This window comes from Eschrichtius robustus, chromosome 6, assembly GCF_028021215.1.
Source record: "Eschrichtius robustus isolate mEscRob2 chromosome 6, mEscRob2.pri, whole genome shotgun sequence".
Taxonomy (NCBI): domain Eukaryota; kingdom Metazoa; phylum Chordata; class Mammalia; order Artiodactyla; family Eschrichtiidae; genus Eschrichtius; species Eschrichtius robustus.
This window is the reverse complement of record NC_090829.1, coordinates 49,836,517-49,980,695: the sequence shown is the minus strand read 5'-3', so window position 1 is coordinate 49,980,695 and position 144,179 is coordinate 49,836,517. Positions and strand designations below refer to the sequence as shown.

The window sequence follows — 144,179 nt, the reverse complement described above, 5'->3', positions numbered from 1 at the left end:
TTTTCTGTACAAACACTTAAGCCCTGTTTTTGTAATGCCAACCCCTCTTACTGAAAAGTAAAATTTGACCAATTTTAGCATCTATACTAGAGATTTATCCCAAAAGTTCAGTTCTCAAAGTTGGAAACAAAAGGCCTGAGCTTTTTATTTTGTCACAATCACCTTCACCTTCAGGAGGGCTGGCTAGCTCTTCAATTATGTGATGATGACCCACCACCCTTACTGCTTCATTTATAAAATACCTTGGGATTCTAAATGATTTTTCTACAAATGCTCACCACCACCAATTTATCCAAAAAGGAGACAAGTAAACTACATCATCATAGAAAAATCTCCTATTCTGTGTGATTTCCCAGCTGGATTAAGTACTTAGAGGCCCTGGGCGGGCAGACAGACGTTGAAAAGACAACTGTGCTCTATTATGTAAACAAGTAAAAACAATTTCAAACTACAAAATACTTGTATGGAATCCAGCAAAGCATTTGTATTTCCCATGATGACCACTTCAATTTATTTTTCAAATATAAAATATCATATTTTTTTAAAAAAAGGTTTTTTGTTGCTTCTCTTTTTGCTGATCAGCATGTGCCTGATCTTCTTCTCCTCGGCTGACCCAGTCCCACGTGTTTTCGTCACAGAAGACAACTTGCTACATAAGGCTGGATTCGTGTCAGGATTTCAGTTTCTTGGGACTGGGTTTACCAGTTAATAAACAAGATTTTATTAAGCATTTGCTAATGCCCAGTACTGTGCTGAGTACTGCAGGGAACTCCAAGACTTATAAGTATGAAGGTGGTATTTCATTCAAAGTGTTTATAACCTGGGAAAGAAAGGTGAGTACGTGAAAAATGTCAGTTGTTACACAACATGGATCTGGAATTGAGTATCTGGGAGACACTCTGGAAGAAAGTTGGACTTGCGGTGTTTTTTTTTAAAATTACTTAAATTTTATTTTCTATTTTGAGTAAAAATATTCAAAATTCCAAATTCAAAGTTCCAAAGATCTTCCTCTCTCCCCTATCCTTCAACTCCAAGTTTCCTCCTCAAAGGCAATTGACATTACTGCCTTTTTGTATATTTTTTCAGAGATATCTCATGCACATATAAATAAAAGTGAGTAGATATTTTCTCTCCCTTTGGAGTTACAAATTGTAGCTAGTCTGTGCCTTGAAACACAGAGGTAGTATGGTGCAGCAAGCTATCAAAAGCTGAGGCTCTGGGTGGGGGGCTGAGAGCAATAGATGAGGGAGATTAAGAGGTACAAACTTCCAGTTACAAAATAAATGTCATGGGGATGAAATGCACAGCCTGTGGAATAGAGTCAATAATCATGTAATATCTTTGTATGGTGACAGATGGTGACTAGATTTATTGTGGTGATCATTTTATAATGTACAGAAATACTGAATCACTATGTTGGGCACCAGGAACTAACATAGTGTTGTAGGTCCATTATTCTTCAAGAAACAAACAAACTCACTCACAGAAAAAGAGATTAGATTTGTGGTTACCAGGGGTGGGAGATGGGGGGAGGAGGAATTGGAGGAAGGTTGTCAAAAGGTACAAACTTCCAGGTATAAGATAAATTAAGTCCTAGGGATGTAATGTACAACATGATTAATGTAATTGACACCGCTGCATGTTATATATGAAAGTTGTTCAGAGAGTATATCCTAAGAGTTCTCATCACAAGGGAAAAACATTTTTTTTCTTTTTCTTTTCTTTTGTATCCTTATGAGGTGATGGATGTTCACTGAATATACTGTGGTGATCATTTCATGATGGACGTAAGTCATATGATCACGCTGTACGCCTGAAACTTATACAGTGCTGTATGCTAACTGTATCTTAATAAACTGGAAGGAAAAAAAAAAGCTGAGATTCTGGAGCCTGTGTTCCAGTCTTGGCTCTGTCATTTTTTACCAGTGTCACCTTGGGCAAAAGTCACTGAGGCAGTTCACCCATCTCTAAAATGGAGGAAAGAATGAGTATCTGCCTCTTAAGGTTGTTAAGGATTAAATGAGCTAAGGTATATAAATGCTCAGAACAGTGCTTAGCATGTAGAAAGCACTGTAATATGTTAGACGTTACTATTTTCACATAATATGTCTTGGAGTTTGTTCCTTATCAGCATAAACAGAAGACTCTTATTTACGATTGCTTAATGTTCCATTGAAGGACATACTATATTGTGCTTGGCCTTGAATGATGAGTAATATTTAGAAAATTAGGAAAATAGTGGTGTTATAGGGCATCAGGAGATAGAGGAAAAGTAACAGGTTATCACTATGCACCTGCAATTGGCTAATTTTAATTTATTTATTTATTTATGTATTTGCCGCGCCTTGCAGCTTGCGGGATCTTAGTTCCTGGACCAGGGGTCAAACCCAGGCCCCCTGCAGTGGAAGCTCGGAGTCCTAACCATTAGACTGCCAGGGAATTCCCTAAAATTTAAAAGACTGACCATACAGTGTTGGCAAGGATGTAGGAACAAGTGGAACTCTCTCACACACTGCTGTTAGTAGGTAAAATGGTGTGATCATTTTGGAAAACAGTTTGGCAGTTTGGCAATTTCTTATGAAGTTAAACACACATCTGTCATATGAGTCAACCATTGCACTGCCAAGTATTCACTTGAGAGAAATAAAAATATATATTTGTTACTGGCAAAGCCCAATGGGTCCCTGGGGAAAAATAAGATGGTATCTACGTGGTAAGGTCTAACCTCTTCTTTTGTGCTTAGTCTAGTTTCACTTGCTTTTAGGGGGCCGTGTGTAGTGGTCTTGCACCTCACACATCGGATTAGGGTTCCCAGCACAGAACTGCTTCTCCTGACACCCCAACTTGGCAAGCTGTGTACAGAAGTGCTGCACACGACACCTCAATTCAAGACAGTGACTGCGGACCGTGTGCAGACACGCTGCCCCTGGCACTTCAGCGTGAAGTGCCGTGAGCCACAGAACTTCGCCTGACCTGCAAGCACTCCAGCCCTCCCTCTGCTCATGAGAACCCCAGAAAGCAACCCAGCCAAGGGCCTTTCAGAGAGAACATGTGCTTTAGAGCTTGAGCTCACACCTCTCCATTCTTTGATCAAAGAATAAAGCTTTCCTTTGCTTCTGAACCAAACTCAGTCTCATTCTACTGGCATGAGGTACACCAGGCAAGAGGATCCTTTTTGGGACCTAACTGAAAAGGGTCCGTAACAAATTCTGGCGACCACGAAGGATGGACTGTGGCCTTTTCAGCCGCACCTATCCACCAGGCTCCAGGCTCACCCCGGCTCCAGAGGGAGGATGGCAGAGGTTTTGGGAGGTTTGCATAAGGATGACTGACTCTGATCTTTGAGTTCTCTCTGATGGGGTAGAACTTTGGCAGCCTTTGGCCAAATTCAGAGCAACTCTGCCCAGCATCCCAATACCCAGGTGTGGTAAGCACACAGCGTGGCCCCCAGAGTCATCTGGACTGCACCTCCTTGAGGGGATCACACTGTGGCAGTGTTGGGGACTGGAGACTGAAACTCACACGTGTCTGCCCACTGCCTCTGGCTGGCTTCCCACGTTACCAGACAAGATGGAGCCAGGCAGTCTTGCCCACTGTCTCGCCGGTAGTGCTGGCCTCTCGGCCCCTGTACAAGGCAGCAGCAGCTGCCACAGGGCTTCTTGCCCTCCTTGCCAACCTCCAGGGGTCAACAGTGCATTCTCCATCATCACAGTTTGGTAAAGGAAAGTGGCCTGCCGCGTGAGTCAAGAGGCTAGATGGGGAAAAGGCCCAGGTAATAAAGACTGCCTGACAAAACGGAATGAGGGCACAGGATCTGAGTTCAGGAAAAGGCACCAGGGACGCCTGAGTATGAAAGGGCCCTAGGTACAAGACCGGTGGCTTGACCGTTTCTGGTCAGTGACAGTCTCCCTGAAGTGGGCTGGGAAGCCCCACGAGCTGCTCGCAAGACCAGGAGCCCCATTATCAGGAAGGCCTGTAAGCTGCTGGCAAGAACAGGAAACACCCACCGTCTGACCTCTCCCTGATGTCTTTTCCTTCTAATCTTCCAAGCTCCTTCCCCCTTCTGCTTGCGAGGCAAGCCTTGGGTGATTCTTTATCAACTGAGGTTCCACGGACACTCCTCCTGGTATCAACCCTCGAGATCTGGGGAGTACCCTGGTGGGGGGGATCCCTCATGCGTTTAGCTCTCACTTGGCAGGAAGTCTAAAACTCCTTTCCAGCTGAAAGAAGGAAAGACACCCGCCTCAGCTAAGCTGCTCTGACCTGGAGGCAGTCCCGTCTTCAAGCACCTACTGAAAGTCAAGGGGAACACCCAATCAGAGCTCGTTCCTATTTGGGTCTCTTGAGGAATCCATTAACAGTTTGGTGCTGATTCCAAATTTCCCAAACTGGAAATCTTATTTGGGTCAAATCTTGTGGCATTTGCGTGCCAACAAATCACTCCAACAGCCCCGATGGTAGTTGGAAAAAAGTCACAGTAAGGGGTTGAGGGAAGATCCAGTGGGGTTCCTGAATTTGATTAGTGGAATCTTTTAGACCCATGACCCACATGCGCTGACATCTAGAGCCTCCTCAATGTACTCCTAACGGGGGAAGAAAAGGCCATGGTCTTTTAAAAAGCCTGAGAGGAAGCAGACAAAGAATAGAAACAATGTAGGTCATGTTATTTTCAGACCAGGAAGTCAAGCGGTCCCAGATAACAAACGCAACTGGGACCACTGAGACAATGGATAAGGGGGTAGAAGGCAAAGGCTAACCAATTATAAAAATATGATCCTAAAGGGAATCCAAGCAGCAGGAAAGACACCTGTCAATTAGAATAAGATAAAGGAAATCAATCAAGAGCCAACGGAAAACCCTTTGGCATTCCTAGACTGCCTCAGGGAATGCCTTTGAGCATATACTACAACTGACCCTGGGTCATTGGAAGGGAATGCAGTCCTGAGGTCGTGTTTCATTTCCCAAAATGCCCCCGACATCAGGTGCAAACTTCAGAAACTGAAAATAGAACCAGATACCTCTACCCCTTGCCTGGTCGAGGTTGACTACCAGGTGTTTAATAACTGAGATATAGAGGAAGAAAAGTCAGAAGATAAAAAGGTGTGGAGGCAAGCCCACGTCCTGGCTGTTGCCCTTCAATGTCAACTGGTCACACGGGAATCTGGACTAACTGCCCAGACTCCACTGAGTGACCCCAAGTCCCCACCGAGGGATAACAAGCCAAGGAAACTAGGACCTAATCAGTGCCCGTGTGCCACGTGTAAACAAGAGGGACACGAAGGAGAATGCCCTTGCCACTCCCAAAGGGAGACAGAAATGGCAGATCCTGGCCACTACCCTTGAAGGCAGATGGTCCAAAACAGATGAAGAATGATGGGGCCATGGGGCTCCTAAGCTGGGGCTCCATCTGGCCCCCGAGGAGCCCTGGCTAACACTGGACATAAGGGGAAAGCCTGTCAAATTCTTAGTCGACACCAGTGCCACTTACTTGGTTCTGAAGACCAGATCAGGCAAACTCGATTGCAAGAGTTGTAAACTTCTAAGTGAAATAAGTCAAACGGAGATAGACAAATATCATATGATATCACTTATATATGGAATCTTAAAAAATGATACAAATGAACTTATTTACAAAACAGAAATAGACTCACTGACAAAGCAGACTCACTGACAGAAAACAAACTCACTGACTCACTACCAAAGGGGAAGGGGAAAGGATAAATTAGGGCTTTGGGATTAATATATACACCCTGCTATATATAAAACAGACAAACAACAAGGACCTACTATATGGCCTTGTATATAATATATATACTTGAATATATACTATATTCAATATCTTGTAATAACCTATAATGGAAAAGAATCTGAACGAGAATACGTATACATATGCATAACTGAATAACTTTTCTGTACACCTGAAACATTGTAAATCAACTATACTTTAAAAAAAATTGTTCCTCTGGATGTAGAATTCTAGGCCAACAGTTATTTTCCCTCAAAATTAATAAAATATAATAAAATCAGTTTTAAAAAGAGTTGTAAAATTATGGGGGTAACAGGGAAGGCCCAAGACCAGGCATTCATAGAGCCATTAGACAACCCAGTGGTTACTATAAAAACCTGTCACACACTAAATCCTGCCACTTTACTACCTACAGAAACAGGGTCCTTGGAACGTGATTGTCTAGACAATAGATACAGTCTATGCCAGTTCCCCCAACCTAGGAAACGAGCCTCCCCAAACCCTAAAGAGGAATGGTTCATGGACAGGAGTCGTTTTATGAGGGAGGGAAAAAGGCTGGCAGGATACACAGTAACCTCTCAGACTCTAGTAACAAAAAGGATTACAGAAGATGGACAAGCGTCCCTGAAAAATGACGGGCAGGACAAAAGACAGAGGAGGGATTTGTCACTGCCAAAGCCCGTTAACAATTCCCAGGAAATAAAAACAGCATCTGGGTAATAAAATAAACTCTCACCTTTTTCTTTTCCTTTGTGTTTAGTCTAGTTCCACTTGGTCATAGGGAGCCGCGAGCAGAGACCTCGCACCCAGCACTTCAGACCAGAGCTCCCATCGCAAAACGGCAGCACCCGACACCGCAGCTCCAGCCGTGTACAGAGACGCTGCGCACGACACCTTAATCCAAGATGGCGGTGGTGGGCTGTGCGCAGAGGGGCTGCACCTGGCACTGATACGAGTGAATGCCACGAGCAGCACATCTGCGCCTGCCCAGTGAGAACTCCACCCCCCCCCGCCCCGCCCCGCCCCGCCCCGCCCCACCCTGCCCCCTCCACGAGATCCCTATAAAGCAGCCGCGCCGAGGGTCTGTCGGCCTGTTGGGAAGAGTGAGTGCCATGGGGCCGAGCTCACATCTCTCCGTGCTCTAATCAAAGAATAAAGCTTCCCTTTGCTTCTAAACCGAACTCGGTCTCCTTCTACTGGCACTGGCGACACTGGGCAGGAGGGCCCTTGTTGGGGCTTGACTGGGTAGGGTTGGTAACACAAGGACTTGTACGCAAGTGGACATAGCAGCTTTGTTTTCAATTGCCAAAACCTGGAAACAACCCAGTGTCCATCAATGAGTGAGTAGAATAAACAGGTTTTGGTGAATCTATACAGTAGAATACTACTCAGCAATAAAAATGGACAAACTAATGATAAATGCAACGTGATTAAGTCTCAAAATAATGTTGCAAAAGAGTATAGACTGCAATGAGTTCATTTATAGAAAATGCTAGAAAATGCAAACTAATCTATACTAAACAGAAAACAGATTAGTGTTTGATGAGTGGAGGAGTGGGGGTGAATTATAAAAGGAGACTGGGGGGGATGATGAATATGTTTATTAACTTGTGATGATAGTTTCACAGGTATGTACGTGGCTCAGAACCCATCAAATTATGTGCTCTAAATATGTGCAGTTTATTGTGATAAAATATACCTCAGTAAAATTGGGGAAGGAAAAAGAAAAAATTGTATGTATTCAAAACAAAAGGGTTAGAGCACCCATAATAAGCTAATAGAAAAACTAAAATTTTTTGAATATCCAAATACAGTTCATTTGAGTATGCATACAAAAATAGCATAATACCAAATAACCCCCAAATCACTTGCATTTAGTTCTGTTTCACGCTTTCCCTTCCTTGCTCCCATACCCAAACTGAGCATGTTCGTAGGAGAGGAAAAATCTTTCCTTCTACCCTTCTGTGGTCTCAGCTGGGTCTCTACAAAGACAGATTAATAGCAGAAAAACAAACAGAAGTTTGTTAACATCTCACACATGCATGGGAAAAATTTGGGGAAAGAGAAGAGTAACTAGAAAAGGTGGCTTAGAACTCCTGCTTTTATAGCATTTTCAACAAAAAGCAGTAAATTTGTAGAGAAATGACAAGACAAAGGAAAGCAGTTTTAGGTTTCCAAGGGTGGCAAACTGTGGGAAGGTAAACATATAGGAGGAAAATAATGGAGTAAGGTTTGTTTGCAGATTCCTTGGGTTGTCTCTGGGCTCATAAGAGTCCAGAATCATCTCTAGTAAAGGAGAATTTATATCCTGCCTTTAGGCAGAAAAGGTGGAGAGTATGGACAGTTTTTCCTCTGTTTGCTTCTTCTTAATTGCCTTCAGCTCAAAATAAATTTATGTCAAAGAGTGGTATTTGGGGGTGACATATTCTGTTTTCCTCTACCTTCATTACTCAGTTGGGGAATTTTTTTCTTTTAATTGCTTTGTTGAGTCACTTAATATTTACTTATTGAATTAAACTGTTTTTTTTTTCCTTCAGTAGGCGATGGGAAAGAGCTTGATTGGGATGTGTGTGTGTGTGTGTGTGTGTGTGTGTGTGTGTGTGTGCGTGCGTGCGCGCGCTCTGCTCTTCGAGGTGGGATGTGTGGAGAGGTGGCTAGTAAGTGGCAGGGCTATCTCTATTCAAAGCTGTTTCCCTTACACCAGTGATTCTCAAACTTTTTTGGCCTCAGGATCAATCTTGCTCTTAAAATGTATTGGGTGCCTTAAAAAACTTTTGTTCAAATGTAATGTATGTCAATATTTACTGTGTTAGAAATTAAAGCAGAATTTCAAAAACATTTATCAATTCATTTAAAAATAACAATGAACCCACTGCATGTTAATATAAGTAAAATATTTTTATAAAAAGGATATTTTCAAAAAAAGTTAGTGAGAAGAATGGCACTGTTTTGCATTTTTGCCAATCTCTAATGTCTGGCTTAGAAAAAGACAGCTGGATTCTCTTCCTTCTTCATTCAATCTGTTGTAACATCACATATCATGTAGCCTCTGGAAAACTCCACATGTCATGTACAGTCATGAGAGCATAGGAGTGAACAAGGCAAGTAACATCTTAGCATTGTTAAAGTGAGATTGTTTTCACTCTAAGGACCTCAGTGAGAGGGTTCGGTTTTTTAAAAATTTATTTTATTTATTTATTTTTGGCTGTGTTGGGTCTTCGTTGCTGCGCGCTGTCTTTCTGTAGTTGCGGCAAGTGGGCTTCTTATTGCGGTGGCTTCTCTTGTTGCAGAGCATGTGCTCTAGGCGCGCGGGCTTCAGTAGTTGTGGCACGTGGGCTCAGTAGTTGTGGCTCGCGGGCTCTAGAGCGCAGGCTCAGTAGTTGTGGCATACAGGCTTAGTTGCTCCACTGCATGTGGGATCTTCCCAGACCAGGGCTCAAACCGATGTACCCTGCATTGGCAGGTGGATTCTTAACTACTGTGCTACCAGGGAAGCCCAGTGAGAGGGTTTTTACCAGCCCCAAAGCTCTTCTCTGCGAGAGACCTTGAGCCCATGTCATTAGGACCACCCTTGTCACAGCATCCAGCTGACACTCTACCCTGTTTTACAAGAGTTACCACTGAAAGAGGGTCAACAACGTTCCCAGTTTTACAAAATATTTACCAGATAAAACAGCTGGAGCCTCAGTAATGTCGGGGAAAGTGGATATGAGGCCAAACATTACAAGGAATGTTTATGTATCTGATTAATATTTGTCCTCAAAGCCTTAAAGATGTATCTAAAACTGGATTTTAAAAAATCTTTGTTATGGCCAAATTACTCTGAAAACTGGCCCACTAAATGAAACACCTGGAGTTGCATAAGGCATAAGGGAACAGTCCCCTGACCATATTTTTCTTGAATGGCACAGAGTTTCACTGTTTTCGTAGACAACAATAGTTAGTCATTAAGGGCTCTTTTAGGGCAGAACATGGTCTTCCAGTCAGTCATGCCTGAACCAGTGGGTTAATTTCATGTGATGTGCAGAAACGCGGTATTGTGTGTTAATGATACTGTTCCTTACCACAGAATTTGAGAACTAATGGTAATTGCGCCTCCAGGAAAGGTCTAACTTCATTTAATGTATAAATTACATAAAGCCTGTTTAAGGAACGAAAAAGTCAGTAGGTTTTTGTTGTGCAGTGGTTCTTGAGGTTAATTGCTTACTTTCTCAGCGAGAAAGAAAAAAAATTAAAAACCAGAGTAAAATTCCAATGGCAAAATCCCTCCTTTCGTACCCTCAGATTGCTTCTTTTTGCATTCAATCATGTTTACTTTCATCTTTTCAGTGTAGTGCAGAAGATACGTGATAAATAGGTATAGAACACTACTCTTGAGGGCTTTACTGGAACTCGTGGTACAGTACTTTGTAACTAAAGAATGAGGACAGGAGGGTAAAGGAGCTTGTTTTTTAAATATAGAACGAATAAATATATGCAAAAGAACCTGCAAAAATATAAATTGTTTTATTGTCAACAAATGTTTATTGAACCCCCAGTATGTGCTCTGTCATCAGTATCATCAAAGGGTGCTGTGCTGGGCAATGTGCAGTGTATGCACAGGTATGAGGTGTCCTCCTACTCTGGAGTAGAGATAACACTTTGGTTGTAGAGATAAGCACTCAAGGTAATATTAGATCAGAACAGAGATGCAGCATTGTATTATTATTATAATATTGCATTATTATTATCATATCAGATCAGAGCAGAGGTGTGGCAAAACAGTCAAAAGGCTGAGAGATCCCTTCTGCTATAGATTGCATGTTTGTGTCCTCCCAGAATTCATGTGTTGAACCTAATCTCCAATGTAATGGTGTTTGGAGGTAGGAACTTTGGGAGGTGATTAGGTTGTGAGGGTGGAACTCTCATGAATAAGATTCGTGTCCTAAGAGAGACCCCAGAGAGCTCCCTAGCCCCTTTTGCCATGTACCAACACAGATCAAGATGGCTGTCTATGAACCAGGAAGCAGGTCCTCACCAGGCACTGAATCTGCTGTTACCTTGATCTCGGACTTCCCAGCCCCTAGAACTGTGAGAAATAAATTTGTGTTTATAAGCCACACAGTCTGTTAAAGCAGCCCAAAGGGACTAAGAAAACTCCTGTCTGGGAGAAGGCTTTGTGGATCTGGTGTGATTTGAGCACTCAAGTTCTAGAAGAATAGAGTCATGTGGTATCACTAACACCAGCACTATTCTTCATGATTTCCTGGCCTGAAACTAAGTTTGTGGTATGTTGAATGTTTGAAATACCTGCTAGTATAAACCTCTTTGTTTCCCACAACCCCACTCCCCAAGATTTAAAGAAGGAGAGAACCAAAGAATTTCCATTGTGAAATTTTTTAATGAGTTAAGTGTAAATGATTCAGAAACATAAGGATTTTATTTCCCTTAAAATAAACAGAGATCCCAGCCCAAGGGGAAAATATGTGGCCAGTGCAGCTCGCTGTTTGCCATGTTCGGGCAGGGTGTGAGGTTGGGAGGACCATTTGACCAGGGCTTCTTTGCGACATGTTGAGCTGACTGCTGTCAAGGACACTTTTTGCTATTGAGCAAACTGATGGTCATTCCCATTTTGCTTGATTAAATAACTTTCTTGGGAAAAAAAAATTAGACATTGTTAATTAGATATTTCCCTAGAAAAATCTAATGGAGTCAATTCTGTTTTGGTGTTGTGTAGTAAAGAGTCTATCTTTTACTGCAAAAAGAGGTCTGGCCTTTGTCCTCAGTTGCTGCTTTTTTTTTTTTTTAATTTTTAATTTTATATTGGAGTATAGTTGATTAACAATGTTGTATTAATTTCAGGTGTACAGCCAAGTGATTCAGTTATACATACATATGTAACTATTCTTTTTCAAATTCTTTTCTCATTTAGGTTGTTATATAATATTGAGCAGAGTTCCCTGTGCTATACAGTAGGTCCTTGCTGGTTATCCATTTTAAATATAGCAGTGTATACCTATCAATCCCAAACTCCCTGACTAACCCCCCATCCCCCCTGGTAACCGTAAGTTCATTCTCAAAGTCTCTGAGGCTGTTTCTGTTTTGTAAATAAGTTCATTTGTATCATTTTTTTTTTTTTAGATTCCACATATAAGCGTTATCATACGATATTTCTCTGACTTATTCACTCAGTATGACAATCTCTAGGTCCATCCATGTTGCTGCAAATGGCATTATTTTATTCTTTTGAATGGCTGAGTAATATTCCATTGTATATATATATATATACATATATATATATATATATATATATATATATATATATATATATATATATATATATATATACACCACATCTTCTTTATCCATTCCTCTGTCGATGGAAATTTAGGTTGCTTCCATTTCTTGGCTATAGTAAACAGTGCTCCAATGAACATTGGGGTGCATGTATCCTTTTAGACCATGTTTTTCTCCAGATACTTGCCCAGGAGTGGGATTGTAGGATCATATGGTAGCTCTATTTTGAGTTTCTTAAGGAACCTCCATACTGTTTTCCATAGTGGTTGCACCAATTTACATTCCCACCAACACTGTAGGAGGGTTCGAAAGAAGGCATACAGATGGCCAAGAGGCACATGAAAAGATGTTCAACATCGCTATTAGAGAAATGCAAATCAAAACTATAATGAGATATCACCTCACACCAGTCAGAATGGCTGTCACAAAAAATCCACAAACAATAAATGCTGGAGAGGGTGTGGAGAGAAGGGAACCCACCTACACTGTCCTCAGCTTCTTGACAGGAGAGTCTTTGTTAGCCTGGGGGCCAGGCAATTAGTCACAAAGTGAGGTAGGGTGGGTGTTTTGAGGTGGTATCAGTGGACCTCTTGAGGGGCTGGAACTTGAGGTTACCCACTGGATAAAGACTGGACACCGAGGCTGGGGTAAACTTTCTTAGTTGATGATATTCAATGAGTATTGTCACACATCAATGTCAAGGAAGTGACAGTATCATGACTCCATGGGAAGAGGAAACAGAAACAGCATTTCGTACTCTCTTGGACTCTGTCCTGTGTACTTCTTCCCTTGTCTGATTCTAATCTGTAGTGTTTAGCTGTATTAAAGCATAACCATAACAGCTTTCAGTGAGTTCTGTGAATTCTTCCAGCAAATTATCAAACCTAAGAGTGGTCTTGGGAACCCCTGAACTTGCAACGTTTGTTAAAAGTGAGGTTGGTCTCTTCTGTGGACTGTTTTCTTCTCACTTCTCAGTTGGCTAAACTCTCACAAGTTTAAAGGCACATCTGTATGGCCTGCAAAAATCCCTACCAGCTCAGCTTTGCTGCCTGAAACCCATCAATCCTGACCTATCCTAATAAAGCGCAGGCCAGGATATTTCTCCCAATATTTTGGTCAGGAGAAATGATATTAAAATAAAGATAAAGGGCAGTTTGGGAAAAGAGGACATATATACAGATAAAGCTGTCCATCAAAGTACTTATCAGAAGAGTGAACTGATTATATAAATTATGATATTCCCTAGAATGAATATTATTTTAAAAATCAGATAGATATTTTTGTCCTAATATGAAAAGATCTCCAAAATAGTTTATTAAAGTATAAGAGCAAGATGCAAAGAATTAGCCTTTTTTAATTTTAATTTTTTAATTAAGAACTCTGAAGCAAAGGGGTAAATGCTTTACTGAAGAAGTAAAGAAGTTTAAACAGTTTTCTTTGGGGGTGTGTGTGTCCTAACTTGGGCATAAGATTTGCTTATTGGGGGACCTGGAATTGTGAAACAGAAGGAAGAAAAGTCAGTACAGTATGTGTTAAAGAGGAGGTTACTCTTAACAGTCTACTCCCCTCTGGGGAACCCCTGAGAAAATGTGTAAAACGCCTTCACAGTTGTCAGCTCAAGGGACAGAAGAGGGGAGCATGTACCTCCTGCATGGCCCCCAGGTTCCCCTTGGCCAAGGTTTGTCCAAGGGGGGTGTGAACTTCCTGGCACTTCCAGGCTTGCACCTGCAGTAGAACTCTGGGCAGCTCCCCCCAGCCTCCCTCAAGGTGGCGGCAGAGGAGCTCCAGGGCCAAGAAGCAGAGCTCCTGGGTTCAGCCAAGGCAGTGCTGTCCTGTGAGGCCTGCACACACCCGGCTGTCCCAGCCACGCCTGCAGCAAGCCGTGGGCTCGGAGGATGTCAGTCGGGACACAAAGATCTCTGACGTGGAGTAGGATTCTCATATTAATCCAGATGCTGGACTCCCAGAAGATGTAGAATTTCTGGAATCCCAGGTGCAGTCATGACCTGGGAAGACTCAAAGTCAGAACCGAGACAACTGGACCAAGGGGAGGTCACCACTGGCCCTGCTTTCAGGATTTCTCCCCGCCGCTTCAGCAGTATCCCGTCCACACCCGTTGACGGCGGGGGCTCTCTCCTCCACAACTGTTGCTGATCTTCTTCCTCCCTTTCCCCCCTCTTTCTCCTGCCTCTGAAATTCTTTCATTGCCCGACAACCCATTCTGTATTTAAACATACATAACCATGAACTTAGGTAGTATTGGGGGGATTTACATCTCGTTTCCTCAGTTGGAGGGTTAGCTCCTTGAGGTCCAGAGTCATGAACTGTGTTTCTCTGCACCTATCAACACCTGGTAAAGGAACTATGGGTAACAGATGGTCAATCCATACGTGGCTGATTGTGGATGCTGGCCCCATGCTGCCAAGCTCCATGAGCAGCTAATTTCAAGGCAAATGAATGAGAACAGCAGCACAGCCAGGGGTCATGTGTAACAAAGGGACTAAATGTGCTTGTCCTCATCGAGGCAATGAATAGATGAAGAGCCAGCTTGGGTAAGCACATTCTGCTATTGGCCTAAAGTTCATTTTCACAGGGACATTTCTGGTAAAGCCCTGAGCTTAGGACTGCCTAGATAAGAATGCACATTAGCCAGTAGAGAACATGACAATAAGAGTGAAATGGGGAAAATATGCCTCAGAACAAAGAATACGATGTGCTTGCTTTAGGAAGTAAGGCTCAAGTCACGAGTTATAGAATAATCAATACTTTCCGCCTTCTAACCTTAACGTTTAGGTCAGCTTCTAGGGTAGGGGGCTGCAGCAGACCAGTATTCATAGCTCTACTTCCCTTCCTGGATTGCCCTTTGGAAGCTAGGTGGCCTTGTGACTTGCTTTGGCCAATGAAGTATTCATGGAGGTGATGCATGTCATTCCCTCGCAGAAGAATTTAGGAACCGGTGGCCAAGTCTCCAAGCTATCTTCCTTTGCTGCAGCAATCATGGGAGCAGGTATTCAGATAGAGTTGCAACAAAACCGGGGCAGGAAGATGGAGGGCGTACACTTAACCTATACTTACTGAGCCCCAGCTGTGTGCAAATCACTTTTAGATACTAAGGATATGGCAGCCTCTACTCTCATGGACTTTCCTGTCTGCAGGGCAGACATCTATTAATATTCTTGACTTATATAAATCAACATTTAACTCCGGCTGTGACTCACGAAGGGAGGCAGAACGTGTCAAGAGAGCACATCACATGGACATCCTGAGGTCTAATGAGAGAGTTCATTTAACAACAAGTAAGAGTTAAAGAATAGCCGCAGCTGGGGTTCTGAGTCAGAGAAGGGAGGAGTGAATCTGAAGAAGAAAAGGCCAGCGTGGCTGGACAAGAGAAAGTGAGGGCACGGTCCACCAGGCTCAGGAAACACGTAGAAATCACATTGTACGGCCTTGTGGGCTTTGTTAAAGATTTCAATCTCTTTTTCTAAAACTTATTTGGGTATTCCTGAAACAATTAATGGTCATGTATCACCCTCCTATCATACTTTTCTCCACCCCGGAAGCCCTTGTGGAATGGCACGGAGTTCCTTCTCGCTGAGAGAGATTTAAGCAACTTGAGAGATTGCGCACGTACTCCTGTCCTATGAGGTTCCTGACTGGTGTCTCCCACCCCTCCGTAGCTCCCACCATCGCACCCACCCACCCAGTATCGGGCAGGGTTCTTCAGAAGAGACCAGGATCTGCTCTGGTTAGATTGGCAAAAAGGGGTTTGTTACAGGTACTATATCAGTTATGGAATCATGGGAAAATGGATTCTGAGTTGTGTTTCCAGGAAGACCCTAAAGCCACCCCATATTACTGGGTCACCAAGAAAACTGCTGCCCTGTCACAATGAGGCCACTGCCTGTTGAAACTGGAAGCCGCTGCTGCAGCTGCCGACCCAAAACCACACACATCAGGAAACTGGACATCACGTAACCCACCCCTCTCCCCATGTACCTCAGCTGCAAATTCAAGGCTTGCACAAATGCACCGGATCAGCAGAACCTAAATCACATCCAGAGCCTAGCTCTGGGGGAGGCTGGGAAAAGGCGTTTTAAGTCTGTAGTCTCTGCAGTAGGGAAAACCTGCTGGACGGGGTTGAAAGAGATTTTGAGCGTGTAATTCATGGTGTTCATCACACCACATATCGAAAGAATCAAAGTGAGATCCCCGCTTTTGAAAATCTTCCAATTCTCACATCAGCTCTTTAAAATCCTATACTTATCTAGTGCCACTCTCCTTGTCTTTCTCTTGTCTTTTCCCCTATCAAGAATAAAGCCACTGTAAAAGTGTGTATTACTCCACTTCTTTTGCATTTGGCTAAAGCATGTGCCTTTCTCTCCATCTGTTCCTTGCTTTAGGAATATTAGAAGCTGTAAGAGGGCTAGTTCCTTATCACAGATGAGCTTTGTCAGAACCCAGCACTGCGTAATGTACGTATCCATGCTTGTTATACAAATGTTATTTGTCTCATTAAGTTCCTCTGTAAGGAAGCTGATCCTGTTTTGAGAACATTTAAAAGGGATCATAAGTAATGCAATTGGGATGAGCTGCACTGAGCCGCCAGCCTAAGGACCAGAGGAGGGTAGATCCTTCAAACCTCTCCAGGCCTATATTATTTTCTGTGACTAATTGGACAGTGCTTTTACACCACTCTAATTTTCTTTGCATTTCCTTCATCTTGGGCTGCTTTCATGATCACGATACGTCTAGGTAGAACTGTGATTCTCAGAATTCTGTGAGTCTTGATGTTCTCCTGGTGCTGGGCACAGGGGAGGCGATATCTAGGTGAGGAGAATGTTGGGAGCATCTAAACCCATCTGGTGACTTTTTGAGCTCAAATGGATACGTTCCTTATGCTACAACAGCGGTCCCCAACCTGTTTGGCACCAGGGACCGGTTTCCTGGAAGGCAATTTTTCCACGGATGCTGGCGGGGGATGGGGGAGGAGATAGTTCAGGCAGTAATGCGAGGGCTGGGGAGCGGCACATGAAGCTTCACTCACTGACACGCCGCTCACCTCCTGCGGTGCGGCCCGGTTCCTAACAGGCCGTGGACCGGTACCGGGGGTACCGGGGACTGGGGGTTGGGGGACCTCTGCGTCCCAATTTGCCAATAAGGAGACGGGTTCACTGCAGGAAACAACTAATGACCAACAGCCCTAAAACGGGAGAGAAGATCCCATGGGCAGGCTTGTCACTACATCCTTCATGATAACTCACTGCATAATAAGGGATGCATGGGTGGCTGATGATATAAGGGACTAAGTATTAGGGGCTGTGGAGAGGCCAGGAAGGTATTGGCTGCACCTAAGATCCTACACTCAAGACTGGTCTCTGTCCTCTGTTACCTTGGGACCCCAGAGGGGCCTTGGGTACAAGTGGAGGGCCTCACAGCAAAGAGAAACCATCATTCCTACTCCCTGGCGGTTATTTCTAGATCTTCGCATGAGCATCCGATTAGCCCTAATGGTTGGAATAAATGCCAGCTACCTCATAGTCCTGGTGGTGATAATGATTATGATCACGATGACATCAGAATCTAACATTTATTGAGTTCTTGCTATGTCACAGGCACTATAATAAGCATCTGACACGCATCATCTCATCTAATCATCACAAAATACTCTGTATTATATGTTATTATTATAACTTCTATTTTACAGAAGGCAGTATTGAGTCTTAGAGGTTACAGATGTCCGGGATCACACAAAAAAGAAGTAGTTGAGAAAAACCTAAATGTAATAAGATTTTATTCAGGCAACATATTCCAACTCTTTTATTCTTTTGTCTACTATTTACATCTGTATTTCTAAATAATACACTTGTACTGTCATTTCAACTTAGGTACTATCTATTGTCTTCCTGGTAGGGCAGATGAGAATTTATTTCTGTAAACCTCTATAAATTTCCCCTTTCCACAGCCCTTCAATATGGTTATTCCAGAGTTTTGTAATATAACATTTACTGTTATATTATGACAGCTATGTAAAAACTGTTCACATCTTAACCATAAAGTATGTCAGAAATGTATGTACATTTTTTCCTGTAGTTAATAATAGCTTCATTTTTTAGTAACAGCTTTATTGAGATAAAATTCACAAAATATAATTCACTCATTTAATGTGTACAATTCATTGGTTTTTAGTAGATCCACAGAGTTGTGCAACCTTCACTACAAACAATTTTAGGACATTTTAATCTCATCGAAAAGAAACCACTTACCCTTTAACTGTCACCTTCCCCTTCCCCCACTTTCCCTTACCCCTCTCAGCTTTAAGCAATGATTAGTCTACTTTCTGTCTCTATATATTTGCTTATTCTGGATATTTAATATAAATGGAATCTTATATGTGGTCTTTTGTGTCTGGCTTCTTTCACCTAACATAATGTTTTCAAGGTTCATCCATGTTCTAGCATCTATCAGTACTTCATTACATTTTTTAGGACCAAATGATATTCCATTGTATGAAATCACATTTTATTTATCCATTCATCCGTTGATGGACACTTGGATTGTGTTTACCTTTTGGCAGTCTGGCAGTTCCTCAAAACTGTTGACAAACAAATGTTGGTTTGTCTTTCTTTGCCTATCTTCTATTCACAGCTCTCGCTTTCTCTTGAGTCCTTCTGTATCTTAGAGCAGTTTTTATTTTTTTTATTTTTTTATTTTTTTTGAGTTTATGAATTTATTTTATAACTTTACACGTTTAAATTTTAAAAAATTCCGATAGGGGAGGAGAGTTCATCACAAGCTTTATAATACATAAGCTCTGAAAGCACACTTTAATTATTTTTTAAAGTAACTGATAATTCTGAAGATTTTAACAAATACACAGTTGAATTTAAATTCCATGTGTTGTTGAAGATAGCCAAGTGTTCTATTCCAAGATACAGTCCCAAACCAACCAATGTTTGGAGGAGAATTTCTACAAATCAAAAAGACTTATTTTCTTTAACATGCACTAATACGTATAACAAACATTCATAACTGTTAGAGCAGTTTTTAAATGCCCGTAATTCTTTGATACTCCCTCCTTCAAAGAGTGGAGCTCTTTCTTCACCTTGAGTATGGGCTGGACTTAGGGACTCACTTCTAACGAATGGAATACGGTGGGAGGGATGGTGTGTGACCAGCTCATCGCAGGCATAACTGCTTCCTCCTTGCTTTCACCCGCGAATCACGTGCTCTGGCATGTCAGCTGCCAGTTTGTGAGACTATATCAGGCAGCCCTATGAAGAGGCCCACATGGTGTACCTTAGAAGAGGAGGGTACACCAGGACTGCTTTCCTAGCTCGATGGCTTTGCTGTTGTTATGCTAAAGAGTCAGACAATATTGCCTTATGCTTTTTGAAACTACCTTTTCTGCCCCTTCTCCCACTTCATCTGGATCTTCTCTTGCCTTTGCTCATAGTATCTCTGTGCTGCTCAATTTAGATTCTACTGCCAGCAGATCCTTCTCCGTGAGGGACTTTGTCCTGGAAAGGAGAGTCAATTGGTTAGTTCTGAGATTTAGTAGGGCCCAGACTGTCCCACACCATCTAATCTTTCCTTTGCTTTCACCCTTAGAACCTAGCTCTGGCACTGTTCCCCAAAAACCCATGGGCTTCCCTGGTGGCGCAGTGGTTGAGAATCTGCCTGCCAATGCAGGGGACACGGGTTCGAGCCCTGGTCTGGGAGGATCCCACATGCCACGGAGCAACTGGGCCCGTGAGCCACAATTGCTGAGCCTGCGCGTCTGGAGCCTGTGCTCCGCAACAAGAGAGGCCGCGATGGTGAGAGGCCCGCGCACCGCGATGAAGAGTGGTCCCCACTTGCCGCAACTAGAGAAAGCCCTCGCACAGAAACGAAGACTCAACACAGTCATAAATAAGTAAATAAATAAATAAAAGAACGTGAATTTCTTTAAAAAAAAAAAAAAAAAGCAAACTGGGCTATTCATTTCAGTAACAGTCAAGTGGTCTTAGTTTGCATTCAATTTCCAATCAGTTTCTCAATCTATTTCATCTGAAAAAAAAAAAAAACCCAATTAGCTTTCCATGCTGAGTGGGCACATTTAGATTTTAGGGTAAGTACCTTTGGCAGTTTGATTACAAGTCGGATGCCGTTCAGTGCCACCAGAAGACCCTTTGCCTGCTTTCGACTTCCTCCTGCCCACTTGCTGATACCCTGTGGGTCTTTCTGCTGTCAGTTAATCCACCGTTTCCTTGTATTCGAAGTTCACAGGACACCTTACTACTTTTATAGTAGATAATTGTTGTGCGTTTGTTGTGGTGGTGGTTACTGTTAGAGGAATAGGTAGATTCAAAACTACACGATTGCCACTTTAATCTTGCACAGAAATGATCACATTTTTAATTTCTAGAAGTTCCTTTATTCCCTAGATTTCCCCCTTTTTACATCTTCTGATTCTTGGTTTATGGGCCCAAGAATTCTCGACGTATAATAGTGATTTAAAAACTTTTTTTCTTCTCCTTACTTTCTCCTTATTTTCTCCAAGTTCCCTTTTTCTTACGGTTTCTGCATCTCATTTTCATATCAGAGTCTTTCCTCAACTATCTTGAGGTCTTTGGCCCTCCGAGCACTTGTAGAATGAGGGGCTCTGTGTATATAGGTAGGACCTGTCAATCAGTGGGCTTCTCTGTAATTGCTTGGGCAGCAACAGATTCATTTAGTTGAGGGACTCTACACAGTCAATATCTGCAGGCTTTTTCTCTTGGGCTGGTCAGTTTCCGAGGTAGGTGTCCCCGCACCTACCTCTATTGGGTGCGGGAAGACGGTGATTAAGCTTGGTTGCCAGTGTGTTCTTAGAGGAACTAAAGGGGTCGTAGGGAGAGATCTCATGCTTCCGTACACAGACTTTACTTCACCCCCCTATCCAATAAGTTACTCGAACCATGACCAGTGTCTCTGAATCCAGATCCTCTGTGTTTCAACAGTTTCTGAAAATAAACTTTCTTTCTTTTCCGGGTGGGGGGACGAGGGCGGTCTCCTGTCTGCCCCGGGGTGAGAAATGGAATTTAATAGTTTAACTTCTTACACTTTTAAACTAATCATCCTGTTTTCAGCCCTACCCATTCCTACCTCTTCCTTCAGAGTTACCTGGTATAATGACTGGTTCACTTACTGAACCTTTGGGGATTCTGAAATTTGAAAAATCTGTTACCCCAAACTCTGCAGGGAATTAACTGTAAAGTCAAGTAACCGTACCCTCCTCATGCTCTCTAGATTCCAAAATTCTGTTGGCATCTGTCCAGTTCTCTTTATCCTTACAGATTCATGAAGTGATTGTGTTTTTTTAATTCCTTAATTGTTTAAATGGGGTTCAAAAGGAGTGGAGGTAAACACCTGTTTACCTTTGTCATCTTTTTAATAGAAGTTTTGTCATCCTTTTAATACATCCCTTTTCTGCTTAAATTAACTGAGAATAGTAATATTAACTAATGCTAGAAATATATCTACAATAATATGTTTTCAAGGCAAGAGGTCTGAATAGGGCTGAAGTAAGCCCATCAGACATGTAATTCAAGACACTGCATGCCACCAGAATGCTTTAGAACTGAGTGACTGAAGTAAGTTTTTAAAAATTACCTAGGATTTTTACTGTATACTTATTAAAACTTATTTAGACATTTAGGTGTGGATTTTTAAAAAATCATGTCATACTTGTACATACATAAGAAGAAAAATAAAAGCAGAAATTGATTAAGGTACTCTTAAAACTTCTTTACATTTAGAGTCTTGGCCTTCTGAATCATGCTTTTTTGATATATTTAAAAAACAATTTTAATTGTAGTAAAAAAAACCCCACATAACATAAAAGTTACCATCTTAACCATTTTTAAGTGTGCAGTTCAGTAGTGTTAAATATATTCATATTGCTGTGCAACAGATCGCCAGAACTTTTTCATCTTACAAAAGTGAAATTCTGTACAGATTAGACAACAACTCCCTATTTCCCCCTCCCCCAAGCCCCTGGCAACCACTGTTCTACTATCTGTTTCTATGAATTTGACTGCTTTATATACCTCATGTAAGTGGAATCATACAGTATTTGCCTTTTTTATGACTGGCTTTCTTCTCTTATGTCCTCAAGTGTCATTCATGTTGTAGCATGTGTTATGCTTTTTAATAAAGTAAGTTTTGTGGAGAAAGAAAATGCATTTCCCTTTAAGAAGCAACACTGAAAATATGATTCACTCTGAAAACACTGGATCAAAAATTTTAAGGCCTTTGAGAGCATTCCTCAAAAATGCTTTAAAATATACGTTAAGCCTAAACCTCAGGACGGAAAAGAAACAAAAGTATGCCTCACTTTTACAAAAACAAAAATCGCTTCAGTGCAAGAGAAATTACATGCCAAATATGTATTATCCTTGGGGTTTCATGGCAAGTAACCTTACCTATGATAATACAGTAAATATGATACAGTAACTACTCTATTAAATGCCAGCCATTAGTTTTCCCAGAGGGCTCTTAAATGAATGCCTCTGATCCTGGGAGGAGAGGCAAAACCCTGGTCTTTAGCTGCTGTAGTCTGGTTATGTTGTGATCTGAAAACTTCCCCAAATTCAGTTTCCAGGGTTTACCTTCACAGGGTAAAACCCAGTGCAGAGACAAGGGGGAAGCCATTCTTAAAGCTCGAGTTGGTGTGGGAAGCCTGAGTACTTGCACAAGTTTGTACGTAAAGAGAAATTTCCCAAATACATTTTGAAAAAATTTCTTTTCTAAGCGTGAGCATGGTAACCTACTGCTTAACCCACTGTATATTAAGAAATATGCAGGTGCTCTCCCCCTCGTTCTCACAAGTCTGCCTTTCTCGCACTTGTTCCTTTTCTGATTCCCTGTTAGCCCTCAGTTGCTTCCTTCTCTTGCCTTCCTCTCCTTTCTGCCTTCCTTGTTCCCTACGGTATTTTGTTTCCTCCTCCGATCACTCGAGCCCTGTGTACTTTCTGACCTTCCCTGGCTCCCTGGTCTTTCCCATCCTGCTCTGCGGTGTACTCATCTGCACATAGAACCCAGCGGGGCCTCACCAGCTGGGCGGGGTTTCGCTTGGGGAAATTACCACATCCTGGAGCACCATCCAGCAGTGTTTTCTTAAGACGTGGGAGTGGGAGTCACAGCAACGGGGGGCGGGGGGGAAAGTAAAAGCATTTACTGTGATGGCTCTCCAAAGAATGGCAGTGTACAAACCTCCCAAAGGTGAAACTGCGTGAAAATGACCGTAGAGGTAAGTCTTGGGTGGGAGCCAGGGGACCAGTGATAGGAAAAGCGCCCCCGGCGTGATGGTGGAATCAGGATGCGGCAGTCAGGGCAGCAGGTTGTGGCTGGATTCACAAGCTGAAGGTCTGTCTTTCCCACCCAACCTACTGAGGCTCGGTCAGCTATGGGGCTGTGGCTGGAACACCTGCCTGGTTTCCTTGCTGCCTGTTCCTGCATAAACCTGGTGGGCCGGATCCTGCTTCTAGTTTAGAGAGAAAAAAAAGGATGCCCAGTTGTGACTTCCGAAATAGTACTCCGTGTGTGTGGAACATTCCATCCCCCAAGCATGGAGGTGGGCTCTACAAAGTCATTTTGAGGATCCCCTGTGTGCAAAATGTTTCCTGAACCATTCTGGAACATTGTAAGACCTATTTTATAGGGAGGAAGCCGTGAACATTGTAACTTTAAGAATACCTATTAGGCCCTAGCCTAAGGACAGAATCTAAATTTTATTAACAGAATCTAAAATTTCATTCATAGTTTTATCCCTTTAGTTTAAGTCTTGAACCCTCCCTTAAAATGTAAGCAAATCCCCGGAGGGATTCATAGATTTACCCTTATGAATCTTGAGCCTCAAATCATACCAGAACTACTCCTAACCTCCATCCTCCATTCTTGCTCCAGGCAAACCAGAATTCACTCCTAGAGGCAACCCCAGGCTCCTTTAGATCTTCATACCTGGAAGTTTCTGAGCCTGATTTTTCTGCCTGGGACACTTCCTCCTCTCTCCTCTTTTCAGCTATCTCAGTTCTTCAAAACCCAGGCAATGCCACTCATTGTTCAAAGGCTGTGCTCCAAGACAGGCTTGGTCCAACTGTGGGTTCCCTGACTATGTGGGTCTCTCCTCCCTGACAGCCCTTGCTCCAGTGTAACCATCTTTCCACCACGTTAAGACTTCAGTGACATGAGCTGTGTCTTGTTTATCATTGAATCTCTTAGCATCGAGAACAGTGAGTTCTGTTTATGGAGTGAATTAATTCTTTACTGCCAATGTGTTCAATTCTTTACTGTGTTTCTATGGGCTGTGGGTCAAGGGCTGCAGTAGAGAAGGTGAGAACGCCAAGAGAGAAAGAAACGGTAAGCCAAGAGATGCAACTGGGGTCCCTGGAAGCAAACTCCTCTGGGCGACAGTTTTGCAAAGGGCCAGACAGCTTAGAGGCATGCCGAATGCTCTGACGCTCTCTCTCCCGGAAGGTAACTTTAATTGACTGTTGAAATTTAAAAAGTATTGACACATTTAATGCACTTGCCAAAATGGTATTTAATGAATTGTATCTCTCACAATAAAATAGGGCAAAGTTTAAAACTCAAATTTGCTTTGGATTTGTATCTGCTACCATCTGTTAGTTCCAGGATCCTGGGTTGCATCATTCTTATTTTTATGTTAAACACTACCAGCAATAAAAACAGAAAGTAAGGGGGAAATAAAGACAGGTGTAAGGAAGTTAGGATTTCACACAGGCTTGACAGACTCTTGTTTTCTTCTGAAATCCTAGAAAACAGAAAACCACAGGAAGATGGCTTATTGAGAAAGACACCCTTCAACTTGTCCATGAGTCAAACAGGGAACAAGAGTTCCTCAGATGGAGAAACTAAACCCCAGACTTCATTTGTCAACAAATGCATCAGGGGGTCAAAATTCAGGTCGCCCAAAGCTGAAAACAGAAAAGAGAGCCATGACCTTAAAACAACTGATTTTCGACCCAGCAACGAGACACCAAAACCTAATGAGTCTGTTCTAAGCATTTATTTTGTTACATGCTTTAAATATATTGCTCATTTTCCTTTTTCGTTTTGGCCATGCCACTCGGCTTGCGGGACCCTAACCAGGGACCGAACCCGGGCCCCCAGCAGCGGCAGCATGGAGTCCTAACCACTGGACCGCCAGGGAATTCCCCTCACTTTCCTTTTAAATTATCAAAAGTAATATGTTGCAGAAAGGTTTAGAGAAAAATACCCTATTTCCTTTCATTCTAGCACAAAGGGTCATTTCTTCAAGATTCTTTTCAGCCTTTTATTCATATACATGCATTTATGGTCAACCAACCAGTCAAACACTGAGTATCTGCTATGTGCCAGTCACTGTTATTAGAAGTACAGCCATGAAAAAGGGAACATTTATGTACATAAAGAACCAAAAGCAGATGTAATTTCTGTGTGATAAGTCATACGTAGACAAAGCAGGCTGAGGATACAGAGAATGATGGGCTGGGGGTGCTATTTTAGATGTGGTTGGAAGGAAGGAGTCTCTGATTTGGTGGCATTTGAGCTGAGATCTGAAAGTCAGCCACGTAGAATGAATGAAGCCAGCTACACAGGTATTTGTGGGAGTTGTTTTCCAGGCAAAGGGATGTGTAAATGCAAAGGCCCAAGATGGGAGTGAGCCTGGAGTGCTTGAGAGCAAGCCAGGAGGTTAGGCATGCTGAAGCAGGATGAGAGATGGAGAGAGGATGAGAGTAGTAGGAGACCAGTCAGAGAGGTAGCTGGGGCCAAACGGACGTACTTTGTACAGTTATAAGAGCTTATAAAGCCCGCTTGATCTTACACGGAGCTGTGATCCTACTGAGACATATTATTATACTGCTCAGTTCTCATATTGTTACATGATGTTCATATGCCTAATTTTGACAGTGGCAAAATGTTCCATTACATGCCTATGCCATAATTACTTAAGTTCCTTTTCTGCCCTTTAGTGAATATCTTTGGCTTTCCCTCTCCCCTATTTTCTGCTTTACTCTGTTTCAGCTAATCAGCATAAATTCCCAGAACAGAGATTACAAGTACAAGGGTTATGAAAATATTGCCAAATCTCTCTCTCAAGTTATGTGTCATATACAATGCCGTCACTATATTACTAGATTAAATGTATTTTTAAAACACTTTAAACATTTTATGCAAACATATACAAAAGAAGAGAGAACAGTACGAGTCCCCATGACCACCTCCCTCTAACAATTACCAGTCCATGGCCAATCTTGTTTCGTTTATACTTACCCTCATGTCTGTCAGATTATTTGCACCAAATGCCAAAAATATCATTTTACCTGTAAGCAGATTGAACGCATTTTTGGAAGTAGAAAATTAAGACGTCTACCTTTAAAAGAAGGCAATCAGAAAGTTGTTGATATTTGTTCTAAAGTATGATTTGGAGCTTCAGGAACATGGTTAATGGATACCCACGACCATGATTCAATTAACCGTGCAAGGCCAGTCAGCTGGTTATCCCAGCAGGGAACATGGTTGGCTTCTCCATTTCCCTTTCTCCCCAAATCCAGTGGCCCCTGGAGTCACGTGAATTCTGTCCTCCAAACAGCTCTGGGACCTCATTCCTCCTCTCCGCTGCTGTCCTGGCTTTCATCGTCTCTTGCCTGCACCACTGCCGCAGCTTTCTCCCTGGTTTCTCTACTCCTGGTCTTGCTCTATGGCCAGCCTGTCCTCCACACCGCTACCGGGTGCTCTTTCCAAACCACAGATACTGTGGTGTCTCTCACCGGTTTAAAATCCTTCACTGAGTCTTTCTTGCCTTGAAGAGAAAGTCTATACTCTCCAGCATGGTCTTCAAGGTGTTTGTGATCAGTTGCATATCTCTTCACAACCTCTGCCTTCCCCCCAATCTTATGTTCATCCTCTACTCCTGACATTCTGACTGACTGTTTCCTGAACTGGCCACATTCCCCCGAAGTGGGTCCCTGTGCCTAGAAAGGCCTTCCCCTGTGGCATCCTCCCTCTGCACCCCTCCCCCATTTATCCCTCCCTCATGTCCACCCACCTGGCTGACTTTCACTCACCCTTTAAGGTGCAATTTATCTACCACGTTCACCTGGAAGCTTCCCAAGACCCACCCACTGGACTTTGGACCCTCTGTGGCTTTCTTGTCTGTCTGCTCCATCAGACAGGTAGCTCCTTGGCAACAGGAACTTGTTACCTCGGTTCCCTGTACAGCATCACCCATGTCACAAACATGTAAAAATGTTTCATGAAAGCATCGGGATTCTTGGTTGTAAACAACGGAAACAAACCCCTACAGGTTTAACTTGGAAAAGAACCTAATGAGAAGATACTGTTTGGCTCACAGAATCACCTGAAGAAGCAAGAGCTCGGTTCAACAGTAAAGCAGCCAGAAAAGGCCCCGAATCACTCCATGGAGCTGCTTATGTGTGGTCACTTTGCACCCTCCACGGCGTGCCAGCCAACCTGCATCAGCTTTGACTCATCTGTTTTATATATTGAGGTGTGACATAAGACATTTTTTGAAGGAAGGGTTTTATAGATTTAAAAAAAAAGAAATATATGGTCTGTAAGGAGATGCCCGGGGGCCTCATAAATTGGTACTCATATTTATACTTAGGTGGTTTGATAAAGATTTGTCATCTTGATTTATTTTGGTAATTGAGGAACTGTAAAACTAATATTCATTCGTTCGTTCAGTTATTTGTTCATTCAACAAATGTTTACAAAGTACCTCTGATGTAAAAGGCATTGCAGAGTCCCATCTTCCTGGGAGGCCTCAGTAACTTTAAGTCACTATGCTCCTGAGAAATGAACCGGGCAGGAATTATAATTTCCATTTTATAGATGAGTAAACCAAGGCTCAGAGAAGTTAAGTGACTTGCTTACCTGATGGACCCATGAGTTGAACCAGGTTTTCCAGTTGTGCTGCCTTGGACTTGCCAATCATATAAATATTACAGAGCTCCCAAGTAGGATGTGGTCTGAGAAGAGATTCCTGAATCTGTCAACTGGTTGGTGGGTGGACTGCACCCCACCAGCCTGCAAATCTTGTAGCTGCTCATCCTTGAGACCAAAGAAAAAGCCTGGAGACAACAGAGACATCAAAGTTCATTGGTTAAGGGGCATCTTACGCAAAGGTCCTGGAGCAACACTCCTTCCGTGGATGGCCGGCAGCAGACAGGACATGGCAACAGCCTTCACTACTTAGTGGAGAAGGAGGCTACCATTTATAGGGGAACTGATGTCAGGTGGGCTCCTCAGTTACCACGGAAACCAGCAGCAGGGGCAGGGGGCAAGCACGCAGGCAGTTACTGATTAAGCCCTATAATTAAGAGGATTGGATAGTCATGTGAGTGAAGCAGGGCCTGGTGGAACAGGAGATGGACAGAGAGCAAGAGAACAGCCATCTTGAATGGCCTGACCATATATAGGCCATTGGCGGTGACCTCTGAGAAACAGTTTATTTGGCTAGGTGAGTGTGGCAACCAGAATGTAGAGGGTTAACTGGTAACTGTGGTGAAGAAATGGGGTCAGCAAGTACAAACCATTCTTTCCAAACATTTGACAGTAAAGGAAATGATTGACACAACAGTGGCTTGAGGAGAAAACAAAGAAAAAGAAGGTTTGGTGAGGCTGGAACTTGAGCACGATTGTAGGTTGAGCCTATGGAGATAAAAAGCTAAAAACCAAAAGACAGAGCAATAAGATACAATGCAGAGAAAAAAAAATTTTTTTTAAATTTATTTTTGGCTGTGTTGGGTCTTCGTTTCTGTGCGAGGGCTTCCTCTAGTTGCGGCAAGCGGGGGCCACTCTTCATCGCGGTGCGCGGGCCTCTCACCGTCGCGGCCTCTCTTGTTGCGGGGCACAGGCTCCAGACGCGCAGGCTCAATAATTGTGGCTCACGGGCGGGCCCAGTTGCTCCGCGGCATGTGGGATCTTCCCAGACCAGGGCTCGAACCCGTGTCCCCTGCATTGGCAGGCAGATTCTCAACCACTGCGCCACCAGGGAAGCCCGAGAAAATGTTTTTAAGAACAAAAACTTTAAAAAGCACCTGCACATAATGGGCTTTGGAGCCGATTGCTCTGGGTTCAAATTCTGACTCTGCTGCTTACTACTTAACAGTCTCTCTGAGTCTCAGTTTCCAAAGCTATGAAATAGTGTAATTGTGACTCTTTGCATTAAGTTTACACAAAATGCCCTGTACTCACATCCTCCATCCACAACTCTCCTCACCCAAAGTTAGGGTTGCCAGAAAAAATACACACAATATTTGGGACATACTTTTACTAAACAATGATTCCTTGTCTACCTGAAGTTTAAGTTTAATCGGACGTGCTATTTTTATTTTTCCTAAATCTGGCAACCCTACCCAAAACAGAATACCTTGTATCCAATGTACCATACTAAAAATTGAAGGCCAAAATGAAGAGGTAAACGGTAGGTGGATGATGCTGCCCCCTACTGGTAGAATGTGGCAACACCAACCGTCCCCGCAAAGATGTACAGCCTGTAGGTGGTTTTCTTAAAAATAGCAAGCCACCAAGAAAACAAAACAAAACAAAACAAAGCAACAAAACAAAACAAAACAAAAATAGCAAGCCACCAGACACACTGTGGAGGAGGGGGGGAGTTTTTATTATTATCCTGCTAATATTTTAGTCTAAATTTACTACTACTGTAATGCCACTATCTTTTCATTTCCACTGGTACTAATATATTTCTTTTTTGCTATGTGGTTGTATACGTTTTGTCAGGGGTAGTAGAGTATTACTGCACATTCAGAACTTATGCTTTCCTATTGGATTCCAGTATACTCTTTGCATGTGTTTTAAACTGTACATTTTCACTTACAAAACCTCTTTAAAGTCACTGTCAGTACATGCCTATTCATTTTTCCTTACAAAAGTACGATGTGTTTCACATGTGTCTTAAATGTTGACACATGCAGTAGGTAAAGCCCTGGTACATAGTAGGCACTCAATAAAATTATAGCTTTTTATTTTTATTTATTTAACTTTTAAAAATTGTAGTGATACCATGTAGTGTGGTATTATTACAGTGGAACTTGGTAAGGGTGCCACATAAAAAGTCCCTAATGACGAGGACACGTGAGGCTTTCTGAGTGTATTCTCTGGCAGGAGTTGAGGAAATACAAAAGCTCACCCAGGGGCTACTCTCTCCGGATGTGTCAATTGAAGGGTCTAGGAAATGAGCGGCGAGTGCTTCACTCGCTCCCTTTAGTCATCTGAAGCTCATCAGTGGTGACTGCAGTGCTTCCCCTTCCTCACCTGTCTGGTTAGGAGGCCAGGACCCGGGCATACCCCCAGCATTGCATTCACCAAAGATGTTTGTGCATCCTTCCAGCAGCGCTGTCTTAAACGCTGTGCTAACAAGTTTACTTCTTTGTCCAGAAGCAAAGCTCCATCTATATGCAAGAAGCCCAGGTCAGGCCACGAAAGAAAAGCCACTCAGTTCCTCAGGCTCCTTGGTAGGAAACGGGTCACTGGAGCGGCCAGTGTTGAGCACCGACCGCAGGAACAGAGGTCAGGTTTTGTCCCCTTCTGAGGTGAGGTTTCACAAGGGACCAGTTCAGCGTTGTTGTCCGTCTTCTCACTTGTCTTATGGCGATCATTATGCATCTTTTTTTTTTTTTTTTTAATTTTTTAAACATCTTTATTGAAGTATAATTGCCTTACAATGGTGTGTTAGCTTCTGCTTTATAACAAAGTGAATCAGTCATACATATACAATATGTTCCCATCTCTCTTCCCTCTTGCATCTCCCTCCCCCCCACCCTCCCCATCCCACCCCTCCAGGCGGTCACAAAGCACCGAGCTGATCTCCCTGTGCTATGCGGCCGCTTCCCACTAGTTATCTATTTTACATTTGGTAGTGTATATATGTCCATGACACTCTCTTACCCTGTCACATCTCACCCCACCCCCTTCCCATATCCTCAAGTCCATTCTCTAGTAGGTCTGTGTCTTTATTCCCGTCTTGCCACTAGGTTCTTCATGGCCTTTTTTTTTTTTTTTCCTTAGATTCCGTATATATGTGTTAGCATACTGTATTTGTTTTTCTCTTTCTGACTTACTTCACTCTGTATGACAGACTCTAACTCCATCCACCTCATTACAAATACCTCCATTTCATTTCTTTTTATGGCTGAGTAATATTCCATTGTATATATGTGCCACATCTTCTTTATCCATTCATCTGTCGATGGACATTTAGGTTGCTTCCATGTCCTGGCTATTGTAAATAGAGCTGCAATGAACATTTTGGTACATGACTCTTTTTGACCTATGGTTTTCTCAGGGTATATGCCCAGTAGTGGGATTGCTGGGTCGTATGGTAGCTCTATTTGTAGTTTTTTAAGGAACCTCCATACTGTTCTCCATAGTGGCTGTATCAATTTACATTCCCACCAACAGTGCAAGAGCATCTTTAATACACTCTGTCATTCACAGCAAATTCTTCTTTATTTTTATAATACAGCTAAGACTATCACTTCAGAAATGGAATTAAGATCCAGGATGGAGGAAAATGAGCCGTTCCTGCAGAAGCTGGGCAAAAACCCTGTCGACAAGTGTCTAGATTTGAACAACTGTAGACTAACAACAGCGGACGTGAGGGAGCCAGGTCTGTATGGAGTTGACCTTGCCCAGAGGCACAGAGGGCCTTTGGGCTGGGATGAGCAGGGAAAGTGCTGGGTCCTCACTTGGTAATCCGAGGTCTGCAGGGTGGCCCAGACAACTCAGGAAGCGCAGATGCAACGCTATTTTTTTTTTTTAAACAAGTTAATTGCTTCTTCCTCAAGCTTCAAAGATTTGAGCCGAGTTTAAGAGGGAGGTTTGTTTGTTTTTCCTGAGCAATTTTACCTCTCTACTGATTACCTCTAGCTCCCTGAAACACATCTGTTCCTGCACAGGATATAAACTCATCCATAAAACCGAGCCCTGCTGGGAATTTAAAGGGGCATCTTGTTGTTATCTGTGGAGTGAAAACTATCACTGCCAGCAATTATTGCTCACACCTTTTTACACGAAAGTGCAACTACTGTTTGTGACACTCTAGCAGGAGTTTGGTTGCGAAGAACCATCTCCCCAACACCACTGTCACCACCTTTTTAAAAAACCCTCTTTTTTCAGATACCTTAAATCAAGTCTTTAATCAAATTAGGTGTGTCTACCAACAGAGGTATCAAAAGAACTGCATTTTGAGTGAGGGGTCCTTGAGTATCTTTTTTTTTAAAACATCTTTATTGGAGTATAATTGCTTTACAATGGTGTGTTAGTTTCTGCTTTATAACAAAGTGAATCAGTTATACATATACATATGTTCCCATATCTCTTCCCTCTTGCATCTCCCTCCCTCCCACCCTCCCCATCCCACCCCTCTAGGTGGTCACAAAGCACCGAGTTGATCTCCCTGTGCTATGCGGCTGCTTCCCACTAGCTATCTATTTTACATTTGGTAGTGTATATATGTCCATGCCACTCTCTCACCCTGTCACATCTCACCCCTCCCCCTCCCCATATCCTCAAGTATTTTAATTAAAATCCATGCCATTATATTCGAGACAGATCTCTTACGAGGGAGTTCTAACCGTGCCTGTGATTCTCAAATGCCCATGTACATGTCAGAATCTCTTGCAGAACTTGTGGAAATGCAGGCACTTGAGTCCAACCCAAACCGACCGAATTGAAATCTTTGAGGGTGGGCCCCAGGAATCCTGTTTTTTTCCTTCTTAATGTGTTCAATAGGCTTTCATACGTTATAAAGTTAGGATCATGGTAAACAAGATGAAGTTGCTAAAGTGCTTTGAATGCTAGTAAAAAGAAAACATATTTTTTGCCCCCTAAGCATGTTTTTAGAATTTCTTCGGAATTGTGGAAGGTCAGGAATTGCTATGCCTGTAACTCTAGAAGCTCACCATGCAGCGTCTGACTGCTGCCACTATTTTAACATTCAAGATAGATGTTTAAAAGCAAGCAAGCAAAGACACTTTCGCCCCTTGACTTTGGCATTTCCATTCTTAAGTCTTGTTGCTGCAGGAGATAAATATGACCTTTGAGAATCTTGTTCACAGAGAGTAACTTCAATTTGCATGAGCAATGGAGGAGACTCAGAGAAGGTTCTGGTCAGGGTTTGTGCCAGTCTAAACCTGCACATGTTGGCCCATGTAGGTATAACAGGAACTTTGTAAGGTGGTGACTCCCAGGTGATCAAGATAAGAAAGAAAAGGTAACGGGCACCCTCAGTCTCAGCGGTCCTGCCAATGGAGTATTCCCCAGACCTTCAGCCTGAGGGTCCAATAGGACGACAGGGTGACGGGTGTCAGGGGGTTTTGCAAAATAAAAGGACCAGTATACACATTACAGTGACAGTGGTATTAACAGTCCTAGCAGTGGAATTACAATTTCCACTACAATAAAGGAGTACTTAATGAAATCCTATGGAAACACCACTGCATTTTCAGAGTGCAGTTATTTGGCGGAAATAGAAAACGTCCCAAGAAATAGGTAAAGTAAATGTCACAGTGTCTCCAGTTGTGCGGCTGAGAGAGATCCCTGCTTTGTGGAAAGTCAGCAAGTCCACCCTCCTTCTATCCTCTTACAGAGCAACAGGCAGTGGACCCTATTTACTACAAATCACAAATTACACACGCAAATCTGTTTTTTCTTGTGTTCACTTCTAGTTGCTTTGCTGCCTTCTCTCCCAGACTTGGAAAAACTGGATATTTCCTGGAATGATTTCATAGGCAGAACCCTCCATTTACTCATGCAGCAAATGCATCTTGTCAGCAAGTTAAAAATCCTGAGGCTGGGTAGCTGCAGACTTACTGCTGATGATATTCGAGCACTGGGTATGATGAATGCTTCCCTTAAGAGATGGCTTCCCTGGAAGGATCTTTGCAACCCTAACCCTCAGGGGCGAATTATCTGGGTCACCACCCCCTCAAGTGCCCATGGACGAGGATGAGAGCGCTGCCTGTACGTGATGTGGTGCTGTCTTGAGCACTTGTATACCTTCTAAGGAGCTGTGTAACCTGCACCTAGCATCGTGCTAAGCCCTGGGATAGAGAAGGGAACAGGCTGACCAAGCCTCTGTTCTCATGGAGTTTAAGTGGAGATAGTAACTGTAAAATGTGCTCACTTTGGGTCTGTTACCTCATCTGTAAATTAGAGGAGTTGGGATAAATAATAATTAAGTCCCTTTCCAATTCCAAAATAGTACTTCTCTCTTCTATTTTCCCATTCCCATTTTTAAAAAAATGATCAAAACAAGTTTTTTCAATTAAAAGCAATGATTTAAATAGGACTAGAACCTCAATTAAGTTAGTTTATAGTATATCAAACATTGGATAACATAGAACATAAGATAAAATTTGTCATGCTACTAACCCAGCTGCTTTACTGGGTTATGAATGCTGGGTTGTTTAGAATGCTTGCTGGTTTTAGATGTAATTAATACTTTTTCTGTCTTCTTTTTGTCTGAAGTTTCTTATTTCGATCATGTATTTTGATCATTTATATCTCTGCAAAGATTTCTGTAAAAGCAACAAAATTTATGCCAATGTCTTCTCTCTAATCCTTCCCTAGAAAATGGGGGCCAGCTGATGTTTCCTGGTTCACCCTTCCTATAGCTAAGGGAAAACGTTATACATCTCAGAGCTGGCCTGATCCTTTCAAATCCTAGTCCCACTTCTAATTCTCTTTGTGACCATGGACAAAATACTTAAACTTTCTGAGCCTCAGTTTTATTATCTCTGAAAAGGGGTGATATCCACCTCAAAAAAAATTATTGTGAGCATTAAATAATTTCTGTAAAGCACCTACTACGTGCTTGACACATAGCAGGCGCTCAATAATCGATAATTCTTTCTTTCCCTATTCCTTCATCCAAAATTACCTTTCTGTGGTTTTTCATGATCAGTTTAGCCCCACTGGTTAGCAGCTGGTTATCGTGTACCAGGTTCTCAAGTTTAACATACTGTTACTCAGGCATGAAAAGAAGTATAGATTATTTTCTATGACTAATCTAATCTTTTTCATGATCCACCATCCTTAAGAAACCAGGAAGTGGAATTTCTGCCCTGGGACCCACTCTAAACTCATCTGGTCCAGGAGAGAGTCTGCACCCTTGTCACTAATGTTTTGTGTCCTTTCCCCTCTCACCGAGATTTTATCCTCTCTGGAAGGACTTCTGCATCCTCTCCACCAGGAGGGGCTTTCTTATCATCCATACTCTGCTTAGCCTTAATGGCAGATGGAGTATAAGGAGAATAAATGGTTTACTGATAAGAAAACATAAATCAGGAGGCATTTCAACATTATTACACCTGTTACAATTGCTTAGTGCAGGACTGCAAATGCCTAGGCCCTCCAGTGCCATATGCACTGCAGACAATCATGTACTCTTTCTCCCTGATCCTGGGGGATGCCTCAGGGCGATACATATCCACGCCCCTTTGACTGGCAATGGCATACAAAATGACACCTGTTTATCCCTGGCTTATGATATTATAACTCCTGGAGAATTTGCATTTTAACCTGGGGCTCCTGGACTCCAAAAACCTTAAACCATGGAATAAATAACCAGTGGCAGAAGTTCCAGCCCAGTAGTGGACGGTGGAAGAGAGGCTTCTGGACACAGTGGACCTTCCAACACTCTTAACTGGTGCTAAAATTGACTCCAGACACTGAGAAAGTACATTTGTCATGTGTGCGGCTCACCATTCTGTTCTGCCCCCAAAGCAGTGAAAATTATTCCTAAGGGCTGATCTCCCCACAATTCCCCTGTTCTCTCCCAGCTTCCGCTCTGTAGCCCTCAGATGTTTCCTGTGTGAAATGGTATCAGAAATGTCAAGTGTCACCCCCCCGTCACTGCCTCCTCCTCCACCCCAAGGTTGCATCACTGTTATGAGCTGCTGGTGCCTGATGCTCTCTTACTGGTTCCTCCCTGCAGTGGTTGGATCAGTTATATGTGATATTCTTGATGTCAAAGTGAGCTTTTCCTCTGTGGTGGCCAGTGCCCTGCTTTGCTTCTACCTCTGGCCAATCTTCCTCTGGCCAAAGTATAAACAGTGGTTATGCTGGGGAATAGTATTATGGGTGATTTAAATCTTCTTCATGTTTTATTTATTTTCTAAGTCTTTTACACTTCTGCCTCTGGCCAAGCTTCTCAGCAATGCTGATCCCCGGAGAAGGTGGTTGAGAGAAAGTAGACGGACTGGTAGAAATATTTACTACCATAAAAACAATTCGGTAAAACCACCCCTAGTAACAGGTGGATTTTTTTTTTTTTTTTTTTACACCATGTTTGCTTACGAGCATGGCTTCAGAACTCTGGAGGGACTAGACTTGCTGTGCCTGTACATATAGAAGCTCACCCTGCTGGGAGTGGGCAAGAACTGGGTCCTTTTCTCCTCCCTGTTCCCTGGCATCTAACCAGTAGCTGGCCCGGCTTCAATACTCCGTAAACAATGGCTGTATTGATTTTGAAATGAATTCCCTGGCTTGCAGATTAGCGATCAACCTGATCTTTGGGCCATTTTGTAACAGGAGAAGCACTTAAAGCGCTGCCTGAACTTGAGTTGTGTCCTGGAACAGTAAATTGGAGGAAACTTGCCTCTGATCCTCCAGACATTCCGAGAAGGAAGCAAGATACAAATGCTTGAGCTTGTGGACTCTGCCCTCAAGTCAGAAGATGGGGCGTCTGGCGATAAGTGGAATTTGGAAGAGTCCTTCCCAGGAAAAAATGTGAAGGCACCCATGATTGGATAGCTTGGAAATCAACGTTGGCTGTGTTTTCTCTCACCCTGAATTGAAAGACTGGCTCACTATATCCTAGGTCACGTGAAGATGTACCTCCCTCCTGCCTGCCCCAACTTTCACACCCTGCATCTTTACTGAGTTGTCCTTTGGATTTCCTTCCTTCCAGGTCAGTTGCTCCTTAGGCTGCAAAACCTTGAAGTACTTGATCTTTCTATTAACAGAAACATCGATGGCAGTCTCAACAGTATTGCTCAGGGATTAAAAAGTACCTTAAATCTGAAAGTCTTGAAGTTACATTCATGTGGATTATCACAAAAGAGTGTCAAACTACTGGGTGAGTTAGCAATGGCTAAAGTTTCTATATAACTTTATATTATACGGAATTTTTAAGCTGTTAGGAAATACAACAAAATATAAACAGTGGTTACGTTGGGGAATAAGATTATGGGTGATTTAAATCTTCTTCATGTTTTATTGATTTTCTAAGTCTTTTACAGTGAGCATATACTTTCATGATTACAAAAATAATCTTTTAAAACGGCTGACTCTGAAAAGGCCAGGATATTTTAGGTCGGAGAGAGACACTGTGCAAAATAAGTGTGCTACTAAAGCTGTCCATTTTTCTCTTACTTTTGAAAATGCCAGCATTATTTTATGCTTAGTAGTAGGAAGGAATTGGTACTGATAAAAAGAACAGCTTCAGTGACATCTGTAGTTAAAACTTACTCTGCTATAGAGTATCCACATTAAGGAATAGGAAATGAAATGTGTTTTTATCCCTTCAACTTCTAGAGCCTGTAAAAATCCTTCTCCCTGGCAGTTTGAATAAGTCTAGAATGCTATGACAGCACCAGCGCTCAAGGATAGTAGGGGAAGATTCATTAGTTGAAAGATTTTGATCAAAACCATTGACGGTCAATGCAGATCACAGGGAGTGTGTATTCGAAGCCACTGTCAGGTCCGAAGGGGTAGATGGTACAAAGTGGACAGTTATCCCACTTTCTGGGCTTTTGTCAACATAGTGTACATATTGTCTCAGTCTCCCCTCTCCACACCTGCCCCCTCTCCTGCTCCACTCCTGCCGACTGCCTTGTAATATGTCAGAATGGGGTTCTGACCTTCTTTGTAGATGCTGCTTTTAGATACTTGTGTGAGCAGAGGACACTAGACCTGTCCTGCAACAAGGAGAGGAGTGGAGGGTTTGAAGACTCCCCGGGGCTGGCCACGCTCAAGCACCTGGGGGGGCTGAATCTTCACCAGTGCTCGCTGACGGCCGACGACATGGTGTCGCTGAGTAGGTACCGCAGAGCCGAGGGAGGACTCTTGGAGCCTTGGCATGTGTTTGCAAACCTGGCAAATTTGAGATGTGCTGTTTATGAAGTTACCGGAAGGATCACATCATAAAAGTTTTGTGAATGCCCCAATATAGTATTTGGCAAATATTAAGTGCCCAGTAATTGTTAGTGAATCTAAACTCCTCCTATACACATCCGTAAAGGGTAGATGTGGCGCTTGAGGGAGAAAATTTTGAATTTATGTGGCTGTTTAGAAATGAATCTGTTGCTGTCACAAAGTGTATTACAAATAGGGATGTAGAAGGAAAGCCAAAACGAAGGGTGTTGAGTCTTTCTCGCTAATCAATGAAGCCGAGGCACTTAGATACAAATGAAGTTACAGAAAGTCAGTGGGACGGTGCATAACGGGTGTACATTACAACTTTAGGTCACTACGCTTACTTTCCTACCACAGACATAGTCCTGTAACCTGTAATGTATACGTGCAGTTTCCCCTAACAAACAGCAAGCATACTCTTGAGATTAAAGGTTTTATTCCGCCTGCAGCCACAATAAACCTTCAGAATGCATCCAGACTCTGACCATGGCTTACCGTCGAGAGCTCTACTACCCCGGTCCAGCCCACTGTCACCTCATGCCTAGATTATTGCAGGAGTCCAGATGGTTTTCCTGCTCCTCTGTCACTCTGACTGCATTCTCTGTTCCTTCCCCCCGTTGACTACTCCTGCCACAGCATGTGTGCAGACGCTCACGCAGACCAGCCATGCTCTGCTCTCCCTCCGTACTACCGGCTCCTCCTGAGCAGGGATGGGGTTTTTTTTTCACTATCGCTCTGTTGCTTATGCACAGGGTCTGGCACATAGTTGGCAGCCAGTAAATGCTTGTTGAGAATGTGATTGATTGAATGAATCAATCAATAAAGAACGGGAAAAAGAATCTTTTGTTGTTGTTTTTAGTACAATTGGGGGAGAAAAACAGTAAAATAGGTCTTTAGGTCTAATATTGAGTTTTAGCCCTGCTAAGTTATTTCTTAGACTCTTATCCCTCAATTGGGGAAAATGAGAAGAATTCAAGGCTTTCATGAAGATTTTAAAGTAGTAAACAATCCCTTTCTGAGCTCCAGGTGGAGACCGTGAGGTGTCACCATCCCCTTTTCTTATGAATGTCGTACCTGTGGAGACACTCCTGAATTACCAATGCACCAGATTCCAAATAATGAATTTCCCCTGCTACAACTGAATAACACGAGCGCCCTGTCTCATCTTATTGCTCAGAGGAAGATTAAAGTGCTAGAGGATCTGAATTGTTAATGCTAGTACAACAGAGGGATTAACCTCTCTTACCTAGATCTGCAGCCACCAACACGGGTAAATGGCCCCAGAAAGGTAATGGTTATTTAATAACTGTAGTGAATTGCATTGTCCTCCTGCTTAATTTTGAAAAGATGGAATCGAAAATACATCCTGTTTATACCTTATGATGTTAAAGAATTGAACATTCTTTTATCTGATCATTCCCGATAGCTCCAAAGAAATGGAATTACAGGTCATTTAGCCAACAATGTTTGACTGATCATCTAATTGTTTGAGGCACTGTGCTGTAGGCTGAGGGAATTCACAGGCAGGAGCTTCAGTCTGGTGGGGGCAGGAATAAACCAAATACTTGGTGAAATACAAGGTGCTGGGGGCGTTAGAAGAGGGAGACACCACAGCAAGTACCTGCCCTTTTTTCCTTCCCTTCGCCTTCCTTTCTCCTGTCCTTCCCTCCTTCCACTAACATTTGTGCCTCTGATTTCCAGGCTCTGAGGCACACTCTGGGCACGAAGCAGCCCCTACACACAAAGCTCACCTTTGGGGAGGGAGGGCAGAAGACAAACACATACACAAACAAATCACGTAATGGGGGGTGCTGGGAGGAAAAGAAAATAGGGAGATGTAATAGTGACCAAAGGGTTACTGTGGCTTTGGTGGCCCTGGAAGACTCTGAGGAGGTGAGCCAGCCCCACAGAGATCCCAGGATACTGCATTTCCCACATTGGAAAGAACTAGGGCAAAGGTCTGGAAGCAGGAAAAGCAGCAGAAAGATAGCGAAGCAGGGGTAACTCCTGGCACAGCAAGGGCCTTCAAGACCCCATTCCGGTGCTGTTAGCCACAGATATCTGTTCTGATTTCTTGATTTCATTGCCTTTCTAGTACTTCTGACTTATAGTCTGAGAAAAGAATGATCGTATCAAACATTAATTGAGCAGTTAGTGTGACCAGGCACTGTACCAGGCACTTTACATATACCAAGTCGTTTTATCTTCCCATTGACTCTGTGAAGTAGTATTGTTATTCTTCTGGAGAAAACTGAGGTTCAGAGAAGTTAAGTAACTTGTCCGAAACCACACATTTCTTTAGTAGCAAATCCAGGATTAGAACCACCAGTTCTGTCTCCAAAGTCTTTGCTCTTAACTTCTAGCCTTGAGAGGGGCTTGGAGAAGAGCCCAAGCTGCATACTGGGAAGAATGACTGGTGTGTATGTTGTGTGTAATTGTGTGTAAGGCAGGGCAGGGGTCAGAGAGGGAAGAGCTCTGCTTGCTGATCACGAAGACTGTGGGACCCAAACACCCAGAAGACCCTTTGTGAGATGCTGCCTCAAACATGTCACTGTTGATGTTTTAATAGCCCAGGTTATCCCTTTTCTCTTGAGTTTTCGAGATTTGGATTTATCTGCCAACAGAAAGATGGGCAGCTCTTCTGAAAACCTACTCAGCAGGCTCCGATTTTTACCAGCATTGAAGTCATTGTTAATCAACAACTGTGCTTTGGAAAGTGAGACTTTTACTGCCCTGGGTAAGAGCATTCCCCAAATCCCTGCAGGCACTGGTACCATAACATCTGAGAGGGGAGGCCTCTCTTTGCCTACAAATGAATTTCATTCCAAGGCTCAGCTGTAGGCAAAAAGTATTAATTTGTCTTTCCTTCAGGAAATATGCTCTTTTAAAAGTGACTTTCAAAGCCACATGAATGATTTCTGGCGTTGTAAATTTAACATTTAAAATTTAAAGTGTACACAGTTGGCCCTTTGTAACCATGGGTTCCAAATCCGTGGATTCAACTGACAGCAAATCGAAAATATTTGGAAAAAAATTTCCGGGAAGTTCCAAAAAGCAAAACTTGAATTTGTCTCATTCAGGCAACAATTTACACGGATAGCATTTACATTGTAATAGGTATTATAAGTAATCTAGAGTTGATTTAAAATATATGGGAGGGGGGCTTCCCTGGTGGCGCCGTGGTTGAGACTCTGCCTGCCAACGCAGGGGACACGGGTTCGAGCCCTGGTCTGGGAAGATCCCACATGCCGCAGAGCAACTAAGCCCGTGAGCCACAATTACTGAGCCTGCGCGTCTGGAGCCTGTGCTCCGCAACAAGAGAGGCCGCGATAGTGAGAGGCCCGCGCACCGCGATGAAGAGTGGCCCCCGCTCGCCGCAACTGGAGAAAGCGCTCGCCCAGAAACGAAGACCCAACACAGCCATAAATAAATAAATAAATAAAATTTTAAAAAAAAAATATGGGAAGATGTGCACAGGTTATACGCAAATACTGTGCCATTTTATATAAGGGGCCTGAGCTTCCATGGATTTTGGTGTCTGCAGGGTGTCCTGGAAACAATGCCCCTGTGGATACGGAGGGACGGCTGTATAACCAGCTCTGAAGGCTCACATTCGTGGTAACTTGTACAGTATAATTTGGAATTGCTGGAAAGGGAGGCAGTTACTAGCGTGTGAGCCCAGCTGGCTGCTAGCACCTAGTCCCAGCAGGGTTTGTCGTCTCTCTCAGGAATCGTGGCGTGCCTGAAGACCATGGATACAGCCTGGCCTACATCAGGGATTTACTAAACCTGACATTTCTGCCTATGCCGGGGCAAGGGCACTGTCTGCGAGTAGAGGGAGACATTGTGAGGCAAAGGGACTTTGCCCAGTTTTCCCAAATATACCACCCAGGCATCCAGAGCTTTGAGCACATGGTGCCAGGGCTCCTCAACCACCTCCAGCTTCAGTGATTCCCTGGAGGGACTCACAGATCTCACTGCTGAGATTTATTACAACAGAGGGAGACAAAGCAAAATCAGCCAAGGGAAACATGCATGGGGCCGAGTCCAGAGGAAACCAGGCCCAAGCTTCCAAGATTCCTTTCCCGGCAGAGTCACAAGGACGCACTCCGTTCCTGCAGCACGTTGTGACGACATGGTCTGAAATGTTTCCCAGGGTGGCTCGCCTGAACCTGCAAGTCCAGGGGTTTTAGTGGGGCTTGGTCATGCAGGCACCCTCTACGAAGCACATACCAAAATTCCAGGCTCACAGAAGGAAAGCTAGTGTTCAGCATAAATCATCTTATTTGTACACAAACACTGTAGGCACAGCGAACCACCCTTATAAGTTAGGGAATGGTGACAACACTTCCAAATTCCAAGTTCCCAGACGTCAGCCAAGGGCCGACCTTGCCAGCAGGACTTTGTAAGGATAGTGGTCTCAGGCCTGCTAGGTTAACTCTGTTTTGTACACATGCACAAGACTAGTGTGGTTGGATTCTGGTGCTTCCGGGGTAACAGTGAAAACAGAGCCCTTCTCTCTGACCTTCCCTCAAGGGTTATGTCTGTTGACACTCCCTTAAAAATGAATTGTCCTATGGACCCGACAGGGCTATTATTAATGAAATGAATGCATTCTATTAATAAAAAATAACAAGTAGTTATTTATTAATATCTGTCAATAAAAATAAGTACATATAATTTATCCCAAATTCTAAGAACTCTCTATTTAGGGTACTCTTGCTCTCCTTTTCAGCCCAAGTTCTGTTCGACACACAGGGTCTTGGTCCTTGCCATGTACTGCTCCCAGCCCTCCCCCAGCACTGCTCATCTCATTGGCCACGTGTCTGCTAGGCAAAGTTATGATGATCAGAAGGTTAGGTGTATTAAATTCATTTTTTACTTCTTTAGATATTTTCAACTTATCGGGATGTAACCCCACCATAAGTCAAGGGAGACCTGTTTAATTCAATTTGAATTAAGAAGTAAATCAACAATAAAAAAAAGAAGTAAATCAAGTAAATACGTATTTCTCTATATCATTTTGAGAAAAGAAAGTTCAATTTCTTATTGCTAGGTCTCTGTACCATAGGAGTGGGAGGGTGCTCTTGTTAGATATTATAAAAAGAATATATATCTACCCCTCAAACATATATTATTTTTTAGAAAGAAGGCAGAATAGTTTAAAATGTAATTAATGGCTATACCTCGTGGATAAGTTGCTCTGGTTAATTTTAATGTTAGGGGAAACCGAGAACTAAGCAGAAAATCTTTGAATTTCCTTTAAAAATCTTTCCAATATACACTATTTCCCTTCTTTGTCTCTGTTAACTGCAGTTAAGTAAACACAAATACATTTTGGTGTTTCAGAGTTCTAGGGAGGTTTGGCCTTGTCTCTGAATTTCAACAGCGACCAGGACATGTAAAACCAGGACACACTCTGGAAATTGTGACTAGCTGTGAAAACTGTTCTTCTCTTTCTCCCTCTTAAATGTGAAGTGAAGGAAAGAAATCTCAGTCAATAGTGAATTCCATTTAATCAAGTTTTTAAATTTTTTATTTATTTATTTTTGGCTGCGTTGGGTCTTCGTTGCTGTGCGCGGGCTTTCTCTAGTTGTGGTGAGCTGGGGCTACTCTTTGTTGCGGTGCGCGGGCTTCTCATCGCGGTGGCTTGTCGTTGCGGAGCACGGGCTCTAGGTGCACAGGCTTCAGTAGTTGTGGCACGGGGGCTCAGTGGTTATGGCTCCCGGGCTCTAGAGCGCAGGCTCAGTAGTTGTGGCGCACGGGCTTAGTTGCTCTGCGGCATATAGGATCTTCCTGGACCAGGGCTCGAACCCATGTCCCCTGCATTGGCAGACAGATTCTTAACCACTGCGCCACCAGGGAAGTCCCCATTTAATCAACTGTTACTTTTCTGAAGTTTCCAACATTTCTCCCAAATAAAAATAGACAACATAAATTGAGGCCATGAATTTCAGGCAGGAGAAACGGTCTCTACAACTGTCTTAACCTCACTGATAGTAATATGTTGCCCTAGCCTAGGTTCCTTAGATTCAAGGCTTATGACCTCTAAGGAAACCTAAATTATTGCTATTCTTATCACTGTCAATTTCAGCTGAAGCCTCCATTCACCTCCCTGCTCTGGAAATAGTCAACCTTTCTTGGAATAAGTGTGTTGGCAGCAACCTAAAGCTGCTCCTGGAAACGCTAAAGCTTTCAACGTCCCTTCAGGTGCTGAGGCTGAGCAGCTGTTCCCTGGTGACAGAGGACGTGGCTCTTCTGGGTTTTACCTACTGGTTCCATTCAAAGCAGTCCTGGCACTCAGAGCCCAGCGTGCCTGCCCTGCCAGTCCAGAGGAAGGGAGGCGGAGAAGGCAGCGAGGCCTGGAGCTAAGCCCTCTGTGCAGCTTTCCTGCTCCCTGACATCTGCTTAGGAGAGAGCTGGTTGAAACAGATAAGGGCAATTCTAAAACCAAAAAGACAGTGGAGAGTGTTTCATAAAAGGAGATGGAGGAATTTCCCTGGCAGTTCAGTGGTTAGGACTCCATGCTTTCACTCCCGGGGGCGAGGGTTCGACCCCTGGTTGGGGAACTAAGATCCCACAAGCCACAAGGTGCGGCCGAACATTAAAAAAAAAGAAGAAGAAGGAAAAAAAGGAGATAGACATAGATATGGTGGTCAAAGAAGGAGGATTACCTGATGTAGAATAGAAAGTTGGAACACTGGATGTGGATGGGTGAGGCTCCTTGTCCTTGAGAGGTGTGTGCATGTGTGGATTTTGTTCACGCCTATACCCACCTTGGCTCAGCTGGGTGCAGTTTTCTGTGTTCACCTACTGTTTCCTGTGGATAAATTATGCATAAGCAAACAAGAAATTTGTGTTATGCTCACACTGTTCTCTGATATTTCAATCTAGTTGGAACAGATATGTGTTTTCAAAACAAGTGTTATGGCCAAACACTGTAATTAGAAGATGTGGACAAATCATTGTGATTTCCTTTTGCATTTCCCTAATGACTAATGATGGTGAGCATATTTTTATGTGTTTGTTTATGTGTTTATCTGTGTTTATCTGTAAACTGTATATATACCTTGGTGAAGTGTCTGTTCTAATCTTTTGCCTAATTTAAAAAACTGGATAGTTTGTTTTCTTAATGAGAGTTCTTTAGATTTTCTGGATACAAGTCTTTTATCAGATCTATAACTTGCAAATATTTTCTCTCAGTCTGTAACTTGTCTTCTCATCCCCTTAACAGTATCTTTTGCGTAGCACGACTTTCAGTTTTTTTTTTTTTTTTTAATATTTATTTATTTGGCTGTGCCGGGTTTTAGTTGCGGCATGCGGGATCTTCATTGCAGCGTGAGGGAGCTTTTAGTGTGGCATGCTGGATCTAGTTCCCTGACCAGGGATCAAACCTGGCCCACTGCATTGGGAGTGTGGAGTCTTAACCGCTGGACCACCAGGGAAGTCCCAAGACTTTCAGTTTTGATAAAGATCTACTTATCTATTTGCTAATTTGATGGATAGAGCTTTCTGTGTTGCATCTTAGAACTTTTTGCAAAACCCAAGTTCTCAAGGATTTTTCCTAGGTTTTCTTCTAAAAGGTTTACATTTACATTTTACATTTTGACTTATTATCCATTTTGAGTATTTTTGTACAAGGCGTGAGATATGGGCTGAAAATCTTTTTGCATATGACAGCTCAATTATTCAAGCACCATTAGTTGAAAAGTCTCATTGAATTGCCTTTGCATTTTTGTCAGAAATCAACTGGCCAGTTTGTGAGGGTCTATTTTTGGTCTGTTCTGTTCCATTGGTCTATGCATCTATTCTTTTACTGATACCATACTGTCTTGATTACTAAAGCTTTATAGTAAGCCTTGAAATCAGGTAGCATGGGCATTCTGACTTTGTTCTTCTTTTTCAAAATCATTTTGGTTATTCTAGTTCCTTGACATTTCCATATAAATTTTAGCATCAGCTAGTCAATATCTACAAAAAATCCCGCTGGAATTTTGATTGGGATTGCATTGAATCTACAGGTAAATTCAGGAATTCAGGAAAATTCAGGAAATGACATCTTAACTATATTGAGCACTCCCATCCATGAACACAGTATATCTCTCTTTTTATTTAGGTCCTCTTTGATTTATTTCATTGGTGTTTTGTAGTTTCTACCATGCAGATCCTGCATATATTTTGTTAAATTTATATCTAAGTATTTAATTTTTTGGTGCTATTATAAACAGTACTGGTTTCTAAATTTTGATTCCCAATTGGTCATTGCTAGTATGTAGAAATACAATTGATTTTCATATATTGACATTTTATACTGAGACCTTGCTAAACTCATCTATTAGTTCTATGAGATTTTTGGTAGATGCCGTAGGATTTTCTACATAGGCAATCATGTCATCTATAATTAGAGTCAGCTTTATTTCATCCTGTCCAGTCTCTATACCTTTTATTTCTTTTTCTTGGTTATTTAACTGGCTAGGATTTCCAGTAGATGTTGAATGAAGTGAGAGCAGACATCCCTGCCTTGTTCTCAATATTGGGGGGAAAGCACTCAGTCTTTCCCATTAAGTATAATGTTAGCTATAGGTTTTTGTTTGTGTTTTGTAGATGTGCCCTGTATCAGGTAAAGGAATCCTAATCTGGCTAGATTTCTTATAATGAATTGAAGATATTTTGTTGAGGATGTTTGTGGCTATGTTCATGAGAGATAATTGCCTAATAGTTTTTTTGTAATATCTTTGTCTGGCTTTGGTATCAGGGTAATAATGACCTCAGAAAATGAGTTGGCAAGTGTTCCTGCTTCTTCTATTTACTGGAAAGATTTTGTAGAATTGGTATTATTTTCTCATTAACTTGAAACTTCATAGAATTGACCACTGAACTTGTCTAAACTTGGAGTTTTCTTTGTGAGAAGTTTTAAACGACAAATTCAGTTTTAAAAATAGATATAGCACCATTCAGGTTATCTCTTTCTTCTTGAGTTTTGGTACTTTGTGTCTTCCAAGGAATTGGCCCATTTTACTTAGGTCGAATTTATGGAAATAAAGTTGTTTTCTTATAATCCTGTTAATGTTTGCTAATCACTCTGACTACTTCTTCTGTGATCTCTTGCCTCTTCAACCACCGGCTGGAGAAAATTCTCTGCCTTTAAAGGGCTCCTGTAAGTAGGTTAACCCCGCTTGGGTCTGCGTTTCTTAAACTCAGGTGTGCCATGTAATATAACCCAATCATGGGAACCCATCGTATACACAGTCCTAGGAATTAGGGTTGAAATCTTGGGGTCACCTTAGAATTCTGATTACCACAAGAGGTTTATCAATATTATCAATCTCCTCAAAGAGTAAGCCTTTGGTTTGTTTTGTTTTCCTGAACTGGACACCATTAAACATATTTAAATTATTTCATTTAAAGTTATTAAAATTTGCTTCTTCAATTTTTAATTTTTTTGGTCTGCATCATATTTTATTAATCATAGCTCCAGCCATTATATATTGTTTCTTAATTTTTACTACCAGGTTTTCTTCCTCAGGTCAAATTTATACTTTTACATTTTGTCAAGGGTATTTTTTCCTTCTTTCAATTTTTAGTCAATAACAAGTATTGCTGTGTGTGGCTTTAAGCATTGCCACTTAACTGTTTTGATTATTTCTAATAGAAACTTTAAGAATTTGTTAATCATGAGTAGTTTGTGTTTTATTCTTTTGTAAATAACAGCATTGGTTTTTTCATATAGTAAGCTACAAAAATAGTATTTTCATGACCTATGATACTATTACCCAGATTTAAAAAAATATAACGCACATAAAATGCTAAAATATAATAAATAGAGTACTCACATCATTGGAAAATTCAAATAGTATAGGAAAGGTAAAACAATGTCTGAGATTTGCTTTAAAATACTAAAAAACAAACAAACAAAAAGTAGGGGAAGGGGACTGGATGAGCCAAGATCAGTGTAATGAAAATAGCGTTGAAGCTGACTGGTGGGAAGATGGGAGTTCTCACTCCTATTCCATCTACTTTTTATATGTTTGAAAATGTCTGTAACAGAAAACTTTCTAAAGGGAAAAAGCATGCACATTATCTTTAACACTTAGCTAGGTCCTGAGAACATGGTGAGTAATGTTCCGAGACAGAAAGATAGGAAGGGACACGATCAACATGAACACCTAGGGACCAAATGCAGCTGTTGAGTGTCCTGACTGGGATGATGAAAATGATGGGGAGGGAGCATCCCACTTGGTGTGGAAGCCAAGATGTCTAAGGAATGATTGAAGGACCAGGGCGTGTTTAGGCCTACAGGGGGGACATTTGAGGGGACCTGACTGTTGTCCAACACTGCATGGTTGGCACGAGGAAGGTTCCCAGCAGGAACCAGCAGGCTGAGGTGGGCAGTGGGGAAAGTCAGATAGGGCCTAGAGGCATGGTTTCCTCCCACTGAGAGTTGCTTCCCTCTGTTGGGGCAACCTGAAGAGGGACTTCTGGCAGAGTTGGGCTGGTCCCCAGTAGAGAAGCTGTGAGAGGGATTTCTCTCTGGTCATCGATCAGGTTGAATGAGGAGCCTTCCAAGGTCCCTTCCAACTCTGAGATTCTACACATCTCATCTCTGTAATCCATTCCTGTTTTTGGCTGAAAAGGGAAGCATGTCCTGTCTGCTTTGGCTGTCTCTCCTAGCTCCTTTTCTTAGCTCCATCATTAACTGTTATTTATTGAGAGCCATTTTGGGTAGTACTGTGATATGTGCTATTCAAAGGAAAACTTGATCCATGTATTAAAGTCTCTAATTGACCCATGAATTAGAAATTATCCAAGCATATTTTGCCCATGGAAAGTGCTCAATTAAATAACTGTTGAATGAAGAATGAATAAGCAATGAATAATTAAACAGCATTAAACAGCAAGAAAACTATTCAGAAATGGTCCTGAGTTAAAGCCAGTGAGCCATGACTCTTCACCTTTAATTAGAGAAAGTCTGCAGTAAGAGTTGGGACTCCAGTGGAGCAGAGAGCAGGAACTTGACAAAAAAGACACTCTTTGGTATGGGATTTGGAAAGAGAAAGAAAAATCCATTTTCAAGCTGTACATGAAATGCAGAGAGGAAATTTGTTACTAGAGTAATTTCAGATGCCCTGAATAAAACTGCTAGCTAATAACATTTCATTACTAAGTATCACTCTTGTCATTACGAATCCTGGAGCTTCTGTGTTGTGTTATTGGAAGTGGGAAATGTTCACACTAGAAAGTATCCTTGGCTTTTAGCATTTAGAGTGATTTTGTTTTTCAGCATCAGTAATCCAGACAGGTCACCTGGCCAGGCTGCGGAAGCTGGACCTGAGCTATAATGACAGCATCTGTGATGCAGAATGGACCATCTTCTGTCAAAACCTGTGGCTCCTCAAAGAGTTAACCGAGCTGGATATTAGCCTTCAGCCATCAGCTTTTTGGGAGTGTGGACAATGGTTTAGACACTTGTTATGTGCTGTGACCAAACTTCCTGAGATCACCGAGATAGGAATGAAGAGGTGGGTCCTCCCAGCCTCACAGGAGGAAGAACTAGAAAGCTTTGACCAAGATCACAGAAGCAGCATTCACTTTGACCATGGTGGGTTTCAGTAAGCTGACTTCCCAAGGCTCAACTAAGCTACACACCATCCTAAGGGGGAAGAAAAGAACAAGAGTGAATCCCGGTGAAATTAAGGAGTACCAGCTTCTGGGCTGTTTGGTGGGATTTACAGTACAAGAGCTTTGTAAATATATATTGTCTATAATAATCTAATGTGAGCATGTCTTTATTCTCTATTTTATAAAACAAGAATGACATTTTTCAATGGATTTTCATTTGTTTTGATATATAGTTGTGGTGGCCCCCAAGCTGTAAGCTTATTCAGCTTTCTGCTTTCCGGAGAACTGCTTGTCTCTTTCTTGGTATGCACTCCTGACGCTGCGGTATTGAGCGTAAAAAAGGAAAATGGCTTGCGGCCAGTTTCGTTCCAGGTGCCTGCTCTGGATCTAAGAGCCCCTGGTTGTTCCCCAGAAGAAGGACGTGCTGCCCTGAGGAGGAAGTCTGTATCTCCAAAGAATGGCCCATAAGGCATGCTGACGCATAGATAGTGGCGCATAGATAGTGGCGACAGAATTATGTGGAAATACAAGGTTTACTGATTTATTGTCTAATATTCGTTCCGTACTAAACCTATATATACATTCATGCTCCTTGAATAAACTTGCCTTGCAACCATCAGTTGTCTTGGCCCTTCTGACCCCATACTGGTGCTTTTCAGTTCCTTACCCCTCACCGCCAGGAACTTCTAGCTTTCTGCAGCCGGTCTGCAGCATATAGTTAGTTCACTTACTGTTTAGAAGCCCTGACAAAAGTGCTTAGATTCTGGTACTGCATCTCCTTTTGTCTTGCCCTGGAATTTTCTGCCTCTCTTTTCCTAAATATTTTAAATATAAGGGTGTGTGTTTATGAGTATGTGCGTGTGTGTGTGAAATTCTAATGTGAAAGGCACTAACTGTGGAACATTTTCATGTTATCTTTACCATTATATGTATCTTAATGTGGTCCACTCACATTTTTATCAGAAAGTATTCCTTTCAGTGGTTTATTATTTTATGTTCTCTTGGCTTTTATCTCAGATATAAACCATGAACACTAATAATGGCCACTGACATACAAATCTTCATTAAAAGTGGTCGAAAATTCAAAACCCAGTATCAAAAAATACCTTGTTAAAATAAAGTAAAATACTTTGTTGCTAAAATAAACAAATTAACATATTACCTCTGAGCATTTCCTTGACATGGAATTTGCCACATAAAACCTACTTAACTCATTAAAGTTTCTGTGCTGCTCTAAGTGATTTTTGGAATTTTTTATTTTTCTCTTACTAGAGCATGAAATTCACTGCATGGCAGAAGGGTCTGTTCACACATTTCTATTCTGATATGCTCCAGCCAAGTTAGGTTTTGCTTTCTTCTTGCTACGCTAATAATTCATATTGCAATCGTTGCTTGAAAGACACGTAGAATTTGAAATCAATACCACTCTAAAAGAAAAAGTCCTCATGGGAATTCCCTGGCAGTCCAGTGGTTACGACTCGCTGCCTTCACTGCTGTTGGCCTGGGTCCAATCCCTGGTCAGGAAACTAAGATCCCACAAGCCATACAGTGTGGCCAAAAAAAAAGAAAAAAAAAGGAAAAGTCATCAGGGTGAGGAGATCTTGAGTGGTATAAACGGAGATGTTTTAGGTAATGATTCTTCACTTCTTTGGGCATTCCCATGAATTCCATGAACACCTGTGCTCATGCAAAAACCTATGAACAAATGTTCACAGCAGCTTTATTCATACTAGCCAAAAACTGGAAACAGAGCAACACACTTCAAAGGGTGAATGGTGAAACAAACTATGCAATACTAAGCAACCAGAAAGGAATGAACTATTGATACATGCACTACTTGGATGGACTGGAAGTGAATTATACAGAATAAAAAGGCCAGTCCCCAGGCTTCCCTGGTGGCGCAGTGGTTGAGAATCTGCCTGCCAATGCAGGGGACACGGGTTCGAGCCCTGGTCTGGGAAGATCCCACATGCCGCGGAGCAACTAGGCCCGTGAGCCACAACTACTGAGCCTGCGCATCTGGAGCCTGTGCTCCGCAACAAGAGAGGCCGCGATAGTGAGAGGCCCGCGCACCGCGATGAAGAGTAGCCCCCACTTGCCGCAACTAGAGAAAGCCCTCGCACAGAAACGAAGACCCAATACAGCCATTAATTAATTAATTAATTAATTTAAAAAAAATAGTAAGGTTATGATGCTGGTATATAGTATTAAAAAAAAAAAAAAAAAAGGCCAGTCCCCAAATGTTACATACTATGTGATTCCATTTACATGATCTTCTTGAAATAACAAAATTACAGGTTAGGGATTGGAAGAGAGGTAGGTGGTAGGTGTGACTAAAAGCAATAGCACAAGGGAGATTGGTGTCGATAGAACAATTCTGTATCTTGATTGTGGTGGTGGCTTCACAAAAGCTACATGTAAGAAAATTGCATTGGACTACACACACTCACACACACACACACACACACACATACAAAAGTGCATGTATAAGTGATGGAATCTGAATAAGCTCTGTGGCTGGTAGTGATGTCCATTTTCTGGTTTTGTTACGGTACTATAGTTATGTAGGATGTCAACACTGAGGGAGGGTGAAGGGTGCATGGACCTCCCTGTACATTTCTTTGGAACCTCCTGTGAATTATTTCATAATTAAAAGTTTTAAAAGTAGACATGATAGTACAGTGAACCTCCATGTACCTATCACATGCTTCTACAATTACCAATTTTTGGCAAATCTTGTTTCATTTGGATCCTCCACGCTTACCTCTCCCTGATATTATTCTGACGCAATTCCCAGGCATCATAGCATTTTTATCCATCAACATTTCAGTAAAAGAACCTTTATTTTTATAAATAACCATAACTCTGTGAATAATTTTTGTGTGGTAGGCATCTAATTCCTAGAGATTTTGCCCTCTTAATCCATCAGGGTTCATTACCTCAATTCATACATTTATAGAATTATTTCTTATTTTTCTTTACAGATTTTCCTTTTACATCCTTCTTTCCTTTCTTATCTTTTGGAGAATTCCCTCCCTTCTTTTGCAATTTCAGCAGGTCTTCAAATTTCCCAAATCCTTTGCGTACCATTATTCCACGCCACCATGCCTGAATCTGAAAACAAGAACAGTATCAGCTAGTATCACAATGGACTGGGGATGGTTACAGCTCTTTGTTCTTGTATGTAGTTTTCAAGATGTGGAGACTGGAATGTCACTAGAACTCTGAACCTTATTTTCTCTCTTTCTCAACTGGCCAGTCATCCAGGCAAAGCATTTTTCAAGTATTTGGTGCTTTGTGTGCCAGGCACTGTTCTAGACATTTGGGAAACAGCAGTTAAATACCAATGTCACTGACTCTGTGGAGCTTACATCCCAGTGAGGGGAAGAGACAATAAACAATAAACACATGACTGTATAATTCGACAGATGGCGGAGGTGACAGTGCACAGCAAGGGGAATGGGTATGCCTGTGCCCTGCCTTCCTCTTGTTCCTGGACTACCTGCACTCCTACCTACGGGCAGCCCTTACTTGTTCTTGGGATCCTATTCCTTCGCACCTACTCAGGAAATCTCTTCTCTAGTAGACTCTTCGAACCTGCCAGTGGCTCCCCGTTTCTCTCAGAATAAAAACTCAAGTCCTGGCCTCTCACCTTCTGAGATGGCCCACACTCTGTCTGTGGAATGTGATTCTCCCAAGGTCATTTTCACCTTTTGAGATGGACGGCATTCTGTCTATGGAATGTGTATCTCTCTAAATAAATCTACGTCTTAAACAAAAACAAACAAACTAACAAACCCCCCCACAAAACTCAGGGCCTTGCAATGGCTTACAAAGCCCTATCCGATCTGCCCCTCCCTCCTGATCTCTTAACTCTCTCCCCCTTGCTCACTTGCTCCAGCAATGCAGGCCTCTTCACTGCTCAGACACACGCAGGCACTGCTCCAGCTCAGGGCCTTTGCCTTTACTGCTTGCTCTGCCTGGAACACTCTTCCTAATATTCAGATGGTTCACCCCTCCACTTCTTCAACAATTTGCTCAATTGTCATTGCTATGGACTGAATTGTGTCCTCTGCTCCCGCAATTCATATGTTGAAAAGCCTTACTTCCCAATGTGGTGGTATTTGGAGATTGGGCCTTAGAAGGTAATGAGGTTAGATAAGGTCATGAGGGTGAGGCTCTCATGATGGAATCAGTGCTCTTGTAAGAAGAGACATCAGAAAGCTTGCTCTTTCTCTGTCACGTGAGGACACGGTGAGAAGGCAGCCGTCTGCAAGGCAGGAAGGGAGCTCTCACCAGAAACTGACCATGCTGGCACCATGGACCATCCCGGACTTCTAGCCTCCAGAACTGTGAGGAAATAAGTTTCTGTTGTTCAAGCCACCCAAGCTATGATATATTGTAATGGTTGCCTGAGCTAAGACAGTCATTTTCCCAATGAGGCCTACCCTGACCATCTCATTAAATTGAAACCCCTATAAATCTAAAAAAAAAAAAAAAAAGATAAATATGAACTTATTTACAAAACAGAAAGAGACTCACAGACTTAGAAAACAAATTTATGGTTGCTGGGGGGAAGGGTGGCAGGGGAGGGATAGATTGGGAGCTTGGAATTGACATGTACACACTACTATGTTTAAAATGGATAACCAACAAGGACCTACTGTATAGCACAGGGAACTCTACTCAATATTCTGTAATAACCTAAATGGGAAAAGAATTTAAAAAGAACAGATACATGTATATGTATAACTGAATCACTTTGCTGTAGACCCGAAACTAACACAACATTGTTAATCAACTATGCTCCAATATAAAATAAAAATTAAAAAAAAAAAAGCTAACTGAAGTAAGATCAGATGAAAGAACAGAGATTAAATATAGTAAGTGGCCACTTTAGTAGTCCAGTAGGATGGAACAGCCATCTGAACTCTGCCAGTTTTTCCTGCCTAAATAAATGTTTGGACCAAAAAAAAAAAAAAAATTGAAACCCCTATAACACACACTCACACACACACTACTTCTGGCAATCTCAGTTCCCCTTAGCTTGAGTTTTTTCCAATACCAATTAATCACTTTCTAACATAGTATACAATTTTATATTTCATGTTCTTATTCCTGTCACACTAGGCTTTAAGCAATATGAGGACAGAAATATTTGTCCATTTTTTTCAGTGAATGTATTTCCAGTGCCTGGTACATAGTAGCAGCTCAGTAAATATTTGTTGAACGAATGAATGAATGAGGTGGGTGGAGGTATGCTGTTTTATATAAGGTGGATGAAGGGCAGATATGTGGATATTTGAGCAGAGGCTGAACTAAGTGAGGGCCGGTCTTGTCCACATCTGGGGGAAGCACCTCTGGGCAGAGGCAGGAGCCAGTGTTAAGGCTCTGAAGCAGGAGCACGCATGGGCCTTGAAAAAACACCAAGGACCCCATTTGTGACTGAAGTAAAGTGAAAATGGGAAGGATGAGATGCAGAGTGGAAGCAGCAGATCAGTTAAGGTGGTGATTTTCCAGGGGAACAGTATCGCCCAGAGGGGGATTCTGGAAATTTACGAGGCTTTTTGTGTGTTAAGATTTAACAGACCTCTATTTTGTGACATGCACCCTGGTCCACAAAGACTTTCCAAGAGTGTGCAGGCTTAGATAGGTTGGAAGCAACTCATTTCCAGAGCTTCTACTTCCATCCGTACCCCTCGCTGAAATGTATCTGCCAAGGAACACAACTGCTGATCCTCTAGTTGTAGCTGCCCCTTCACAACTGCCCCTCTGGCAGCCTCTCATCTACCTGAATCTGACCAGGGGGGTTGCCCTGGACTCCAAAAACCTCTGGGACACCAAAAAAAGAGATAATTAAAAATAGTAGGACTTCTCTGGTGGCGCAGTGGTTAAGAATCCGCCTGCCAATGCAGGGGACACAGGTTCGAGCCCTGGTCTGAGAAGATCCCACATGTGGCAGAGCAACTAAGCCCGTGAGCCACAACTACTGAACCTGTGCTCTAAGCCCGCGAGCCACAACAACTGAGCCCCTGTGCTGCAACTACTGAAGCCTGTGCGCCTAGAGCCTGTGCTCTGCAACAAGAGAAGTCACCGCGATGAGAAGCCCGTGCACCCGTGACGAAGAGTAGCCCCTGCTCGCCGCAACTAGAGAAAGCCCGCGCGCAGCAACGAAGACCCAACGCAGCCAAAAATAAATAAATAAATAAATAAATAAATAAATGTATTAAAAAAATAATATTGATGTTGGCTCTAAAGACTGGGTAACCAATCCTTTTGTAAGTCAGGTGGTTTCCGGCTCTTTGCCTTCAAGAAAATTGAAGTTAATTTGTCAGCTTAGAGCCTGCTATCTATTTTTTGGGATATATCTGGAAGAAGTTCAGAGATATGTGAGGCCCTGTCACTTAAAACAAAACAATATAGGCAAAAAAAACCAAACTTTTTCCATTCTTGTCAACTTAAGAATTTAAACAAGGTTTCTCATCTGTAAAATAAAAAATAGGAATGGAACTGATGCCAAACTTTATCTCATTCTAGCAATCATTAATATTTATGTAAGGATATATAAACTATGTGAAAAAGTCTTTCCAAAAATCCTGTAAGTCAAATAATTAAATATCAAAATTTATAATAGATTTTATATTATTTTGGTCAATTTTATACTACTACTAATTGCACTAAGACTCAATCCAGAACATTACAACACTGTGATCATAGAAAAAATTTTTAGTTTAAAATTTTAATTTATATTTTATAAATATATAAAAATATATAAAATTTATAAATTTTTTAATTTATATTTTTGTAGCCTAGAAGTATGAGGTGATCTGTAAATGACATACACACACACACTAAGGTTAATTCTGAGGGGAAAGTGGAATGGAAATACACGTTCAAGAAGAAAAAGAAATGACATAAAATTTTGGCATGTAAGATAAGAACTTGTTTAAGTATTTGTAAATTGATGTTTACTGACATATCAAATCATAATGGTACTTAGATTCCATTGGATACATTTAAAATACTGATCTAACAACTCTATTTTAAGATGTCAGTATGTAAAATTCACTGGAAAGTAAATCCTTTTCAATGATTTAAACTTAGTGGCAAAAAGGGTTAAATATCAATTTTAAAATGTGCAAGAGGGTGCATGGCTTTTCAAAATGCTTTTAGGAAGTATCCCCCAAATATTATTTTCATTCTTCCAGTGTAGTCATTCCTGAGTATATACATATTAAAATTAATATTTTAATATAAACTTTTTGCCTTTATGTTGCAGCTCGGGCATTATTTTGATTTATTAAAATTATGTTTGTGGTAGCTTATATTATCTATGAGTTTAATTTCAGAAGCGTAAAGGAGGTATCACACAATATTTACCAGGAAAGGGAGGATGTTAGGTCTGATATGATTGAGGGCCATTGATAAAGGGTCTTACAGACCAAAGACTAACTCTTATTTCAGGTAAAATGGAGAGTTGCCCACTTCAGCAGAGGCATGGCAAGATCTGACCTAGGTTTTAACAGCGTAGGTCTGACTGCTGAGTGGAAGATATATCACAGGGGAAGCAGATGAGGAAGTAGGGACACTAGTTGGAGGGCTAATGCAGTCATCTGCGTGTGAGATGATAGGGGTTTGGACCAGTTGAATGAAGAATACTGAATACTGACTGAAGTGGACACGTTCCTGGGCTGTCTGGGGCATCCTTATGTTTCCATGGGCTTGGTGGGCAAGGAGAGTGGCAAGGCTCTTAGCCCTTTGATGCTAAGTTAGGGGCAGAGCAGAACTCTGGTCTCTAGACCTCTGATCCATAAATGCTTTCCTTTCTAATTTTTCAGCCTCATCTTACTGACTTTGTTAACATAAGCTTTTCACTCCGGTGAATAGTCCAACAGTTTTAGATAGTTTGGGAATTTGAAGTTTTGGTTTCTTTTGCTTATTTGTCGGCTTCTCATCTGACAAAGAGAAAAGGAACAGAAAAGACAAAAAATGCTAGGATGATGTTAAAAACTCTCTCGCTTAGCCCCGGGGATATAAAAGTAAATAAGAATCTCTAGTCTCAAGGTATTGATGTGTACAGAGCAGCCTCATAAATCTATAGTTTAACACTAATCCCACTCCAAGCAACTGTGAATATGTTATACAAAATTTTTGCTGATTTTACCTTTGTTGCCATTGTCTTCATATTTCTTCTTTCTTTAAGGTATGCCCATACAGCCTCAGCGCCTTCGGCACACACTATCATTGGGGGTTCTTCCATGGGATTGCCCATCAGTGTCAGAACTTTTAGATTCACTAGACTATCCAAATTCTCTGGAAGATGGGTGATCAAGTTGTCCTCGAGCCGTAATTCTTTCAAAGCTGAAATGATTTTTTTAAAATAATGAATTTGTCTTAAAAACAAGCAAAATTAAAGCATGCATTCTTTAGTCCAATCACTTTGAAGTGTTTGTTTCCTCCTATGCCATGTAACAAAAGATGGCACATTTAATGAGGCAAACCAAGTTCTCTTTTTTATAACAACTCAAACTTGTTGGAGCCAGTGTAAATCAGTGTTAGAGACAGGAAACTAGTAAATACTAAAAAATGTTGAGAACGTTCCATTCCTCCAGGGATCAAAGAGAGGATAAAAATGCATGGTCAGGGGCATGACTAAGGAGTACCGCATACCCACCCCTGCAGCTACTCTTTGAATTATGTCCTATGGGTATGGGCAGGCAACAGCTTCCACTCATATTCCTTCATCCTCCTTTCATTAAAGAATAAGTCATAGCTTGAAAACACATCTATAAACCTGAAGATTCAGCACATTATGGCAAAAAAAATGTTTTTATTTGGTTCCAGTAGGATCTCAGCAAAAGCCTGTTCAGTGAATGGATGGATTTACAAATAGTGGTTTAGCCTAGTAGAAAATGTTTGCATGTTCAAATATGAATCATATATGATTTTTCATGTCAATCATGTAGCTCCAAAAGTCTCCTCTTGCTAATTTCATTACTCTGCGTCAATCCTTTTCCTTTTATTCAAGTGACGTATTGACCTAATGCAAATTTAATACAGGACCCCCAACTCCAAATTCTGGCAGATAGTAGGTATTCAGTAAATTCTTGTTCATGGCATAATGACTATATGGATGAATGCTAACTTTCTTAGCAGTTGCTATTTTCTTTTCAATTCTTAATAAACAATCTAATTGCCTTTGTGAGGCTCTTAGCTGTACTAATCTGGCACCTGGCCTTCCCCACACCACTAGGAAGCTCTGCAAGGAGATGATGGGGTAGGTCTAAGCTCTCATCACTGAGATTGATCTTTAGTAGGGCAAGGAAGCCTTCAATCATGGGAAATGCTGGCCTCAAACTCCACTGGGCTGTGGATCTACAAAGATTCCTCACCTTGTGCTTGGCAAATGGCATCTGGAAGTTGCTCAATCAGATTGCAGCGGCAATCAAGAATTTCCAGTTTGGGCATTGATCCCAAGGATACAGGCAGGTACTTGAGATAATTGTTCTCTACATACAGCTCTTTAAGACTCTGAAATAACATGAGAGTATACCATAATGATCCTTACATTGATAAAAGAATTATGGTAACCAGAATGACCTGTGAGTTCCCATGTTCTTTCTTTCTTTTTTTTCTTTTAATATTTATTTACTTAGGCTGTTCCGGGTCTTAGTTGCTGCATGCGGACTCCTAGTTTCAGCATGCATGCAGGAGCTAGTTCCCCGACCAGGGATCGAACCTGGGCTCCCTGCATTGGGAGTGCAGAGTCTTACCCACTGGACCACCAGGGAAGTCCCTCCATGTTCTTTCAATGGGGATATTATGCATTGGGATAAAGGGAAAAACACATTTAAAGAATCATCATAAAAAACTACAATTATTTTTGAGTTAAGCCATCAGTTGTGGTTCCCATGTATGCAGGGAAAAGAGAACATGGGAATCTAGTGTTTGTTTCACAAGAACTTTATGGAAAAACAGTTTGGATCATTTAACTACAAATATCATTTGCTCCCTTTCAACAGCTAATTCTCTGTGGCAGTTGCTACAGAACTGCAATTGTCACAAACATCAATCCAACATTGTCCAAGTGGATGTAGCCAAAATGTACAGAGAATAGGTTAACTATTTTCAGATTCACTGGGCAAGATTTTAATGTTTGCATTTCACCCTAAGATTTTGGAGAGTGTGGCGTGACATGTACAAGGAGCAAGTTGATGAAAGGAGTTCTATGAACACAGGGCAAAGAAATAGAGAATTAGGAACAGGTGAAAAGTACCTGTTCTGTACATGCTATTGCTCAGTTCTATGACTGGGAGTTATGTAGTGGCTTACACCTACTTTATCATTGTTAAAGTGTGGCACCAGGAACATGAAAAAAAATTCTTTAAAGTACGCATACATAAAGACACACTGGTATGGCTACTTTGAATGATGTCATCTTGTTGCTTTGCTAGGATTTAGCATAGTGCTGTGGACCCATCTTCAGCATGAACCTGGTGCAATAGTTAAGTACACCATGATATGCCTTCCACCATGCAGGGAGGGAAATCACACTGTCCCATCCAAAATGCAGACTCCCAGCCATGTCATCTGTATGATACCTTAACTTCAAAATAGTATAATTTTCAGGGAATATTTTTAAAAAGTGGAAATTAATTGGAAAGTGGTATGGCTCAGTTTCTGCAAATAAAACATGCCAAACCACACAGTAGAAACAAGTGTGGCTTGACATATCCAAGAGCAATTACAATAAAATGTTCTTGGAGTATGGATCCCGGGGCTGTTCAGGAAGACAGTGGAAGCCTCAAAGTGTAACAGTGACTGCTTGCTGGGAGCTAGGGATCTTGTATGGATGATTCCACATGCAACCTGTGAGAACAACACCATGTCTTCTCAATATCAGCCAATTTAAGGAATCAGGGCATGTAATTCTTTGCCTGCTCGTTTGGGGAGGCTTACCTGTAGTTTCCTAATGCATTCTGGCATATGGGTAAGCTTGGCTCCCTGATCTTGGCCAATGTATAATTTCTCTAAAGACTCTAAAGAAAGGATTTCTTCTGGAAAGGAAGAAAACTGATTTCCAGTTAGTCCAAGAATCTTCAGTTTTGAAAGTAAACCAAAGTCTGAAGGTAACTGGAAGTATTCCAAAAAGATAAGTTTCAGGTCAAGATTATTTTTAACAGTAAGAAAATAAATTGGGCTTTTAGTTTTGAGGCAGAATGTTTAAAAAATAAGTAGAGCAATTTAGCATCTCCTACTGATGAAAAGTTAGCCCATATGTTTGCATATATAGTATTTATACTCATAGATCTAAAGTCTGGAGTTCTACTTTTCCCCCAGCCTCTCTGCTCTTTACTTTTATGCACTGGATAAAATTAGAGCAATTTTTAACCTACTTTATTGCAAATTTTTAAGCTGTAGAGTATCAAATGCTTGACACTACTGAAAGAAAGAGTACTAAGCTTATTAGTGTAATATTGCAACTATAATATTCATAATTAATTCTGTTATTGGAACTGATCAATTTAGTGACATGACCTCTCACCCTTAAAGGCTTTAGCTCAGCAATTCTGAAACTTTAGTTAAAATCTCAGTTGGAAGGAAACAATGAATTACAATTATATCTTCTGCCCTCCAGTGAATCCCAAGGCTATCTGTCCTGGTATTAGGCAGGCATTTCACAGACTCCCACTCCCAGACTTTCAGAGTTGGAAGGCCTTAAAAAGGCCTTAAAAAGCTAGCCATCCAGCCCATATTTAAACACCACCTCCTGGGATGAAAAGCTCATTGGATGAAGACCACTACTTATCAAATTTCCTTCTCCTGTCAAGCCAAAATCTGTGTCACTAATACATCCACCTATTGGCCTCTTTCTGGCCCTCTGGAACCACATGGAAAAATCTCATTCTTAAAATATGTGACATAATCACCCTATTGATTATGTGACAGAAATGCCTATTTTCTTGTAGGAAAAAAGGCCCAACTCTGTGTCTTAATAGCTTCTTAACTCATTTTGAAATATAGTTCCCTTATCTGGCTTTATTCCTCACTGGGAAATCCTTCCTCATAGGTCCCTGCTTCAGCCTTTGGGCTTTCCTCCCACCCATTCCCTAATCTGCCACTCTACTTTTCATGAGAATGGTTAATAGAGTTTGGCTCAGCCCAATCTCTCTCTAGATGGGTGGAATTGGTAAATAATTAGTGAATAGATTATCTCTATAGTGGGCTTTCTTTTGACCTACAGGCAAAAGTCTCATATACTTGGAATCTGCCATAAGCCATTTTTCTCTTTATTGTGTAGTGTGAGGGTTCATTTTCTTAAAAAGTTATAAACTGTTTACAGTTTTACTTATTTATTAACATTAAAAAAAGAAAACTCAGAACAAGTCAACCTCCAGAGAAACTGATGTTTAAGCTTTCCTTCTTGGCTATTTCAAAATTCTTCATTAGGCCCTTAGATCCCTTCAATGGGAAGCATCTGCATTCAGTGCAGTCCAAAATAATGGGGAAAGAGTTTTCAATCTAACCACTTCATTATAACCTAGTCATTTCACTCTTATTGCTGTTTACTTAGTTCATAGGTTTAGCTTTTCTTTTTCAAAAGCCCACTGAATTTTAAAGGTTTTTTTTCCCCAGGATATTTAAGATCTAATAATTAATCCCATCACAGTCATATTAAAGTATAGTGTAAGTAAATTTGGATGTACAGAAAACCTGCAGAGCGTCAAATGAGAACAATTATTGCTGACACTATAATTGAGCTGTAGCCATTCTGAGGTTGAATTTTCCCCCTTAATAGTGTGAATGAAAAATGTTACCAACCAAATCAGTAAACAAAAGATGTTGCAGCCACCTGACAGTGAGCCCTGAGGGAACTCAGGATGGAGACAAATGGGCTGCCCACTCCCAAGCCCTCAGCCACTGCAGCCACCCTCCACGGTGCACCCTGAGGAGACTCAGGATGGGAAAGCACAGGATACTGGCCCTAGATAGCTGAGGCGCATATCAAAGGAATGATTTCAGTGAGCCCAGACTCTTGCATCTTCCCATACACAGAAGAGCGCTAAATTCCTTAACTTGAGAATTTGGTTTCTTTAATTTTGAAGTTCCGACTACCTAGTCTTTGTTGCAAAAAGTCCTATATATCCCGGCTCCTCCCTTCCCTCTGTGGAGCAGTCCCTCTGAGCTATCTGAGAGGCTGCGTCCCCTGCTTAAGTCCTCAGTTTTGTCCACAAAATAAAACATACTTCTCAACTTTTAGGTTGTCTGTCTTTTTTCAGTCAACAATAGAAACGTACCATACAAATAAAATCCATCTAGATACACACTGAAAATTAGCTATTTTTGCCTCCATCTAGGCAAGAAAAAGCTACTGGCCAGGCTTCTAGCGTCAGAAGCCCATGAGGTAAATTTTGGGGTGTGAGAGATAAGGAGTTGGCTTAAAGGCAACGTGTCATTATGGAGAGAGATGCATTGGGAGGTTGCTGGAGGCATAATAGGAAATTGAAAAAGGAAGACAAAAGCCACAGAAATACCATCATAAGAACTGAAGAATAATAAGCACTGGTACATGGAGATTTTCATGTTCAACATAATAACATTGAACGTGTTCACATTTCGGTGCAGTTTGACTTGCAGTAAAACTTGGTATTGGGTGAGGCTAATCTTTGTTAAGGAGCCATCTGTGTGTGATTCCCTCTTCCACCCTGATTTCTTAAAATGTCTCACAGGAAAGGGTTAGGTATCACTCATGACTCAATAGGATTTAAGTGAACTTCCCAAGGGCGCTTTATATTTTGAGCCTTTCACTCCAACTGTGGAATGACAGACTTTGTTCACTATAAAAGGAATTTCTTACATGAGCTGCAGAAGAATTGGGAGACGGGCAGAGGGCTTCTCATAGAACCTCTAAAATCCTCCAAGGTGGGCTGCTACCTAAGTAGAGATTAAGTCCTAGATTCTCTTCCTAAATCTTAAAGTCATCATCAAAATATTTACTTCCTGAAAGGCAGTTTTGAAACTGTCTAGCAATGAGGAAAACCAAAAAAAAAAAAAACAAAAAAACCCCCAAAGTTCTAGAAATTGAAAGTCGAGTAAAAGATTAAAAAAGAACAAAAAACAACTTTAAGGCTAGGACTTTTATAATGTATGGAGTACATGAGAGTGGTGTTCACGGCTAGGAAAAACAGACCTAGTATTTGGTTACTGTTGTTGATTTCCAAACCTCCCTTTCTCTCTCTCTACAGTTGTCTTTTGCTTTTAACAGAACTCTGTTCTTTTCAATTTTCAAATATGAAAAAAAAATAATAAAGATATATTCAATATCTTGTAATAACCTATAATGGAAAAGCATCTGAAAAAGAAACATATATATACACAACTGAATCACTTTGCTGTACACCTGAAACTAACACAACATTGTAAATCAACTATACTTCCATAAAAACATAAAATAAAAAAAAGCATCTGTACCCGCCGTCCAAACCTTTCGTTAATGAACAAAATGAAATACTGCAATTAAAATTGAGCTCTTATGATCCCATCCTCATCTCCTTGACTTCCTCCCTCTTCCAAGAGGCAGCCATTATTAGGAATTTTGTGAGGTTTTTTTCCAGTACATATTTTTTATACTTTTATTACATATAAAAATATCCATAAGATGTGTTGTGTGTTGTGTGTATGTAGTTTTGTGTGATTAAAGACTTATATGTGATATAATATTCTGCAGTTAGGTGTTTTACTTTTTAATAAACATCACAATTTTGAGATCTATCCACATTGGCACGTATAACTCCAGTTCACTTAAATTATTGTGTAGTATTCCATTTTACAAATATACCGCAATTTACTTGCGAATTCCTCTACCAACTGACATTTAGATTATCTCCCATACGTCATGATTATCAACAATGCTATGATGAACGTTTTTGAACACACCACCCTGCATACATGTGGGAGAGTTTCTCTGGGGACAAACTGATTTTGCAGTTTCCCATGAATGGAACGTTAAGGCCTAAGGTTGTATGTGTCAGAGAACTCTGCTGTTTCAGGAAACCCCGTTAGGAGGTGGTCTTGTTAAGAACATGAACCCTGCAACCCAATGCTGTGGGCTGGCATCCTGACTCTCTCATGTACAGGTGTGTGGCCTTGACAAGTTAGTTAAGCTCCCCATGCCTCATTTTTCCTCATAGATCATTGAGGATAATATCACCCACATCAAAAAGTTATTGTGAGGATTAAATGGGATAATATCAATACATGTAAAACATTTAGCCCAGTGACTAGCACATACATATTGTAGGTAAACATCAGCTACCATTTATGATCACTATTGCTATTCAGGGGGGAAAAGTAACATAAATGGTGACCCTGTTGGATATATCTGTTAACCCCGGATTGTCACTCATAAACTCAGTTCGAATTTCCTGATGTTTAGACACAGAACTACACCAATTTAGGGCCGGAAGGGCCCTTGGTGGGAGCATAGTGACAGCCAGGAAGGGAATCGGTACCTGGCATATTTTATTATCATCCAGCGCCAGGATTTCCAGGTTCTGCAGCTCACAGATCTGCAACGGACAGCGTTCCAGATAGTTCTGGCTGAGATCGAGGCAGCGCAGGTTAACCAGGCGTCGGAAGGGGCGGCGCAGCACCCGCAGGCCGGTGTTGTGCAGGTAGAGCAGGTGCAGCGAGGTCCACCTGCAAAGGAGGTGCGGCACCTTCTCCAGGAGGTTCCCGCTCAGCCCAATCTCCGTCACCTGCGAGAGCTCGGCCAGGGTGTGCGGGATGGAGTGGAGGCGATTGTGGGATAAATCCAGCACCGACAGCTTGGAACACTGGCACAGCGACTCCGGGAGAACAGGCAGGCTGTTGTACGCCACGTAGAACTTCTGCAGCTTCGTCAGGTTCCCAATCTCTTCTGGGATGACACTTAGCTTGTTCTCATCCAGGTCGATGATCTCCAGGTTGTAGAGACCACACAGCTCCAGAGGGAAAACTTCAAGTTGGTTTCGCTTCAGGTGGATCTCCCTCAGTTTGGTCTGGTTCACCATTTCCTTGGGCAGAGATTTCAGGTGGTTTCCCGCCAGTCCGAGCAGCTCGAGGTGGTGAAGGTGTTTACAGATGAGGATGGGGATCTCCGCCAGGTCCGTGCGGTAGAGGCGGAGCTCACGCAGCTTGCGGATGCCGCTGACGACCCGAAGGGACGAGGCCGGGAGCGGGTTGTCGCTCAGGTCCAGGCCCTCCAGGTTGCTCAGCTTCCCCAGCTCGGGGCACAGATTCTTCAGCTTGTTCTTGTTCAGGTAGAGGATCCTGACATTCCTTAAATGCTGAATATCCTTGGGGATTTCTGCTATCTGGTTGTTTTCCAGATGCACTTCCTCTAATTCTCGTAAGCCTAAAATCTCCGCTGGAATGGTAAGCAAGCTCTGATTAGAAGCGTCAATGAAAAATGTTCTATCAGAGACCTGTTGTGGATCATTTTTCTGATGAATTCTAGATGAATGTCCTGATTTTGTGCTGTCATTTGACATTATTCTGATGGAAAGTTCAAATATTCAAAATCTGAAATATTGTGAAAAGAAAGAAAAAAATATCAGTTTACCTGCCACCAGATTTGGTATCCTTAAGAGAAATAAACTTTAGTTGATTAAATTTAGTGCTCACTACGACACAACATAAAATGTAGGTTTTTGTGTTTCATGTTGGGAGAAGACTCCTCTTTCTCCTAACAGGTTGACTCATACTTTAAAAAAAGGATTGTCTAATTTCAGTTTTTAGAAATGCCTCTTTTGATTCTATTTTCAGGTTGGATGTGGAAGGTTGCAAAAGATCATTGCTCTTACCATAAACACCGAGAAAACATTAGGAAAAAAATAGTATTTTAAAATATTGCATTTGGGGGAGTTCCCTGGTGGCTTAGTGGTTAGGATTCCGGGCTTTCACTGTCGTGACCTGGGTTCAGTCCCTGGTCAGGGAACTGAGATCCCGCAAGCTGCGTGGCCAAAAAACGAAACAAAAATTGCATGTTTCCTTAAATCCCCCAGAGGGCTGTGGATGTAAAGAAGGACAGTAGAATTAAATTCTAGAGATGGACTAGCCATTCCTAAATAAGGAGAGACCAGTGGGCACTTTCATGCCCGGTGGCATTTTCAAGTTTGGGGACTGGCGTGTGGAGAAGCAAGCCTGCCATAGGCACAGGCAAAGGAACTTCTGGGACAAGGAAAAACCAGCCAAACTTTTAACAGCCATGTGTGAGCGGGCACGGTGGATTAGAATCTGTCAAACCGAAGGTAGTCATCAGTCAGATCCATTAAACTATAACTTGCTTAATAAATAGTACAATGTAACCTGCCTTCACTGATCAAGCTCGCTTTAATTGTTTTTACAAAAACTTGCGTATCCTCCAAGCATCAAGTAGCCTAAACAATGCGTTACAAGACCCATTCACCACCCCTATAGATAGTATCTCTGACGCAGGCGTCGTAAGGTGTTTGCCCGATTTGTTTTTCAGGAACTTGGAGTCAGCTATGGTCCAGGTGGCTCTCCAGCCAGTTAAGACTGGTTGGGACTACTGACCCTGCAACTGGGCATGTATGAGTGTCTGATCGGTGACCGTTTGCCGTCAAAGGGTCAAAAACTCCACCCTCAGAGGACGCTAATGTCACGGTATTCTGAACATGCGTCCCATGAAGAATCATGTAGCTTAGTTGTGCCTGCGCAGAACGACGATTACCTCACTTTTTTCTTATCTTTCCCCATGCTCCCCACACCTCAGGCCACCCTGCTTCTTTATCTCATAAATATCCTAAGCCCCTTGTCTTTGGGGAGGTGGATTTGTGACTTGTTCTTTTGTCTCCTCGCTTGGCTGCTTTGTGAATCAACCCTTTCTCTGCTGCAAACTTCCACATCTCAGTGTTTGGCTTGCTGTGTTCTCAGGCAGATGATCCTGGTTGGTAGCATCAGGAGCTGAATGCAGAGCCAATTCTCCCCACCAGCTAGTTCACCCCTAATTGACTGGGGTTGACTCCGTGGCCTTAGGGAAAGTTGCAGGTGGGATGAAAAAGTAGAGAGTGATCCTCTTGTCTCGTGGTCTTAGATCCCTAAGCCTGGCTGGGGGAAAGCATTTCAATCCCTAAATATGACATTTGAAATTGCAGTGAACGGAAATGAATTAAAGTTGCAACCCAGAAAGAAATTAAAGGGACAGATAGATCATGTCCATGGGTTAGAACTCTCAATGGTAAGATGTCAGTAGTCCCCAAACCGATCTGTTGTTTCAGTGCAATCCCAATCAAAATCTCAGCAAGTTTTCTTTTTTCTTTTTGGTAGAAGTTCATATGCTGATTTTAAAATTTATATGAAAACGTAAAAGACTTAGAATTGCAAAAGACAATCTTGAATAATAACAAAAGTGGCAGACTTACACTACTAGATTGACAAATCTTACAAATCTAAGATGTTAATTTTGTATTGCAGAAGACTAAGCCCTTGGTTGTTAATACACACACACACACACAGACACACGTGCACATGCACAGCCTAAGGGGGAAGGCAGGGAAGACTATGACATGATGGTGGCCAGGTTGATTGTGGCATCTCTGCACTTGCCTTTTAGGGTGGCGGCTTTCCTGCTGGAGGACTAGGCCTCCCATCCAGCACAGAGGCCCAGGCAAGACGGAGGGGGGTGAGTTTCCAGCCCCACACTTAATATTATTGCTTCTTGCAGCATAGCAGCATGGGGTTCAGATCCTTGTTGCTATATGCCTAGCCTCAAAAAGAGCTCTGGGATGGTGTTGTCCTCTGTTATTTAAAGAAAGGAGAAGATGGGGAATTCCCTGGTGGTCCAGTGGTTAGGCCTAAGTGCTTCCACTGCCATGGGCCCGGGTTCGATCCCTGGTCTGGGAATCCCGCACGCTGCGTGGCCAAAAAAAAAAAAAAAAAAAAACCGGAGAAGATGTATCATGGATTAAATTATGTCTAGAACTAGTTGTCTCCAACATCTTTGTCCTTATCTAATACTGTTCAGTCCTGTAGGATAAGATCTCATTTCCTAAATACAGATGACTGACAATGCTGACAGCTCCTAGGCAATCAACAGTATCCAGACTGAGGTGATAATATAAATAAAATAAAAATAGAGGACACCAAGGACACTTAGTTATGTGCTCTAGGTTTTACTTAACCAATTTAATCCTCACGAGAACTCTAAGGAGGCACGATTACAATCTCTGTTTCACAGGTAAAGAAAGTAAATAACTAAAAGGGCTCTTCTCAGGACATAGTAGGAAGCAGGAGCAGAGCTTTTGACCTAACCTCACCTCCTCACCTAGGTTTTTAACATCATTTGTTCACAAGAAGCCTGGTTTTTTTCTTTTTTTTTTTTTTAATTGTGGTACATTTCTTTTTAATTAATTAATTAATTAATTAATTTATGGCTGTGTTGGGTCTTCGTTTCTGTGCGAGGGCTTTCTCTAGTTGCGGCGAGCGGGGGCCACTCTTCATCGCGGTGCGCGGGCCTCTCACTATCGCGGCCTCTCTTGTTGCGGAGCACAGGCTCCAGACGCGCAGGCTCAGTAGTTGTGGCGCACGGGCCTAGTTGCTCTGCGGCATGTGGGATCTTCCCAGACCAGGGCTCGAACCCGTGTCCCCTGCATTGGCAGGCAGATTCTCAACCACTGTGCCACCAGGGAAGCCCGAGAAGCCTGGTTTTAATTAAAATCTTTCTTCTTGGGTGTGAAGTTTCAGGCTTGATTTTTCTCTTCCAGTCTTCCTACACAGTCATCTGGGGGAAATTTGTGTGCACTGGCCACTCTAATTAGGGTTCGCACGAGTACATCTGGGCTTCCAGACACATAAAACAACTTATTTCTCTTAACATTCATCCTGCTCTGTGATGAGACCTTCCTAGAAGGTCTTGAATGTGTGTGTATATTATCTCACATTAATCATATCCCATATGTGTTTGGAATCAAGTTGCTAGCCCTCTGAAAGCTATTTATATTGTATATGCTTAGTGGACTTAATAAAAGGAGGTTCTAAAGCCAGGATTTGCAACAGCTGCCAGTAAGTAAGAATGGGGAAGACTGATTCTTTATTGGCTATTTTTCCTAGGGATTACTTTCTGAAAATGGTCAAATTAACTTATTACAACCCAGTATTACTGAGAAGTTTCTGAGTGGAATTACTGTTGCATCGTCATTTCAAGGAGTGAGGGTTTGGAGAGTTTAATAAATAGCCCTTCTTTGTGTAAATTTAATGCCCAAGAAAACCATTTAAGAAAATAACTCTCTCAAGTTTACATCAAGTGTTGATACTTCTGTCTCCAAGTCTAATTACACACAAACTGGATAGGTAAGATTAGGGTCCTGAGGTTAATATGATGTGTGACTCTCTCTGATAGCAAAAATAACCATTTCTAGTTAAAATAATTTCAAGATTTTACTTAAAACTTCACCTGGGAGATCTTCTCCCTCTAACACAGACAAGCTAAAAGTAACCTTAATTAACCTAGGACTGGAGAATCATGTAATGGTAACACCACCCGTTGCTTTGATAAAAATTTCTGGGAAACTATAATATCCCTTGAAAAAATTTTAAGTCTCCTCTCAAGTAATACTGAGACGAAGTTCCATATAAACTTCCAACTTGAAGTTCCATATAAACTATAGAAAGTTGAGTGGACAACTTTCTATAAGCAAGTAATTTTAGATTTTGGGCAGGGGCAAGGGAGAATCTACATGGCTCAGCTAATAATAAAGGCAGATTCTCTGGGTGTGATATTGTGATATAATAAGAAATATATGGTCTTGGTCTTTTCCCCCAAGTTCTTGACACAAGAACTTCTAAAACCCTTGGAATTTTCTGAGTAATAGGAGTGAGAATAGAGGAATGGAACATCTCTTGCTATTCATAATAAGCCCCTTTCAACCACACCTGAGTTTATACTAATCAGGTGACTCTAGTTGGGGCCCCAGATAGCTTCAGGATGGAGGCTGGTTGCCAGAGGAATGAACACATGTTTAGAGGGGTGGAACTTTCAGCCTCAGCCCCCAACCTTAGAGAAGGGGAGAGGGGCTGGAGATTGTGTTAAATCACCAATGGCCAATGATTTAATCAATCATGCCTCTGTAATGGAACCTCCATAAAAACCATCTTTGGTTTAGAGAGCTCCTGAGTTGGTGAACACATAGAGTACTGGGAGGGTGGTGTGCCTGGAGAGGGCACAGAAGCTCTTCATCACTTCCCCATACACTGCCCTATGCATCTCTTCCATTTGGTTGTTCCTGAGTTGTATCCTTTAAAATAAACTGGTAACAGTAATGTAGGGAAGCAAAACTTGCCATCCTAAAATATCTCTTTAGTGTACAGATTATTTCAAGGTGAAAACAATCAAGGCCCAAAAAAACTCAAGAAGAAATTTTTTTTTTTAACATCTTTATTGGAGTATAATTGCTTTACATTGTTGGGTTAGTTTCTGCTGTATAACAGAGTGAATCAGCTACACGTATACATATATCCCCGTATCTCCTCCCTCTTGCATCTCCCTCCCACTCTCCTCCTCCCCCAATCCCACCCCTCTAGGTGGTCACAGAGCACCGAGCTGATCTCCCTGTGCTATGCGGCTGCTTCCCACTAGCTATCTGTTTTACATTTGGTAGTGTATATATGTCCATGCCACTCTCTCACTTTGTCCTACCTTACCCTTCCCCCTCCCCATGTCCTCAAATCCATTCTCTGCATCTGCGTCTTTACTCCTGTCCTGCCCCTAGGTTCATCAGAACCATTTTTTTTGTTTATTTAGATTCCGTATATATGTGTTAGCATACGATATTTGTTTTTCTCTTTCTGACTTACTTCACTCTGTATGACAGATTCTAAGTCCATCCACCTCTTTTTATGGCTGAGTAATATTCCATTGTATATATGTGCCACATCTTCTTTATCCATTCATCTGTCGATGGACACTTAGGTTGCTTCCATGTCCTGGCTATTGTAGATAGTGCTGCAATGAACATTGTGGTACATGACTCTTTTTGAATTATGGTTTTCTCAGGGTATATGCCCAGTAGTGGGATTGCTGGGTCATATGGTAGTTCTATTTTTAGTTTTTTAAGGAACCTCCATACTGTTCTCCATAGTGGCTGTATCAATTTACATTCCCACCAACAGTGTAGGAGGGTTCCCTTTTCTCCACACCCTCTCCAGCATTTATTGTTTGTAGATTTTTTGATGATGGCCATTCTGACCAGTGTGAGGTGATACCTCATTGCAGTTTTGATTTGCATTTCTCTAATGATTAGTGATGTTGAGCATCCTTTCATGTGTTTGTTGGCAATCTGTATATCTTTTTGGAGAAATAGCTATTTAGGTCTTCTGCCCATTTTTGGATTGGGTAGGTTTTTTGATATTGAGCTGCATGAGCTGCTTGTATATTTTGGAGATTAATCCTCTGTCAGTTGCTTCGTTTGCAAATATTTTCTCCCATTCTGAGGGTTATCTTTTCATCTTGTTTATGGCTTCCTTTGCTGTACAAAAGCTTTTAAGTTTCATTAGGTCACATTTGTTTATTTTTGCTTTTATTTCCATTTCTCTAGGATGTGGGTCAAAAAGGACCTTGCTGTGATTTAAGTCATAGAGCATTCTGCCTATGTTCTCCTCTAAGGGTTTTATAGTGTCTGGCCTTACATTTAGATCTTTAATCCATTTTGAGTTTCTTTTTGTGTATGGTGTTAAGGAGTGTTCTAATTTCATTCTTTTACATGTAGCAGTCCAGTTTTCCCAGCACCACTTATTGAAGAGGCTGTCTTTTCTCCATTGTATATTCTTGCCTCCTTTATCAAAGACAAGGTGACCATATGTGTGTGGGTTTATCTCTGGGCTTTCTATCCTGTTCCCTTGATCTATATTTCTGTTTTTGTGCCAGTACCATACTTGTGCCAGTCTTGATTACTGTAGCTTTGTAGTATAGTCTGAAACTGGGGAGCCTGATTCCTCCAGCTCTGTTTTTCTTTCTCAAGATTGCTTTGGCTATTCGGGGTCTTTTGTATTTCCATACAAATTGTGAAGTTTTTTGTTCTAGTTCTCTGAAAAATGCCATTGGTAGTTTGATAGGGATTGCATTGAATCTGTAGACTGCTTTGGGTAGTATAGTCATTTTCACAATGTTGATTCTTCCAATCCAAGAACATGGTATATCTCTCCATCTGTTTGTATCATCTTTAATTTCTTTCATCAGTATCTTACAGTTTTCTGCATACAGGTCTTTTGTCTCCTTAGGTAGGTTTATTCCTAGGTATTTTATTCTTTTTGTTGCAGTGGTAAATGGGAGTGTTTCCTTAATTTCTCTTTCAGATTTTTCATCATTAGTGTATAGGAATGCAAGAGATTTCTGTGCATTAATTTTGTATCCTGCTACTTTACCAAATCCATTGATTAGCTCTAGTAGTTTTCTGGTAGCATCTTTAGGATTCTCTATGTACAGTATCGTGTCATCTGCAAACAGTGACTGCTTTACTTCTTCTTTTCCGATTTGGATTCCTTTTATTTCTTTTTCTTCTCTGATTGCTGTGGCTAAAACTTCCAAAACTATGTTAAGTAACAGTGGTGAGAGTGGGCAACCCCGTTTTGTTCCTGATCTTCACGGAAATGGTTTCAGTTTTTCACCATTTCCCTACTGTTGCCAAATTATTGATCTGAAATAGCTTCTCAGGACTTATTTCTTTTAAATAGACTCAAAGTGGCATTTTATCCATTTCACAAATGTTTATATCTTTCAGTCCTGCACCCATACCACCAAACTATAGACCTAGTAATTTATAAACAAAACCTTTTTTCTTCTTTTTCTTTTTTAAAATTTGGGTTTTCAAACCGTTATCTTGCATAACGAATGAGCAAGAAGGCATTGGGCACTGTTCCATTTACTAATCATTGATATACTTTCTCATCTCTTCAGAAAATAAGAATGTAGACTTCATATAACTCACTCTTCTTTTATCCATGGGCCAAAACATTTTTAATAACAGAACACCAATTTTTCCATCTTCAGTACACAAACAACATGCATGCATTAACCCCACCAGAAATCAGCACTTCAGCAGAAAATTCAACCAGGAATTTACTCTGCTTGCTAGCAGCTCAGTTGAGCCATCTGAGAGTTGGGAAAAATAGCTAATGAATATATTAAATATTAATTTCCCCAGATCCTTTGAGTTCTATCTCCATATTATCAGGAAATAACTTACTAGACCATATTATCTGTGTTTCCTCAAGACATGACTTCCTTAAGTCATAATTAAACACCATGCTGTTGACTTTTTAAATAAAATAACAATAAAAGAAAGAATCATTTGAAAAATATTTCTGGATCTTCTACAAACCTATAGTCAAAGACATGTCTATTAAGTTACTTACATAAATATACACCGACTAAGCCTTCCTACTATAAGGTGCCAGAGAAATGTAAATGCTGCCTTTTATTGAAGCATGGGGATCACATACAGTCAGCCCTCCGTGTGTCTGATGGTTCCACATCCATGGATTTGACCAACCTCAGATGAAAAATATTCGACTAAAAAAATCCAGAAAGTTTCAAAAAGCAAAACTTGCATTTGCCGTGCCCTGGCAACTATTTCATAGCTTTTACATGGTATTTACAGCTGTTTATATAGCATTTACATTGTATTAGGTATTATACGTGGTCTAGAGGTGATTTAAAGGATGCAGGAGGATGTGCATTGGTTATACGCAAATACTATGCTGTTTTATATAAGGGACTTGAGCATCCACGGATATTGGGATCCGAGTGGGTCCTGGAACAAATCCCTGAGGATACCGAGGGACGACAAGGAATGACATCCTCACATATTTTCTTTGGTTCTGACTTCTAGAAATCTCAGATTCGAGTTAGACCTCTACTCCAAGTTCTTGACACATAAGCACCCAGTGAATCCACTCAGCATCCCTCTCCCCTGCTCCCCTACCCCCCCAATCAGGGAGGGTTTTTTCCCCTCAAACTACATCCCTCCTCCATATCTGGAAATCACTGGGGGTGATGAGAAGGGTACTAATGGAAATGAGCTGTACATGTGGTGTCTTTTTGACCATCCTATTTGATACGCATTTTGACATTGCAGGCTGTCGTTCTGTGTAAATACTGTTTGTGTTTTGCTAAGGCAGATGGGGAGAACAGTGCTGAAGGTGCCGTTTGTCTGGTTAAAGCAGCTCTTTCCTGTTTATCCTGTTCTGACCCTGTTTGTCAGTCACTCTCTAGAACAAAAGTCTAATTCTGCCCTTCTTGCTCCTTTGGAAGAGTATTCTTCCCTTCCCCTGGGGCAGCAATTAATTAATCCTCAACCTCTCTTTCCCCTATTTTCTTAACTCAAAATACTTTAAGGGAGGAATAGGGAGGGGCGGGTGCTGAATTGCACCTACACTCACACTTCAGTATTTCAGGCTACCTCTCAACTTTGTTGGTAGCACGTGGGGTAAATGAAAATATAATTGTCTTTTCTATCATCATCATGTGTAATCTGAAGAAATACTTCAGGTGATGCTTAAAATCTGTGGGCTACACAGGGTTTCAAGAGACCTCTGCCTTGCCTGGCACAATTTCTTGGCAGTGGAGCGGTGGTCTGGAATTGGCTGGTGGGGGAGTGGGAAGGAGAGAGGACTCAGAGATTTTGTTTTTCACCTTGGAACTGTCTTCCTAAATAGCCTGTTTTTACCTTGAGGATCTTCCTTGCACCTTTGCTCAGGCAAGGAGTCTCTGACTGGCTCCAGAGTCCTCTACAGCAGGGGTCCCCAACTCCCGGGCCATGGACCGGTACCGGTCCGCAGCCTGTTAGGAACCGGGCCGCATAGCAGGAGGTGAGTGGCGGCGAGTGAGCGAAGCTTCACCTGCCGCTCCCCATCGCTCACATTACCGCCTCAACCATCCCCCACACCCATCTGTGGAAAAATTGTCTTCCATGAAACCGGTCCCTGGTGCCAAAAAGGTTGGGGACCGCTGCTCTACAGGGGCCTTCCACCTCTCTTTGATCTACGGTAACCCCAAATAGAGGGCCTTCCTTCCCTCCTTCCTTTTCTTCTCTCCGCAAGGCCCAAGTACCAAATCCTGACCATGTTACCCTGTAACTATCGCTGGGTTCTGTCTCCTTCTCATTCCCCAAAGTCCAGTCTTAGCTGAGGCTTTATGATCTCTCCTGAGCTGCTTCATACTGCATCTCCCCTAGGTCGTGTCAAATCCATCCTCTATCAGCTGTTCCCCATCTGAGAGCTCCCAGTGCCCTGCCCCGTAACAGCTGTGCTTCTCAGAGGATGCACAGGACTCCACGTGGATCTGGCCTCGCTTGCCACACAGCTCCCCTTTCGCCCCCAATACAGACACAGTCTGGGCTCATCTGGGCAGCCCCAAGTACCTGCACATCTCCAGAAACACACAAAGCAGTTCTGCCCTCTGGCAGGTTCACCCGGGCCAGTCAGGATGATACCTCTTCCAAGAAGCCCTCCCTGATGCTCCCACCCCTCCACAAGACTGATCGACAAGCCCCTTTATGCCCCCTTACCTCCGCGCCCCATCCGTGCTAGTGCCACTCTGTGCTTTTGCGCCTGGCCTCCGCAGGTATGTGCACACTTTGGGGAGAGGACTGTGTCATAATCGTCTTTGTATCCCCGGCCCCTAGCCCATCAGCTGTGCCCCCTAAACCTCGAGAACTTCCCCCTGCAAAGGAGCCAGGGTGCCCTCCCTCAGTGTGTCTTTAACCCAGGGCAGGTGACCTGGACCCAGACGGGGTGACCAAGGAGCCTCCATAGCATCGGCGTTCACTGCCCGCCCAATCAGGTCTCAGGAACCAAGGGAGTAATGGCGAAGGTCGCCACAGCCGGCTGGTTCCGGCGCTCAGGGTCGCGCGGTGGATCTGCTCCCGGCGCAGATCATTGGCGGCCTGGGGCGGCTGGCGCACGCGCGCGGTCGTCATGACAACGCCGCTGCCACGGCCGGCGGGATGCAGAGAGCATGCAGCGCAGCCCGCAGCAGGCCGGGCCTGAGTCCCGGACCCCACCTTCCGCCCCATCTACGACCCCTACTCCGGCGTGGGCTGCGGCCGACTGTAGCGGTAAGAAATAGGGGGTCCTTTGGCGCCGGCCTGGCCCGGACGAAACGCGCTAGGGCCGTCGGGGGCAGGCCGATTCCTCCGAGCAGACTTCGGGCCAGAGGTGGTCCGGCGGGAGGGAGCCCCTGGGAACCCCAGCTGTGGCCGGAACTTCGGGGCGCCCCCAGACGCAGGCGGGAGCGGAGCGCCAAGTTCCCGCAGCGGGTACGCAGTTCGCGCGGTGGGTTGTCCTGAAGTACTAAAGTGTGTGTCGCTTTGCTCTTACGGTCTCTGAGAAGGTTGTCTGGATATACTTCTTGGGCCCCTTTTTGTGCAGTCTCCAGAGAGCAGGGCCCAGGTGGGCGAGAGGGTCTGGAAACCGCTCTTTGCACCTCTACGCCAGCTCGGTTTTAAGTATTTCTGCACCCATGAATTATCCGGTAGCAAGTTAAGTATAGTGTGAACGCCCTCTCTCTCCACCATTTCCATTTTGGCCACTTGTGTTGTAGATATGAAATTGTGCCAGAAGCCTTCGTATTCCTCAAAGCACCATGAGATGAGCATTGATATACTCTGCTTTTAGCATAAGAGGGAATTTAAGATCGAAGAATTTAAGTAACTTGTTCAGCCCACACAGACGTTCTGGGTAGGCATCGAAGTCTGACACCCTCAACCCTTGGATTTCCCAGTACTTGGCTGTTCCAGTATAGGAGGGCATTGGGAACCACCTCCAAAATGAGCCCTTAACTAGAATTTTTTAAGCAGGCTGTTAAGTAAAAATTATTTGGAATTCAAGACTCAGGTGTGGATTAAAAATGAAATCTAGGTTAGAGTCTTGACATTTTCTTGTGTAATTGGTTATTCCTAGGTTTTGCTTTACACTTTGCAGACTGGTTTATTATTTTCTCCTAATATGAATACACTATAGGAAATAAATTATTGGTGCCATAGAATCTTGACATACAATACTTAGGTGAATTTTAAATAAAAGAGAGAGTAGCAGAAAGATATAGCTGAAGCTTTAAAATAATTTACATCCATGGCCAGGTAATTAAATACAAATATTCTTGTAAATTTCTTTAGCTATATTTAGCTTGTAATCTAAGATTCCTTCATGTCTGCACAAAAACATGACTTGTAAGTCTGACATCTGTCTGCATGTCCTGGATACGGTTGTGCCAGCTGAGGGCAGGCAGAATGAACGTCAGAGAAATTCTCAGGGCAATCCTCTCTTCTCTTTAATGACACACTTAAGATCGTTTAAAAATCAAAATGGAGTAACTGTGGTACAGGCATGCAAAATGGAGCCAAGTGGCCACTGTGGATATGATTTCAGATGCATTCCTTCATCACTGAGAACTTGGATTTTCTCTGAACTGTATCAGACTCGAGGACACTACCAGCTGTTTTCAAAACAGAATCTGCTAGCAGCTGCTAGTTGCAACCTTGTAGTTTCAAATTAGCCCCCACCTTTGCAATTTTGTAATCGTTTCAGACTCCTAACAAATCCTTGCTTACCAAGCACCCTTACGTCTTGCCAGCTCCAATCCTAATTCTTGACAAACAATTTATGTAACCTTGTGGGTTTTTTGCCTTTATAAGCCTCCACCATTTTGTAGTCTGGTGGAACACAGTTCAAGTGCTTATTGGATCTGTGTCTCCTGGGTTGCAGTCCTAACAAATCCCAAATAAACACGTCTTTATTTCAATCAGGTCTCTATTTCTGAAATGTTGTTTAACATTTTTAATACCGAGGAAAGTAGTAGCCAGAAGAGAGGAAAGAAACCCAGTGGGAGCCCAGCTCCAGGAAGTAAATCCGTTTGAGATCTACTTGCTTTGTTTTCTGTTGAGGACGCTAAACTAGCATTTTTTGGATTGCATTCCATTTTAACCATGGTCACGTAAGTCCTAAGTCTGGGAGCACTTTTAACCTCCCTCCCCGCCAGGCTCAACAATCTGAGGAATCTTTGAGCACCTGAGAGTTTTAAATGTCCTGAGAAGTGTTGTAGATAGGAATCTGTTTAGCATTGTTCAATTCATCATTTCCCAAACTTATTTGACAGTAAAACCTATTCTATTTAGAGCATCTTTGATCATCTTGTAGATTAGTATTTCACAGAACACAATTTGGGAAATATTGTGCTAAAGTGTTATTTAAATACGTGAAAATTTCCTAAAGTAAGTGAAAGATTTCTTTAAAAAATTTTTTTAATTGAAGTATAGTTGATTTACAATGTTGTGTTAGTTTCAGGTGTATAGCACAGTGATTCAGTTATACATACGTATATATAGGTATATTCTTTTTCCGATTCTTTTCCATTACAGGCTATTACAAGATACTGTGCTATATAGTAGGTCCTTGTTGTTTATCTATTTTATATCTGGTAAGTGAAAGATTTCTTATGTACATCCATCCACAAGACAGAAATTATGCTGACATTAAAAATTTTCAGAGAATATCTAATGATATGGGAAAGCTGCTCACAATGTTAACTGAAGAAAAAAAGGATATAGAAAAAGAAAAATAATAGGGAGGAAATACCCCCAGACCTCAGTTGTGGTGGTTCTTTGGTAGCAGGATTGCTGATGAATGTTTCTTTTCTTTTCTTTTTTTTTTCCTTTATTTTCTTTTTGATATTGAAATTTCCGAGTTATCTGAAATAAGTGTGGGTTAACTTTATTTATTTATTTATTTGGGCTGCACTGCAGTGCAGTGAAAGCACAGAGTCCTAACTACTGGACCACCAGGGAAGTCCCCTACATTTATTTTTTAAAAGTTTATTTTAAAAAACTATAAGAAAAGTTTATCTGCTTTCACTTGTGTAATATGATGTTCCTCATCTTAAATCTTGTTTTGCACATTTGTTTAGCAAACTCTTTATTTCATGTAGTGCAGAAGTCCACTCAGCAAATAAGATCTTTGGGATGTAGAGACTTAGAGAAGCTGGATCCTAAAGACCTCAGGCTGATTGAGCAGGGAGAACTCTGAGCATGGACTCTTAAAGAGACATACCCAAAAGGTAGGACAGAAAATACAGACAGTGGTGTGTGCTTCTAAGAAAAGTGTCAGCATACCTTCTACCCAAGAAGGCCTGGGCCTCAAAAAGGGTGCTTTTAGAGTAATAGCAAAGGGGAGGGGGGAGGGATAAATTGGAAGACTGGGATTGATATATACACATTACTGTATATAAAATGGATAACTAATAAGGACCTACTGTATAGCACAGGGAACTCTACTCAATACTCTGTAACGACCTATATGGGAAAAGAATCTTAAAAAGAGTGGACATATGTATATGTATAACTGATTCACCTTGCTGTACACCTGAAACCAACACAACATTGTAAATCAACTATACGCCAATAAAAATTTTTAAAAAAGTAATATCGAAAATAATAAGACCATTAAGGAAAACTGCAGGTATAACAGAGTAACAAGTTCTTAACTCCTGTTTTCTTTCTGTCTTCCTTATTAAGGACTAGACAGGGAAAATCACCTTTAGAAAGAGGAAATGGAAGGCCAGGGTAGGTGAAGCGCTTCTGTGAGCTAGGCCTCAACTTGGTGTTAGGAAGAACAGACAGAGCTGTATTCAGATGCCATCAACGTGCATGGTATAGAGGGTCTCCAAGAAGCCTATTGGACTTGGTGATTTTTCAGATCCCTTTTGAGTTTAGACTCTATGATAAAATTGTCTTTGTTTGAAGCCATGATAAGCAACCTTGAGTCACCCTAACCCATTATAGCAGAGTAGGAAGAGACTTTGGAGTCAGTATGACTCTGTACTCTGCCCTTATTAGCTGTATGATTTTAGGCACAATACGTAATTTCTCTGGACATCATTTTCCTCAGCTGCCAGGCCTGTTACATAACAGAGGTTAGTTCTCCCTTTGTGTCACTTCCAAGTTAGTGTCTGCCCACTCTTCAGTGGGTACTTGTATGGCCCTAGTTCTCCAAACAGCATTTTTCTTCTCTCCCATTCCTTCTTATTTTTCTTCCCTTTCTGTATTCTTAACGTCATCTCCTTTTCTTCACCCTGCCCTCAACTCCATACGCACACATTTGTATCTTTGAAAGAAGTCTAATTTTTTTCTGGCGGGGGGGAAGCTCCTGGGATAATGTATATGCGATGAAGGGTAATGCATTTATTTTTCAAAAGCTGCAGAACCTATTGGCGGTCTACAGGAATATTATTATGAGCTATGTATGGAAAAGTCCCAGGAAATTAAACCTTTTATATTGCATATACTCCAAGAAGTGGACGAAGAAATTGAAAAGGGGTAAGGAAGACAAATACTTGATTACATCAGTAACATTCACTGATATTCATCTGTGTGAAAATCCTGGAACACTGAGTGATTTGAAAGCCATTTGCAAATGCTTGATAAAGTGGACATACTTTCTGATTCAGCATAGATGATCAACATGGTTAGGTCTTGGAGGTAGTGGAGTTTACTGAAAAAGGACTAGACCAGCATTCTCCAAGTCTGGGTTCCAGATTTGTCCTTAACTCCTGTGAGCTGGGTTTATTTATGCAAATCATTGAAGTCTTCAATGTCATTACCTGCAAGTGGGAATACTTTGGTTTTCTTGTGGTTGAGAAATTAAACTATGCATATGTTAAAGTGCTTTGCAAAAGCTGTAGAATATTCAGTAGTTTTAAGTTACTTGATATAAATCTGTATTGTGGTACATACTTGGTTTCAGTAAATGCTATCCATGATGTTACTAAACATGAAGGAAAAATACTTTTATTTCTTTACTGGATTTCTTTTTTATATTTTAACAGATTGGTAGGAATCACATTAAATGTTGCTGGTAACTGTCACTTAATGCCAGTAGAAAGAGTAACAGGTGAAGATTTTTGGATTCTTTGCAGAATTTTAAAGAATAATCCATGTATTAATGGTATGTCTCCTTAAGAATCATTCCTTCCTGCTTTCATTTTCCTGATTTTAAGTGTTCATTAGAAGGAATATCAGCTTCTATTCATCTGTGTTTTTCAGGTTTGGATGTTAGATATAACCTCATAAGTGATGTTGGCGCATCCTATGCTGCAAAACTGCTTCAGGTATTATTTTACTACAAAATGTTCTTGGTTCATTTTTCTTTTCTCCCAGGACCCAGTTAAGAACCAGCCCTTTCTTTGGAACGTGCAGGGTTTCAGCACCCCTAGCCTGCTAAGCTAACCCTTTATTGCAGACTTCACTTTGGAGATACCCAAGCTGAAATGCTGTTTTATGGTTGCACTTTATTTAAGAGAGACAGTGTGGTCCACCAATCAGAATAGGTGTCGTTAAAGAAAAGGCTTTGTTTCAACCTCAGAAGATTGGCACATACGTATGTATGTCTGTATTTTCAGTTAAAATAAAATGTTTAAAGCAGCATATATCATTTTTTATTCTTCCCTTAAATTGGCTTTTTAATTTCCTATTTGTTCCATTCTCATCTGCTACAAGTGCTTCTAATGAGCTTAAAATGATCTTAAAATTCTCATGTCCATGAAATGGCACACAATGTAAGGACAGAGTGAAGATTAACCAAAAAAAAAAAAAAATGAAGTAACCAAGTTATTTTCATCAACCACAAATAAAAATGCTGCAAAAGCATCGTCATCAAAATATTCTTAGTTCTGTTTACAGTGAAATCACCTAGTCTAATCACACACACACAAAACACTAGTTTTGCAAAATGTCAAGTGTCCTGACTCTGTGCCATATTTATAACACTTGAAATACACTAAAAACCCATTTGTGTATTTGGTCTCAGTAGAGCTGGTACCTAGAGCCTCCTGAGTCATCTTTTGCAAACTTATACACTATGGTTAAGTACATAAAGCACATCCATACTTTGAATCATTGATCAAAAATGAATATAGTTCTTTTCTTTATATTGCCATTATATTTGTTTAAATGATCATGTTGATTTTTTTCCTTAATGGTCCTTTCTTTTGCTGGACCTTGAAATTTCCTGGTTATAAAGAATTTTTTTGGAGGTAAACACTTTTACTTAAAAAGCAGCTCTTACGTATTATTGATTTCTAATAATACACATGTAATAGCTTCTTTTCTCTCCTTATTTTAGAAGCAACATAATCTCATTTACTTAAACCTTATGTTTAATGACATTGGGCCTGAAGGTGGAGAACTGATTGCTAAAGCACTACATGTAAGCATTCGTATACCTCAAACTAACATTTTATTTGGGAATTTTAACTTCTTTAGTTTTAGCTTGGAACCAACAGAAACAAATGTTAATGTCAACTTATTTTAATATTGTGCGAATGTATATTTTTTATTTCACTTCAATTTATTAAAGTCTGGACATTACATGAGCACTTTTGAACTCATTTTAAAAAATAAACAACTTTATGGATAAACCATAATGGAAAATATAAAAAAAGAATATATATGTGTATAACTGAGTCACTTTGCTGTACAGCAGAAATTAGCACAACATTGTAAATCAACTATACTTCAGTTAAAAAAATAGAGAATAAAAAAATAAAGAGCTTTATTAAGATATAATTCACATATACAGAATTTACCCTTTGTAAGTGTTCAATTCAGTGGTTTTTTTAGTATATTGAATACAGTGGACCCTTGAACAGCACAGGTTTGAACTGTATGGGTCCACTCATATGTAGATTTCTTTCACTAAATACATGCTGCAGTACTACACAATCCACGGTCAGTTGAACCTGAGGATGCAGGACCTCGGATACAGAGGGCCAAATGTAAAGTTAAAGTCATTTTCAACTGCACAGAGGGTCATCACCCCTAACCCCTGTGTTGTTCAACAGTCAGTTATATTCACAGTTATGTGACCATCACCACTATCACTGTTTTTAGAACATTTTCCCCCAAAAAGAAGCCCTGTACCCGTTAGTAATCCCTCTCTGTGCTTCTCTCTCTCACCCTCCAGCACCTGGCAGTCACATCTACTTTCTACCTATACATTGCCTATTCTGGCCATTTATAAATGGAATCGTACAGTATGTGGCCTTTAGTGACTGGCTTAATGCTTTCAAATTTTATCCATGTTGTAACATGCTTCATTTCTTTTTATTGCCAAGTAATATTCCATTGTTTGGAAATATCACATTTTGTTCATCCATTAGTTAATGGACATTTGGGTTTCCACTCTTTTTGTCTATAATGTATAATGCTGCTATGAATATTTGCACACATTTTTCTGTGCACGTATGTTTTCAGTTTTCTAGGGTACATACCTAGGAGTGAAATTGCTGGTTCATTTGGAAACTCTGTTTAACATTTTGAGTGACTGCCAAACTGTTTTCCAAAGTGGCTGTCCCTTTTAACAATTCCACCAACAATGTATTGGTGTTCTGATTTCTCCATATCCTCACCAGTACTTGTTATTGTCTTTTTGATTTGAGCTATCGTAGTGGGTATGAAGAGGTTTTGTGGTTTTGATTTGCATTTCCCTAATGAATAAAGATGTTGAATATCTTTTTATATGCTAATTAGTCATGTGTATATCTTCTTTGGAGAACTATCTGTTCAAATCTTTTGCCCTTTCTGGAGTCCCTTATTAGATACATGATTTGCAAATATTTTTGCACATTCTGTAGGTTGCCTTTAACTTCCTTAGTGGTGTCTTTTGAAGCACAAAATTTTAAAATTTTGATAAAGTTCATTTAATCTATTTTTTCTTTTGTTGTTTGGCTTTTTGTGATGTATCTAAGAAGGCTATTAACTTCATGACTTTGCCTAATCCAAAGTCATGAAGATTTACACTTACATTTTCTTCTAACAGCTTTTTGTTTTGGCTCTTTCATTTAGTTCTCTGATACATTTTGAGTTAATTTTTATATATGAGGTGAAGTAGGAGTCTAATTTCATTCTTTTTCATGTGGATATCCATTTGACCCAACACCTTTTGTTAAGACTGTTCTTTCCCCATTAATTTTGACATCCTTGTTGAAAGTCAGTTGATTATAAATGTGAGGGTTTATTTCTGTACTCTCCATTCTATTCTTTTAATCTATATGTCTATCCTTAGGCCAGTCTCACAATATCTCGACTACTGTAGTTTTGTAGTAAGTTTTAAAGTCAAGAAGTGAGTCCTCTTTGTTCTTTTTTCAAGATTGTGTTGGTTCTTCTGGGTCCCTTGCATTTCCACATGAAGTTTAAGATCAGTTTATCAATTTCTGCAAAAAATGCAACTGGGATTTTGAGAGGGATTGCTTTAAATATTTAGATCAATTTGGGGAAAAGTGCTCTCTTAAGTCTTCCGACCCAGGAACATGGGATGTGTTTCCATTTACTTAGGTTGTTTTTATTTTATTTTTTTAATATTTATTTATTTTTGGCCACACTGCACAGCATGTGGGATCTTAGTTCCCCGACCAGGGATTGAACCCATGCTTCTTGCAGTGGAAGCTCGGAGTCTTAACCACTGGACTGCCAGGGAAGTCCCTGTTTAGGTTGTTTTTAATTTCTTTCAACCATGCTTTGATGCTTTGTAGTTTTCAATGTGCAAGTCTTGTCCTTTTGTTAAATTTATTCCTAATGTTTTATTCTTTTTGATGTTATTATAAATGGAATTTTAATTTCATTTTTGAATTGTTCATTGCTAGTGTATGGAAATACAGTTGATTTCTATATATTGATCTTGTGTCCTGCAGACTTGCTGAACTCATTTATTAGTTCTTTTTTTTTTTTTTTTTGGCTGGCTTGTGGGCTTTTAGTTCCCTGACCAGGGATTGAACCTGGGCCCTCAGCAGTGAGAACACGGAGCCCTAACCACTGGACTGCCAGGGAATTCCCCATTTATTTGTTCTAACAGCTTTTGTTTTGTTTTGGATTGGGTTTTTTTGGTGGATTCCTTAGAATTTTCCACATATAAGATCATGTCGTATGCAAACAAGAGTTTTACTTCATTTCCAACCTGGATGCCCTTTTTGTTTCTTTTTCTTGCCTGATTGTCCTATCTAGACCCTCCAGTACAATGTCAAATAGAAGTGGTGAGAGTAGACATCCTTGCCTTCTTCCCACTCTTAGAGGGGTTTGACTTAATTTTAAAGATAATTATTTGCACTTATATGTCCAAATATTTATTCACTAGGACAATGAAATGTCTGTAATTTTGTGAAAGATTTATCAAAAGAAATGAAATAAGAGAAGGAATTAAACTTCGCAAATGTCTGAGAAATTGTATCACTTTCAAAATGATACGGGGGAATGTGAAGTGATTGCTTAATGGGTACAGGGTCTCCTTTAGGGGTGATAAAAATGGTTTGGAATTAGCTAGAGGTGATGGCTGCACAACACTGCGAATGTAGTAAAATCCAGTGAATTGTACATTTTCTTGCTTATTTTTTTTCCTGCACCGTGCAGCTTGCGGGATCTTAGCTCCCCAACCAGGGATTGATCCCAGGCCCTCGGCAGCGAGAGCATGGAGTCCTAACCACTGGACCGCCAGGGAAGTCCCAAATTATACATTTTAAAATAGTTAATTTTGTGTTATGTGAATTTCATCTCAATTTTAAAAGGTGGTGTAATTTTCTTAGAAGATAAATTTATAGATTTTCTAATGAAAGTAAAGTTATTAAAATCTGCTTCATTTACTGGTCATTATTTTGGTATCTATTTCCTGGGCATTCTTTCTACTAAACTATTAAACTAGATATTTATCTGTTATGGGAAATTGAATGTTACCTTTAAGGAATATATCTTGTTCTATCTCCATGAAAAACTGATGAGTCTGCAAATAGTAATATAGTCTCCTAACTCATGTAATCTAAAGAGAATTCTGTGGGTTAAAATTTTAACCAAGTTTTGCCTCTTTTCCTTTTCAGAAGAATACAACTCTGAAGCACCTAAGAATGACTGGAAACAAGATTGAAAATAAGGGTGGAATGTTTTTTGCTGCAATGCTACAAATTAATTCATCCTTAGAGAAATTAGATGTGGGTGACTGTGATCTGGTGAGTTAAATTGGGTATGAGATAGTCACTCAGATATTGGATCATTCTCCCTGGAAACTAGCATAGAGAAGTGTCAGAGACCAGCTAAATGACAGTTTATGAATGATTAAGCTTGTCTCTAAGGTCTAATATCAGAGAAAATATTTTTTTAAAATAAGCATCAGATTATAATAAATAATATTATGGAAGAATATCCAGTGTAATAAAAATATTCCTAAACTTCCATCTGTTACCCTTCTTAACTTGTATGGGATTTTCTAAAGAAGAAGATTACGTTCCTTTTAATTAAACAAATACTACTTCATTCGTATAATATAAATTTTTTACTTATGGAAACATTTTGCAGTGAGTAGTTATGTCATAGCATAAAACCTCAGGTTATGCTAAGAGCTGCTCTGAGCCTTCATCTGGACTGATAATGAGAAGTCTGTCTGTTTTGCATGTCTTCAAATTCTAGGCTTCATTTTCTCAAACATGCCTTCAAACCTTCAGGCCTACTGTTAGGAACCTATTGTTAATAGGTTAATGCAAAATTACTGGGACAGGAAAACAGTAAGATGGGCCAAGGAGGCTCTTTGGGGTAATAGGCTCTAAAGCTTAAGAAGGGGGTAGATGCAGCCAGTATGGTCTTGGGAAAGCATTAATTCAATACACAGTTGACTCTTGATAACACGGGTTGAACTGCTGGGGTCCAGTTATATGCAGATTTTTTTCAATAGTAAATACTACAGTTGCTACAGGATTCAAGGTTGTTTGAATCCATGGATACCAAGGTACACAGTTGATCCTTGACCCTTTAAGGGTCAACTGTGTATTGTCTACACATACCAGTCACAATTCTAGATTCTAAGGATATAAGAGTGCATCAGATATGGTCTCTGCCCTTATAAAGGTTATATTTTAGTTAGGAAAACATCAGTAAATTAGAGAAAAGTGCTACAAAGTTGGCAAAGTACTCTGATAATGGGCAGAAGGTAATAGGCATGATAGGATGGTTACCCGAAGACCTGAGGAGGTAATACTTAGGAGTTGTGAAGGATGAGAAAGAGCTCCCTTGAAGAGGGTCCATGGCAGAACATTCCAGGCAGGGGGTCCAGAACACACAGACTCTAAGATAGTGCTTCCCCAAGTGTGGTATGGGTAGCATACTGACTGACATAATTTGAGGTAATTTTAATACGTATTTGTTTTTACAAATGCTTTCTATTTATTTCAAGGGATTGTGGCTTTCCACTTATGGTAGTGACACAGTTTTAAAATAAATATAAAGGAAAAAGTGAGTTGATTTAATGGAAAAGTATTAGGTAAATAATAAAACTGATACTCAGATATGGCAAAAATCATGAGGGGAGTACATGAATGATGAAATACTGAGTCTGAGAACTACAAAGCCAGAGTAGCTACACAAAGGGAGTTAAATGCAAACTATGGAACGGCTTTAAGTTGAGGGGTGACATGATATGATTGGTGCTTGTAAAAGATCACTCTTGTTTCTCTGTGGGGAATTAGAGGGTGGTGAGAGGAAGCCCACTGACCACTTAGGCAGTTTCTGCAGTAATTCAGGTGGGTGATGAGGACTGGCGTTGGGGTGGTAGCTACAGAGACGGACAAATTTGAAACATCTTTTGGAGGCAGAATCTGTAAGACTTGCTGATCAACTGATAGAGTAAGAGGACTGGTGAAGTGGAAGAAAGCCCAGGTTTTCTGGCGTAACAACTAGATGTGTGTGCATCACAGAGATGGCAGAGGACTAGGCCCTTCCAATAAGGTAGAGGGAGGCCTGTGGGAGCAGTGAAAAATGTGATTAGTAACCCTTTCCTGCCACACACACACACTTAAAGTACTAGTATGAATGTAAAAGAAAGCTTGCATTAAGGATATACACTATATGTAGTATAGAGCCCTAGCTGGGATCCACTTGTGTGTCTGTATTTCTGTGCATCATGTAGAACCTTGAGGGCTTAGGAGCAAACCTAGAGGTAAACACCGGAGGAAATGGATACTGAAACCTTAAGAAACTCCCCATGTATCTTATAGATTTTAGGGCAGAGAGAAAATAACACAGTAACAATTCATTTCTGAATTTGATCAACCTACCATTGAAGGATCAACCTACAATTTTGATTTGTCAGAAGCCAGATTACTGATCTTGAAATATTAGGGAGGTTAATTTATATACTTTGTCAGTTTCCTTAATGAACTTACCTGTTTTTAGGGAATGCAGAGTGTGATAGCATTCGCTACAGTCCTAACTCAAAACCAAACAATTAAGGGATTAAACCTAAACCGACCTATACTGTATGGCGAACAGGTATGTATTCAAAGTGAGCAGTTAATAAGGCTACATGTGAATAAAACGAAGGTACTACTTACTGAAGGTTATGTCAAGATTCATGAATGCATTGTATTTTTAGAACTGTAAACTACTGTTTACAAAGAAAAACTTGAAAGGAAAATTTTAAATTCTCGGTAAGAGTTTTATAAATATGGTTTTAGATGTTGCTTATTTAAACAGTAAACATGTCGTCTATTTTTCTTATAAACTCATTCTCAGTGAGTAAACCTGTGAGGGGCAGAGGACTTTAAGATGAAAGCATAAATGATTAAAGTTTTAAAGGCTGGAGGATTATAAGAGCCCAGTGTGAACTGTTTTGTGATTTGTTTGTTCTTGTTACACTGATGTGATGAACCATTACATTTTTGAAATCCTGAGCAATAACGGCAAATTGCATATGAATAGCAGTCTGGGAGGTCTGGACTTGGTGCTTCAGGTAAGCTGCACGCTAGAGACAGAAAGACGGTAAAAACATGGTTCCAACTCTCAAGGCTTCTCCTTGCCCCTTAACATTCTTTTAGGTGGCTCTCCTCTCTTATCAGCAAAATGCTAGGGAATAAGAACTCGTTTTACTATTGGTCTAAACAAAAACAGAATATCTACTAAAAGAAAAAGTTCAAGGACTTCCGTCTTCAAATCAGCTACTTCACTGTTCCCCATTAGTATGAGTAATTGAGAATTAACCATATTTTAAAAATATTTTTCATATTTGTAAGTATATTTTGCATTCGTTGTCTACATAGATCTCTCCCTCCCTTTGAATTATCTCTGTACTTTCCTGTATGAAAAATTTTGGAATTTTACATCATGTTAATTGCTTCATGTTTACAAATTTAACCTCAAAAAGACAACCAGAATCCACAAATAGACGAACCTACTTTAAAGACCAGCAAAATACCTGGCTCAAAGTAAGCATTCAGTAAATTGCTTCATTTTTGATTCTTCACTCAGTAAATATTTGAATGCAACCCTAAACAAGAAACAATGCTGGTGCCAGGGATAGTGTCAAAGCACATAGCCCTCGTTTTTCAAAGAGCTTTTTTTCAGTCCACACGGAGGGAGATCCACAAGTCTGGAGGGTGATATGCTCAGGGTGCCTTGGGAGCAGGAGAAAAGACAGAGAAATCAATGCAGGGGGATGAGAGGTGGCAGGGGAGCTTCTCAGATTGAGGACATGTTAAGAGATTTGAAGGCTGAATCAAAATTTTCCGGATCAAAGCCCTGCGGAAGTATGTTAAACTATATGAAATTGCATTCGAAGCACAATTCCTCTTTTAAATGTTGAGTGGTGTCATTACTCCTAAATCCATCTGAGAATAGTTATTGAAAGCCCGCGCGCAGCAACGGAGACCCAACACAGCCAAAACATAAATAAATTAAAAAAAAAAAAAAAAAAAAAGCCCAGGGCTCTTTCTCAGGCCCCGGACCTTGCTCTTAGCCTGGTGCTTCTGGGCAGTCAGCTAAACTAGCCTGCTTTCTGTTCCTCTACCAGGCAGCCGCCCCCTTCTATCCCTGACAGTACTAGTCTCTTAAATGGTTGTGGAGTAGAATCCTCTTGTGCTTCCTCACACTTGCTGTTCCCAAATACAAGCCAGCAAACCTGTTTCATTTAAGGGTTTTACTGTTCATTATCTGGGGAGCTTGGAAAAACGCTGATGCTAGGTGCCACCCTAGGCCAAACTAAGCCACAAACTCAGTGAGTGGAGCTAAAAAAAAAAACAAACCCCAAAACAAAAACCCTTTGCTATTTTTGATACTAGTTCCCTTTCTTAATAAGGATGGTCCCTCTTTCAAATTTCTTGACCTAAAAATGCAGTCAAGGCATACATCATATCTGTATTGAGTATGTCCTCTGTTCCAGGCACTATGCAGACCAATACTGGACCTCCTAAGTGGTCAGTTTTCATTTAAGATTTCAGACTTCAGCTTCCCTCTGGATATGTATTTTCAGTGTCAAAGCAATAACTTAAATCAGATACCGTATTATAGAATATTGAACAATAATAAGTGCTTTGTGGTTTTCTATAGAACACTAATTTTGTGCCAGGTACTTTTGTTAATTTATTTACTTCTGTGAGGGAAGTAAAATTTTACCTATTTTATATAGAAAAGGGAACTGGGACTCAGCTAGATGAAATAATTTGCCCAAAGTGATAAAGTTAGTACAAGGTAAAGCTAGCATTTGGACAGTTTTATTATAAAGCTCATGTACAATCTGCTATTGCTATGTGATTTTATTTAACTTTTATTTTTTCTCAAAGTACTTTTAGATAATTCGAGCATATATGGCTATCCATGATCAGCATTTCCAGTGACTATAAAACTTATAAAAACAGCAATAATGCATCAGGACTTCTTATCATAAAATACTTTGGCCCATTTATTTTAAGACATGCTTTGATTCTGTTAAAAATTTAAAGTACTTGGTGTTCAGATCCTCACTGAGGTTACATACCTTTTGTCTGGAAGCAGCAGAGGGAGGGAAGAAGGAAGGAAGGAAGGAAGGAAGGGAGGAAGGGAAGAAGGAAGGGAGGAAGGGAAGAAGGAAGGGAGGAAGGGAGGGAGGGAGGGAGGGAAGAAGGAAGGAAGGGAGGAAGGGAAGAAGGAAGGGAGGGAGGGAGGGAGGGAAGAAGGAAGGGAGGGAGGGAGGGAAGAAGGAAGGGAGGGAGGGAGGGAGGAAGGAAGGAAGGAAGGGAAGGAAGGAAAGGAAGGAAGGAAGTCTTCCAGTTACCAGAAAGCAAGAGTAAACCATATTTATAAATTTGGGATGACTTTCCAAGGGGAACTGGATATATCACAGGGTGAGTGTATTTTAAAAATAGAATCATGATGGGCAGTGTCTTTGTATTTTGTCTAAAAACTACAAAGAGTGGCGATCAAGAGCAAAGTTTAGAAACGTATGTAAGGGGCAAGAACACCTTGTCTTGAGAGGACAGCAGTAAAGGGGTTTTCATGCTCAATTTATTTATTTATTTTTTGGCCACACCGTGCAGCTTGTGGGATCTCAGTTCCCTGACCAGGGATTGAACCTGAGCTCCAGCAGTGAAAGCTCTGAGTCCTAACCACTGGACCACCAGGGAACTCCCTCATGCTCAATCATGGGACCAATTATTTTGATTTTTTTTTTTCCTGCTGAGATGATTGTTGCTTTTTTAGTAATGATTTTTTTAACCAGCCTCTCTTAAATCACTTAGTCACTGCACTTTACAAGTGCCTGCTGCCTGTTTCTAAAACAGTAAAGATATTTGTGGCAAAATGATTGTTTTAAAAAGCCATGCCAAACAAATTGCAAATAGTAGACTAATAGTCTTAACTGATAAAATCTTTTTAAAAAGCTAATTTAAATAACTTTGCATGTTTGGAATAAACATGTACTGCTTCAAAATTATATTCTGGAAAAAAGACTATCTATTTTTAGGAAGAGTCCACAGTTCATCTAGGCCACATGTTGAAAGAAAATCAGTGCCTTGTTGAACTACACATGTGTAAGCATGACATAAAAAACTGTGGTATGAAACAGTTATGTGATGCACTGTATCTGAACAGAAGCCTACGCTACCTTGATGTAAGCTGGTAAGTTGATAACTTATATATTAATTCAGGAGTTAAATCATGGGAATAATCTCTGTAAATATTCACTGTAGATAAAATTCTTTGTTAGACACTAATTCCAAAATTAGAAAATGCAACCACTGTTGTCAACTTTTTATCTTGAGCCTTAGTATTTATTCGGCTTATACCGATATAATAACTTGAGAGCAATTTAAATATGTAAACCAGAATAGAAGCAACATTTTATGGCAAATTTTTATTAACTTTTTTGGAAATTGAGTGATTAAAATAAATCGTAACTAAAATAGAAAGTACTTATTACTATATAAGTTTTCAAGCATGCTGTATCTATGAATAAAAGAATACTTCATATTTCCAAATATAACTACATATTTTTCCTTTCCCAGCAATAAAATAACTCAGGATGGAATGGTGTGTTTGGCCGATGTACTGAAAAGCAATACTACCCTGGAAGTAATAGATCTTTCTTTTAACAGAATAGAAAATGCAGGAGCAAACTATCTCAGTGACGCTCTTGCTTCACACAACAGGACTCTTAAAGCGTTAGTATGGTTTTATATTTAACCAAAATAACAGAAAAACTTAAATTTTTTAGAATACTAACCTTAAACCTCTTACCTCTTAAGATTCATGGTGAAATATGAAAACTCAGTTTCTAAATTGACATTAAGTTACAGGAAACATTTCAATTTCTTCTATTTTTCAAAAGTAATGTCTTTTAAAAATTAGATTGACTATGATAATTTTATAACACTGATTGAATAAATTCTTAATAGTTTACACTAGGTCTCTCAAACAAGCCCAGAAAAATATGGTATGTGTTCTTCCTAGTTCTTTGAATACAAACACATATTTATTATTATAAGAAATAGTCATCATCATAGTCATCATAATTATTTTCTTCTGTACATCATAATTATTTTCTTCTGTACACGGTCCTAAAATCTAATACAAATTTCTTTGCTCTGTATTTTTTATAGTCTTTTTTTGGGGGTGTGTGGGGGGGGTATAGTTGTTTTACAATGTTGTATTAGTTTCTACTGCACAGCAAAGTGAAGTAGAGTTCCCTGTGTTATACAGCAGGTTCTCATTAGTTATCTATTTTATACATATTAGTGTATATATGTGAATCCCAGTCTCCCAATTCATCCCACCCTATATAGTCTTAAATAGGGTAAAATTCAGCTAAAATACTGCAACTCTTAATAAAGAGTAAATTATCCCAAAATTAATACATTTGGGGTATAATTTTTCTGTACTAGTGGAGTCCCTGAATACTGATTTATGTATACATTAAAATAAAACAAGAAAATCAAATAAAAGCCCACTTAAAGTCCTTGTAAAAAGAGTATCAATTAATAGTCTGACATTATGGTATTGGTATCCTGAGATTAAAGCAAATAAAACTAAAGTGAACCTGACTAAAATAAATTTAGCTTTCAAAAATCTATTCATTAGACTTCCCTGGTGGTGCAGTGGTTGAGAATCTGCCTGCCAATGCAGGGGACACGGGTTCGAGCTCTGGTCTAGGAAGATCCCACATGCCGCGGAGCAACTAGGCCCGTGAGTCACAGTTACTGAGCCTGCGCGTCTGGAGCCTGTGCTCCGCAACAAGAGAGGCCGCGATAGTTAGAGGCCCCGCGCACCGCGATGAAGAGTGGCCCCCGCTCGCCGCAACTAGAGAAAGCCCTCGCACAGAAACGAAGACCCAACACAGCCAAAACTAACTAAATAAATAAATAAATAAATAAAAATAAAAGGAATTTCTTTAAAAAAAAAAAAGTAAAATAAATATCCTTTAAAAAAAAATTAGATTGATTCTAGTTATGACTGCTTAAAATTAATGAGAAAATTCTTATTACTTATTTTATCCTGAATTCTAACAGAAAAATTATAATCATTCAATATGATCAAGACTCTAAAATAAGAATGAATCAAAGAAAAAAATATTACTTGGATGACTTTATCTTGAAAAATGTATCTGTGATCCACCCCAAACCTTTACTGAATAATAAATAGAAAACAATAGACTGTGTATTTCCAAAATGTAGGTAGCTCTACTTAGGTACATGAAGTATCCAATTAGGAAACTAAGTTTCTTGGATTTTAGGAATTATTAGGTCAATATTTTGATTATACATTAAATGTATTTAATGCTGACTTAACACAATAAAATGTGTGTAATAAATGCTGTTGCTAGCTTATGCATTCTCTTTGTGGAACTGTTGGTTTCCAGGGTTATTACTTTTTGGTTTTCCACAGGTTGTCAGTGGTAAGCAACAACATAGAGGGAGAAGGACTTGTTGCGCTTTCACAGTCAATGAAAACAAATCCCACGCTCTCTAATATCTACATTTGGGGAAACAAATTTGATGAAGCTACACGTGTGGTAAGTTTTTTTCTTCACTGAGGCTTTTTCTGGGGTTTTCCCTATAACGTCAGATGTTATATACAGATGCCTTAGACGTGATTACAAAGTGTAACGAGACACTGCAGTTTTGATAAATTTTAATGTTAAGTCCTAAAAATTAGCTACTGGAAAGTTTTGTGGTTGAAATAGGAAAAGATATCAAATACTACATATTAGTATAAAGATCACTGAATTACACAGTCCCAATTTCTCCAAAGTTAAGTTTTTTAAAATCACAATTGTTGATTTATTTTAAATTTGCTGTGGCACAATCTCCAATCTGCTACCCAATAATTAAACCAAGACACAGAATTTGGAGAGATATAGTAAAAGCTGTCAAAATATTTGGTGTGTTGCTTATGTAAATACAGAGAACCCTTGACACTACTTTCAACACACACAAAAAGCATAGTAACAAATAGTTTTCATTTGGAAAGAAGACAAAGAAAAATAAGATGTTAGGGGACTTCCCTGGTGGCGCAGTGGTTAAGGGTCCACCTGCCAATGCAGGGGACACGGGTTCGAGCCCTGGTCCGGGAAGATCCCACATGCCGCGGAGTAGCTAAGCCCGTGTGCCACAGGTACTGAGCCCGTGTGCTGTAGAGCCCGCGAGCCACAACTACTGAGCCCACACACAGCAACAAAGACCCAAGGCAGCCAAAAAAAAAAATATATATATATATATAAGATGTTAGAATTCTCAAAAATTGCCAAAAGACTAACCAGAATTCTATCACTAAAAAGGCTAATAAAATGTACACTATAAAAAAAAAAATCCTTCCACATTCTATACACTAGAGGCTGAGCTGAGTTGGAATTACTAATGACAAGCTACAGCAGAAAGCAGCTAGACTTTTGAATCTTTTACTGTCTAATTTCTGCCTTTCTCTATAATCGCAACCTTACTGATAAACTAGTTTAACATGTTTGTATGACACTTTTATGTAGATATCAATGACCCATAAGAGATATACAAAGAAAATTCTACAATGAAGAAATAATTAGTGGCCAGCCAGGCCAGCATCTAATACTATGGGAATGGTCTCTCTAAGCCTAAATCTGTAGATTACCTTCAGGGGGTCCATGAACTCCATATAGTTGTATGCCAAAATCTGTGATTGTTTATTTTTCTGAAAAATGGATCCCTGGCTGTCATCGGATCTTCAAGGGCATATACAACAGCACTCCATCCTCATTTATGAGTCAGTCACCTTAGGACTTGGAAATTTTGACCATGAGACCTTTGGTCCACAAAATTGGTAATACATAGAATTGTTATCTCTGGGAGTCATGAAACAACAAAACATGCCTAATAACGTTAAAACGTAGAAATAAGTTTTGCAAGATTGTAATTACATTGTGTGGAATTAAATGAATAAAAACTACAATGCCTGGAAAATATTAAAATTCAGCAGTGTTATTCAGAATATTTTATTTTAAACTATAAATTATCACATCTAATTTGAATGTTGAAATTTGTTTAAGCACTGTAAAATGAATAAACTATTTTCTTAATGATACAGTTTTTCTTAAAAAATCCTAGGCATATTCAGATTTAATTCACATGGGCCGTCTAAAATCAGACAATACAGATGTGGAGCCATTTGTGGTGGATGGACACGTGTACCTTGCAGAAGTCTCCAATGGCCTTAAAAGGCATTTTTACTGGACACCAGGTTATGGAGAAGCTTGCAGCCCATCATCTAATGCAGGTTTTACTCTTGTACCAGTAGGTCAATATCTATGAAAAACAAGCTTTAAAGTAATTTTCATATATTTGTCTTACTACTCTTCACAGAGGTTATATTTTATTGTCTATTAAATTTTCTTTCATAAATTAGAACAAGTAAAAGAGATACTAAACTGTGAATAACTGTCCATTGTGAAAAACTGAGTAGTGTAATTTTTTCAAAGAAATTTAGCAAAATAGGGACTAAAATTTGAACACCTGGAGAAGGAAATCAAGGAACTAATTTCTTTTTATAAAGAAAATATACCCAAAGAGTAACGTAGCATACAAGGAAAGGTCATTATAGGTATCCTAACTGAAAGCTGTCATGAAGTGGTAAAAAGGTTTCAGGTGGCAGATTCCAGGGACTGTCAAGGGGTTTAGAGGTTGAAAAAAGTTATTTTAGGTATTTTACAAATGGGTATTGATACAATTTCACAAATCCAGGCAAATATATATAAACATACACATATACAAATACATATAAATGTATACTTTCCAAACAAGTCAGTGCTGCCAGTGAACTTTTAAAAAAGATAATTCTCTCTTTTGGAGGATGCCGATAACATTTTCATGATTTGATGGCAAACAATTACTGTTGTCTGTGGTCAATCCTGTTTTCAAATTAAAATTTCTATGAAGAGGCAATAGACACCACGATCCTTTGATTACAGACCCATGTTCACAAATTAATTCATACATACCACTTAACTGTTTAATCTGAATGATTTAATACTGCTAAAGCTGGGCAAAGTGTGAGAAAAAAAATTTTATGTGACAATTTAAAGAGGTTACTTTAAGTTCTGCAGTCTAAATGTAAAAACCATCTATCTCTAAATGTTGAGAGGAATAAAGGTGATAGCTTTACAGTTGTCAAAGTATTGGCTTTCACTTAAAGTACTGTGAATTCCTCAAATCATAGCTGTATTTATTCAAAAAATTTAACATTAAAAAAAACTCCACATCTGTTATTATGCATTCCTTTAACAGATTGAAGAATTAAGATAAATATGCCCTACTCACTACTTAATGATTTTTAAAGTTCAACAGGTTTTTCCTTGTATTCAGCACCTCGTAACACACTTCCATACTCCCTGGGGAAACTGGGGTGGTGGTGGTGAGGGGGTGGCACAGGTGGTGGTGGTGGTATGAAATGGGAAGAACATCTGGATAAATTATGAGCCATGATTTTCACTTAATGTTCTTAGAGTTACTGAGCCAGAAAAGACCTAAATGCCTTACCAAATCCATTCTCATGCTTTCAGAGAGATGAATTTGATTTTACTCTTAGCTATTAGCTTTTATCAAACTTTAGTTTCCAATGTTCTCTACATGTTTCAGATCTTACTTTCTTTCCACTTTAAGATCTCTCCTCTGCAGATGTAAAGACTAGCTGTTTTTCACGAAGTTCTTTTACATTATTACATGCTGAATATAGCTAGAAATACTTAACTGTATCTAAAAAAAAAGTTGTATGTCCGAGGAAAGTCATGTCTATAGTGTTAAAAATGCAATAGGAAATTTAAAAAAATTTTGTTTTTTGATCAAATTTGAAAAACTGCAGAATTCAATGAGTGCAAGAAAACCCTGGTATAGGAAAAAATACAAACATTTCTAACAACTGTCACTACATTTGGAAAACATTAAGCTGGTGAGGAAATGCTACTCCTAGCAATTAGAGAGCCAATAAACTCAGACTTGAGAAACACTATGACAAGCTTCTGTCGTCACAGACACTTGAACATCTGTCCAAAGAGTAAAGACAGTTTAAACTGAAGATACTAAATCAGCATTTTTTAAAGCATGGAGCACCAGAATCACCTGGGGCAAATGTTAAAAATACAGATTCTTAGAGTGAGAGCTACTGAGTCAGAATTTCTGAGGATAGTCTGGGGAATCCGCATTTTTACAATCCAGGTCATCTTTAATCTCACTGAAGTTTAAAAACCAATGCTCTGGTTTCCTCATTCTTCAAATTAGTTTCTTTAATATATACTTCTTTTAAATGGAAGTATCTAAGTGAATAGCGAGATGAATTGTCACAAAGCTAACCCATCTGTGTTAACCAGGACCCAGATAAAGACAGTAAGTGCCATAAGCTTCCCCAGAACCACCTCCAACCATCTTCCAATAGACAACCACTATCATGATGTCTAACATCACAGAGTAGTTTTGCATGTGTTGGAATTTTATATAAATGGAATCATACAGTATATATACGCTTTGTGTCAGACTTCTTTTGTACATTATATTAGTGCAATTCATTCCTGTTGTTTAATGTAGCAGTGTCTATTCAGCTGTTATTGTTTTGAAGTATTCCATAATATGCTGGATAGTAGAGGAGTCCATAGGATTCTGAAAGAGATACTCCCAGGCTAGGACACAGCCGTATCAAAGTAAACCTTCCTAATGCAGTTTGCTTTCCCAGGCTACTCTCTGTCCCTCTGTGCTACAGAGGGGACCCACAAGTTCCTATATTCTCCCAAGGGGAGACTGACAAGGTAGCTGAGTGGGAAGCAAATAGGTAAATGGGAAGTAGGCTTATCTGGAGCCTGCAGTGGAGTGGCATGTGCTAAACCTGCAACCTGACTTACACGGGGCTGCTTGAGACATTTTTGCAGAAGTCTCAGAGCTCTCTTCTCCACATCCAAGAGAACTAAGGTGAAGCCAGGTCAGCCAAGAATTACTGGGCTCTGACCAGGCTAGGAAAAACCTGATCACGTATTTTACAAGCTGTTGCCTATTGCATGAGAGGCCAGCAGGATGCCCAGAGAATAAAGAGTGAAGACAGTGTCTTCCCTGATGCCATTTTGTCATGCAAGCCTCCTCTCCTCCCCATATATGTGGACAGCATTTTAGAGAGAAGACAAAGGGTAGAAATAAGACAGCAATTTTCAAAATGTTTAAGCGCTACCTTAAGATATTATAAATTCTGGCTGCTTTACATCAGATTAGGTTTTAAAGTGCCTAGGACTAAGAGTTAAGTTTTTTTCCAGACTCCCCACTGGGTGCGAGAGTTCTGTAGGAAAATTCCACTTCTTCTGCACATCTGAATTGTAACGAGCGAATCTGCAATCGTATACATGTTATACATTTCCTTCCATTTTCCTCTTAGCAATCATCCTTTAAGATCCAGCTCGAATCCAGCCTCATATTACAGTGTTGCAGACTCTAGTATGCTCATCATTCAACAAAGTTTCAAGTTTGAAGCAAAAAAGCAAGAAATAAAGTGGTTTACACCTTTTAGATATTCGATAAAATGATGTGGTTGGCTGTACGCACTCTGCTTTTCAAACTAAATGGCAGTATTCATTATGTCTTCTCTACTACTCAAACCATAGCCACCTGGGTTCTACTCCCACTATTATTACTGCAGCTGTCTTTCTCAGGGGATCATGGTTCTACTCCCACTATTATTACTGCAGCTGTCTTTCTCAGGGGATCATGGTTCTACTCCCACTATTATTACTGCAGCTGTCTTTCTCAGGGGATCATGGTTCTACTCCCACTATTATTACTGCAGCTGTCTTTCTCAGGGGATCATGGTTCTACTCCCACTATTATTACTGCAGCTGTCTTTCTCAGGGGATCATGGTTCTACTCCCACTATTATTACTGCAGCTGTCTTTCTCAGGGGATCATGGTTCTACTCCATTATTACTGCAGCTGTCTTTCTCAGGGGATCATGGTTCTACTCCCACTATTATTACTGCAGCTGTCTTTCTCAGGGGATCATGGTTCTACTCCCACTATTATTACTGCAGCTGTCTTTCTCAGGGGATCATGGTTCTACTCCCACTATTATTACTGCAGCTGTCTTTCTCAGGGGATCATGGTTCTACTCCCACTATTATTACTGCAGCTGTCTTTCTCAGGGGATCATGGTTCTACTCCCACTATTATTACTGCAGCTGTCTTTCTCAGGGGATCATGGTTCTACTCCCACTATTATTACTGCAGCTGTCTTTCTCAGGGGATCATGGTTCTACTCCCACTATTATTACTGCAGCTGTCTTTCTCAGGGGATCATGGTTCTACTCCCACTATTATTACTGCAGCTGTCTTTCTCAGGGGATCATGGTTCTACTCCCACTATTATTACTGCAGCTGTCTTTCTCAGGGGATCATGGTTCTACTCCCACTATTATTACTGCAGCTGTCTTTCTCAGGGGATCATGGTTCTACTCCCACTATTATTACTGCAGCTGTCTTTCTCAGGGGATTATGCTCCAATTACCCAACCCAATGTTGTCTCTGGTTTGCATCCTGTCTAATTTCTCTGTACCACGTGATCAGTACAAAGCCACTTCTGTCTTCTTCGTGAAACTTGAATCACCCTGGTTTTCTTCCTATTATCACTTCCCATCTCCTTTTCTGTCTTTTGCTCATTCTTAAAATGCATTTCCCCCAAGATTTTGTCCTCATCTTTTGTTCTTCTGTACCATCTCCCAGGGTTGCCTAAATCATTTCTATCACAATAATTATTAGCCTTATGCTGCAAGATCTGTATCTCTAGCTTGAATCTCTGCTGGGTTTCAGTCCCCATTTCCAACTACTGCTAGACATTTTCACATGGGTATCTCACCACCGATCAAATTCAGCACATACAAAATAAAGTCTTCTCTTCCATAAACCTCCCCCTTATCTTCCCTAGCAGTTAATGGCACCACCATATACTCAGTCGCTGAGGATCAGAACTTAGGATTCTAAGTTGAAACTGCCTTAACTAACTGCACGCAACAGAAACTGACTCAAGCCTGCTTAAGAAAAGGTGGATTTAGGGAATTTACGGGTTCACTCCCTGGCTGGGGAACTAAGATGCTGCAGGCCGCGCAGCACAGCAAAAAAAGAAAAGGGAAAAAAAAAAAAAGAAAAGGGGGCTTTACTGTAAGAATTTAATAGGCAAAAATCACTGGCATCCAGAACAAGGAAATGAAGCATAGCTGTGTGACCTCAAGAATGGGACTGCAAAGCCAGAAACCAAGCCACTTCTCTCACAGGGCCTCAGTCGCTTGGGTCTGCAAACCTACTTCATCCCCTTGCTTCGCTCTATAGATCAGCTCTCTCTGCTTCTTCACTATTTCCTTTAGACTCTGGCTTGCTTCAGTGACTCTGGACCAGATCTAAATGATCTTTTCTTTTCCATGTACACCAATACCTAGTAAGTCTCTGAATTTCATAGCTCAAATTCTTAAGAAAGTCGCTCAGTTTGGCCTAAGAATTGTTTCTCCCTGGTAAGGTGTTCCGTCAGCTGTGGTCACAAGTATGGAATCATGTGTTACAAAACAAATGAGGCTGTCTAATCCCTGCCCTTCAGCAGTCAACTGTAGTTGAGGGTGTGAGATCCTGGATTATAAACATGGCTATCTAACCCCACTCTTTCAGCAGAGGCTAAAGGTAGAGGACTATTTCAAGGTGGTATAGATACAGTGCTAGATGTGTCTTTGATTCCTATCTCTGCCACCACCTTTCAGACTTTCTGTCCATTCTCCCTACCTCAGTCAGCTGTGTACAAATTCCTCCCATTAGCCATCTCCTCTTGTTTGCCTATCCAGGGGAGTAACAGCCCTTTCTCTGTCCACTCAACTTCCATTGACTGCTCAGCATTTCCTTTCTTTCCTTCCTCCACTATAACACTTGGCATTCAGGCTTGTCTTTCGCACTTGACTGTAAACTTAAAAGAGGAGATTATCTTATTCATCTTTACAGCTGTATGTATTCTGATTTCAGTAATTTTCCAGCATTTGAAATAATGGCCAGATATTTTAATCCAAATATCTGATTCACATCCATGGTGTTTATTTCAGTATATTCTTGAAATTAAATACCCTATTTCTGAATGATTACTGTGTTTACATGATAATTATCTAAATTCCTTAAGCAAATACACCAAATCTCTGTTCAGTGAAGGGGGGCAGGGTTTGTAGAGGACAGACGAGTAGACCATATCACTGTCTCAAGAAATGCTCCAATAAGTAAATATTGGTATTGTTCATATATAACGAGTAAAAATGTAGAATTTACAGAAATTGCATTAAAGTACAATCTCTTTTTATTTGGTGGTATTTCTAGCCAAGTTCTAAAGACTCAAAATCTCTGAGTAAAAAGTGAAAAGTTGTATCAAGAGCTTCATTTATCAAGAGCCCACAGAGAGACTTCCCTGGCAGTCCAGTGGTTAGGACTCTGCACTTTCACTGCCGAGGGCCTGGGTTCAATCCCTGGTCGGGGAACTAAGATCCCTGCAAGCCGCGTGGCGTGGCCAAAATAAAAAAGAAAAATAGAGCCTACATATCACGTATCAAGAGCCCAAAGGAAGAACAGCAAGAAGAGTTTAGGATAATAGTTCTCAATGTGTGGTATGCATTAAGATCACCTATGGAGCTTTTCAGCATGTTCTGGAGATTGTCTGATTCAGAGGGCCTAAGGTGGGGTGGGGCTTGGACACCACTATTTTTAAACTATGTTTCTGATATGCATCAAATGTCAGTTACTGTTCTAGGATATTTTAAAAAATGAGTACATGTAGATTGTCTTTATAAAAGCACATTTCAACTACTCTCATTTGCACAACTGCTGTAGAAATGAAACATACAGAAAAGTGACACACTATTGTTGCAAGAGAACTGACAGAACCTTTTCTTTTGAAAAAAATAAAACCATTTTCTAAGATCTGTCTATCAAAATCATTCTATGAAATTAAACATAAAACAAATACCAGCAAAAAATCATTTATACATAATCTATGGTTTTTTAAAAAGCCTAAAATCTAACGATACAGAAAGAATAATCTAATACAAATACAAAACAAAGTTAATTTAGAAAATAATTTCTCAATAAGATGTTCAGCATCCTAAAAAGACTTTAAAAAAACTTAGCAATACTTACATAATTAAGAATAGAACTTTCCCAAAACACTGCATTGTAGCAAATATATTTAAAGATGAATTTAACTGATAATTGTGAGTGTTACAATCATAGCAAATACAACTAAAATATATGCATATTATGATAAAGAATAATACAGCATTATGAGAAGAATGACAAGACAAAGATACTCAGTCTTCAAGCTTTCTTTACATGTCATTCTGGAAGAGCGTCAAGCCATGGCAATTTAAAATAAAATTATTTTAGCTAAGAAGCAGATAATGTGATGAAGAAAAGACAATAAATCAACTTTAGTCACTCCAATCCAATAATCCTAAAAATAATAAATTTAAAGGCTAATTTATGTAAAGGCAAATGCTAATTATCATGTTAGAGGAAATTTGGTAAATACTACCCTTACAGAATTATGACATCACTATAGCAGTTTTTAAAAAGAAATTTTGTTCATTAGATGCTTGGATTAATGAAGATGTGAATTAAATATAGCCTCTCCATTTCAGCAGACTTCTTAAAAAGGCTGAGTCTTAATTTTCTTTAATTTCTTCACATTCCAATAAATTCCTATTGAATTTAAGCCAGAATAGATTAGTTGAACATCTTTATAACTTTATAAATTGTAATTTAAACCCAGTATATTAAATTAATACATATGCATAATTAGATTTCTTAGATAAATTAAATACTAAATTTGATGTATGTTATACAAAGGCAATATTTCAAACTCTATTTAATTAAGTCAATCCCACTGGTGGCCATTTATTGTAAAAATGCTGCATGTGCTGTAAAATGGTGATGATCTGTACAGTTTAGAAGAATTTAGTTTTATTAAGTCTTCTACTTGGTTCCTATGACTAGGAACCCCAGAGAAAATACAACTAAAGAAATCAATACCAATAGCAAATACATTAATTTTGTTACAGGTGTAGTTTAAAAGCAGAAAACAAATGATGCACAGCAGAAATAAGAAATAATGTCACCATGGTGTTTGATCAGCAGTATAGGAACTGACTTTGAGGAACTGATAATTTACTGTCCAAAGATTAGGCAGTGAAATAAATCAATATGTGGGAAAAATGGGAGGGGGAAGAGTGGTAGTAAATATCAGAATAAATCTGAATTTTCTCAGTTCATTTGGAAGGAAAAGGACTACTGTGAAACTACAACCACCATGAACTGTTGTGGTTTAATCTATAAAAATTTAAAACTCGAAACTTTCAGAAAACTCAAGTATAAAATATTTAATAAACTGGCTTTCTGATAACTCAAATGTTCACTTATAATTGAAGTTAATTTCTTAACTATTTATGAATATAATGTATCAAGTTCAGAAGACAAGTGTTTTATACTATGCATTGTTTCTATTTAGAAAATTCTTTTTAGGATTTTATATTTTAAAAAGTGCATAAGAATATAAGAGAGGCTTATCAAAAATTTTCAAAACTCAGTATATTTTCCTCATCTCCAGTAATCTAGAAACCTATTAAAACAATCTGCATCAAATCTGAAACTGTCTTTAATAAGATAAAAACACCAAATATCTATTTAAAATTCATTTTGAAAATGTAGTCTCAGATAATTCAAATCAAAAGTACTGACCATTGGTTTTATCCAGAATAGTGAGTTCTAAATGAACAAAATTTATATATAGTTTTCTAGTTTTTAAGAGAAGCACTTTTTGTTTCATTAGAAAAGTTATTACCTCCAATGGACTATATTAATAGAGAAATAGCACAATTCTTACTCAGTACCTAAATTTTCTCAGGCAGAGATACAAATTTTTTTCCCCCATCGTTTATGTACTGGTCTACGGGGCTTAGTAACAGCACCACTCTTGGGCTGATACTATTATGGATTTTGTTTAAATTTTGAGGGGAAGAAAATAAACACATCCCATAGGTCATAAGTGAATCATAAACTGATAGATTCCGCTTCAGTAAATGAAAGGCAATTCTAAAATGAAAATAAATATGGAATTAAGGCAGCTCTAAAAGATAGTAAAACTTATCCACCCCAAATAGTGCTACTGTAGTATAATTCATTCCTTTAAAAGCTGTGTGTATAATGTAGACATAAAAGCCAAATATCAAAATAAGCATTGCACAATTATGATGCGGCATCAGGTGCTTTTAACTTCAGTGAATGAAAAATAATGGCCACAACTCAAATGAAGGGTTAATTTAATATGTATATATGCACCTTACCAGAGATGTTTATGTTTACTACCAGAGACGATTTAGCAATTCCATATTCCTCACAAAGTCAGTATAATTGTTGTAAAAAAATCAATTGTGGTTCTGAATACCCGTTCACAGTTGACCTCAACAATGTATCTGATGTAGGAGACTGATTATCTGTGACAGGCAGAAGCATGTGGTGGTCCTCAGTCCCAAGTGGAAGAGTTAGTGGTAAAGTCATATCAGAAGGCTTCACATCCAAAGTTTCTGATAAAGGACTTTTTTGTATGGAATCTTGTTCACTCAAGGGATGATCCTCTATACTGGAATCTAGAATTTTATCTGTACCTGAAATGGAAGGGAAAAAAATTCACCATCTTTAAAAACAAAACAAAAACCATGAGGAAGACTCAATCTATTTACCACCCCCAGAACTTGCATTCCAGCCCCACACCTTTAGTCACAGTTTCTTTTTTTGCTGATTTGCCCTTCACATTATCTATACAAATCCATTATGGGCCTCAAGATTAGGTTTAAGCATCATTATAAAAATGGACTTAATTGTGCTGGACCAGGGTAAGCTGTTTCCTATCTACTTTATCACTCATTTGTCAGTTTTTCATATACCACCTTGTGACATCTGTCTATCTTACTGGTATGTAACATTCTACTTAGGTGTGCCTTGAATGCTCAACAGACTATAAATTCCTTCAAAGTAAATGTCTAATTACACTTCTCTAATTCCTTCAAAGTACCTTATAATGCTACACACATAATAAGTACCCAGTTTGTTCACTGAATGTATTAATGAGTAGTTCATATTATTCTGTGAGTTCAAGTTCAGAGGTATGGCACTTTCATTTATTTTCAGAAGGAAGAAATTCTGTGTTACTCAAGGGAGTAATTACCCCACTGACTAAAGATACATTTTTCCCTTCAAATTTTCCACTAGCTTTACCACGCTCTTCTCACTTCAAAGTACTGACATGATTTCAATCTCACCAACCTTGTTAGACAAAATTTCATATTTGCTTTTTTAAAGTTATGATTGTTTTTGCCAGACTATTCTTCAGTTCAGCCAGCCAAGAATACAACTTGCGCTCTCTTGTGGCGATGACTCTCTTCACAATATTCTCTCTGCCTGGGATGAACAGTCCCTTTCCCATCTCCACCCTTTGAACTCTTCTCCACCTTTCAGTTTACCTAGAATTAAGCCTTTCCAATACTCACCTCACAAGGACTTAATCTCTTCTTCAGTATTCTTGCATCTCTATTATATTCCTGTATTTTGTGTTGTAATCAGTTATTTATTTAGATTTCTGGTCTCCCACACCAGATTGTAAGCTCTCTGAGGACTAGGACTACGCCTTGTTCAACTTCATATACCCTGCATAGTTATGTGTACTTTAGAGGTATTTAATAAATGCCTGTTGAATTAATGACTCACTGAAGTTTTCAGACATTACTACCTCAATCCTTATGATGTTTATATTTACTATCAAAGACTTACTATCATCTCTACACAGTGAAGAAGACTAGTGTTTTGTTTCTAATCATGACAGAAGGGTAAGCACAGTGAAACTTTCTCAAGGATTCATTTTAAATAACAGACTAAAAATTTTGTAGTCTGGCTTTCCATCTCATGCATCATAACAATTTGGGGATACCCGTTTCCCTATTTCCTCTTATACATTTTTGGACTAGCGTTCATGATGCTCCTTTCTTCGCATAACTACAGTAAACCCCAGTTAACCTAGATTCTAGTATGGGAAAGAGTGATATATAGTTGTTTATGTATTCTCTCATTCTTGCAATTGTTCATATATCAGGTTTTTATTTATTTATTTATTTATTAACATCTTTATTGGAGTTTAATTGCTTTACATTCATATATCAGGTTTTTAAAGGAGGAAGTATTTCAAGCAATGTTTATTACAAGGTCAATATGGAAAGAAATTCAGAGTGAACTCATCTGAACATTATAAAGCTACCTTCCTCATATGTGTGCACCTAGTTTTTAAAAATATATATCTAATTTAAACTGTTACAATGTGTATCTCAACATTTTAAGGAATAGTACAAATATGAGAGCACCAAATTTTTAAAAGACAGAAGCATTTACCAGAATGGACTTTTGTTTTGTGCTTCTTTAAATTTTTAATATCTGTGTAAGAATTTCCACATAATTCGCAGATAAATGGTCTTTCTCCTGAAAAACAAGTTAAAAAATTAAAATCTCAGTATTTCAGAAGCTGCTAAGGCAAAAATATCAATGTTCACGAACACAACGCAAACATTATATTGTTTAAATTTAGTTTCAAATTACCATTTTAATCTCTTGGTTCTAATATAGTGAAATGAAAACTTCTATACACATAGGCACTCCTTTCCTTTATAATACAAAGCGTCCCTATTTCAAGGAAAAATCAAGCATTTTCACTAACAGAACCTTCAAACTAAAAAAAACTTACTTTTTTATTTCTATCAGACATTTAGTGAGTGCCAATTATATGCCAGACTCTGGCTAAGAGATGTAGCTGGGGGAAAAATGCGTAATTATGGTTTCTGCTCTCAGGTAGCTTATAAATTAGAAAATCCTTTAAAAATACTCACAGAATAAAAATACTACAAAATTATAATTCTTCTGAAATAAGAACTGTTCATTGCTTTATAATGCAAAGTAAGGAACATGAGGATATAGAAGTTGCCAATAAACTTATTAACTGTTTACTAGGTGCTCACACTATACTAGATAGGAATTACAAGAAATAACTATTAGAAAGAAAAAGAACAGTACATTTTCAAAGTGGTGTTCTCCTTTGTTTTAAAAATTTTTGTGTATTTCATATTTTCTTCATACTACTTATATACTACCTTTTACAATAACCATGTCAATATTAAAATATATTCCTAAAACGTGCGTACTGAACATTGTTTAATAAGAAAATCTGATATTATCTTGGTATTATCTATTCCTTTTCATTTTTTGGTATTATCTGTGTAATTTTATCCAAATCATTTAAAAACCATTGATTATCTGGCACACTTCTTAGAAAATCTACACAATTCTTGACCAAATTTAATCCATAATCCAAACAACTAAAAAACCAAAAATAAACAAATAAAAAGTTGATATTCATACATTAAAATATAGCTACAGTTAGAGTATGATTAGATACCATATAGTCCATAATGGTTTAAAGTCAAGGTTTACATAAAAAGAAATTAGAGAGAACAAAAAATAATACGTTCTCCCTAAACACAGACCTGTATGGGATCGAAAGTGTTTGTTGAGCTCTCCTGAGGAAATAAAACTTTTCCCACAAATACCACATATGTATGGTTTTTCACCTAGATGGAAAATAAAAGATAGCGAAGTGGTGTACTATACCAATATAATATTTATCAATTACAATACTCTAAAGTAAGCTGTTCTAAAATATTATTTAAATTAAAACCTCTTTGTATTGTATTTTAGAGGTATTTTCAGTGTGATCCAACTTAAATGAACATTAGTAATTACTTTACACTGTTCATGTAACCTGATGCTTTTCATATAATAAAACTTTCTCCAAATATCCTTCTAGTAGACTAGAGGTGGGCAAGAAGTCTGATTTTTATATAATTAAAAACATGAAAATTCATCAATCCATATTTCAATTTTTGCTGTCTATAAGATTATTAAAGGGGAATAAAATCATTTAGGAAAGATCTATTAAAAAATTACCCTACAAAAAAATGAAAATTTTTGAACAACAGGTTTTGCTTCAAAATTGATACTTTGGGTTTGAAGTATCTATTTAATTTGCAAATCTTACAATGTCTGTGTAGAAAAAGTCCTAAGAAGTTATTAAATCAACGTTCTACCCAAACTCACCCCAACCCCTTAACTTTACAGTTTTATCCAAGGGAAGTGAAGCTTCAAGACCCTAAAGAGTTCTTCTAAGGTCATAAAAAATGTCTTATTAACTCAAGTTTACATATTTTCAAAATTATCTGATTTTAATGTATATAAGTTACATGATAAAAAAATTTCACCCACTGTGTATTATTCTAGAAAATAAGTCTGCTTTTATATCTAATATTTATGTGAAAATCAGAAACACAAAAAGCTTCAAGAAGCACAGACACAACAGATATATAACTACAAAGCCTGTAACCTACTTTTTGTAAAGGCTCAATTTCCCTTTTTCTTTTATTTACAACTTTCCTTATTTTAAGCCATCTCTGTGTCAAATTCTTACCGGTATGTTTTCGAGAATGAGTAATAAGAGAACTAGAGACAGCAAATGCCTTCCCACAGGTGTCACACACATAAGGCTTTTCTCCCGTATGCCTTCGAACATGATAGGTCAATGTGCTGGCTTGGGCAAATCGCTGTCCGCACCTATCACATACATATGGCTTCTCTCCACTATGCTTCCTATTAGTAAATAAATATAAAGATACACGTTGGCAAGTAAAACAATCTAAGGATCACGCCACACAGCAAACATTTTTCATACAGTTCTTCATGCAGTATCTTATTTCATCTTAACAGATCAACAGTATGTGTTTAAAATCAAGTTTTCAATGTATACTGTCAAGAATAAATGTTTTGGTTTTCAAAGCATTAGTTCTGAGATTAGTTCAAAGTTTTGCCATCAGCCTTATGTGGTAGTCAAGTGTGCCCATAATACTGCAGGCAATTATTTTTGTCTGTCCATTCACTCACTCTTCAAAACTCTTTCCTCAAACCTTCAGCACCTCCTCACCTATCCTCACTCTCAGCTGATGTCCTTGCTTCCTGTTTCACTGAGAAAAATTTAAGCAATCAGAAGTAAATTTCTACCACACAAATCTCCACCTATAGGCATCTGTATCTATAGAGTTTGCTTTTCTTAACTCTAATATGAGAATGACAGTTCTTCTGAATCCAACTACTCCAGTGTATATACTTAAGATACTATCCTCCTTGCCTACTCAATGATCACTCTTGCAGTTTCCTCCATCCTATATCATCTAGTTTCACCACCCCTTTGGATCGTAGCATACAAATATACTGATACATCTCCCATCTTAAAAAAAAAAAAAAAAAAGACCCCTGACCTTACTTGCTCCTCTATTTTCTGTTCCCCTTTAGTAAAATCTTGAGTCTCCAATGGTTCTACTTTCATTTCTTCTCTACTAGCCTCTGCTAACACTGCTTTTGTCAAAACCACTGCTAACCTCTCACTTTGCCAAATCCAATAGTCAATTCTCACTCTTAATCTCCCTATCATCAGAATTTGACACAATGATTACTCCCTCTGAAATCACTTCCTCCACCTGGATTCCAAGACAGCCCAATCTTCTGGTTTGCCCCTATATTTATTGGTTGTTCCTTCCTAGTCACTTATAATGACTTGCCCGTCTCCCAGAACTCTTAGTTAGTGTGCCTTATGACTCCATCCTTCGATCTTTTTTGTCCATCTTCATTCTCTTGGTGACCTCATCTAATGTTATGACTTTAAATACTATCTACTCAAACCAGTCCCCTGACTTCCAGACTTAGATAACCAACTATCTGATGCACGTTTCCATTCAGATGTCTAATAGTCATCTCAAATTTAACATGATCAGAACTCTACTCCTAAACTCCTGTACTCCTACATAAACTGCTTTATCCACAAATCTCCACTTCAGTTAATGGTAATTCTATCTTTTCAGATGCTCAGGCTCAAAACTTGAGAATCATTTTTAATTCTACTCTTCTTTTTTTCTTTCATGCCCCACATCCAATGTGCAGCAAATTCTGTTTGTTGTACCTTTAAAATACGTCCAGAATCTGACTACCACTTATCTCTTCCACTGCTATCTCTCTGACCTGAACCATTGCCACTCTCACTTGGGTTTTACCTATAGCTTCCTAACTGGTAACTTTGCTTCCACTCTTGCAATCCTACAATCTTTTGCTTAACATAGCATCCACAGTGATCCTCTTACAATGCAAGCAAGATTACATCACTTACTTCTCATTCTCAAGAGTAAAAGCTTCATAATGACCTACAAAACCTTCACCATCTGGACACCCTAACACCATTCTGATCTTATTTCCCTCCCTCACTTATTCCTCTCCAGGCACCATGGCTCCCTTGCGGTTCCTTCACTGTGCTGAGAATACTGTGTGGTGGTACCACAATTAGAACTCTACTGTCCTGAATTCTCATACAATAGTCTATTTAAGGCTATAGTGAATGACAGACTCAAAGATCAAACATCTGTTTTTTTGTTTTTATTTTTACCTTGCATGAATCTTGAGATTGCTAGAAGTTGCAAATTGTAAATTGCATACATCACATTTATAGGGTTTTTCCTCACCATGATGCATGCGACTATGGAAGACTAGCTGGCATTTCTGAGCAAATCCTTTATCACACAATTCACATTTGTATGGCTTCTCACCTAAAAGTAAATAAAATTCATATTTAGAAGGAAATATTGTTTTAGTTGCTTAAGCCATACAAGCTTTCAAAAGAGTTCATCAACAGTACTAGTTTCAGTATTCAGAAAATATTAACTCTAGAAGTAAAAAAGCAAATAGGATATTTTTCCAGATTGATTACTGAAACCACCAGTAGAATTAAAAGAAATTAGTGTTTCTTAGTGCATAATAGTGAAAAGTGATCAGTGAGAGAAATACATAATGCATCTTAAAAAGCACAAATCTAAGTGACCCAATAAAGGTAAATATAGAGGCTGAGGAAGGAATGTATATATAATTTATGTTCAGAAGTTCGACAAAGAAGCAGGTGGTGAGATGTGTTGGTAAAATCTGAGAATCAGCCTGAGTTGTAATTACTTCCTATCAGTTTTAATATATTGTCTGTTAAATATTTAGCAAGGTAGAACTAAATTTATGCTTATTTTAATTGTGAGGGAAAATGGTTTAAAGAGTTCACACACTGGGACTTCAGAGTATCAGTTACAACAAAACAAATAGCCATTAAATACTTGGTCACAATTACAAAGACATTTTCAAGTCTAACATGCTCAACACTTTTATGAATACAAGTACATACCAAATTTTGGTCACAAACAGTCAACAATGTATGTTAATATGTTTATAAAAATATTATTTCAGTCACAATATAAAAACAATTATACTTTCCACGAACCAGTCTTACCTGTATGAGTTCTTACATGCGTTTTCAGCTGGTTACATTGGGTAAATGCCTTTCCACACAAGTGGCAGACATAAGGTTTGACTCCTTTATGTATTCTCATGTGCCTTCGCAAGCTGCTGGCTTCTGAAAACACTTTCCCACACGTGTTACACATTGGTTTGGCCTTGGAATACCTCTGATCCAGCTCTTCCCCGGAGCTCTCCAGCTCGTAAGAGTTCTTGACACTGGCTATATTAGACATAGAGTGTTCTTTCAGAGCACAGTTTGGCTGTGATTTTCCACGTTTCCGTTTCACTGTAACAGTTTGCACAATATCTTGTGCTGGAAAAGTATTTTCCACAACTGATGTCAACTCAAGTTCTGAATTATTTCTTTGTGCAACTTGTTCTATTACAGGCGTGGACAATTTATTTGCATCTAGATATACTTCAACAGATGCATTCTCTAAAATGTCACTGGGATATTGCACTGTTTTATTCTGCCCTGTTTTCTGGGAGTTGAAGGCCTTCTTCTTCTTTTTAGTTTGAGATGACTTCTTTGCTAAAGCCCCTTGTTTAGGATTTGCCTGAACTAAATCTGTAGACCCTTCTGATTTCTCCCGACTGTTATAATCTCGTAGAGTAAGGAGACAAGTCTGTTGATTCAATTCAATGTTTCCGGTAATACTAGATATCTCTGTAGAAGAGGGATTAGCAATAAAAGCAAAATCTTCCATCTTTATTTTACATTTAGTGACCACCTCTTCCACTTTGAGATAGTCAGCAGCCTGATGGATTTCTTTAACATTCCAACTGTAAGGAAACAAGGCTAAATGACAATGTTCTGATCAAAGAAAACACGTTTTGAAACAGAGCTACACAAGTATTTCTGTCTTTTAAAGACCTAATGAAGTAGAATGATACAAAAGGCCTAAGAGAACAAATTTATAAAAAATTTATTCACTCAGAATGTTTAGGCAAAAATCTCCAGTTTTACAGAACTCGAAAAGATGAAAAGTAATGGATTATTCATATGTACAACCATGGAAAAACAAAATGTTACAATTTCTACGTGTTAAGAAAACAGTTGGAACACAAAAGTGGCTGTTAGCAACTTACTGCCTCCTCCCATTTCTCCTGAGGCCTCTTCAGATACCAAGCAACTTTTCTGGACTGGCAACAAGAAGAGTCTAAAGAAATTATTATCTTCCTCTGCTCCCCTGTGAGGGACTTCAACTGCACTTCTCAGACTTTCCTGTGCATGTGAATCACCCAGGGATTTGTTAAATGTAGATTGATTCAGTAGGTCTGCTTTGGGGCCTGAGCATCTGCATTTCTAACATATGCCCTGGTGATGCCAATGCTGATGGTCCATGGATCACATTTGGAAGAACAAGGTTTTAGAATGCACTAAGCTCTCTCTAGCAACCTTCCCAGCTTTTTTGTGTGTGATCCCCAACCCAAATTAGCTGGAGAGTTTGTCATATTAGAGTTATGTAGAAAAGATTAATGTTCAACATTCCAATCAATATTTACTGAGCATTTCACTTTATAAAATGCTTAATCTGCCGACTCAGGAGCCCGCAGTGTGGGGTGGGGTAGGGTGGGCAGCTGCCCATTAGACCAGCAGAGCAGGACTGCAGGGGTGCGGCCCTCCCTCCCATGCCCTTCTGTTCAGATACCCAAGGGGCCCATGTGCACCCCTGGGATCACATGGCCGAACACAGGACCCCAGAAGTTTCCAGAGTCTTTGCCTACCAGGGAGGCTGGGGCGGCCCTGCCGGCCCACCTCTGAGCAGAGCATCCCCAGATGGGGCAGAGCTGCATATGGCTGGGCTAGACAGGGAGCGGTGGGGCAGTGGGCTCTGGAAGGGGCTGATGGTAGCAGATAGGGTGTTGCCGCCTGCCTGCAGGTGGGGAGCACCCTGACTGAGTGGGTGGCGAAGGGTTGGTCACCAGGCCCAGACCCCCAGCTCCTTTGGTTATAGGCTGACATCAGAGTAGTGGCTCATGGGAAGCGGTTAGCTGGAATGTCTGAGGCCTGGCTCACAGAGTCAGGGAGGAGCTGGGAGAAGAGGACAGTACCGTGAAGGCAGATAAGGGGCAGCAGCCTCAGGTTTCTGCCCCCGACTCCCCTGGTGTTTTCCAAGCCAAAGCCTGCAGCTTACTTTTTTAAAAAATTTTTTAAAAAGAAAAGAAAAACAATTTATAAAAGCAAAAAATTAAAAATCTCCTTATTGTTAAATCTTTTAATATGTATTGTTATATGTACTGAATAAAATGTGAAAGAAAAAAAAAGAAAAGAAAAAGCAAAAAAAAAAAAAAAATTTACTGAGCATTTACCATGTGTGGTACTGAGAGCGATATTAAGAAATACCAAATAGTCTCTGCCCTCCAGAAGTTTACAACGTAGTGAAAGGCTGGCTGTTCAATTACGCTAGCAATGGCTCTGGATTACTAGCTGAATTAATTAGAATAAATCAGCATCTTTGGGTGCTTCAATTTTCTTAGCTGTAAAGTCAGAGAGCTGAGTTGGTATTAACACTAAAAAATATGCCCTTTTAATTATCTGATGATGGATACATACATAAACATACACATACATACATACACACACACACACCCTCAAGTAACCTTCCTACTTGTCATTTTCCTCAGATATAATTTAATTCCTCAGAAAAATTAAGTAGATTTATAGGCTAGTTTGGAAACCTAATCACCACTTTTAGTGAACATTTTATTCTCTGGGAAAATCCATGCCAAGTTCCTAAACATACTACAAATAAACTTTTGGAAAATAATCTGTTTGTAAACTGACTCCCTTAGCTAAGAAAACATTACTTAAAATAGTCTTTTCTTATGGCCTTTGGCTATAATTCTGGAGCAAATAACGAACGATCTTTGTAATCAAGTTAACTCCCTGTTTGCAAAGATATAGCATGAATGCCCCAAACATAAATACAATCTTATTCATCTTCCATACAAAATGCTTTTTGCATGTATACAGCACCGTCACTCTCTAAAAACATTACGTTTCCTAAGCATTTTTATTGATTCTGCTACACAGTCTATTATTAAAATACAATAAATGAGAGTCCCTATTAGAATGAAAACCAAATTTACTCCATCACTTATTATACTTAGGTCTCAAATTATAATTGTGCTTAGTGCTTCATAAAATGAATCACCAATAAGGTGGGATAGCCTTTAAGACCAATACAAACTAGTACTGAGTCGCACACTAACTGTTCAGTACTGAAACAGTAATTCATACAAATTATTTATTTATTTCACAGATAGCCTATAATCTGTTACAATTAAGAGAATCAGCATTTGTTTCTGTCAATAACTGATCTGCTTTTGTTTATAAGCATGAAGTTAAAGTGCCTGCAAACTTGCTTTCACTTTTTGAATAGTCACTGAAAGTCATTTAATTACATATTGCCAGGTATATGGCTAACTGCTTTATATGAGTAATTATAATCCCCATTTTACATACAAATGAAGGATCAGAGGCCCAAAGAAGTTAAGTAACTTGCCCAAGATCACAGACTGTTAGAACTAAGATTTGACCAAGGTAATCTAGCTCCTGAGTCCACTTAATTCTTTATTATTCTGTTTTCTTAATCACTAAGTTGTACAGACTTTCTAGTTTTGGTATATGTCTTCTCTTGCATTTGTGTCTGGCTCAAACAATTGGCTCCCCAGCTCCCCAGGAAAGATATGTATCAAAAAAGACTGAGCCAGAGACTTCCCTGGCAGTCCAGTGGTTAAGACTTCACCTTCTAATGCAGGGTGTGCGGGTTCAATTCCTGGTTGGGGAGCTAAGATCCCACGTGCCTCGGGGCCAAAAAACCAAAACATAGAACAGAAGCAATGCTGTAACAAATTCAATAAAGACATTAAAAATGGTCCACATCAAAAAAAAAAAAAAAAAAAAAAAGATTGAGCCAAACATCTGGCTCTTCTTCACACTGGTTTTTTGCATGAAGGCTCAAAGTAAGGCACTCTTCATTGTGTTCCCATCAGTTCAAGATATTTGGCAAAGTTATTTGACAAAAGGAAACCACTAAATTGAAGATCAACCAAAATTCACTGGTTTTGTGATTATATTATGTATTCTAAATTTTTAGATCAGAGGCACTTGTATAGCCAAATATTCAGTAAATTTAAATAACATCATATGACATTTATCTATGACACTGCTTTGTTCCTTTAATCAACTCACACAGAACTGACTCAAAAATTTCATTACATCAAAATTTAAAAGCAATTCCAAAGAGCATGAATGTTTCCTTTTCAATAGGATTAAGGAACATCCTAATTCCAGCTTTTCAAGAAGTATATTTCCACGATAAGCTGCAGTGTAAAGAGAGGGAAGAACTTTGCTTAATGTGTACATGCATATATCTATAGAGATCATCTGGAAAACAATGAAAGACTATTTACCGAAGTGTTAAGAGTGGTTATCAGTGGGTGGCAGAATTTCAGGTGTTTCCTTTTTTGTTTTTTCCCTAATTTTTCTCCAATAAATGCGGAATTAATGGGCTTGTAGAGTAGGATAGAGAAGAGGAAATAAAGGAAGGAAAGTAATGTTCATTGGGAGGTAGTAAATCCTAAATCTTCACAGTAACAACCAATGTAATTATTATCATCTCATTTTTACAAATGGAGAAACTGAGGCCCAGAGAGGCTATATCTTGCTCAGAGACATGGTGACTTGACAGGAAAGATCTAATTCTAAAGCCCATAATCTTTCTATGTCAGATGATGATCTATTCATGTTTACACTTTCATAAAAGACGGAGAAAAGAAGACAGGAGTAAGTTGATTGGTTTCTCTTTCCTTTTATCCCCACCACCTTTTGCCCAACAATGAGTAAACGTATTAGTATTAATCTAATTATACAGTTCACCACATATGAAAGACACAAAATGCCTGCATTATCAGATTCCTCAGAACCTACTTCTTGTCAGTGCAGTGACAGCATTAAGCATCTCAGAGAAGCATCCTAGCATCTTAGACCAGACTTAAGCATTAGCACTGATAGCTCTACCAGGCAACAGGAGTCATGGCCATTAACACGCCAATGAAGATATTTTCCCGAATCAAGATCAGGAAGAGGTCCTGCAGGTTGCTATTTATAGCTGGAAATGGGAGCACTATTAAATGCACACAGAGATTCTTCCTTCTTTCTCCATCTATGCCTCCCCACCCCAAACACCTTAAGAGGTAGGGGATAGAGAGTGATAGAGAAGACCAGAGGAACATAAAGACCAAAAAGCAAGGGGAAATTGGAATTCAATTAAAATTTATCATATTTTGATCTTTAACTTTACATAACTGATATCACAGGCTTTGTTTCAGTAGATAAATCAAATGTGTCAAAAACCATGCTTTAATCGTATTAACATCTGTACTTTTTGTGCTTATGAAATGTGGTCTGTTTATCTCAAATCAGAGACACTGACTTCTTTATTAAAAACAACACTGTGCACATCAATATTTGAAGACTCAGAGTTCAGGGACTAAACGGAAAAAAACTAATCTGCTTTAGCTCTAAAGACTATTGAGCAGCTTTTGTAAGTGGAAATAAAATGTGTACCTTACCTGTCAAGATTTAGAGTTCCTGTGTATATAAATTCCAACAGTTTCTGAAATCCATCAGCCTTCACCTGACTCTGATCAAGAAAGACATTGTTCTCTGAAGTGCTTCTGTAGATCGCACCAAAATACTCACTAAACGAGGCAAGCACATTCCTATGAGCTTTAAACTGGAATTCCCCAATTACTATGGTGCAGTCACAAAGAAAACCTGCTTCCCGTTGTTTGTTCAGTCTCTCTAAAAGGTGCTCACAGTGGTGCGAATACTGCATTTTGATATCAGAATCGAATTTTACCCTTGTTCTAAAAAACAAAAAGAAATAGTAAATCAGTAACCCTAAATTTTCATCACACTTTTCACCCAAGCAATTGGTGAGTGAAGAGACACAGAACATGAACTAGAATAAAGTCTGTTCTCATTTTACATCCCCAGAAAATTCTTATCAAACAGATATGGATAAAACTGCCGAAGGGATAAATGCCTTTCTAGTTTTTATTTCAGCTTGGTAAACTAACACAATCCTTTGGACACGTCAATAAATGGCGATGTGCGAAAACATTTTCCACAAAGTGGAAAAAAAAAAAAGCACCGCAAAATTTCACGCTTTTGCATCAGTTGAACCTTCAGACTTTCAAACTCAGTAGGCACACGTATATTACGAAAAAAAATTAACAAACCACTAAGAAATGATATTTTGGGACAAAGGGGGAAAGGACACGGTATGAGTTCTTTAAAACTGCTCTCAATCGCTTCTCGGCCTTTTGGCTAAGATCAAATGTAAAACTCTCAAATCACTGAAACCTGTTAGCCTCCTCGGAGCACAGTGGCTTCAAACTCAAGGCGGGCGCCCAGGGGGCGGAGAACGAGCAGGGCCAAGAGTTGTCAAAGGTTAGGTCACTCGCCCCAGGAGGCCACACCCCTCCCTACCCCGCCTCCACTCGAGGTGGCATCGGAGAGTGACTGCGAAAGCCGGTCTCCCCTGGCTTCCGCCTCCCTGCCCTTCGCCGAGCTCCCACTCCCGCGAATTCCCACAGCAGAGGTTGTGGCCAAGGCCAACACCGGGGCTGCCTCGCCCAAGCTTTCCACAATAACACCTTCACTCCGACCTGAGCGCGAACTCCAAGGAGCCTGCCCTCCAATGTCCCAGGGTCTAGAGAGAGCGGGGACAGTAGGCTGAGGGCGAAGACAGAACTCACGTATAGCAATCCAAAGGGGAACACAGTTTCCTCACTCTCTCTCCGCCATCTTGGAAGGACGTCACCGCGCCACGCTCCACCTCTCCCTTCTTCCTCCACGGCGACGTCACATCCGGCTCCGGGCATTCCGTGGCAACCCCGTAGGCTCTAGGACCTCGGAGGCCCGATGCCGGCCTGTGGGGAATAGTCTGGCGTACAGAGACACCGCTACCTAGCATGCCAGGAGCTAGGGAGAAACAGGGAGAGTCTTGGATACGAGATCTAAAGGCTCGCTCACAGCGCCACGCCTGTCTTCCTCATTCTGAGCATTCTAGTTGGAGGACAGTCGGCATCTCGCGCTCGGCCCGCATTCAGGGCCGAGACTGAACCGCACTGAACCGCGCTGCACCGCGGGCCTCTTTCCAGGAGCCAAATAGCGCATTGCGTCCTGGGGCTTGTAGTTAGTTGCTCGTCTTCTCCCATCATCCTCCCCTTCCTTGAGGCTCCACGAATAGGGACAGCTGCTTTGTGTACTCGGGCTCTGGGCCATGGGAATTTTTGAGCTGAAACTGATCACCCCTTTTTAGTTTACGTACCCGAAAGCTCTTGGGAACCCACGAGTCTTGTTTGCATCAGCCAACTGCAGCCCAGTTTCCAGGATACCCTTACGTGGTGATTGAAGTCTGAGCTGTATGAAAGCGGAGCAAAGCAGTAGGGTACACTGGGCATGCGCATGGGGGAAAGGTGGGCTTTGTACCGGAAAGGGTTCTTCTGCGTCTGGACTAGAAAGTTTTTAATACAATTATTTACATCGTATTCAGATTTTGTACAGTGAGGGAAAGGGGTGCCAGTCATCTGCGTAATATAAAAAGACGCAGAAACGGTAAGATAAGTCGTGCTGATATGTTAGGGTGAATTCTTTCATACTACCCGCGGACAATATAATCTAAGAAAACCAAAACGTCAACATTTTTTCTTGTTAAAAGTTGTAGCACAGGGAGCTCAGCTCGGTGCTCTGTGATGACCTAGATGGGTGGGATTGGGGGGTGGGGTGGGAGGGAGGTCCAAGGGAGGGGGAGAATATATGTATATATCCTGATTCATGTAGCTGATTTCACTTCGTTGTACTGCAGAATCTAACAAAACATTGTAAAGCAACTGTACTGCAATTAAAAAAAAAAAAAAGTGTCAGGACCACAGGAAATTTACTCGTGATTTTATATTAAAGGACAGTCTCAACTTGAATTTATTCTTTTCTTCTCGAGATTTTTTACAACCAGATTCTGTTTGCTCTCTTTGTAAATTCTTTCTTCCCGGTAAGAATCATGTTTGTGAAAAAAACGACAACCGTTAGGTTTATAAGAAAAAAAAATGAGGCTGGTTCTTTCTTGATTTCATCTTTATGAATATAATTTTTTTCTGATTCCACTTTATTTTTGTCAGAATCCTTTTCAGTAATTTATTAATTCAGAAATATTTGTCTCTACTATGTGTCAAACAGATACTAAGAATATGGAAAAAGCATAAAACATGGTCACTGGCGTTTAGAGAAATCAGCAATCTCAGGGGGAAAACTAATGGAAAACCAAATGACTTGTAATACAGAGTGCTGGGGGCAGCAGGGCTTATTTTTTACGCGGTGTTTGATTACTCTTACTAGGCTGTACATTATATCATTTTTTCAGTATCAGGTTGTGAGTTTTAAAAACTTTTTTTTTAAGTCTGGAGCACTTCTTCCATGTGCAAGCCGTTAATAAAAAAACATTTGGTGAACAAGTAAAATAACATCCAAGTTGAAAGTTCAAATTCCCAAGGTACTTCAAATTACTATCAGGATTATGTTTTTTAAAAAGCCAACAAAACCCAATCCAAAAATGGGCAGAAGACCTAAACAGACATTTCTCCGAAGAAGATATACAGATTGCCAACAAACATGAAAGGATGCTCAACATCACTAATCATCAGAGAAATGCAAATCAAAACTACAATTAGGTATCACCTCACACAAGTCAGAATGGCCATCATCAAAAAATCTACAAATGCTGGAGAGGGTATGGAGAAAAGGGAACCCTCTTTCACTGTTGGTGGGAATGTAAATTGATACAGCCACTATGGAGAACAGTATGGAGGTTCCTTAAAAAACTAAAAATAGAACTACCATACGACCCAGCAATCCCACTACTGGGCATATACCCTGAGAAAACCATAATTAAAAAAGAGTCATGTACCACAATGTTCATTGCAGCACTATCTACAATAGCCAGGACATGGAAGCAACCTAAGTGCCCATCGACAGATGAATGGATAAAGAAGATGTGGCACATATATACAATGAAATATTATTCAGCCATAAAAAGAAACAAAACTGAGTTATTTGTCGTGAGGTGGATGGACCTAGAGTCTTGTTATACAGAGTGAAGTAAGTCAGAAAGAGAAACACAAATACAGTATGCTAACACATATATATGGAATCTAAAAAAAAAAAAAAGGTTCTGACGAACCTAGGGGCAGCACAGGAATAAACACGCAGACGTAGAGAATGGACTTGAGGACACGGGGAGGGGGAAGGGTAAGCTGGGACGAAGTGATAGAGTAGCACTGACCTATACACACTACCAAATGTAAAGTAGATAGCAAGTGGGAAGCAGCTGCATAGCACAGGGAGATCAGCTCAGTGCTTTGTGACCACCTGGAGGGGTGGGATAGGGAAGGTGGGAGGGAGACGCAAGAGGGAGGGGATATAGGGATGTACGTATGCATATAGTTGATTCACTTTGTTATACAGCAGAAACTAACACAACATTGTAAAGCAATTATAGTCCAATAAAGATGTTAAAAAAAATAAAAAGCAAACATAAGGAGCATCACAAGACCCTGTTAAGTGGACGTAAACAGGGGGAAAAGAAGTAAGCTGTTTCCGCCCGGTTTCGAACCGGGGACCTTTCGCGTGTTAGGCGAACGTGATAACCACTACACTACGGAAACCCGCCTGCTGGAAGCGCTTGAGAAAGTCCTTGGTATCACTGTTGTAACGTGCAATTCACAAGCACTTAAAGGTAGGGTTAGCGTAACTTTTAACAGAAAGAACAAAGAAACCCCCCCAGAAAAGGAAAAATAACCGTATGTCCAGTTGAACAGTACTACCATCTCAAAAGTTGGAATTTGCATACACTTTTTTCAAAGCCCCTAGTTAGAAACCGGGCACCCGTTGGTTGCACTTTTTTTGGGTTTACTTTCTTCTACGGAAAAGAAGTGTTATATTAGTTTCTTTTCTTCGCGTTACGCTGTTGAGAATCCCGGATGAGTTTCGGGACTTTGGCCGGCTAGGAAGGGCTGGCCGCACGCGAATCCCGGAGTCCCGGCTCTCGCAGCCGGGCGCAGCTCAGCGCAGCCCCAAACTCCCTAGCTGTTACTTAGCTAGCAAGAAAGCGATCCTTTCAGCCTCTGGTGGAGGGACGTGTCGTTAGCTCTTGAATTTCCTCCTCTGCTCTGTACTTGTTTTAGACGGCACTTGTTTTAAAATCTTCTACAGGGTGTGCAAAATTGAAGAGGTTAAAAAAGAAAATCAGACATCAAGAAGCACTTTTTTGGCACGCAACATGCATAAATTTTTCTAAGCCTGAGCTTCATATGGCCTAAGGAATATCGTTTTTCCTGCAAAGAGGCAGACACATCCTTATGCCTAAACATCAAGAATTTTTAGGGAATGAGAATGAGCTTCCATATTACACCGGGGGCGGGGGCGTGGGGTGGGTAACCTGATGGGATTGCTTAAAAAATTTAAAAGTGAGATTATACTTTTTTGGTTTTGAGTACGTTTTGCTTAAAAAATTTAAAAGTGAGATTATACTTTTTTGGTTTTGAGTACGTTTTGCTTAGAAAACACGGGGAAAGAAACACAACAAAGTACTGCCCAGAATGTATAGAAATAATAATAAAAGTATTTAAAACCCACTTTAAGTCCTAGCACTTTTTCCCTTTCTCTTTTTAGAAGTTGACAAAATTCTCTTTTTAGAAGTTCAGAAGCATGAACCGTGCCTCCCCTGCTACGACACTTTACCCTGTCAAATCTCTCCACCTTTTTCCAGTTTTCGAGGGCGCATTTCAGAGCTTCCCGCAGGCCCTTGGACAGACATCTATTAAACAGGATGTAATGACGTTGAGAAATAAAACTGTTTTTATGGCTCATCGAGGTATTAGAGAAAGCCTCTTGTGAAGGGTTAGATTTGTATATAGCTTTTTGGGAAGAAAGTCAGGTTTTCCTGATATTGGTATTCCCGGATTCCAAGGGGGTGAAGAGTGGTCCAACCCGGGTGAGACGCAATCGTGGGTGGCACTTTAGAGTGCACCTTGCATCCATTGAGTACCCGGTCTGGGACTCCCCCCGCCTCCCCCCCAGCCCCCGGCTCCCACCAGCCCGGCTCAGGCCCCGCGGGGCCGTGCCGGGGTCTCTATGACGCGGCGTTCCAGGTCGTCGGACCGGCACTCACTTTCCCCGCTCTCCGCGCAGCCCGCAGCCAGGGCAGCCCGAGCGGCCGGGCGACAGGAGGCGGCGGCGACATGAGCTACTACCAGCTACCGGTGGTGATCGACAACGGCTCAGGAGTGATCAAGGCGGGCCTGGCTGGGTCCCGGGAGCCCCAGTTTGTCTACCCGAACATTATAGGCCGCGCCAAAGGCCAGACCTGGGGGTCAGAGGGCGCGCAGGAAGTGTGCGTGGGAGACCAAGCGCAGCAGCGGAGAAGCTCACTTTCCATCAGGTACCGCCTTCTCCCGGCGGGCAGGACCCTCGTGGAGGCGAAGTAGGGGGAGCCCAGAGGAGGGGCCCGATACTGAGAGAAAGGATAAGAAGTGAGGAACAGGAAAGTCTCTGACAGCTATCATTATTGCAAACGCTCGAGCCGCAAATCTCTGAGGGTACCACATACCTAAAGAGTGAACATTACTTGCTCGCTCTATCTATTCAAATGTATTCAAACGTACAAACACAATTATCGTTCATAAAATACAAGTTCATTTAGGAATGTTAATTCAAGGTACCTTTGTCTTCTGGGCTATTTGTTTTCAACTAACTGATATTAAAACTGTGAAGATTTCCCTTTTTTTTTTTTTTTTTTTTTTAAGCCAAAAAGGGTATTCCAAAGAGGCAGGGAAGATGGAAAGCAACAAAAATTGCAGAGGAAGGTAGCTGGGCTATCTTTTGCTGGCAGTTACCATCTCTGAGAGGCTCTGGCGGACACTGCCCATAAAGGGCTACTGGTAATAAATATGGGGATTAACCCATGTTTGAAGAGAGTAGACACTGGAAAAATGTAAAGCTGCCATTTATCTTATTGCTTTTCCTACAGCTACCCAGTGGAGCGTGGTCTCATTACTTGCTGGGGGGACATGGAGATCATGTGGAAGCATATCTATGACGATAACCTGAAGCTAAAGCCCTGTGATGGCCCAGTCTTGATTACAGAGTCAGCACTGAACCCACTGGCCAACCGGCAACGGGTCACTGAAGTATTTTTTGAGCATCTGGAGGTTCCTGCCTTCTATATGTCCATCCAGGAGGTGCTAGCTCTCTTTGCTGCTGGCTTCACAACTGGCTTTGTGCTGAATTCAGGTGCTGGGGTTACCCAGTGTGTACCCATCTTTGAGGGTTACTGTCTGCCTCATAGTGTCCAGCAGCTGGATCTGGCAGGTCTTGACCTTACCAACTACCTCATGATGCTGTTGAAGGAGCATGGCATCATGCTGCTTAGTGCTTCACACAGAAAGATTGTCACAGACATTAAGGAAAACTATTGTTATGTGACAATGAACTTTGAAGAGGAAAAGGCCAAGAAAGCTGATTGTATAGAGAAGGTTTACCAACTACCTGATGGGAAGACACTCAAACTCCATGACCAGCTCTTTCATTGTCCAGAGGCCCTCTTCTCTCCAAGTCTCATGCATCTTGAGACCCCTGGCATTGATAAGATGTGCTTCAGCAGCATAATGAAATGTGATACAGATCTGAGGAATTCCTTTTTCTCCAATATTATCCTTGCTGGGGGATCAACCTCTTTCCCTGGTTTAGATAAGCGGCTAGTTAAAGATATAGCAAAGGTGGTGCCTGCCAACACCCCTGTGCAGGTTATTGCTCCCCCAGAAAGGAGAATATCAGTGTGGATGGGAGGCTCTGTTCTTGCATCCCTCTCTGCCTTCCAGGACATGTGGATCACCGCTGCAGAATTTAAAGAAGTCGGACCCAACATAGTACACCAAAGATGCTTCTGAATACAGATAAAATGGTTAGAAGAAAATGTTGTGAGTACATGTGACAGAAAACTTTGGATATTATATGTTTCTGGGAGAACAAAATAGTTCAGTTATTGGAAGGTCCATGTCTCTGTTGCATTTCTATAATGGGGGCAAATAATGATGAAGCAGTCAAATAACATATTTATTGAGTAGAACCAAATTAAATGCTAGAGGAGACATTACTCTTTTAATTTTATTTATTTGGCTGTGCCGGGTCTTAATTGTAGCAGGTGGGCTTCTTAGTTGCAGCATGCGTCTGGGATCTAGTTCCCTGACCAGGGATGGAAGCCGGGCCGCCTACCTGGGAGCGTGGAGTCTTAACCACTGCACCACCAGAGAAGTCCTGAGAAGATGTTATTCTTTACCTTGTAGATCTTACACTTCCTTTGGAGGGAGAGAGCAATTTGTGGTACAACATGATATGTGCCAAATGAGTGATACAGATTGAAGGTTGTTGAAGTTTATGGAAGGAAGGTGGCTATAAGGGAAAATTTCATAGCAGAGGTATGCCATCATGAATGGGGTGGCATTAGGATGGGTGTGGGAGCATAATAAAAGAGGGCAGATATTCAGAAGAGCATAGTGGAAATGAGCAAGAAGCTAGATATGAGGATGAGCAAAGCATATTCAAGGCATGTTTAATACACTGGTTTTGTTAAAATGAAGAGCCCATATTGAACAGACTAAGAGCAATGACTAGGAAGGCAAATTAAGGCCAGAGACTGGAAGGCTTTGTTTTAAATGTCCTATAGGCAAAAAGGAACCATTAAAGATTTGAAAACAGGAGACATAAGGAAATTAGGATGAATGTGGTGGTAGTTTAGAGGATAAATTGGACTGGGAAAGGCCCTGGAGATTCAGTGATCAATTAGAAAGTTGTCAGTGTAGATATAAAGTAGTCAAGTCTTATTCTCAAGATTATAAGCAATAGGAATTAAAAAGAAGAAATTATGAAAAACTGACAAGTCTTTGTGCCTAATTAGTTATGAAGGGGAAAGAAGGGTCTGAAATGATGAAGGTAGCTGAGAGAATGATGGCAGTGTTGACATAATTCAAAGTATGTAGTATCTGCTCTATGCAAAGCACTGTGCTAAGTGCAGTAAGTGCTAAATCAGGAGTCAGATTGTGTCCTTAAGAAGCCAGCAGTCCAGTGTGAGAGGTGAAATTCATACTTTAACTGCAATAATATAAGGTGAAAAGTGATTTAGTGTTCTAAGAGAAGTATAAAATGGGACTCATAGGAGGGAAAACAACTTAAAGGCTCAGGGAAGGCTTTTGGGGGCTGGGCTTGAAGCTGAAATTTAAACCTAATAGAGTGCCCATCCTTCTGAATTTAGGGGCAGTATATGTGGGTTCAGGTCCAGGCCCTGCCACCTACCGGCTGCATGATTTAAACAAATTGTTTAAACATTTTGAAGATCAATTTCCTCATTGATAAGTGGGGTTGCTAATCCTAATCCTTATCTGTCTCACAGGGTCCTTATGAAATACAAATGAGATAATGTCTCTATGGGAACTTTCAAAATGCTATTTTTTGCTTACAGAATTAGACAATTTATAGGTCCAGCTCATGCTACTTCCTCCATAGTCAAAATCGATTATTTGTATTCTTCAGCACATTATATTACTTGTACTTTTATTGACCACTTAATTTATGCAGCCTTATCTTTTGGTTTGCTTGTCTTTCTCCCTTACTAGATATGTTCTTAGAGGACAGGGATTGTGGGCTTTCTCTTTTCATCTCTGTCCCCTTCCCTGATGACTTCTGTGGTGCACTCCCAGTAGATATGCAGATATATAGAATTGACCAGAAGCACACTGATGGCAGAGGGAACATTAGGGCAAAGCCTCCAAGGTGTAAAAATCATGGGCATGTACAAGCAGCAGGAAGTAATTCAGTTTGGCCTGAAGCATTTGTGAAGAGGTGCATTTCATTCTTTGAAATGTGTTTATCATTTTAGTGATTGTAAGGAAAACTACTAGATTGGATAAGGTGTAGAAAATGATTATCTGAGAGCAGTTTGAATAGTCGATGCTGTACTCACTAGAGTCACAAGCACTGTAGAGAGAATTGTTGCAGGAAGGGGGACCCCTTCCAGGGCCCGAGAGTGGGCTCTTGTCTAACACTCGGAAATGAATAGTCCGAGGAGACACACATGCTGACAAAGCAAGAGGCTTTATTGGGAAGGGGAGGCGGGGTGGAGAGCAGCAGGGTAAGGGAACACAGGAGAACTGCTCTGCCACGTGGCTCGCAGTCTCGGGTTTTATGGTAATTGGGTTGATTTCTGGGTTGTCTCTGGCGAATCACTCTGACTCAGGATCCTTCCTGGTGGCACACGCATCACTCAGCCAAGATGGATTCTAGCGAGAAGGATTCTGGGAGGTTGGTACAACACATGGACTGGAGTCTCCTCTCTCCTTTTGACCTTTCCCAAATTCTTCCGGTTGGTGGTAGCTTGTTAGTTCCGCATTCCTTACCAGGACCTCCTGCTTAAGATAGCTCTTGCAAGTGGTTACTATGGTACCTGGCCGGGGCAGGCGGTTTCAGTCAGTGGTTCCCCTAACAGAATGATCCCAACCCCCCTCACTTTAGAATTCTTAAAGTGCTTTTTTCTTAAAAGAAATTTCGGCTAAGCTGTTTAGATACATTTGTCTAATTTAAACTTCAGCATCCCAGAGAGATGGGCAAGACAAATAGTATTCCCATTTACAAATTAAGAAGTTGAGATGTAAAGAGGTTAAGAGATGTAAATTTAAAGTGATCTCCGAAGTATCTTGCTAGGTTAGGCAGGCGCACCGTCCTTAACTGTGGTTTCTTAGGCAGTTAACCCAACAACTAGCCTGGAATATTCTGTACAGATTCTAGCCTCTTCATTGGGGTCATAGATGATCCTTTTCAGGTAATCTAGGGAAAGGAAATAAAATGTGAAATTTCCGTTTAGTTATATTTTCCCCTATTTTAAATCATATCAAACCAACCCCCTTAACATTTTACTTTTCTTTCAGATCGCGGTGCCAATAGCGACAACTCCATGAAGTTCACCCAATTGAAGAGTTCAACTTTTAAGATTAGCCAGTTATATGAAAAACAGCATGTACCGGCCAATATAAAAACCTGCTACAATTTATGGTGCATTGTTCTTTTTTAACACAACCACGACACAACATTAAAGCAAAGTCAATGACTGAAAAGCCTTTATTTCCTAATAAAAGGGAGATTCAGTCCTCAATGTTGAGATCGAGGAGGGAGTAGTTATACGTAATAAAACAACCTCTGCTCAAGAAGTTGAAGAGTAGGCTTTCTAAGGAAGGGAACAGGTCAGGATCGCGGAGGCAGCCCAATGAACCAAGCCAAGATTCTGTTCGGGAATCTATTTTGGTAAAGTTCTCTAACAAACGTGATGATCCGAACTGAGAATCACTGTTTTGGCCCTACAATTTTTGTGTGAACTCCACTTCTTTAAGATAGTAACGTGCACCTCGCCTGGTCTGTAAGGGATGGAAAACAGCGCTAAGAAGCATTCAAGTTAGTTTTCAAATTACAAGTTAATTCGCTTCAAGAAAAGACCCAAATCCTCCCGTAGGGAACGTGTGGGTGGGGCGGCGATTGTCCTCATGGCCGGAAACAGAACTTTTGAAAAAAAATTTTGCGAGACCGGCTCTCGCGAGAGCCGTGGCGGGAGGGTCCCAGCCAATCCGCGCAGGTGGCGGCCGCTCCCTTTATAAGGAGACGCTGGAGGAGGCGCTGTGGGTTGCGGAGGGTGGGCCCGGGAGTGGTGGCTGCCGTCTTTTGTCTAACCCTAATTGAGACTGGCGTAGGTGCTGCGCTTTTGCTCCCCGCGCGCTGTTTTTCTCGCTGACTTTCAGCGGGCGGAAAAGCCTCGGCCTACCGCCATCAACCATCCAGACTGAAGCAAACAAAAAATGTCAGCCGCTGGCTCGCTCACCTCTCCCGGGAACCTGCGTGGCTCGCCCGCCCAGGCCCCGCGCCCCGCCTGAGGCCGCGGTCGGCCCGGGGCTTCTCCGGAGGCGCCCACTGCCGCCGCGAAGAGTTGGGCTCTGTCAGCCGCGGGTCGCTTGGGGGGCCGAGGCGAGGCTCTTACCGCAGGGAAAGGAACGGAGCCGGTCCCCGCGCGCGGTGCGCTTCCCTGAGCCGTGGGACGTGCACCCGGGACTCGGCTCAGACACTTGCAGCTGGAGGAGCTGCGGGGGTGGGGCACGGGCAGTCTGCTTTCTCCTTGGAAGGAGGGACTCCGTTCGTGCGCGTCCGTCTCCCTCGCCGTCAGTGGTGGGCCTGTGGGCCTCCAAACTTGCAGATTGGACCACAGTGCGTGCAAATCAACTGTCAGAAAGACACGTGGAGGCATCTCCAAAATTGGTCCAAATGAATGGGCAGTTAGCCTAATAGCCAGCTAGCCGTTCCTGTGTAGGGCTTTTTTGTCCTCCCCCTCCTCTGGTTTTGTTGCCCTTTATCATAGTATCACAACGCAGTTCCTGCTCTGCGGATTTTGTCGAGGTTTTTGCCTCTTCCAAAGTAGATCACGATCAATCCCGACAATCGAGTATGGAAGAGCAGTGATTGTTTTTTTGTGAGATTATTAAACACTTAATATTTGTTAACTGGAAGATCTAGTCTGTTCTTAAAACAGTAGAAATTCTGTTCCTTAATGGTCGTTGCTTTTCGTCTTTGTCTCCGTCTTTGGATGCAAAGTATTAAGTGGTGACAGAAAAGTGTACGAAGAAATATATATCCCTCCCCCCCCCCCCAAGAATTGGGTCAGGTTTCTTTGCCCAGGGGGGTAAAAAAAAAGAAAAGAAAAAGGCCCATTAGGAAACAATCAACAGGTCATTCTGCCCATTTGTCTCCGAAACCTAACTTCCAGGTTTATGTGGGAATTGAAGTCAGTGCCTTCACTTCCTTGAGACAGCCATTCTGGCGGCAATTGCTGGGAGAGAGAGTACCCAGCAGCCTGAATTATAAAGGCAAATTATCAGTGTGATATCCAGCCTGGAGCTGGACCTGAAGATGGAAAAGAAAAATCAGGACCATGTCGGTATATACATGAACGTGTCTAGCATTTCATCCTGTTGCCTGAAGTAGGTCCCTCAGTGTCGTCTAATACAATTCTTAGCCTGCAGTTAAGAAATGTGAAAAACCTGGACTGCACTGTTTCTGGTAATGTTCTCTAAGAAGGAAAACGTTTTCCCATCAGCATGGTTTTGTGGAAAGAACATGGGGTAAGTTAGTGAGTGACGTTCTAGTTCTGACTTTGCCAAAGATTTTTCTTGGTTTTTCAGGTAACTCAGCTAGCTTCACTAAACTTCCATTTACTCAGAAAGTGACCTTTTAAGATCGTTTTTGAAGACTGCCAGGGTTCCTTGAACTAGAAATAAATAGATGTCTTTTGTTCTTGCTCCATCTAGTGGTACTTTTGCTTCTCCACATGTACAAAATTTGTGATGGAGTCTGCCCTGAGGCAAGGATGGCCACTTACTGGGGAGAAGGTTCCCACCTACTGGGGAGCAGGCTCTTTTTTATTTCTTTTTTGCTTTCGGCCTCCTGAGGCCTGCAGGGTTTCCCAAACACATGCCCCCTGCAGTGGAAGCCCGTAGTCTTAACCACTGGACTGCCAGGGAAGTCCCTCTCTCTCTCATTTTTAAAAAAGAAAGTAGTGATTTAATAAAGACAATTTAAAAGACCACAGCCGTTTTCTAGTTCTTATACTTGAAATCCTCTCCTTGACAAATGTCTTGTAAACATTCCAAAGGAAAATCCTCAGTATTATGAACATTTGATATATTTTTTTCTGTTTTGGCAGAATGATTCTCTTCATTAAATTATATAATTTTGGAGCAAGAAGGGGCCATAGAGTTCAACCAATGAGATAATTTACATGACAACATTTTGGAGATAATAATTATGGCAAATGTGACTTCTTATTGCTACAAGATTTGAGTCCCTCTACCAGATGAAGAAACTCCCTTGGCTAAGTTAATTTTTTGCAGAGTTGGGACCAGCAGTTAGCCCCCTGAACTTTAAAGTCCAGTGTTCTGTTTACTGTGTGGCACCTTAATGCTGCATTGGCTTGCCTGGGAAAGATGATTAGTGTTAGCTCCACCACCATTTTCTGGTTTAAAATAAAATAACATCTTTAAAGGTTACTTGCCTGTGAGCTTAGTTTTCATCCCCTGCTCTCTTCCCTCCACAACCTTCTTTGATAGGATTTTGTGCTGGAAAGTCCATTGTGTGTTTCACTAGCTTACAAGTACAGTTTACTCTTGTTATTTGTGGTAGTATGCTCTATAAAGTCACCTTAACACTGAATTAGTGAATATGAAACCATTTCTCCTAGGGGAAATACAAGATTAGGTTCCTGAGAGCCTCTAGTCACATCATTTTCATCAACTGATCAATGAATAATCTTGTTTTATGTGTGTTTCTATTTAAGGACACCTTATTTAATATATATTATTTATTCATTAACGTTGAACTCATATTCAACAACACTGTATATAGCTCTTGCCTGTATATGAGCTTATCTACACATATATTTTCTGTAGGCATATCACAGCTTTCTTTCACTTAGGAACACCAGACAGCACTTCAGCACTATACTTGGGGTCATTTTAAACAGCAAAATCATCAACAAGCACAAAAATGAAAAAAAAAAAAAAAAGTGCCACTAAATAGATCACAAAAAGGGCACTTGTTTACAGTGTTCTTTTTGGAATAAGTAGGCAGCGTGTCCCCTTGTTGGACCTCAGTGGGGAAACTTTGTGTCAAGTGACTCAAATTTTTCACTGCTCAGCATGTGTCCATGAATGACTGTAAAAACGCTGTAGCTATTGATTTTGGGGTTACAAATAAATTTTAGTAGGTGGATTTACAAATATGGAATCTGCGAATATTGAGGATTGCCTATACTTCAAGGTCTTTGCAACCCCTGTACCTGAGAGAGACTGCATGTATCCACATGGCCCCTGAAGTACTTGGGGCTTATTTCATGCCTTTAACATTATTTAAACAGTGATTTGCAAAGGGTTTTAATGGGGGAAGGGGTAAATGAAATTTGAAAATAACTATTTGTCTCATTTATTTATTTTTAGTTACTTATGATGAATTTCAAATAATAAAGGAGAATGTGAGAATTTAATGCTCGTGAAGGAAGTTATAGCTTTAAAAATATTGAGAAACATGGGTTTTGTTTTGTCTTTAGAAAGAGAGGCTTCTTTTCCAAGGTCCTGGGTTGGCTATAGTTTTTGATTCTGAGGATGAGGTGAGTTTTAATTTAGTTTGTCCTGGTTCTGCAGTCAAAAATTCCATATTGGCCTGGCTCAAGACATAAGAGACAAATAGAAGACACCTGCACCCTCACTCACACAAAGTGTAGAGGAAAAGTAGTTTTAAATTAAACTAAGGTGAGGATGAAATGACAAAAGGTAATTGTCATTCCTTCCCCATTTATTCTTTTAAGGTAATAATGTGTGATGGAAGTAAAAACAGCAAAAATACCCAAGGCTTAGGCCAAGGTTTGCAAATTTAAATGTCTGCAGTGCACCAGAAGGAAACAAAAGGAGTGAATCACACCAAGACTAAAGACTGTGGAGATGGTGGGGGAAATATCCCTTTTACAGGGGAAGCAGCCTTGTGGGAACGGAGGCCTAAAATTGGAAATATTTCAGGGGGAGACAAAAAGTTTAGTTTATGTGAAGACTGATTTTAAAATGTTGATAGTTAATTTAAAATAAAATTACATATTGTGTGTGTATAATAAATAATTTGGATGGCTTTTATTCCTGAGTCCTGAGAAGTAGCTTCCATATCCTTGGAATTTCCTGATTGGTAGGAGTGCCTTTCTTATTCCTGGTGGGCCCCTCAGACAACACCTAATAGCTTATGGGATGACCTAGATTGGACTGGTCACATCAACAAGACCAAACATGTCCTCATCAGCCAGACCTCCTAGGAGAGGAGTGGGGCTAGAGACTGACTAATGACTCAACCAATCATGCTGACGTAATGAAGTCCCAGTCAAAACTCTGGAAACTTTGAAGCTTGGGTGAGGAAGCTTCACACTGGGGACCCTCCCAGACCTCACCCTGTACATCTCTCTCTTTGGCTGGTTTGGATTTGAATCCTTTTTCTATAATAAAACTGTAATCATAAGTATAGCACTTTTCTGAGTTCTGCGAGTCATTCTAGTGAATTATCTAACCTGAGGGGTTAGCCAGCTGAATTGTAGCCAGCTGGTCAGAAGTGAGGATGGCTTGGGGAACCCCAAACTTTAAGCTGGTGTCTGAAGTAAGGGCAGTCTTGTGGAGAACTGTGTCCTTAACCTGTGAAGTTTGACCTAACTTGGGTGTTGGTGTCAGAAGTCATTGCAATGGGCCACTCAAAAAACCTTTTGAGGAAAAATCTGGCCCATCCTAGCTACTAATCTGTGACCTTTGGCCTACACAAATTCAATGATACCAGAAGTCAGGAATGATTTTCCCAGAAATATGGGAGTTTGGGCCATCCCACCAGTTAAAGGCTTATGCAAGATAATTGTACGTGAAAGGAGGCTATGCTCTTAGCATCTTTTATAGGCCCCTGGGAATATCACTAAAGACAGAAATTTCAAAATAAATCTTTAATAATATTCTGAAAATAGAACTGGAACTCCTCCCCCACATATAGGACTTAGGACACCTACAGTATTTGATCTTATGAATCAGCCTGAGGGATAGGCCTGTCCTTCAGTGTCCATTCTGTCAGATCCTGGTGGGGCTGTGAGTACAACAGGGGAGAGCAAAATCTGACTACAAGTTGGATCTGTTTCTTTTACTTTAACCTTTGCTTCCTGTTGCTTTTGTTCACTAAAAGCATACTGTCTATACACAATGGCCTGCCTCAGGGATCACTGCCCCTCTGCCTGAATGTTAAACAAAAGTGCCTTTGTTCAGGGAAACATCCTGACCCTGTCCACCTGTGGATGGCTGAAGAAAGAAGAAATTAACACATCCCCTCCTTGAGGCTGACCATTCCAGGGGACATATGTAATATCTTATGGCCTTCTTACTTTACTTCCTCCCCCTCTCTGTTCTATAAAAGAAACTGGCATCCAAACCCCAGTAAGATGGTTTTTCAGAGACACTAGTCTGCCATCTTCTTGGTCTGCCAACTTTCCAAATAAAGTCGTATTCCTTATCTCAACACCTCATCTCCCGACTCATTGTCCTGTCATGCAGCAAGCAGAGCGAGCTTGGACTTGGTAACATGAGGAGGCTTATACCATCACTTGGTGGAATTGAGGCCATTTCTCCCATACCCTTCCTCCACCTTGGTTTAGATCTCCCTTCTTAGAAAGTCATCACAGTGCGCAGTATTGAAACCAAGCAGGACCCTGTGGGGCTCCTGGGTACAAATCCTTTCTGTGTCGCCCATTTCTGTTAGGTTGGCCAAAAAGTTCATTCCGGTATTTCCATAACATCTTTTTTTTTTTGGCTGCATTGGGTCTTTGTTGATGCGCATGGGCTTTCTCTAGTTGTGGCGAGTGGTGGCTACTCTTTGTTGCGGGCTTCTCATTGCAGTGGGTTCTATTGTTGTGGAGCACAGGTTCTAGGCACACGGGCTTCAGTAGTTGCAGCATGCGGGCTCAGTAGTTGTGGCTCGTGGGCTCTAGAGCGCAGGCTCAGTAGTTGCACAGGCTTAGTTGCTCCGCGGCATGTGAGATCTTCCCGGACCAGTGATCGAACCCATGTCCCCTGCATTGGCAAGCGGATTCTTAACCACTGCGCCACCAGGGAAGTCCCTTCCATAACATCTTATGGAAAAACCCCAACACACTTTTTGGCCAACCCAATAGTTTGTAGGAAATAGGCTTCACTCAGCCTCCAGGAACTTCCCTGAGCTTCAAAGGGCAGGTTCAAACAGTTGCTAATCAGGGAGGAGAGAGAATGCAGAAACAAGGGAGGAGCAGTCAAGAAACAATAGTGTAGCCTTGGGGCAGGGTCCCGGTTCCTCCTCAAGGAATATTTATAACAATATCTTTTGAGTTCTTCTGCAGAACTAAGACCCCCACCCAGGTGGAGGATGGTAAGTTCAGACTGAGCACAAGATTCCTGGAGCACCACCCTGGGTTACCTCACCACCAACCAATCAGAAGAAAGTCATACACCCTGCAGCCCTCACCCCAAATTTTGCCTATAAGAACTCTTCCCCCAAAACCAATTGGGAGTTCAGGTTGTTTGAGCACAAGCCACCAGTTCTCTTTTCTTGGCCCTGCAATAAACCTTCCTCTGCTCCAAACTCTGACGTTTTGGTTTATTTGGCCTCACTCTGCAACACGCACACAAACTTTGTTTGATAACAGTATCTTCAAATTCTCATTTCTTCCTTGAGAGAAAAAGGAAACAGGAAGAAATGGTCAAACAATTTTAGCCTGGGTTCTGACCTGGCCAGAAGAATCTAGTATAAAAGTCACCCAACTTCAGATTCCACATTTATTAAATGGATATACTAAGACTTACCTTAAATGGCTTTATTAAAGAGGAGAGGTAGGTCTTATTCTCATAGTTTGCAAGGAATGATTTTACAGCTCTCTGACAGGAGCATTGTGGCTACTCCAGCAGAAAGTGGTTTTGATTTGTGCTGGGTATACGGGTAAAGGATGTTGGGTGTACAGGTAAAGGATGCGTGGATAAGGGTGGAAGTGCTAATGTCAAGTTTTCTATATAACACTGATTATGAACTTGGTGCACATCTGCAATAAGACATGTTGTTCTAGGGACTTCCATGGTGATCCAGTGGTTAAAATTCCATGCTTCCACTGCAGGGGGCACGGGTTCAATCCCTGATTAAGAAACTGAGATCCAGCATGCTTCACGGCTGGCCAAAAAAAAAATAAAGTTGTTCTAGATGATGTTCACTATCCTATATTTTGTCTTGAGAGTTGTAGGTTTTTACTTTGGTGATATTTATGTGTGTACCATGGCTGTCTATGTTAGAAATGTTAAAATGAATAATTATAGATATTTAAAGCAATTCTAGGAAAACCCATCAGAAAAAAAATACAGCAATGAAGAAATAAAAATACTGAATTTTTATGTCAAATTTTGAATGAGGATATTATAGCTAAAATGAAAAGCATTATTTATATATGTCATTTGCAGAAAATAGTTGAATTCATCTCACCATTATTTAGAAAGTAAGTAGCTTACTAAAGTGAACCAAGTGACTTATTTTCAACCTTGGGAGAAAAACTCAATTAAAGCTGCAGTTGAACTATAATGGCACCAAGGAGTTCAACTCGACCTCATATGCCAGATGATAATCATCTTTCAAGTGTACAAACAAGGAAGCATAGTTATCAAAGAATGAGAAATACATTTGTTCAAAGACCATTTACTGCTTTAACAAGAGGTGAAAGCTTGCCAGAAATGTATAAACACCTAACACGGTGCTATTCATAGGCTTAACATGTTCAAAGACTTGGGGGGCAATTTAAAAATATCTTTGAAGTTGTGGGTATTCATCATCATATCTAATAATGCTTACTTTCTAGAGCCCCTCTCTAAGGAGGGCAAAGCAATTTATCTGACTTATTTTCATGACATCCTTGTGAGATAAGGCAACTACCATTATCTCCATCTTGTAAATGGAGAAACTAAAACACTGGGAGGTAAAATCACTTGAAGAAGGTCAGTAGCAGGCCCAAGAATTTAAACATACACATTAAAGCTTTGAACTCCCATTTTAGTTTAACTACAGAAAACTAAACAAAGAATTAAAAAAATAAGCATCTCATACTTTTTCTTTCTCCTTTTCAGTTAAAGAATAATTAATGGTCAATCATTTTGTCCTTGTTTGTCTTGGTAAGGAAAACTGTCTAAAATCAGGCTTTTCACAATAAGTAGACTCTTATTACACTGGAAGGAATGAAATATTTGCAAAGCTGTGACATTCATTTAACAAACACTTACTAAATGCCTGGTCTGTAACATGTTGCATTGTTGAGACTTCAAAGGTGAAAAACATATTTCCCATCCTTAAAGGTCTTCCTGGAGAGTAAGATTGTATAAGTAGATTATAAATTGCAGTTCAGTGTTATTTAAATTTAAGTAAATTCTTCATTTTATTCCCCAAATTCTTCCTCACTTTTCCCATCTCGGTAAGCGCCGCTGCCATACACTCAATTGCTCAAACCAGTAATCTGGGCATCACCCTTGCCTCATTCTCCCCTCACCTCATCATATCCTCTGGTCTATCTCTAATTCATTCCATTGCCACCACCTTACTCCCGTTCACTATCATCTCCTTCACAGACCTTCTGACTAGCTCTCTGCTTCTTATCATGTCCTCTACTCACCACAAAGTCATTCTTCACAAAGCAGCCTGAGTGAGCTTATTAAAATACTAACTGAACCGTGTTTCTTCTCTTCAGTAGTTTCACATTGCACTGGGAATAAAATCCAAAATTCGTATCAAGGTTTTGCATGATCTGGTCCCTCCTTACCTCTCCAACCTCATTTTACCCCCTCTTCTTCTCTTGCACTGTGCTCCAGCCACCCGGGGCCTCCTCCTTTCGGTTCCCAGGACTTGCCAAGATCTTTCTCACCTTACCTCCTCTGCTTAAATTGCTCTGCCCTGGCACTTGCAGTTTTTGACAACTTCTCATCGTCATCTCAATTTAGATACCACTTCCTTGGAAGCCTCTCTGGCCCCCTTTTAAAGGAGCTTCCCCTTCGTAGTATGACATTATGTTGGTTACCCTCATACCATGTTCTCCTGATTTGTAATAAATTATTTGCTTATTGTCTGTCTTCCTCACTGGGCTGTAAGGATAGAGGCAGGGGCCAAGTCATTTACCTCATTGAAATATCCCTGGTGCCTAGTACATAATAGGTACTGAATAATTATTTGTCAAGTAAATGAATGAGTGCTATTGGGACAGAAGACAGACCACCTAATCGTAACTGCTGTTTTACCAGCACAGAGGCAAACTGCTAAATAGATATCTGCCAAGTAATAATGCTTTCTAATTTTTTTTCAGTTATAAAATTAATGTAACAGTCACAAAAAACGTTGAGAAGTAGAAAACAATCACATTTCAGTAAAACTCAAGTACCATTGGTATATTTCTATTTCCTTTTTGTATGTATATTTTATATAATTATAGCTGATATGTACATTTAATGTAATTATTTTTCAAATTCTGCTTTTTACCCTTGGTAGTAAATCACAGGCATTACTTTTTGATATTACAGATCCTTCAGGACCATTATTTAATATTGTTACTTAATGTTCCATTGAATGATTGTACAATAATCTAGATAACACTTTGCCTACTGATGGATATTTAAGTTAATTTCAATTATTTTCCTGCTACCGTGAGTAATTATTATGCACAACATTTGCCATATTTTTTTAAAAAATTAATTAATTAATTAATTAATTTATGGCTGTGTTGGGTCTTCGTTTCTGTGCGAGGGCTTTCTCTAGTTCTGGCAAGCGGGGGCCACTCTTCATCGCGGTGCGCGGGCCTCTCACTATCGCGGCCTCTCTTGTTGCGGAGCACAGGCTCCAGACGCGCAGGCTCAGTAGTTGTGGCTCACAGGCCTAGTTGCTCCACAGCATGTGGGACCTTCCCAGACCAGGGCTCGAACCCGTGTCCCCTGCATTGGCAGGCAGATTCTCAACCACTGCGCCACCAGGGAAGCCCAATATTTTAATTTATTTTTATTTTTGCCCACGTTGCGTGGCTTGTGGGATCTCAGTTCCCCCACCAGGGATTGAACCCGGGCCACAGCAGTGAAAGCCCGGAATCCTAACCACTAGGCCACCAGGGAACTCCCTGCCATATATTTAGATTATTCATTTATTTAATTACTAAGAGTGCATGACTAACACAAGGGATAGTATTGGTTTGAAGGAGAATTGTCCAGACTTGTATAGTACGTCTGGGTAATCTACCTATTTTGCTTTCTCTTCTAAAATTTCCCAAAATAAAATTTTTTTCTGGGTTACCACATACATTTGCTAATCTAGAGCACTAGTTCTGGCCACAGCTTCAGACTTTGGGTAACTGTGTAGATTTAATCATTGATTTCTAGAGTCTAGAAGTTTTGTAGAGTCTAGAGTTTTCTAGAGTCCTTCTACTAAAATGAAGGACACATTATATCTTTCCTGTCTTATTCCTCATCCTCTTTCCTAACTTGCTTTCACGGCCAGTCAGTTTTAACAAAGCAGAAGGTAAAGATGACAGGGAGAATGAGAGAGAGAGAAAGAGAGAAGAGAAATGGGAGAGAGAGAGAGAGAATGGCTAAAAACAGAGTGAGTCTATTTCTTGGGCAGCTTTGTGGTTCTGAGTTACAGGGACAAAGCGTATCCGTGCAGAGGCTGAACATGGACATAATGGTGCCTCTCCTACATCACACCCTCCTCATGCATTCAGTTGCAGCCAGGCACTGTAGGTGGGATGGATTGACCCTTGCCTATTTCCGGAATGGTTCTAATCCCATCTCCCTTGCCATTGTGATTGTTCTGGGATGGTCCAGGTGAAACAAGTCCAGCACTTCAGTTTAATGGTTGAGTGAAGTAAGGGTCTCTCTCTTCAGATGGGAATGAAGAAGCCAGAAACCAATGTTGCTGCTATTAGCAACTAAGAGGGAAACTATTCTGAGGACAGAGTCAACACATAAAGAAAGGCAGAATCCAGAGAAACACACAGAGAGAGGTGGAATCCTTAATGGACTGTACTGAAAATCTTGCTCTACTTCTGGACTTTTCAAATACATGAACTGATAGATCACCTTGATTGTTTAATCCAGTTGGAGTCGAGGTTCTTGTTGCTTCTACTAAAATTACTTTAACGATGCAGAAGGACTGGCATGACTGCCAGTTTTACTGCTATCTTGCCAAGAAATGGAACGGTGGTCCTGTCCTAAAAGAGGGGTTAAGATGGCTTCTGTCCTAGAAGGAAATGTTCTCTGTAAGATAGGAGGCCTGCCTCAGAGACCTCTGGGACCTGCTCTTCTTCCACTTTAAACTCCCATGCCCTGGACCCCCAACGATAAGTGGCATGTGGGATCTTAGTTCCCAAGAACCAGGGATCGAACCCACACCTCCTGCATTGGAAGTGCGGCCACCAGGGAAGTCCCAGCATTGACCTTTCTAAAGACAGGACTTGCAACTTTCAGATACTATATTTGCAAGTAAATTTTCTCCTATTAGGGATGCTTTGTAGCTATCAAATACCATGGATGTGGCTTGTGATTATTTATAATATCAAACAGCAGAGGCACAGGGGCTGTAATGTTGAGGCAGAACCAATTTTGACAATAGACCTATGCTATTCAGGATATAGGCCCAAAGGCTAGGAAGTTGAAACCACAGAGTGTGCTTGGAATGCTTATCCTAAGAGGAGAAAGAATCTTTTCTTCTGTGTGTGTGTGTGTGTGTGGTACTGATGTGTAGCTTTTCAATAATGAGATAACACAATAATGAAAACTTGAAGTTCTCCTGCCCTTCTCCATCTCCCACTCCCATTCTTTCCTTTCCCCAGAACAGGCTCTCACCTTATTTGCTTGGTTGTTTATTACAGAGAGATTCATATGAATAATGTTATAAGTGAAGTGAGAATATCCATTTACTTTAATTTTTGTCTTAAAGTTAACCTTTAAAAAGAGTTAATAGATGTTATTGGATGACTGTCTAATGTGTTATTCCTGTTACAGAACAAATCTTCCTTTGGTATTCATTGCAACAACCTGACTCTAGCAAAGAATAGCACTGCTGATGATAATGCTTCTGAATGGTTGACTTCCATATCAACAGGTCTCCCCTTCTCTGTCTGACAGAATGCTGTTCCAGAAAGATTGTTCTTACATGTTCAATAACGTAATTTTCTCTGCTAGTGCAAGATATGGAATTAAAACAGAGTTACTGTATATAGAGGGCAAAGGAGAGGACTAGAGAAAAAATTTTTTTAAACTTAAAAAACAAAAAATACATATGATCCTGCAATCCCACTCCCAGGCATATATCTGGAGAAAACGCTAATTCGAAAAGTTACATGCACCCCAATGTTCATTGCAGCACTATTTACAGTAGCCAAGACATGGAAGCAACCTAAGTGTCCACTGACAGATGAATGGATAAAGAAGATGTGGTATATATATGGTGGAATATTACTCAGCCATAAAAAAGAAGGAAAAAATGCCATTTGCAGCAACATGGATGGACCTAGAGATTATCATATTAAGTAGAGGGAATGGTTTGAATTCACCAGTTCTCTCTACTTTTCTCCTCTCTTGTCTTCATTTTTGTCTTTCCCCACTTACTTTGTTGTTTGGTCTTTGTCTCAGTGATTCAGATGCTGATTTTTTAATAGGGCACAAAGACTCAGCTATATTATTCTCAATTTCACACTGTTTATGCTAGTATTTCTTGAGGGTGTTCCACAGCTATTTGCTTATATTTTTCCATCTGTTTATTCACGTATTCATTCACCCAATACACATTTATTGAGTACCTGCTATGTGTCAGCATTATGCTAGGTGCTAGGAGTGCCAGGCACTGGGTGACCAAGGCTCAGGGTCCTTGGCAGTAAACTAGAGAAGACAGACAGTGACAAATAAACTAATGAATGTATAATTACAGAGTGTAAAGGAAATGAACAGGGTGTTGTGCTAGAATACAATGGATGGGAGAGGAGGACTTAGGTGGTAGATGGAGGAGGAGGGAAGTGTATATATTTGGATTATACTTTGTAGATAGATCTATGATAGAGATTTATGAAATGCATGTGAGAGAGGGGAAGGGGGACTCGGTCATAATTCCTAGGTTTCTGTCTCGAGCAAATGGGATGGATACAGGGACTTAATAATATGAGGAAAAATAGATTTTGTAGGAAAGTCAATGATTCAGTGTTTTTATGTTGAGTGAGATGTGAAACATCCAAATGGAAATATTATACAGTTGCCATTAGTTCTAGTTTGTGTGTAGGACAGTCCCTGTTTGTGCCTATCATCCCAGTGTGATTATTAAAAATGTCCCTTTTCATTCTCAAAAATTTTGATTTATACAATGTGTTACACGGTCATCTTATGTATTGATAATATTAGTTTTAGTGGATTAGGGAGGCGTGATATTGTAAAAAGAAATATCTATTTGGTCTTCCTCCCCTTTTCTGGCACAGATCTCTTAAAACCCTTGGAATTCCCTAAGTGGTAAGAGTGATAAAGATGTCTTGATATTCATAACAAACTCCTTTCAGCTACACTTGAGTTTATGTTAATAAGGTGACTTTTGGAAAGCACCTAAGGTCAGGGGGCTGGTTGCTAGGGGAATCAACCAGGTGATTAGGGGTTGAAACTTTCAGTCCCACCACCTCCCTCCCACCCCTCCACATGAAGTTAAAGCCTAGGTCACCTGCAAGGATTCCTTCATTCTTCTAATACTCAAATAACCCTTCACTGAATACTTCAAAATACTTATTTTATTAACACAGAAACACAGTCTTGTAGCTACTATTGTTTGAATTTTCTTAATGATTTTTAAAAATTATTTTTATTTTTATTGTTGGCTGCAGTGGGTCTTCACTGCTGTGTGGGGGCTTTCTGTAGTTGCGATGAGCCGGGGCTACTCTTTGTTGTGGTGCACGGGCTTGGTTGCTCCGCGGCATGTGGGATCTTCCCGGACCAGGGATTGAACCTGTGTCCCCTGCATTGGCAGGTGGATTCTTAACCACTGCACCACCAGGGAAGTCCCTAAAAAGGAACCATTGATACTTGCAACAACGTGGATACATCTCAGGCATTACACTGAGTGAAAGAAGTCAGTCACACAAGGTCATATAAATATGATTCCACTTACATGACATTCTAAAAATGACAAAATTATAGAGAGGGAGATCGTGGTTGCCAGAAATAGGGATGATGGAGGGAAGTAGGGAAGGAAGTATCTGTAAGTGGGTAGCATGAGGAACATCTTCGTGAAATAGTTCAGAATTG

At 40.5% G+C, this 144,179-nt stretch overlaps 5 protein-coding genes, 1 long non-coding RNA gene and 1 other non-coding gene across 15 annotated transcripts; 3 read left to right on the top strand and 4 right to left on the bottom strand.

Moving 5' to 3' along the window:
* The first annotated feature begins 24,875 nt into the window (after nt 1–24,875).
* LRRC31 (leucine rich repeat containing 31) lies at nt 24,876–50,000 on the top strand. Its single transcript, XM_068547407.1, is given in 12 exon segments — nt 24,876–25,058; nt 30,548–30,554; nt 31,554–31,697; nt 33,757–33,924; nt 36,623–36,652; nt 36,655–36,672; nt 36,675–36,776; nt 36,996–37,169; nt 37,965–38,129; nt 40,797–40,964; nt 44,322–44,489; nt 49,509–50,000. Coding segments are annotated over 12 exon segments (1,659 nt in total). The 3' UTR covers nt 49,841–50,000.
* A 2,807-nt stretch (nt 50,001–52,807) lies between these two features.
* On the bottom strand, nt 52,808–76,659 carry LRRIQ4 (leucine rich repeats and IQ motif containing 4). The gene is made up of 5 exons (XM_068545641.1): nt 76,411–76,659; nt 65,359–66,409; nt 59,239–59,377; nt 58,011–58,207; nt 52,808–52,960 (listed from the first exon to the last, which is right to left on the bottom strand). The coding sequence occupies exons 2-5, from the start codon at nt 66,376–66,378 to the stop codon at nt 52,808–52,810; spliced, it is 1,509 nt and encodes a 502-aa protein (XP_068401742.1). The 5' UTR covers nt 66,379–66,409; nt 76,411–76,659.
* Nucleotides 76,660–76,826: 167 nt separating this feature from the next.
* On the top strand, nt 76,827–97,872 carry LRRC34 (leucine rich repeat containing 34). Of its 7 annotated transcripts, none has more exons than XM_068546221.1 (11): nt 76,827–76,959; nt 81,093–81,213; nt 81,723–81,841; nt 81,916–82,004; nt 83,018–83,101; nt 86,757–86,885; nt 89,110–89,196; nt 92,639–92,793; nt 93,180–93,335; nt 95,056–95,182; nt 96,747–97,872. In XM_068546221.1, exons 1-11 carry the CDS (start codon nt 76,860–76,862, stop codon nt 96,948–96,950), a joined length of 1,371 nt encoding a protein of 456 aa, XP_068402322.1. In that variant the 5' UTR covers nt 76,827–76,859; the 3' UTR covers nt 96,951–97,872. The 7 variants fall into 7 exon arrangements, with proteins under 7 accessions (XP_068402322.1, XP_068402321.1, XP_068402323.1 ...); XM_068546220.1 differs by having other exon boundaries at nt 81,099–81,213; nt 89,101–89,196; nt 96,747–97,871; XM_068546222.1 differs by having other exon boundaries at nt 81,940–82,004; nt 89,101–89,196; nt 96,747–97,871.
* A 6,072-nt stretch (nt 97,873–103,944) lies between these two features.
* MYNN (myoneurin) lies at nt 103,945–120,553 on the bottom strand. Of its 3 annotated transcripts, XR_011074285.1 has the most exons (9): nt 119,916–120,553; nt 118,725–119,021; nt 113,137–113,927; nt 112,255–112,414; nt 110,236–110,414; nt 109,259–109,342; nt 108,114–108,200; nt 106,019–106,339; nt 103,945–104,378 (listed from the first exon to the last, which is right to left on the bottom strand). XR_011074285.1 is itself a non-coding variant. In XM_068546217.1 (8 exons), exons 1-8 carry the CDS (start codon nt 120,131–120,133, stop codon nt 106,077–106,079), a joined length of 2,079 nt encoding a protein of 692 aa, XP_068402318.1. In that variant the 5' UTR covers nt 120,134–120,553; the 3' UTR covers nt 105,287–106,076. The 3 variants fall into 3 exon arrangements, 2 of the variants coding, with proteins under 2 accessions (XP_068402318.1, XP_068402319.1); XM_068546217.1 differs by lacking the exon at nt 103,945–104,378 and having other exon boundaries at nt 105,287–106,339; XM_068546218.1 differs by lacking the exons at nt 103,945–104,378; nt 109,259–109,342 and having other exon boundaries at nt 105,287–106,339.
* A 2,253-nt stretch (nt 120,554–122,806) lies between these two features.
* TRNAV-AAC (transfer RNA valine (anticodon AAC)) lies at nt 122,807–122,879 on the bottom strand. The gene has a single exon. It is a non-coding gene; the product is annotated as a tRNA-Val (tRNA).
* A 1,575-nt stretch (nt 122,880–124,454) lies between these two features.
* ACTRT3 (actin related protein T3) lies at nt 124,455–129,260 on the top strand. The gene is made up of 3 exons (XM_068547406.1): nt 124,455–124,654; nt 125,243–126,191; nt 129,192–129,260. Exons 1-2 carry the CDS (start codon nt 124,455–124,457, stop codon nt 126,159–126,161), a joined length of 1,119 nt encoding a protein of 372 aa, XP_068403507.1. The 3' UTR covers nt 126,162–126,191; nt 129,192–129,260.
* LOC137766821 (uncharacterized) lies at nt 128,343–130,384 on the bottom strand. Its single transcript, XR_011074375.1, has 2 exons — nt 130,133–130,384; nt 128,343–129,090 (listed from the first exon to the last, which is right to left on the bottom strand). It is a non-coding gene; the product is annotated as an uncharacterized lncRNA (long non-coding RNA).
* Nucleotides 130,385–144,179: the final 13,795 nt, after the last annotated feature.

Bases quoted from the DNA above. Each gene is read 5' to 3' on its own strand.
- ACTRT3 (XM_068547406.1), top strand. From the start codon at position 124,455: ATGAGCTACTACCAGCTACCGGTGGTGATCGACAACGGCTCAGGAGTG. The intron at 124,655-125,242 runs GTACCGCCTTCT...CTTTTCCTACAG, and splicing joins AGAAGCTCACTTTCCATCAG to CTACCCAGTGGAGCGTGGTC.
- LRRIQ4 (XM_068545641.1), bottom strand. From the start codon at position 66,378: ATGTCAAATGACAGCACAAAATCAGGACATTCATCTAGAATTCATCAG. The intron at 59,378-65,358 runs GTACCGATTCCC...ATGTTATTTCAG, and splicing joins ATGATAATAAAATATGCCAG to AGTCTTAAAGAGCTGTATGT. The intron at 58,208-59,238 runs GTGAGGAATCTT...AAATCATTTCAG, and splicing joins TGCCATTTGCCAAGCACAAG to CTTTGAAAGAATTACGGCTC.
- LRRC34 (XM_068546219.1), top strand. From the start codon at position 76,860: ATGCAGCGCAGCCCGCAGCAGGCCGGGCCTGAGTCCCGGACCCCACCT. The intron at 81,214-81,722 runs GTAAGGAAGACA...ATATTTTAACAG, and splicing joins GACGAAGAAATTGAAAAGGG to ATTGGTAGGAATCACATTAA. The intron at 83,102-86,756 runs GTAAGCATTCGT...TTTCCTTTTCAG, and splicing joins TGATTGCTAAAGCACTACAT to AAGAATACAACTCTGAAGCA.
- MYNN (XM_068546217.1), bottom strand. From the start codon at position 120,133: ATGCTAGGTAGCGGTGTCTCTGTACGCCAGACTATTCCCCACAGGCCG. The intron at 110,415-112,254 runs GTAAAAATAAAA...ATTTACTAATAG, and splicing joins AATCTCAAGATTCATGCAAG to GAAGCATAGTGGAGAGAAGC. The intron at 109,343-110,235 runs GTAAGAATTTGA...TTTTCCATCTAG, and splicing joins TCATTCTCGAAAACATACCG to GTGAAAAACCATACATATGT.